Source organism: Micrasema longulum, unplaced genomic scaffold, assembly GCF_059751315.1.
Source record: "Micrasema longulum isolate JH-2025_06_02 unplaced genomic scaffold, ASM5975131v1 h1tg000217l, whole genome shotgun sequence".
NCBI classification, from domain to species: Eukaryota; Metazoa; Arthropoda; class Insecta; order Trichoptera; family Brachycentridae; genus Micrasema; species Micrasema longulum.
This window is the reverse complement of record NW_028277422.1, coordinates 1-144,177: the sequence shown is the minus strand read 5'-3', so window position 1 is coordinate 144,177 and position 144,177 is coordinate 1. Positions and strand designations below refer to the sequence as shown.

Sequence of the window (144,177 nt, the reverse complement as noted above, 5' to 3'; positions counted from 1 at the left end):
AACATGAAATCAATAAAACTTTCTCCACAAAAAAATATTTTATTTATTTAAATACGGCATATCTACCATTTACATTACTTTTTATTGGAGACTATTAAGGAAAAATTAATGTAACAAGGAGTAAAGAAATATATTAATACGCACAAAAATCCTACATATTTCACACTTAGTGATTTTAAACAAAATGGTTAACATTGTTCCAAGTATGTCACATAATTTATAACTAGTTTATCCCGATCTACTGAAGTTGATTTCCTTTTTTACTAAGAATGTATTCGGTTTTTGATGTTAGGTCATTACCTAACAAATCAATCTTTATTGAATATATCAAAATTAATATTTGACTGAAATCAGAGCCAAAATCATATATAGCGTGAAAAATTACCGCAGGGGCGCTTTATAGTTTTATATGTAAACTTACATTCCAACTAATCCAACATTACATATTATGTTTTCTGATTTTAAAATTGAGTGCATGATAAACGAAAGAAATGAAATTTCAGTTTAGATCTGAACTGATTAGGACTGTCGATGATTTATTTATTTATTTATTTGACACTTTATGTACATATACATATAAGAGCGGGCATATTGCCTAGAGCGGGCATATTGCGGCCTCCGTGGTGTAGTGGTCAAGACGCTTGACTCACAGACGGAAGGTTCCGGGTTCGAATCCCGGTGAGAACACAAAAATTAAAATGTGATTTTCCTCAAGCCTGGGTGTTCTGTGATGTAATTCACCACTGTAATTGGGCCTCCTGGCCTGTTGTGGTGCAAAAAAAAAATAAAAAAAAAATAAAAAATATTGCCTAAAGGCAATTTGTTTCTACCAACCCAAACCGTTCAGTTTGAGAAAATTATAAATACATGGACATATTGAATATTACAATTTTATACAAAAATTAAAAACAAAGATTAACAAAATAAAAATACACCTAAAAAAAATTAACACTATACTATGAAGATAGGAGAGGGGATTCGATGATTCGTGTGAAGGCAATAATTGGTTTCAGGTAGAGAGGCCGGCAACGGGAAAAGCACGATCTCCGAACCTAGTGTTTGGACAGCATCGGATTTTGACAAGTTTTCCTCTGCCTGAATCAAATGCCGAAGAGTAGATTTTGTAAGGAATTTAAAAACTGTCCAGCAAAGCATATATTTTATTCTCTCTGGGCTTTTTCTTGCAAATCTTTAAGACGTGAGATTATTTTGTTACTCCCGTAATAAACTGTGCAGCCGAATTGAAAACAAATTGAAGTATATTAGTTGTGGGAGATTTGCGTATATTCCATTACAGTTATCTAGACGCGAAACGACATAAGCATTCACAAGATCTATGGTTGCGTCTATTGGAATATTAGGCATAATCATTACCAGTGTTTTGTATTCTGTTTTTTTATATTTTTTATTCCTGTAAAATGGCTACATAGTGCAGAGACAATTCTATCATATAAACATAAACATAAATATAGCCATAATCATAATCATAAATATATACATAAACATAAAACCAAATTTTATATTTGCCGCACTTATGGTGGTCCTAGCATATCCCGCCATGTTTATAGGTGTATTATTATATTCGAGAATACAGACATTAAAATAGTCATTGGTTTACCGATCGAAGCTAATTTTGTCCATTTTATCACAATTTGCTGCTTCAAACACCAGTCCAGTGGCAGCAGTGCGATCCAGTGTAAGGGTTTCTAGCACGTAAATTAGTGCAAGCAACGCGTTCTCTACCCCCGGGAGAGCGTTCGGAAAACCACCGAAAACTGAACGCGACACTTTATGCATGTCACAGCTTGTGAAAATAAATATTATCTTTAAGTTTGTTCGACTTATCAAGAAATCACTGCAAAAAACGTAAAGCCATTTCCAAGGTGACATAAATAAGCGAAAGCGTTTTATGTACATTTATTGAGTAAACTTTGATAATTTCAGCTGTCTTAATCTAATCTGTATGTTAATTCTTTTGTTCTGTTGTACGTTTGAAATTTGAATTAAGGGTTAATTAATTCTTAAAAGTGTTAACTTGTTCCACGAATTTTAAGTAGAGTCGTAGTTCTGCGGAGATAAAATAAAATAAATTAAATCAGTTTCTATTAATCGTACTCCGAGGATTCTCCGGTCTTGAATTAAATCGTCTGAATTCAATTCACTGCTAAATCTGCAAAATAAATTTGCCCATACAAATTTTATTAATTGTGCTTTCATTTAAAAAACTTACAAAAATATTTCCGTTTTTTCAGTTACATTTATCAAGCTAATCGACAGGTTTAAAAAAGCCTTAGATAGATTATCATAACAGATTTATAAACATTTTCGGAACTTAATCTCAAAAAATATTTTTATAAATGAATTTATTTATACACGGCATTTCCATTATTTACATTACATACTCGTATTATTGAAAGAGTGTTAATGAAATAATAATACAATATAAGATACACATACACATATATAAACAAAATCCAACATATTTTATACTTAGCGGTTTTAGGCATTTTGATCGCCAAAAAAAATAATAAAGGAACAATTACAGTACACAAATCATAACTATTCTAACCTGATCTATTAAAGTTAATTTCCCCCTTTCGCCTAGAATACATTGGTTACTTTGATTTTGTAATTGAGTAGTGATAAATTAAATATACAATCCCAAATCAGGGTCCTACTATTCTAAAGTCTGAACTTCTCCATGCTATAGCCACATCAAAAAATAATAAAGCGAGTGGACCTGATGAAATCCCTATAGAAATGATAAAACTTATCCATGAAGAAAACATTGATCAAATCATTAAACTTTATCATAAAATTTATGACACAGGAAGAATCCCATCAGAATGACTCCAGTCAATATTTATCACACTACCTAAAAAACAGCATCCCAAAAAGTGTAGTGATTATCGACTCATTAGTCTTATGAGCCGAATGCTCAAAATACTCCTTAAAATTATTCATGCTCGAATAAGAGGCAAATGTGAACAGGATTTGGACAATGCCCAGTTTGGATTTAGGAAAGCTTTTTGTACACGTAAAGCACTATTTGGAATGAATGTCCTTCTACAAAAATGTCGAGATCAGCGAAAATACGTTTTTGCTTGCTTTATTGACTACGAGAAGGCATTCGACAGAGTAAAGCACTCAGAATTACTGAAACTGTTACAGGAGTGCCAGCTGGATGACAAGGATGTTAATTTCACAAAGAACCTTTACTGGCAGCAGACAGCTGTGATAAGATTAGGTCACAATGTAACGAGAGATATTGCAACTAAGCGTGGAGTGAGACAAGGCTGCATATTATCGCCCTTACTTTTTAACTTATACTCGGACGATATTTAAGAATGCTCGCTCTGATGTCAGAAAGGGAATAAGAATTAACGGCGAAATTATCAATAACATCAGATATGCTGACGATACCGTTATCCTGGCTGACAACGCATGTGTCCTTCAGGAACTTCTTAGTAAAATTGACGAAGCGGGTAGAGTAGTGGCTTGAACATCAATGTGGCCAAAACAAAGATGATAGTGTTTAGCCGAAACCCTCACAATAATGCTGTTTTGCGAATAAATGGTCAAACAATCGAGGGAGTGACTAACTTTAAATACCTCGGCAGTCAAATCACTTCTGATCTGGATCCGGATAAGTAAATTAGATGCAGAATAGAAATAGCACGATCAGCATTCAATGGCATGAAATCATTATTCTGCAGTGATAGTCTTAATTTAAAACTGAGACAGAGGATGGTCAAGTGCTATGTGTGGTCAATACTGCTCCACGGGGTTGAAATATGGACTCTCAAGGTGAACTCCATGAAAGGCTTTTGAAATGTGGGTTCACCGGAGAATGCTGAAAATCCCGTGGACTGATTTAGTGACCAACGTGGAGGTGTTGAGACGAGCCAGTGCCGAAAAAGAACTCCTGTCCTCAATAAAACAGAGAAAACTCGCATATCTGGGCCATATCATGCGCGGAAGCAAATATACGCTTCTACAGCTGATTATGATGGATAAGATCGAGGGAACGCATGGAGTTGGAAGGCGACAGATGTCCTGGCTGAGAAACATCCGCGACTGGACGGGAGTGCGCGGGGTTAAGGCGCTGTTCCAGTTGGCGCAGGACCGGAATGCCTACTCTAGAGTGATCGCCAACGTTGGGGAAACCTGATATGGCACAGAAAGAAGAAACTAAATATATCGGAAAATGAGGCATATTCATTGCCAGTGTTTTGTATTTCATAAATAGGTGAATTATATTGAGTTGTCGTTCGAGAATTTTGACTATAAAATTCAGTAGTTATTCTCCGTAACCAAGGTGGTATTTAGAAAGAAATTTAAAACATCTGGGCCGCGTTTATAAAGGCTATCTTCATCGGCACATAACGAGACGGTATATTGAACTTCTTTACTATCTATATCTACCTTGGTATGTTCTACTGATTTGTCATCTCGACATCGTATGATCGAATACAATCAATGAATGGCCCCGAAAATTTAGTCCGCTTTCATTACTTAATTAAATTTAAAAATAGTTCTCATTTACATATTAAATAGGATAAAAGTGGCAAATTCAAAGCTTTTGTAAACTCCAATAACTCCCAATTCAAGCGAAAAATGCTTGATGCGAAAATATTTTTTATGTATGACTTTTGACAATTACTAAGACGGTCTGCTTAGCGATCGTCTGTATTTATCTACCGAGCGATTACAAATCCGGCTCTTTTAACGTCTCGATACGTTCACTCAGGAAGACAGATAGAAAACATGTAAAAATTAAACATTTTTTTTATAGTGGTAGCATTTTTATGCCTAGATGCTCTTTTATGTTAATAGGGCAGAATCTAGCCACATTACCTGTGCATTTATGCGTTTATTTTCAAAACTGACAGTTATGTCAGAATTTAATTCGTTATGCATTCATTTTTTTTCTCGAAAGTTGAATTTAGTATTTGTCTTTAAAAAAGACACATTAATTACAATAGTCATTATTATTTTATTAGACATTTAAAAAAATGTTTTTGACTACGAAAATTTGTCTAACGAATCACAATATTTTTGGGTGTTTCCTAGTAGGTGAAATAATTCGGAAGAATTTTGCCTACAAAAATAAATTTACAGCTGTGTACACGTTACGAAAAAATTTACAAATCAACGTATAGAAACAAGTATGTTCAAACAAAACAAGGCAGAATTGTGAATGATAGAAATAGTGTTCAATCAGCCAATGTCAGGTTTTAAACCATGCAAATGCTTAGGCTTTTATCATAATAATGAATAACTTATATAGCGTTACTTTTGCAACAAAGTACCTCAAAAAGGGTTTACACAAGTGGTTATTTGCAGCGTTGAATTTATTCTGAATTAAAATTTTATTAAAATAATTTACAAGTCAACCCATAAACTCTTAATTATAAGATATGAACATTTTACAAACGCTCTTAAATCAATGAACATACTTATCAAAAAGTAAAAATATTATTAACTTATGCAATCGTATCTAATTTCAGTCAGTTGTTATCGAGTCCTCGGTAGTATAGTGGTCAGTATCCCCGCCTGTCACGCGGGAGACCGGGGTTCGATTCCCCGCCGGGGAGATTTTTTTTACATTGACTAATTTTAATATATATTTTTAAAAACAAATTTGACAGTCAGTTACTACTTTTTTTGGGTTTACGCTGCATTTCAAAGAATAAAAACATACGATGTATGTTTTAAAAATATGATTCGTGGTTGTGTCACGTAAGGCATGTATTGTGAAAAATACACAAAGCATCAAAAACATTTGTATAATTTTCATTTGCCATCACGATATTCTCCATTTTTTTATTACAATCAGCAATCAGTTGCTGTTAACTTTTAATAGCAAGTATCTGATCAGCACGTTGGTTTCATATGTTTGTGTAACTACGATGGGGAAGGTGTATGTCGGATTTGTATGTTTTTTTAAGTTTTATAATTTTGAAATAACTGTAACTCCGCGTGTGACGTCACAAGTTCTCATCCGTGAATTCTGTTGACTGGTGGGTTAGCTTCCAGTACACTAGAACTCTATAACAACACTCATTGGTTTATTTGGAAGAACTAGGAACGTCGTTCAAAGTAGTTCGTTTTTATTGATATGCTCCGTCAGGGAAGTGCTCCCGACAAATTATCAACAAACGAATTGTGTCAGCGTCATAGAAGGTTCCAGCACCACTGCCAGGTTAGTGGGATTGCGCAACCGTCCTCTTCAACCAGCCCACTCTAAATTTTCTTCCTCCGAGACGAGGTACGAGTATATCTGCATACCTCGTCCACTCCTCAGCACCACCGATCGTATTCATATTTCAGTCCTTATTTGTTGATAAGGTCATATATACGGGGCCGCGCCCTGCCACTGACCCCGGGTACTCCTCACAGCACAGTATTACTACGGCTCTCCTAATCGCTGCGAACTACGTACATAGTCAAGTGAGGTCACTCACACCTCACTCCGACTATTGTGTTCTGGCTAATGTCCCAGTGTACTTTATGGACTTAACATCATTAAATATGTTTTTTAGACATACCTTGGTGTAAATTTAAATCATGTCTTGAGTATGTCCAAATGTTTGTTGTTTAAATTAACTGGTAGACAAAGAAGTACAAAAATTGGAAAATTGTTTTCAGGCGTCGCCCAGTAGGTGAATTGGTTCAGCCGGATAAATCCCAACCTCGTGATAAAGATTTCAGCTCTTTTACTTCACAAAAAGTCAATAGATGGAAGAGTTGAGGAAATATGGATGTTAAAACACGGACAGAATAGTGAATGAAAGTTGAACACAGTGTGAAAAATGGCCTCTTAAACCAGCTAATGACAGGTCATAAGCCCTGTAAATGCCTAGATTTCCATATTCCTTCTTTTAAAATGTTTACCCTCTCTGTTGTAACAAATTAAAATGTCATTCAATTTTAATTTAAAAAAATAAACAATCAATTGTTTTTTTTTTCTTCACCACAACGGGCCACGAGACCCAATTACAGTGGTGAATTACAGCACCAAACATCCAGGCTTGAAAAAATCACTTACAGTTTGTACGTAAGAACCGGGAATCGAACCCAGAACCTTCGGTGCGTGAGTCAAACGCCTGAGCAACAAGTGATCAATTTTAAAATACATTAAAAAAAAGCAATATTTGTATTCTTATAATTTGTTAAAATACTTTAATTTTGGTTTCCATTTTAAATAAGTTGTAAATAACTCACAGTTAGAAAATAGAAATCAAGTTGGAGTAGACTAGGGTTCGGACCCCAGACCTCTGATCCGTGAGTCCGAAACACTAGCCACGGGACCAAAACCTAATTTAACAGACTATTAACATTTGATTGCCTGCAGTTGTAAACAAATATTTTCTACAAATCCGAAACCAAGATTTTACTTTATTAAAATATACATATATATGTACATTCGCATATTTCCAGGGGAAACTCTGATATTTGGGAGAAAACTATTCTCCTGGGAAGTGTCGAAGAAACAACGTCGCGTGGACGTCAACCGACAAGATGGAGCGGCACAGTCACTTAATTATCATAATCATCACTGACGAATGCCAATAGTAAAGCACAAGACCGTTCCAGATGGAGGGAGACTGTCCACAGACGAGCCATGCCTGGAGTCAGGCGTAATTACCATCCTCAGACATGAGGCACAGATTGAAGAGAGATATACATTTGCAGTGCGGCCTGTTATTGAATGGTCACATTACTTTATATTATTTAATGCAAATAACATTAGTTTCACACAGTTTTTAATTTATTTAATACATTAACTAATTACCTTTAAAGATGTTTCACGTACATAAAATACCTTATCTAGAGACAGGCGCCGTGGCGCAGTTCGGTAAATGGCCGAGTTTTAAACTGGGGTCGCGAGTTTGATTCCAGCCAGTTGCAAGAAACAATTCAAGAAGGTTTTTTTTTATTTAGTCTGGGTGTTGGGGTATTTTAATCATAACTTCCTTTCTTTCCTGTCTGCCTGAAAGCCTCTTAAATAAAGGCTTAGCGGGTTATTCAATCAATGAAAAAATATTGTTTTGAAACTCTAGTTCATTATGCATAACGTTAAACGCTATAATTACGTAAGGTTTTTTTAAATTATCAGTTGGGTTATAAAATTATGCATAGCATAAATTTGAATTATCAAAGTTGATACAATACAGCTTGCCCAACGCATACCGCCCACCGCAAGTACGGACATAAGTCTCCTTGGCGATTCTCACATACCCGGAAAAATTGCTAGTTGCCGAATGTGATCAGCTGCTCAAAGTTGCTCTCTGTAATCTGGTAGCCTTAGTATCGGTGTACTGAAATAATACATAATATGTACTTCATTGGATTGAGAAAAGAGGGAAGTGCATTCTTCCTGACTGGCATTAAATTGATTGGACACAATCAATGAGGAAGTTCAGTGGTTTTTCCATTGTTTTTAAAATTGTTAAAAGACTATTAAAAGAATCAAATTTTTAACCTTTTTTTTATGTATCTTATCAGCGCTACGATTTGTCAAAGTTTTGTATTTCTCAAATAACTCCGCGTGAGACGTCTCAAGTTCTCTTCCGCTTCTTCTCGGTCAGTTCTGTCGATTGGTCCATTGACGCTAAGTTTACCGGGAATCTTCCTCAACTCTCCTACAATTGGTTTGATCATATGAACTAGTGACGTCGTTTAAAGTCGTTCGTTTTTATTTAAACATTTTCAAATATTTTTTTCGTACATTTTCAAGAAACTTTTTTTTATTTTTTTTTTATTTATTTCTTAAGTTAGCTTATATTAAAACTAATATAAACTATTATGTACATTTACATCATCTATATATATTTACATTTCCTTACAGTAACTTATACATTTATTTTTAAATTCTTTCAGACACTTTTCATTCTTCATACATTCAGGCATCTCATCATACATTTTAAACCCTTAAACATCAAACAATTTTGCGACTCAGCTCTTTTCAATAATGGTAGTCTTATTTTGTCCTTTTGTCTAGTAGCATATTCATGACAATTTTTGTTTAAGACAACTTTATCCTTAAAATATTTTGGTAATTTATCGTGAAAAAATTTATGTATAAATATCAACATATTAAATTTAAGTCTCCTTCTTACAGATAACCATTTTAGTTCATCTCTCATTTTTTTTACATTGCTATATTTATTTTTCTTAAGAACTATTCTCATCGCTTTACTTTGCCGTTTAATTGAATGCTTTTATTTTTACCGTGCGTAAGAAAACATTTTTGTATCCAATTTCCCGTAGAGCTGAAGTGCCTCATTCGCTGGAATGATTAAAAAACCTAATAAAAAAAAATTACCGCGGTACAAATTTTCAATGTTTTAAGTTTACAATGTCCACTGGATTTAATACTTAGATAAAGGGGTGTTGCTCCTTCAAGGATATGTTATTACCACCTATTTGATTATGTGCGTATGTGGCTAGAGAAATGTCAACACGCTAGATTTACATAGACAATCAGTGTATTAAACTGTTAAGGAATCTCCTAGACAAGGAACATATGCATAAAATTATTTCTATAAGTTGCTAGCAAGTCGTCGTCTGTGAATGTACTCTGCCAAGGTTCTAATCGTGTCATATTTGTATCTAATGAAGTCATCCTAAAGTCATACCAATATGCGTCGCTAGTTAAATTCCAATATCAATTATGAAGATGCTCTTAAACGAATGGAAAATTTAGTTTAATTTCTTTGTAAGCGCTGGAATTTGCAATTAAAATTTGTTTTGTCGCACGAAATTTTGTCGACATAAATCGAACGTTAGTAATGTTTCGATTATGATTACTAAATAAAATAAGTGTATATTTTTTTGTTTTTTACAATATACATAAGAGGTAAAACAGAGTATTAAAAAAAGGATAATTACAAAGCAATGAAATACATATTAATAGTAAAAATAGTAAACAAAAAATCCCACAAAGGCATGGCCTGTTCGTGGATATACATTTTTAAAATTATTTTTTTAAATAAAAAGAAATATTAGCGCTCCTATAATTTGCACAAACATTTTAATTTTGGTGGCCATTTTCAATGAGTTGTATATTTACAGAGTTATTACTCACTATTGGAAAATGGAAATCAAGTTGGGGTAGAGTAGGGCTCGAACCTCGGACCTCTGATCCGTGAGTCCGCAACGCTGACCACTGGACCGCAACCCGACAAGTATAATATTTTTATATTTAATAGACAGTTATAATATTTTTGTAAAACATAAGAAAGAGAAAATAAAATATTATGTAAAAGATTATACCTATGGTAAATTTTTTATAGTAATTAAAAAAGGAAAAAAATAGTAAAAAAATATTCCTTATTATTAAAGAGCAAAAAATAAATCCAAAAATTAAAGATTTAAAAACTTTTATTGAAATTTAATAAAAAACGGGCTGGGGACACGTAACTAGGATCGGAGGTCCGAGGCTCGAGCGCAACTTTCCCCTTACTTGTTTTTCATCTTCTAATTGTGAGTTATTTCCGACTCGTTAAAATGGCTCCAAAAAAGTAAATATTCAAGTAAATCGTAAGAACGCAAATATTTCGTATAATTGAAAAAAGCCTGAGGAAAATTCTTGTAATGAATTTGATCTTGTCTCCTTATTCGTTTCTTCCCTTTCCTATAACTACGTTTCGATGTTAAATTTATAATCCTCTTCAACCCCTGCCCGCATGCAATGGTGTGTAGGACAGTGTATTGTTAAACTAAATGCGGCGTATCTTGTTAATTTATTACAGGAAGGTATGGTGATCAGTCTTACGTTCAAAAAAAGAAATATTTCATTAAAGAACCTTTGGAATCGAACCCAGGATCTAAAGCGTGGTAGGCCAACGCGCATGAAAACGAATGAAGAAAACAACTTTGTCAATTGGTCAATTTTACCATTGTTTTTGACAGGCAAACTAAGCTTCTCTAAAAACTGAGTCCTCTGGTTGCTCTTCATGGATAGACAAACTTTAAGTTCGTCGTAGCCATATTTTAACAGGAACATCTCCGTTTGAAGATTAGAAATTGCATTACTAACCTCTAGGTTAGCTGAGAACGAAAATAAAAATGGTACGTACCACATACGCTTATATAATTTATTAAAATAAAAAAAAATATCGTATAGGAATGCAGATTCCAAGTAAAAATCCATAAGTACCAAATACGGTATTTTGAACCGATAAGGATTCCACGTAAAAAATCGTAACACCGAAATCTCAAAAAGTGTTGATTGTAAACATAATATTCATATTTTTAACATACGATAGTTTACTTAGCTGCCATCGAAATGGGAAAATGAAGGAGGATTTTACTTACAAAAACAGTAATTTTGTCGGAGATCACTCAAGAAAATAAAACTTTTTCTATACGCTTATCATTCCTTATATTCTAAACTTTCATGATTGCTTATATATTTTTTTAAACAGGTTTTATTTATTCATTAACATTGTTTTCAACGTGTGAGTGACAGGATACAGTTTTCATTGTTGTATATGTATGTGAAATAGAACCAGATCTCTGGTCGAGTGCTGTCGACTTGATGTTAGCTTGTTTCAGGTATATTTTAATAATAATATGTATAATTTATAAATAAATCTGTTTTTTTGAAAAACATGCAGATATCGCAGTATATTTCCAATAATAATAATATGTGACGATCGTCCTCATTTCTTGCCAAGGGTATGCATACAATAAAAGTGACCTACCACAGCTCCATACAGTGTAGCGGACCTAGATACTAAGTGCTCGACTCTGAGTAGATAAAGGCCCTTTATCTCAGGAGCCTTGTTCCCGCGCGCTTATCACCGACTCAATAAAACGATCTTCATAATTTATTGTGAATAAATGTCCCCACATAATAAGCACTAATGTCCTAACCTTGCTGGAACTTACGTCCTGTCATCACATTTACTAACTGCAATAATATTAAATGTAATTAAAAGATATCTCAATAAATAAATATGGGCACTATAATATCTAGAAATCTGATTGTTGGTTTATAAAACCAAAAGTTACTTGTTACCACCTAGAGTGCTATTCTGAATCTTTCCGCGGAGGTAGATAATATATCTACTCTACCGGGCGTGGAGATTTAAATTTTTTGCTTGCTAATACGCTTTGCTTCACATTACAATGATTGATAACGCCATATTTACAGTGTGTGTTACACGTTAAAAATGTTTGCTGCGTAGACTTTGTGGGCACTGGTTAAGACGTTTCGATTCCTACTGTGGGTAGGTACCACATTTTTGTCTCCGGCCCAACATAATAATACAACAAAAAAAGAACAAAATAACAACTCTACTGTCATCATGTTTGCATGTGCCTTTAATATTCTCACCGCGATCGTGAATAAGTTATTTATGCGATCAATAGTTCATTTAATCCACTGTGTCGTGTATTCGCATATAATAATCAAGAAACCACCGACCAGTGCTGATCCTTCCTGACCGCAGGATCTGATCCTGCCTACCGCGAGAGAAGTCCGAACAATGAGATGCCAGAACTCCAGTACAAGGTAGGTGATAGCATTAATTTGTATAAGGGTTCGGTGGCAAACACAGTGTAAAGATAACCCAATTTCCGCAAACCAGTAAGTTGAGCGTCCACAGTTTCTGCCTAGTGGCGCGATCACTGATGATTAACGTCAAATTTCATAAAATATACTAGAAAAATATTTATTTATTAAGTGTTGACATACGTTGTGTACATTTTTTTTCAAAATGAGGCAAACAAGGGGACACAACAAACGAAAATTGCAACACTGAATAATGCATTCTCCTTCATTATTTTGCAACAAATTATTCAATAATTTATAACATCTTCACCGTATACTGCGCAAATATTGCGAGGAACTTTGACAGTTTTATTCCTTCGATTGAAGGCGAACAAAAAGGGTCGAAAAACTGGCGTGTTTTTTGTACATTTCAGTTGCAAGGGTCATGAAAAGTACGGTGATATTAGTTTTATAATTTTATGTTCTTGTCTTTGTATCCTTGTTATTTCTGCCTTGTTATCGGTTGGTTTTTCAAAAGGTTTTACAGAAGGTTTCAATAAATTTTATTTTCGAAAATATTTGATAAAATAACAAAATTAATGAAAAACGATGTTTTCATACGAGAGCTTCAAAATGTGCAGTGTAGTTAACAAATACAGTACATGGTTAAAATACGAATATAAAAATAAATTGAAACTAATATATACCCTTAAGAAATACAAGAGCGTTTCAGTTTTTCAGTTTCGGTGCTGCAGAGCAGCGTTTATTTTATAATTAAAAAATACATATAATAATTTGTTACCCACTAAGTCTAAAGACTTTTCAGTGGGACACATTTTTTTTTTATTTTTTATGCCAGGTTTATATTACATTTATTTTATTTATATTTTACAGATTTATTTATAAACAGGCACTATAAAGTATCTAGAAGATATTTCTTCAGTTCTTTTTTTTTCATTTGAAGATTTTTTATGTTAATGATAGTTTGTGGGAGATCATTGAACAATCTTGGAACAACGCAATTTAATGTTCGGTCTCCGAAGTAATTTATAATTCGGGGAACATACAGGGAGCCCTTAGTTTTTAATCTAGTGTTGTGAGTGTGGGAAACTTTTTTTTTATATTCCGGATCAACAAAGTGATCTACAATCAATTTGTCGTCACAAAGTTGTTTTACCGGCAGGACATAAAAGAATTTAAAATATACACCTTCGCCCATATGTTTCGCCTCACGGATTATGTTATCCAGTACAATCCCCCTCAATAGTCTCACCTGAATATCATAAATTTTACCCAGATGAGACCGGAAGGTGACCCCAGACACGCACTCCGTAAGATATAATGGATTCAATGAGCGAGGTATATATGTATCTTAACGTTTTGAAAGGTAGTATGCTTTTAATTTCATGAATCACCTTAAGCCAGTACCTTAATCTGTCGCAGATTCCATCAATATGAACACCCCAAAAATTATAATAATTTAACTTATGAATAACCTAGGACTAACAGAAAAAGAAGCAGTTTTGTCTATAAAGCGATAAAGTTGTCAAATTTTAAATGTAAATAAAATAAAACACTATGTATATTGACCACACGCGATTTTAATATTATAACACAACTAGTGTCAGGTATTCTGATTACATATCATCAGGTGTAACTATCAAATAAATATACTTAAAAGAAATCACCATGTATATATAGAGCACACACGAGTTTAATATTATAACATAACCAGTTTCAGATATTCTGATTACCCATCATCAGGTAATTAAATATATATATGTAAAATATTATTCCTTTTTGTAAATGCAGAAAAAGTAAATTTACAAAACATTAAAATACTAAAAAACTATTCTAACAGCCCATGTGGCGAGTGATTATTGAAAATAAGTTTTGTATGTGAATGTTATTTTATCTACTAAGTTAATTAATGTAAAGATTATCATAATATGATAGTCATAATATATATTATATGCCCTCATACCAGAACTTTTGTTGGTTCGGAATATTTTGTGCTGATAAAATCTGTAATGAAATTGTAATGTACGAGTATCTAAATCGTATTATATTAAAAAACTGAATAAATATATGGTTTTTCACGGTCCCTGCATAGGGAAATATAACTTTTTTTTACATTTCAAAGTAATAAATGTCTATAAAATACTGTCCAGTAAAAAAAGCTAATTATTAGTAGCATAAAAAATATTTTAAAATTTGTAATTTTAAATTCCAGCAAAAATAGTCATTCCTTAGGCCACGCCTCTAATACGTCACGATTCATGTTTATTTGTTCCTCCTATCCAAATTTGTTTCGGACTTTGTCACGAATCTTGACGTCACAGTTGCCAAGGCCAAACATATATAGGAACATATTTTTATTAAATTTATATTTTACATTTATATGCGAAAACTTTTCTCCGCAATATCCATATTAATTCCGAAAATACAATTATTAATTATTCTAAATCCATTTAATATATTCTTATCGGTATTCGTAGTATATGATATTTACCTATTGGAGCCTGAATTGACTGATCATCTTATCTTCATATATATTCTCCACTGTTATAAAACGCCAATTTCTAGCATTTCTACTCAATTTTCTTTTCCAGCAGGTATTTTTACCAGAGAGTAGCAGTCAAGTCTGAAACACCTGTTTCGGGCTATGGTTCTATTTCCCACGGAGAGCTGTATTATTCTTAGATTAAATAAACGTTAGTTACATTTGAATTGTTCATAGTACATACGTTATTTTGTTATCAACCGCTGACCACAAATCTCTGGTCAATGTTAGCCATAAGTCCTAGGGCACACCGAGGTTAGAGTCGACAATTTATTTGCTAAGCCGTAAAAATCAAGAACGCATTATAATACAAATACTTTATTGTTAAAAGACTCAGCATTGAACTATAATCGACCGATAACCGGTGACATTGGTACTCTTCCATTATTCCTACTAGCGGTGCGACGATCGGTTATGATAACCGATTCGATTATTACGAAAATCGACTTTTTTAAGCGAAAATCCACTTTGTTCGACGATTTTTTAGCGGTCATCACAAAATCATCTGAGGTAGAAAAATACTATTTTAGTTGCGTGAAAATAATTCTCTCGTTAGTGTAACATCTAAGACGCATTCATACCTCACCCATGCGCCACAGTTTTAATTTCCGGTGATAATTAAACGTGATTTTTCACAAGCCCAGGTGTTATGTATTGTAATTCACCGCTGCAATTGAGCCTTTTGGCCTGTGTGGTGCAATAGTGCAAATATTTTTAATTTAATAAAAACAATCTACTAAACTCACGCCCCTCTCTTCATCTCCTCCCTCTTTTTTCAACTATTTATCACACAACATAAAAATATTTTCATAACCTAATCAGTGCGTGTAGGGGTTGCTTTTTAAAATGCTTATCGTGTTGGTTTTTTTTGTGCAACAAGTATGGTGAAGGTGTATAGTGGGTTTTGCATGTTGATTTAATTGGTGTCCTGGCAAAGAGATGGGTACGTCTTGAAACCGGTAGACATGGAAAAGTCGGTAAGTGTTTAGATACAAATATTTAATTACATTTATAATGTTTAACAAAAAAGTGAATGCTTTAAATTTGAATAAAAATAAAAACTCTTTTAAGATATCTGCTTTACAAATGTATAATTTATGTTTCATAATATAAATAATACTCTAGTAGGTATACATAAAGATATTAAATATAAGTTGATAAATATCAAACGCCAGTACGTCCACAACAATTCACCATAATGCCAATGTGAATCTACTAGCTTCTGAATTGAAATAGAGTTTTCATTGTAATAATGAGGACATGTTTAAATTTAAATATTAGTTAAAGATAACTTTTTAATACACTTTGTAGAACAAACGTAAAATAATAATTTGGTGGACATACTGGCCTTTGATATTTATCAACTCATATAATATAATAAGAAGTGTTTTCAACTGTTTTAAAAAAATTGTAGATTTCTCACATGCGCCAAAAAAATCAAAGTTTTTAAAAAAGTTGTTCAGTGCCCTCGGCATGGGTTACCTTATTTTCAAAGTTTTAGATTGTTCTTAATGCGAAAAAAATATTGTTGTAAATTTTCCGTCTAGTAGATGGTCCTCAAATCAGATTATGATTATGATTGGTCTTTTTTATAAAACCGGAAATGTCAGTAATATTTTTACATTATTGTTTTATAATTAAAACCAAAGAAAGTTGGGTACATAAAATGTTTTCATACGCAAAGTAAAAATTGGAGTTTTTAAAAATGTACGGCGAAGTTTCTGGAAAGTGTATAAAAAAATAAATAAAAATGGTTTCAATAAAAACGAACTACTTTGAAACGTCACAGGTTCAGGTGAACAATAACCAAACAATTACAGTGTTGTTATTTATTGTGATAGATTTCCGGTTTCCGAGTAGCCATGTTTTTCAACGTTTAGCGTGTTTCGAACGGTACGGGGATATACTTTTAAATGACAGAAAAACTCACTGACTTGCTCTTGTGACGTCATGGGCGATGTAATTTCAAAATAAAAAACTTTAACAACCGTAGCGGTGATAATAGGATACCTAAAAATGAATATCCTATTACAGTTTTTTTTTAAACCACTGAACTTCCTCATTTGGGATGAAAACTAAAATATCATTAAATTTTGAACAAAGGAAAATATGAAATATAGGTACATAGCTGTTTATTATAAATGAAGCTGTTATTTTTCTGACGCAATCAAAATTTTCGAATAAATTGGTTAGCGCATCGCTACCGCCAAACGTTTCCACCATGTTTGTTTTCGCTCGGGAAATGGGAGCGCGGGAATCATCTACTAGATTTCAATTGTTTTTTTTATTGTGTCAAGGAAAATGGCGGACTGCATAGCACTACGAAACAGCGTACACTTGAAAAAGTGACAATGAAGGGAATGTGTAGCATTTTTGCCGGCATTTATCATCGCTGTATGATTTATGGAGACATTTAATGTCAACGGGATAAATAATAATGCTGAATATTTTATTAAATTTTTAAGAAATTTTCGAATTCTAAGAAATAATTCAATTGATAATGTATCTTTCCAGACATCTAAAAGAGTTCAAGGTCTTTCTTTACAAGTTTATTATTTTAAATTGGTATGATTTATACCTATTAAAAAAAATATTTTAATTAGTTATCGTCATTATCATCATTCCCTTTCCGCACTTAATGGTGCATAGGGCACTAAATTGGTACACCAATCTCAGATTTTTTCCATCAATTTTGTAACATGAAAGTAAGATGATCAGTATTACGCTTCAGGTGCCAGTCCAGAGACTATGAAATGTTCTAGGGGGAAAACACCCTTTTAAATAAATATTTCCCTAACAAATTACAACATGGATGGAGAATACCTTAAAGAAGGGAATATGGAAATCAAGGCACTTACAGGACTTATGACCTGTCATTTGCTGGTTTAAGTAGACAATTTACACACTGTGTAACATTTACCATGTTTAAACATCCATATTTCTTTTATTCTTTCATGGCTAAAGGCAAAATGGTAAATGTTACACAGTGTGTAAAGTGGCCACTTAAACCTGCTATTGACAGGTCATAAGCCCTGTAAATGCCTTGACTTCCATATTCACTTCTTTAAGGTGCTCTCAATCCCTGTTGTAATTTGTTAATCTTAATGACTCCAGAGGGGGTAAAATCCAGTCTTTTGTCTACAAATATTTTGACAAACTCAAATATTGTAGTAAATATTTCATATCAACCATGTCGGGAATTGGACCCGAGACCTCTACATGGTAGGCAAACGCGCTGACCATTACACCGCGAGGCTGACGCTTAGTCATTGCTAAATTAATATATATAATTTACCATGCGTCCAAGCAGATTAAAAATACAGTTCTTCGAGTAAGATAGAATACCTGGATGCGTGGAGGTACAGTAAAATTCCAACCTCCCGAATTAATGAGTGCCAGATATTATTGCTTTTGAAATCACACAGCGAATTAGAATCACATTAAAAACTTATTTAAACATATCCTGAATTGCTTATTGTACAATTAAATTCAAATAAAATAAATAAACCTTTATTTGTTGATTCCTGATAATGCTTTGAATATTTGGTAATCCGGATGACTGGAGTTCAGAGAAACGAAGTTTTACTGTAATTCCGCCTAGTTGTGAAGTGGTTTGCCTAACATTCTTTAGGTGCTGGACCGCGATTATAATGGAAAGTAAACAACGTCATACCTTCACCATGACGGTATTGTTGAAGATAAATTCTCCCGAGCGATTACGAAGATACACTATCGATCCCCCCCACCTTCAAGTTTTGAGATAGGTACATCGGTATGTATCGATGGGTCTAGTACGCATATCTACTCATTAAAAGTGAGAAAAAAATTTCTCCGCCGAGCAGTTTTTACTTTAATTACACTTTATTGAATTTTTTATTGGTCTGAGGCGGCCAGTTTTTTTTCTTAAAAACCTGTTTCAAATATGAGAGAGAAATAAATAAGTTTTGAAGTCAAATTAAATTCAGGTATTACTATCAGTTTTGAAAAAGAACGCCTAGATGCACAGGTAATGTAGCTAGATTCTGCAATATCAACACATAAGAGCATCTAGGCGTAGAAGTGTTGCCACTTTAAAAAATCAATTTGGTTACTTTATTTTTTCCATCTGTTTTACTATCTTTCTTAGAGTATTTATCTAGACGTTATAGGCACCGGCTTTGTAATCGCTCGGTTGATAAATTAACAAGTGCAAGTAGATATAATTATGAAAATAAAAGAATTTAAATTTAAACAATTTAAGTATATTTGCTTGCACTTGGATGTAACATAGAACTTTTAGTCTCCCACCAGTCTGACGATGTCGGCCTCGACAAATCCCGGTTACTGGTAAAAATTTATAAATGAAAGTGGAATAAAACTAAATACGTATTTTTATTATTATAATTAAGAATAAGATAACAATTAATATTATTTTATTTATTTATTATTTTTTCAATAAGTTTTCTAAGCAAACCTTAAAAGAAAATGTTGACAAATTTTTAAGAAAAAAATAATTAAATGGCGAATATGTAACAAGGCTTTATATTGATCATTATTTTATACTTACAGTTATCTATAAGAATCGCATATCAATAAAATTACCTCAAAAGCATTGAGCATGTTAGGTTTCATAATTCGAATGAGTTAACACTTTGATAATCCAAAGGCCCTTATTTCATTATATTATACATTTGTCAGAAGCCATTTGGAATACGCCTCTCAGATATGGAATCCCCAGTATGCCATATATATAAGTAGAATAGAAAATATTCAAAACAAATTTATAAAGTACCTTAAATACAAAACCGGTATTTCTTATGTATCTACTCTCACTGCCTCCACCTTCCATGGAATCATTTCTCTACAATACCGCAGAGTGTGTGCGGGCCAACTACTGCTTTACAAAATTATGACAGGAATGGTTGACTGTACAGAGCTGCTTGGTTTAATAACAATACATGTGCCAGCCAGGATTTGCAGACGGTACCACCTGTTTCATGTACCAATAAGTACAACATCGTGTGTTAAAAATGCTTTTTTTCGTTGGACTTTTTCAATGTACAATACAAAATTTAAAAATATAGATTACACAAACATCACTCTGTCAGATTTAAAATTTACACTAAAAATGTATTATGTAACTTAGTAGACATTATAATAATAAATATGTACATCTCCCTTCCCCTCCTTATCCTCTCTTCAAGCATTTTTGTCCTTATCCCGCCCAATTTACAGTAACTTAATGTTCTTAAAATTAATATTTAAAAATCTTTGATTATTGAGTACATGAAAATAACATTTTGATATGTATAAATTGTATGTATTTATTTGATATGTAATATATTTTCTTTACTAACTTTGTATACTATGTGGAAATCTGTTATTAGTTCTGAGTTTATACACTATATCTGTTTGTTTACTAAAAATATGTATGTAGAACTGTTGATTTCCCTAATAAAATAAAATAAATATTAAATAAAAAACTTATGCTTTTAGTTCTTAATAATGTTTACATTACCATTCAAATTTATTTAATTTCTGTAACTTTTTTCTTTGTAAAGGAAAAATAAAAAACCCGCTGACAAGCCGGTTTAGCGGATTTCCTTATTTTTCCCTTTGTATTTTCTGTTCAAGTTTACCTTCTTAAGAAAAAATAATTACAAAAAATGCAGTGCCACCAAGAAATGTCAGAAGAAAAACTCAATCTATTTAAACAAGGAATTAATTGACTAGGAAGTATTTTGTAAGTCCGTTAAACTAGTTTTGAAATCTTGATATCCTTGAAAGCCTTTTATTAGTCCATTTCACAAAGCGGAGGATTTCTCAAGATGAAAGCTCAAGATAAATTATTATTCATCCCGAAATTGGTATACTTGGAATAAATTGAGGTCATAAAAGCAGCTGAGTTCACCAAACAGATGTTTCAAGTTACACCTGTCCTGTCTTCAGAATGAGACCTCTTTTGAACACTTTCTTATAGGTACGCAAAAAAACAAATTCATAGGCAACAATATTTTGAGTTTATCCAAATTTTTGTAGACAAGGACTGGATTCAACTCCTTGGGGAGCTGTTTATATTAACATATTACAACAGAGATGAAGAACATTTAAGAAAAGGTAATACAGAAGTCTGGGCATCTACAGGGCTTATGACCTGTCAATGGCTGACTCAAAATTTTGTTGATAAATTACCTGGTCCATGAAGAAGTATAGAAATTGAAAAAATAACATTTTCAGGCGTTGCCTAGTATGTAGGTGAAATAATTTAATTAGATGAATCTCACCCGCATAAATAAAGGTTTCAGCTCTTTAACTTCACAAACATCAACAGATGAAAGAATTGAAGGAATACAGATGTTCAAATATAGGCAGAATGGTGAATGTTACACAGTGTGTAAAGTGGCCACTTAAACCAGCCATTGACAGGTCATAAGCCCTGTAGATGCCTAGACTTCTATATTACCTTTTCTTAAATGTTCTTCATCTCTGTTGTAATATGTTAAATTCATAGGCATTTAATTATTTTAGGTGCGTGAAAAATGTGACAAATTAAACCCCTAAAAGATAATGTGTGTAGATCTGATATTATTTTTTTAAGTAATAAACCTTGCTTATTAAGTGAAATAATCTTCATATTTAAATTTATTTCCACAAAGAGGAAAAACATTGTTGCGAAGGGAATATGGAAGTCTAGGCATTTACAGGGCTTTGGCTGCTTTAAGGGACCACTTCACACACTGTGTAACATTCACCATTCTGTCCATCTTTAAACATCCACATTTCCTCAACTTTTCCATGTGTTTTTGTGAAGTAAAGAAGCTGAAACCTTTATTCTGTGGGTGAGATTCATCCGGCTGAACCAAATCACCTACTAGGCAACGCCTGAAAAATCCAACCAGTCTGCAAGCATTTGGACATACTCAAACATTATTGAAAGACTCTTAACTTAACAAATTACAACACGTATAAGGAAATATGGTCTAGGGCGTGTAGGTATTTACAGGGCTTACAACCAGTTATTGGCTGGTAAATTGGCCACTTTATACACTGTGTAAAATTCACCTTTCTTCCAATTTTCGAAAATGTATATTTCTTCAATTTTATCCATCTGTTGACTTTAGAAATGTTAAAGAGCTGAAACCTTTATTTTTGTGAAGAGAAAATAAAATAAAATAAAAACAAACATACATAATAAATAAAAAAAAGCCTAAGAAATATATATTAAAAGCTCAACTTTCGAGACAAATTTACTTTGATTTTTGCCAAAGCAAACTATCATAATACCATTAAGCTTGAGGAGGTTACTCTCGTTCAATCCTTGAACCAGTAAAAATAGCACAAAAATGGATCATGAAGATCATTCTTGAAAAACCCTTGAGGTATCCAACGGAAGATCTATTCGTTGAGTTTAAGATATTGGATGTAAGATGTAAAACAATTGTTTGTGAGGTGCCTACTACTTCGGTCAAAAGAACCTAAAAAAATATGAACACTCTTTTACCAACACAAATTAACTGTATTGTCCTATTTGTATCAACCACCTTTGGCGAATATAATATAATTAATAATTTGAATATATAAAATTAATAATTTGATGCCAAATATAAAAGACTCTAAATGTAAAACAAATTTTAAAATAAAAATAACTGCACATATAAATAGAGTAGCAAAAGATTTTTTTGGAAAATATATTTGGTTTAATAAATGTATTATAGTACTTTATATAATTGGTATACATATTATTTATATTCTCATGTATTACATTACTTTTAATCTGTTTTTATTATATATTATAATATATTATTTATGTTTAAGTAACATGTATTCCTGGCATACATACTTTATATTTGTATGATAACAATTATAAATTTCTTACATTTAATTAGCTAGGCATTTATAATTAAGTAATTTTAGTTTTATTTTGTGATAAGTCTATAGTTTATATATTTTTTAATTAGTATAGAACTACTTATACTTTGAAAGATAAAAAATGTCTATCTTAGAACAGGCTAAGCCATGTCAGATGGAGACTCTCCGAAACAGAGAACGCACTGTTTTCATTTTCTATTCACTTGTTTTATATAGATTCCCTGTTATTATATTTGTATACTTATATTATGCCATAAATTATAAAATAAATAAATAATAACAAAATTCACGAAAAAACGAAAAAAACATACTTATAGAAAAAAAATAATAAAGAAAAACTATATTTAATAAAGACGGGCGCCATGGTAAAGTTAGTTAGACGGCTAATTGTGAAACTGGTGTCGCGGGTTCGATTTCTGCCTGCAAAAAAGGAATCCAAGAAAAAAATATCTCTCAATTGGTCTGGGTGTTGTGGTATTTAAAAAAAAATATTGGGTGAACAAACAGTATGTACATAAATATTGTTAATTTCTTTGTATATAAGTGTAGGACACTCGTGCACACACCAAAAAAATTGTTTACACCTAAGAAAATATAATATTTTAATTAAGTTAAATATAGCAAATGTAAAAGATAAGAAATAAAAAACCATGTGTCTAATAATATTGATGGTAAAATTATTGAAAGGGTTGATGAAATGAAATACTTAGGAATTATTCTTGACTCCAGATTAAATTTAACATCACACTTTGAATATATACATAAGAAAATTTCAAAAAAGATTTTCTTCCTAGGAAGAATTCGAAAAAAAATAAACAAAAAGAGTGCAGAACTTATATACAAAACAATAATTGCCCCTCATTGGAACTATTGCTCTACTATATTATATTTAGCTAACGAGGGAGACATAAACAAGTTTGAAATACTACAAAATAGAGCAATGAGAATTATACTGAAAAAAAGCAAATATAATAGTGTTGAAAAATGAGAAAACAATTGAACTGGATAGGAATAAAGAAAAGACTATTGTATAATGTATTTGTATTTATATATAAAGTGTTTAATAATCTCATGCCAAAGTATTTTATAAGTGAAATTATATTAAATAGAAATGTACATAAATATAGGACAAGAAATAGAAATAGGATAAGACTACCACTTAAGAAAAAAACAAAATCACAAAATAGCTTAATGTATAAAGGGTTAAAACTGTATGATGAGATGCCTGAAAGTATGAAGAATGAAAGAAAACTTACGGATTTAAAAAAAAAATGTTATGTTTATTGTAATAATGTAGTTATGTAAGAAATATTTAATAAGTATTTGTTATAATTGTAAATATATTAGTTAATATACAATGTAATATTAACTAACTTAAGTAAATAAATAAAAAATAAATAATACTAAAATTAATTAATTATCTGCTACTCTCAATATATCTTTAATTTTTTGCCTTAAATTTCATATTTGTCACAACCTCCTCTACATCCTCTATTTACCCTCCGCTGACAAGCCTCTTAAATAGAGGCTTAGCGGGTTATTCCTTAGTAAAAAAAATAAAATTAACGTATCTTTGTTTTTTTAAGCTTTAATGAGTAAAAATTTTTTTTTATAATTATACCAAATAAAGTTTAATAAAATAAAAATAAACGGAAATAAATACTTTTAATATTTAAAGCATTAACTTCGTGGTCAAACATTTTACTAAATGTTATTAAATATTGGTAAAAATAAAAAAAACACGAATCTTTTGTTAACAATTTTTTTTAAAATTACCGTTCATTAGGGCTTAAAAAAATAATTTTTCCAGAATCTGAAATGAAGCCACAAGACCTTTCAAACGGTTCCGGGTAAGTGGGTAGGGTTTTCAAAAAATACATCAGTACCTACGAAGATTCTTTTTTTTCATACCAAAAATCTTATTTTCAACTTTGAATAATATAAAAGCATTAATGATTTCAAAAAGCTATAGATTTTTTTTCATTACCACGTAGTTCTAAAATTGCGAGATACTTTCGCACCATCAAAGGGCGTATAATTTCAAACTCCGTCAAAGCTTTTACAACTGAAAAAAAAACTATTTTCAGTATTTCTGTATAAAAAACGACGAAACTAACGTCGAACCTACCCCACTCCAGATGGCACAGGGGAGGGGGTAGAAAGGTTACTCGGGGAGTCACCTTGGGTCACGTCCTCTTGGTATGACCTCCTCATACTCGTCTGCTCCTGGAAACTCCTTCTAGGAGAATTAAGCCCAGGAATGAGAAAAAGGGGATAAAATTAAGAAACCAGCATTAAAGTACCCTGTACAGTTCGTAGATAATTTATTTGAATATTTTATTTATAGCGGTAAAATCATGAATAGGAAACCTAGTGGAAAAAAGTCCACCTAGTTGTGAAGTGGTTGGTGCGTTTGCCTACCATGCTTATAGTCTTGAGTTTGTTTCCTTAGAGAGTAGACATGAAATATTTGTTTATAAGATGGTTTTCACGGAAATATTTCATAATCAAGCACATACAATGTTAAAAAATATTTAATTATTCTAAAACTCCTAAAAATTATAATACCATCTTACTAAATACTATGCACTATGCCTCAAAATCAGGAAGTGACTTAAACGATATAGTCAATCTTTTTGGTGATTTTTAAAAAAGTGTTTATACCGAGTATACTTGTTTACTTGAATTAAAAAGTATTACTAACTTATATTTATATATTCTTAATATTGAATTTAAAGACATTAAAAACAGCATACTGCAACTTGAATCTAAATGCAGTTATGGTCCTGACGAAATCCCATCTCTGTTTTTGAAAAAATGTGTTGTTTGTCTCTTGCATCCTTTGTGTATAATCTTTAATAAATCACTGTCAGAGAGACAATTTCCTAATGCATGGAAATCCAGTTTTCTTACCTCAATTTTTTAAGAGTGGTGATAGGAGTGACATAACAAATTATTGTCTAATATGCATATTATCTGCCATCCCCAAACTCTTCGAAAAATTGTTTCAAATAAACTACTTGCATCAACAAACTCAAAGCATATTATAACAGCCTCTCAGTATGGATTCATGTCTGCTAGATCTACACTAACTAATTTAAAGTTTTACGAAAATGTCATACCAAATTCATTTACATTTATTATTTATTTATAAATTTATTGCAAAAAAAATAAACATACTTAATAACAAGGAATCTATATAAAACCAATTAATGTAAAATAAAAACGGAGTGTTCTCTGTTCATTGAGAAAACAGGTAGATTCTATTTGTAAATTGGTGTACTGACGGAAAAAAAAGTCAGTGTACTGACTTGAGCAAGGCCTTTGAAAAGGTGTGTTTAAAATTCTGGTCGCCAAACTATCTAATCTGGGAATAAGTGGTCCCATGATTAAATGATTTCAAAGCTACTTGACTGATAGAACACTAACGGTAAAAATTTGTAACACTTTATCCCAATCTTTCCGAGCTACTAGTGTTCCACAGGGTTCCCATTTGGGCCCAATACTGTTCATCATCTTTGTTAATGGTATAATGAATGTATTTGATTTGATATTAAGATATTGCTATTCGCCGATGACATGAAGATTTTTAAAGTTATTAATACCCCAAATGATTATTGTTTCTACATGTATTCAAAAAAAAGCGTTGTTTATTTTTTTTTAAATGTTACTAACTATATTTGTACTTACCTGTATAATTTTTGTAAATGCCCCTTGGACGTATTGTAAAATTAAACAAAATAATTAAATAATCGAACCCATTACATTTTTAAAAATATTTTATATGGTAGTTGCGTTTATTATTTACCTTCCTTATTAAATGCAAGGTTTATAATTTATAAAAGCGGATTGTTCTTCTTTTGATAAGCTTCTATTTTACCTTTAAGTTTTGGGATCAGGAAAGATATTCTATAGTGGAGACCGAAGACCTATTGCATTTGCATGGTAAGGCAAATGCCGATTATATTTGACCCGATATTTAACTAATTTAATGTGTAAAGTGGCCACCCACCAATGACAGGTTATAAGCCCTGTAAAATGGCAAGAATTAAATATTTTTTTCTCTGATATTTTTTATATCTCTGTTGTAATTTTTAATATTGATAACTCCGGTAGGGGTTTCAATCCAGACCTCATTTACAAAAATTTAGATAAACTCAAAAAGTTATTGATTTTACCAAAAACATTTTGTACGGGATTTTTAAGAGTTCGCCTCCCTCCTTAAGTTTCCTTACAAGATAAGATATTTTCTTGTGATTAAAACTTTGGAGATATTCAAACTAGTCAAAAACAATTTATTTTAATGAGCAAAATTTGATCGTTAGAAGCGTAACATTTTTTAGAACTTTTGCTTACTTATGAGACATGCTTAACGAGGTCGGTTGATCTATTGTAAATAATTTAAATTACAATAAATAAAGTAATTTAATATTTTACTTTATTGTCCAACCAAGTTTTTTTTATTTTACGTAAAAACAAGTTGCAAATAAAAAGGTTTTAAAATTACAAGTGGTACTAGTAAACACCGATTTTTTGGTAATAATATATGATAGCTAGAAAATGAATGTATATATAGAACTATTTATTTATTTATATATCTTGCATTGTGTAAGGTTGAGGCAAGCATTGCCAACAACATTAAGAAAGGAGTCTTGCGTTGGTTTGAATAAGTAGAGCGAATGGACAAGTGAAAGAACGTCTAAAATGACTAACGACGCATGGATGCAGAAAACAAAGAAGACCTAGAAAGACATGCTATGACCACATTCAACAAAAACTCGAAGATAGGAGAGTTGGAATAATCGTCTTGCGGGTATGAGAAAATGCACGAATGTAGAGGTAGCGAGTTATGTATGCAATGATAGAATTACATGGCGTTCAATCAACTCTGCCTACCGCTATGGAGAACGGTTTGTTTGTTTATGTATAATTAAAGTGACTAATATTCTGAACAGAGGTCAAAAACGTCTTTGAGAAAGGTATATGGTATGGGGCTTATTGGCTAGTTTAACATTCACCATTCTGCCTATGTTTGAACCTCCACACTTTTTCAATTCTTAGATCTGTTAATTTTTATTTCCTTCGAAATATTTTGATTATAAACATTTTAAGTTTGCAGAAAAAAGAATTGGTTTCTTCGGTAAATTAAAGTATTTAATTGTTTTCTTCATTAAACATACAATCAAATAATGAATAAGAAATAATATATTTTAGGTTTTAGGTTATTTAGGTTTTATTCGGCGAAACTTAGGCACGGGAAATTGACAAGAGAAAAAACGAGAGGGCTGGCTAGCGATAAGATCTTCTGGAGGCGTCTGGTGACGTCCACATACTAGAAAAAGAAAAAGAAAGAAGAACGAATGATAGTGAAAAAAACATATTTTATAGGCGCAAATTAATGAAATATCTTGGTGTATTTATAGACTAAAACTTAAAATGGAAAGACCATATTAGTGAACGAGTTTAAAAAATTAGAAAATGTAAATACACATTTATTAGAATAAGGAATATTTTTTAAATCAATCATTCAAAAATAGCTTATTACTCAATCGTACAATTTTTGTTACAATATGGTATTGCAGGATGGGGTGGTGCATATGTCAATATAAGCACTAAATAAATAGTCCAGATATTGTCTCGATGTCCCTTATGTTTGTCAATGCTTCTTTCTTTTTTCTTTAAATGTTTTAAACGACTCTTTTATTGTAATATTTAAACCTTATAAATTGTATACATGGACAATGTCCGTTAATAAATAAATAAATAAATAATAAATAAATAAATATATTAAACCCTCTTAATATATTACAAAAATGAATTATTAAAGTAATTTTAAAGAAACCTTCAACATTCAACATGGAAAGTCCATATACAATATTTAAGGTTCATACAGTAGACACTCTTTATAAAATAAATTCTATTTTTAATTAAATTTATAAAGAAGAAAAAATATAGGAATTTGAGATGAATAAATCACTCAAATACCAACATAATATTAAAATTCCTAAATTCCGCACAAGTCATGGTCAAAAAAGCTTAGTCTTCAAAGGTGTAAAAAATTATAATAATCTCCCCAACGAACTAAAAACAATCAAAAATAATATATAAATAAATAAATTTAAAATAAATCTAAAGAAATTTTAAAACACGTGTAAAAACTACATTAAATTTTTGTTAGTATGAATATATTTTTGTTTTATGTTTTTTTCTTTATATATCCTATGTTATAATTTTTTATATCATGTACCTGCATATTTGAATTTTAATTATATAAATTATATCAAACAAGATTGTAGACAAATTTAGGCTTAGGCTTTAGGCTCTGTATATTCTATATAATACGTACATATCTGTGAATATTTCAAAATCATTAATATTCGTTCCGAAATCAGTTAATTAAATTTTATTACCAATTTAATGGAATCTAAACAAAACTTTGTGAATAAGTTTTTTCCCTCCTGAAAAGCATATTATTTTATATTAAATTACCCGGAGGCGCGGCGCTTCTGTAACGTATTCGTAGACTATAATTTTAATTTTTAATATTCATGAAAGCGATCAATCAAAATTGTATTATGTATATGTTACAGGCATTTCAAAATGCAAAATAATTCCCGAAGGGTTGCTATTTCACCCTGCCAGATTCAATACAACTAACCATCCCCTAACTAGGGGGAGCTGAAGGCTAACGCACCTTCTATGACCTAGTAACCCAAAATACCCACAATTCGTAACCTTCATCCCTGGTTTTGGTAGCTTCCTAATTTAGACAAATGTTGCGAAAATAATAGTTCTCACGTATTTAAAAAAAGTGATCAAATATTTTTTTGGTTGACATATCGATCAAATTAGTTGGATTGAACAATAACCGGTTTTATCACTCTCGCAACATCGTCAGAATGGTGTGGTTTATAAGAAGTTTAAAGGAAACGTTTGGCGTGTGAAATTTAAATATTAAAAAGTCAAGTATTAATCCAACCTACGAAACAAAGAAGTTCGCTGCTACATAAAATTGGAAGTAAAAAATGTTTTTTGCACGCGGTAAAATTAAGCATTTAATTGCTCTACGAAGTTTTTTCTAAACGGTAGCAAAATATTAAAAAAAAAAAATTAAATAAAAATTAACAACTTTCAATGGCGTCATAAGTTTTCCTAAATGACATGACCTATCAACGAATGACAAAGTGTTGTGATAGATTCTTGGTTACCGGGAAGCCATGCCGCCAATCAGGAGATATTGCGATGTGAATATTTTTTGGCATGATTTCATAGTCTATTAATAATAAAAAATATAAAAATCCTCTGAACTTCCTCGTTGGAATAACCAGTGGTCGGTTTTATCACTTTCGCGTCATCTTAGAGACTGGTATCTTTATTATAAAATTAAATGTACGAAAACGGTATGGATTGAAAAATGTATAATAATAAATTGATTGAATTATTTTTATCTGAGGACATTTTTACAAAGAGTTACTGGATAAATACAAGTTGCTTTGATATAATATTGAATTTTTTATCCTTACTGTTTTTGCAGAAATACATTTAATTTTATAATAAAGATATCAGTCTCTATGTCTCCTAAGATGTCACGAAAGCGTTGAAACTAGTCATTGGTTATTCTAAATTTATGAATGTATCACTCTTCTTTTAATTCTGAACAAGAAATACTTATTTTAATATATTACATAATATAATTATACAAAAACAGTAAGGATAAAGAATTCAAAATTATATTAAAGTAACTTGTATTTATCCAGTAACTCTTTGTAAACTTATCCTAAGACAAAAATAATTCAATCAAATTATTATCACACAATTTTCAATCCACACTTTTCGAATTTTTTAAAAATCAAAAACTTTGTTCCAAAAATGGAAAAAATTCTAATGTACGAAGCCTTTGCAAAAACTAAAATATGTTATATGCAACTGCTATGGGGAACACGAAATCAAAATGACATAAACAGACTATAAAGAAAGCAAAATAAAATAATACAGTTAGTTTTTGACCTACCCTATCTAACAGCAACTAAAGAACTTTTTAAACAAACTAAGCAATAGGCAATAGCAATAGCAATAGTTAGGTAGACTAGACATGATCCAGAGAAATCTATTACCTAAGTGTGTATGTAGTAGATAAAGTATTTGTTATTTTTGTTAATAAACTATGATTATTATTATAATTAAATAAAACTGAACTCTTTAAATGAGAATCCTTAAAATTTATTCATAAATTAGCCACTGATCTTATTGTAGACAAATAACTAAAACTTGAAAAAAATTGTACTAAACATGGACACAATACGAGAATATTAGAAAAATATTATACAAAACCTTCTAAAACCAGACAAGGACAGTCGAGACTAATAAACCATGGACTGAAATTATACAATAAACTACCAGATAAAACTAAGTAAAATACTCAAAAAAACCTTGAAAAAAGACGTTTAAAATATTATCAGTAGAATGTGAATTTCAAAAGTAAAAATATTTTGTTAAATGTATGTAACCCGTAAGGATTTATCAATGAAATTTTAAAATAAAAAAATACATAAAAATCACTCTCAATAAAAATAATTTCATCGACGCGTGTTTGCAAAGTTGACACCGAACTATTGCCTACTTGATCGGGCATCGTCATACACTCATAAAAGTTCCTAATTTCCGTCTTCGCTACCATAAATCACTCTGAAATAGGCGTTTAGTGTGTTTATTGATTCACAAGATGACTCAGCTTTATTCTCTGGGTTAAACAGAGCCTTGACATTAGCAGATTTACATTTTCCGCGGTAATCAATTGTCTCGGCTGACATTTACAGATTGGTCCACGTGGTCAAAACACGTGGCGCATCACGTGACGACAAACCAGACAGATATGGACATGCGGTCTGAAGGTTATCAAAAACATACTTAATTATTAATTAATTAATTATGTACCTATTACCCATATACATATGAGGTTCTATTGAGAACTCGGCCATTTTAGAGAGTAGCAATTTTTATAATCCTGATGGTTAAATCTGACAACGTCAGCACATAATGTTTTACCTCTCGGCTTTCAGAACCAACCTGCTTCTGTTTATGCTGATTGGAAGAGCAGTCAGGCAGCTGAGCATCATCATTTTGGAGATCGACATCTTTCACATCAGTGAAACTATGTTTAAGATGCAAATACTCTTTGCATTGGAGAGTATTATACCTTGATAATGTCCAACCATTGCTCAAGGTTATCTTGAATTTTATCCTCAAAGTAAAATTTTGTTTTCAATGTGAAAAATAGAATGCGCAAATATTTTTTTTCCTAAACATGTTAAATTATATGTTACTGATGAAGATATTTTTTTTTCCGTACAAAAATACACAATTGTGTATATTAATTTTTATTTTACTTTATAGATAGTCGAAAATAACTCTGTTAGCTTCCCATTGTTATCGGGGCCTAGTTTGATATGTTGTCCCAATATAACGCTTTAAATATGTCGTTATTTTGGTAAAACAGATGAATTTGGAAAAAATAAACGAAGCGTAAGACTGATCATCTTTTCTTCCTGAAACAAAAATGATCAAGATACGCTGCGATTCGTGTACCAATACAGTGCCATATGCACCATTAGGTGTGGAAAGGAATAAAGAAGAAAAATAATATGCGATTAATGTTTTTTAGTACTTTTCTCGGATGCAAGGAATTTTTTGTTTTAGTTATTAATTGTTTTTAAAAGGTCCCCTCCATATATTTTTTATTGCGATTAATAGGTAAATTTTTGATTTAATTCAAATTAATTTATGGTTTGTTATTTGGTTCTCGTTCTGTAATGTACAGGAGACTGCTGTTTTTATTGCGAAAATTAATAGTGATTAAAAATTTAAAACAGAATTGGAAAATATATTAGAGAAAGATAAAAATTAGTTGATTTATATTTTATGAGTACTTTATTGTTTCTATTAGTTTTATATTAATGAATAAATTTCTTCAACTTCAATAATAATTTTATTATATAAATTCATGTTGGTTATTTAATTAAATTCGTTTTTTATAATATTAACATGAGTATACAAAATGAATTTTTGATGATTGAATTAATTTTTACAATAATTTTATTTAAATTTTAATTATTCACATTGTTAATTTTATTTTTAGATGAATTTTATTAGTGTTTACATGTTATTGATGAAAACTAAGTACTGTCTTTTTTTATTTAAATATTTCTGTAAATAATGTTTTATTTTTTATTGTTTGTAAACCAAATAAATAAATTAATATATTTGTATCTAGGCATTTCAGGTCTTACAACCTGTAATTGGCTGATTTTAGTGACCAATTTACCACTTGAAACCATACACTACATACCCAGTGCTGAGATTAGTTTACTTGGGGCTAGTTGACCCAATAATTCAATATGGATTAAAATATGGGGCCTAAGTTTCAAATTTTATACCGATAGAGTCTTGAACCAACACGTACAAATTTTAAAAACTATCGTACCTGTAAATATAAAGATTGAGGCAAAAGACAATAATAAAATATTATTTGATTATGTTAACGTTTTGCCTATTAACAAACAGTGTCGGTATAAAATAATGACAGATCATTTCCTCGATTGCAGTTTTAAATCCAAAGTAACCCACCAGATCGTGACCCGACAAGTATCGGCACAGCAGCTGACGGTGCCACGACAGAAGAACTACTATGGAGATAGAACGATGGGGAGTTTAGTACCAAAACTATACAATTTAATACCTGTTGAAAATCATAAGGAAAAAAACCTAAATTTATTATAAAAAAATAGTCAAAAACTTATTAAAAACAGCAAGTGAAACTTAAGTGAGCATATAAATATATTAAATTCTTCATCTATTATTAAACTGTGTACTTACATTTTATAAATTAAAAAAAAATAAAAATAATGTAACCCGCAGACAAGCCCCGGCTTTGCGGGAACTAAAATACAATAACGTACGTTATTTTATTTGTTTTATTAAATAAATAAAGAAACAAAAAAGAAGTGTCGATCATAAAAACGACATTTCTCAATTTGCAAAAAAACACTTACAACACTAGAAAAATACTGACGGTACTTAAACATCATTAAAACTGGTCAAATACATAATTAGATTCTTGTTTGTAATATATAAAAAAACTAATGTATTCATTGTTTATCATTAGTCAAAGTCAGAACATTGTGAAGATTTGATTATTCACTCGTTTCATAAAGGTGCTATTATCTCAGTTTCACTTTTCTATGGTTGGCTACTTTCTGCATTACTACGTTAAACTACTCCCTAGGGGGTGAAATACAATATATGTCTAAAAAAATTACACAAAAATATAATATTGGCGAGTAAAACTAATGAAAATCAAATATGAGGTGGTAGCCTCGAAACCAGCCTACGTATAAAATTAAGCGGTTTATAACATGTAAAAAAATAAGTGCAATTAACATATTTTCCGACTGATATAATTATCAATCTAGCCAAACATGTGAGATGAGCAATGTGTAGTAATGATGTTATTGAAAACTGTATAATTTGATCGTGTTGACAGGGTTACGAAACGTTCAGACGTTTCCTCTTCCTGATCTAGTTCGATTCATCTTCTTACACTCAATTTAGTTCATACAGTCCAAGTACATAGCACTATTTATATTTCAGATTCACGGCCTTAGCACTTAAAACAAAATACGGTTTCCTGTCAAACCAGCACAATCACTGAATACGGAAAATGACAGCATGTATCAATGCCAAATGGCACAATATTAGTTAACCGATAAGAAAGATAAGTAAAATGGGTTTTTTTGTTTATTTATTTATATTTGTTTTATTTATTATTTTTAAAAACCCAATAGTGTTACATGAGAAATATTATAAGGTCTTGCATTGTCTGTCTCATCTGGTAAGTGTAGTCATCATGTGCTTTATCAGATCATTTTAAATTTGTATCCAGTGTCATTTTTTAAGTGATAAGGTAGATTGTAGTATTAAGTCCATTGTATGGGGTAAATAGGGTCTAGAATTTCAATCGTCTATGCGCTCAGTAGCTGCAAGACTTGTTGTTATCTAACTTCCAATTTTATGAATTTGCTTTTTATTTCGTTTTTAAAATATCACTTACTCAAACTCTAAACTTCATTGACAAATAATTATTTTTTAAATAAAAATGTAAATAGGGGCTAGATTTCTTATTGTCCATGCGCTCTGTAGCTGCAAGACGTGTTGGGATATTTATTTATTGTACAACGCCCTTGAGGTGATTTTAACAAAAATAGTGCCATATAAATTATCCAAACATTATTATTATTATTATAGTAGTTCTGATAGCCCTACGTGTGTTTGTCTTTCGTTTTTAAATGTGGCAGTGTTTTTGTTGTCTGATATTGTATCTAATGTATGAATTGAAGTAATTTTTTTCCAAACATATATTATTTACATAGAAATATAATTAAAATAATACACTTTAGAAAAATACACCTTAAAATTATGTTTTCATGCACTAGTATTTAAAATTATATAAACTCTTATTAATAAACAACTAAAACAGTGTAAGTCACTCTCCAAGCACAAGAGTAAGTCTCTTTTTTTGGAGAGTTACAGTGATAACATTGACTAGATGTGAAAAAGTAGATATGTTTAGAATTTTACCAAAAATGTACTTTGTATGAAATTTATGAATTAAAAAAATTAAGCTATAACATGAATTGGAAAAAATGCCCACAAAGACTACAGCGTTTGAGCGAGAGCCATTTCTTTTTTAATTATTAAATAGTTTATAGCACATATTTATGATGTGACATGATTATGAAAAGAAAAGAAAAGAAAAATAAAAGAAAAGAAAAGAATAACAAAAGAAAAACCAAATTAACATATGCTGAAATTACGAAAACATGATTTATTTACAGTATGCTTTTATTTTTTTCATCAAAAAATGTGTCTATCTGCTCCTTCCATGCTCATCCAAGACCACAAACCTACTTTAAACTGTACCAGTGATATATATATATATATATTTAATATATTTGAAAGATAACCAGACGTGTTAGGTGTTGGCGCCCAACGTGGAAGGTGACGTCTTATTACCACATATGGACCATCGCGTCATTGTGCCAGTTTCCCGCAAATTACTATTTGTGCATTTTAGCATTTTTTGGTTAATTTTATTACATCGTCTTGTATATTTCTTAGTGCAATTTTTATCGTCTTAAGTTTCGTCAAGTATTTTATGCCAAACTGGTGTGTTTTTTCGTACAGTTCAGTCTCAGAGGTCAGGTAGGGTATGATATATGTTAGTTTAATGAGGAAATTTAGTGGTTTTTAAATATTTTTTTATTTGATAATATACTATTAAACATAGATAAAATATATTTTTTTTAATTTTCATGTATCGTATTATCAACGCTACGATTTTAAAAGTCAAGTACTTCTGAAATAACTCCACGTGTGACGTCAGAGGTTATCTTCCGCTTAATCTCGATCAGTTCTGCCCATTAGTCTATTGACGGTAAGCAAAGCGGAAATCTTCCGTAACTCTCTTATTTTGGTTAATTTATATAAACCAGTGACGACGTTCAAACTTAAACGACGTAACTCAATTTTCTTTAAACATATGCTTCGTACATCATGATTTTTTTAATGAGGTCTTTAATTTTGTAGAAGAGGCTATATAATGATGACGTTACTTTAGTGAAGCGGTCAATGTGTTTCGTCCATTTTAATAGGGTATTTTCATAAACTGGGGATATGATTTTAAATGTATTCAGTATTTAAATAATATTTTTACGATTGCGACCATTTTACTATCAAAATCTGAAACGAATGTTTTCATTTATAATTTCCTATTTAAAGTTTGATAGAAATAAAACGGCCCGTAACTGGCCAAAAGGGTTGATGACGTCACGCGTGACTTTATATCCTACGTTCACTCAAATCCTATACTGAGATACTCCGACGCGGGCGGACTGTGGCTTTTATTTGTTTTTTATAATTAAATTTCGTCTTTTCCTTTGATTTTTGTTTGTTTTTATTTATAAACATCCATAGCATTATGTGTGACATTGGTTTTTTACAAGAAAAATCCGATAACTTGCCTAAAATAAATATAATCAGAATGGGTATTTTTTCTTATCCAATACAAACTTTTTAAGTTCCGAGTATAGAAATGTAAAGGCCGCAAGGTAAGGAAATATATAATGTTTGCATCCAGAATATTTTCATTTAAATAGTTGTATTATTTGCATGGACTATAAATATATTGTTTAGCGTACATTTAATGCAAAAGGGAAGTAACGTGATTTTGACACAACATAATCCATAAAATACCATTGCTTGTAAACATCTCTGTTGCTCGAGTGCGTGTTAATGCATTTTTTTATTAAATGTGATTTACTTACCTATTAACATATCAAGCTAGGGAAAATTACGGAGACAATGCCATAGTTGACATTCAAGTAAAACGGACGGGTGATATTTGAATGATAAAAGGTCGAGTCACCCCAGTACATAAAGTTAGAACCAAAGCGTACTCGGTGACGTTGATTTGCGATGAAGTCTAGGAAATAATAGATTCCTGCAAGTGTGAAGACTGTCCAGCATCTCCAGGTCAGTTGCCATTTTGTAAATGCAATAAATTTCACAAATAAATAAGGTAGGTTTTCATACAGCAATTTTTAAGTAATTTTATTTTTTATTTATTTAGAAAACCAACAGTTCTACAAATTAAACTTAGTAACATAAGCACAGAAATATAATACAAATATAAACAACAACGTTCAAAGAATAAACTATTTTAGTATTGTAGTACCTGTCAAGCTTTATAAGTGCTAATTTCAGAACCTACTGTTAGTCAATTTTTATAGTTTACAATCTACATCATTAAATTTAGTATTTTGTACTGAACAAGACCTACGAAAAAAAAGTATAGTGGTTTGTTTTTTTTAACATCTCGTTTCATAACGTTCAAATGCGTTCAACCATTTTTCCCGCAATTTTTCATTAGATACTAGGAATGGCCAAAAAAGCTTTATTTGGCGTCTTCACCGTAGTGTTTGTGCACATCGGAACTAAACAGTACTTGTATCTTATAACTAAAGACATTTTATGCGCGTTAATTAGTTAGAACAGTGTAAAACAACCGATTACAACAAAAACAACACGTAGGCTATTCAAGTTCGTATGAATTTGTTTGAACGGTCAGTCAGATTCGTAACGCGTGACGTCACAAGCCCATTCGGCATCCGAATATTCGTTTTGGCGCCAAAAAAACGCAATAATACCCTTTTGTCTGTCCAAGTTGAGTTTAGATTTAAACACTTTTATAAATGTTGTCGCAGGAGACAAAATTACCAGTCTACAATGGAGTCCTGGTGCCAATCCCTATATACATACGGGAGCTTAGTATAGAACCTGAAAAACATTAATGAAAGTATGCTCAATGCTGTCGAAATGGGATCTTCCAAGCAAGTGTGTTGTAAAACTATGTAGGATAGGTGCAAAAATTTTAAGATCCTTACGTTATGGAAGGCTGTGACAAGAATTGTACACTGATTATATAATGATATCAAGAAAGAAGTCTTTCAAGCATCTCATAATACTTTTTTTTCTTTATTTGAATATTTTATTTATTGTTCTTGGTTGTCTTCATAAAGTACACGTGTTTCTCAATTCTTTATTCATCCATTAGTTCTACACGCTAAAACTATTTATCTATTTACACTCTTTATCAAAGTGCAATTTTACATTCACTTTGCCCAGCTAAAAAGGGTACATACCCCGTTCCAAGCTAGGCAATTACATTTTAATATATAATAATAGTTAACAAATTAATAGAGAGCACAGACGAATAAAATATAAACTTATTCGAATACACATTTTGATACATATACATACACACATACACATATATACACACACATATATACACACACACATACATACACCCATGCGCATACACATACATACATCAAAACATATACAATTTATTTATGAGAAACTTCATGGTTGCCATCTATAAATATATATTTTTAATTTATTCCTTATTTTTATATTTTATTTTCGACATCCAGTAAAAATCTCCAATCCGTGGCATGCATCAACTTTTCTGACTCCCTACGACCAATGTCATGAAAGAGCGAGGTCAACCCTTTCCGCAACTTGAAACACATCTTTCCACGATTCTGACAAAAGGTTATGGACCTTTTTGCCTACGCAATAGTGTTGTCTCGATGCCAGAACAGTGTTGACCTCTTCACTTAGTATCAGATCTCTATTAGAGTATCTTGTATTATGGTTACCGCTGTCAATATATACTGTTGAATAATATTCAGTACTCTGAATTCTTTGAAGAGCAAGTCGCTTGGAACTATCTTATTTACCTTTTCTTAATTCAATCAATTATACCTGTCTCCGATTCGCACTCTTGACAATCGTATTTCGCGACACCGTGACAGTTCATACATCAATTTCCCACTATTTCTGTTACATTTTGACAGCATTCAATCTGCTTCCATCCTTCCATCCTTCCTTTGCTGTTTCCATGTTTTGCTCAAATTCATAGGTCTAGCTTCAACTGGAGTTACTGAACTAAGTGTGCCGTTTATTTTGCTGTCTGTATATGTGTCTGATAAAGACTATCGATAAAATTCTGACTTATCAAAGTGGCCACTTAACACACTGTAAGATCCATATTTTTTTAAATTCATCCATTTTTTTATTTGAGTGAAGTTAAAGAGCTGAAACCTTTAAATGAATGTGATTCCCTAGGGCCCTAGGATATGAAATCAATTTTTTTTATTTATTTAATCCATTTATTTAACAGATAACACATATTCATACATAAATACAGGCTAATAGTACGTAAATACATTAATTGTATTTATTTAATTGCATCATTACTAGTGTTACTAAGGTCAGTACTTATCAGTTTTGTCTAGAGAAATTTGGACCAACACAAAATAATGAGTTTTTATTAAAAACAGTTTTATTCATAACGTGTATAGACTCTTAAATATATACAGTAATAACGTGTGATGTGATTGTTATTTGTGAACATTACACACACTCGGTATAATAAAATATACATTACTGTTAAAAATCGATTTAACAGTAAAATTATTATGGGTAATTACTAAATGCAATTAAACCAAATGGCAATGTTATTTATGACTACTGCTCTCAAAAGAGACCTTGGTCTTACTCAAAATATGATTGGTAAATAATTTTCCATTGCCAATCACACATTATTTAAACAAGTCAAAACGCATAAACAAGTCACGGCATTTCTTCAAAATAAAAAAAAACATAATTACTAAACTGTTATAAGCTGAAAAAGATTTAAATAAATGTAATTTAATATTTGTGTATAACTACTTACCGCCTTTTTAATATCTATGGGTTTCGAGACCTACCCATCTCTTCGTCAGGACACCAACTAAACCAACATTCAAAACCCACTATACACCTTCACCATAGTTGTTGCACAAAAATATAAAACCAACACGACATGCATTTTAATAAGCACATGCACTAATTAGGACAAACATATTAGATTATGAAAATGTTTTATGTTGTGGGAGAAATATATTTAAAAAGAGGTGAGAGGATTAAGGGAGGGGCGTGAGTTTCACAGGTTTATGGTGACCATTACAATGGAACATCGTAAAACAGGCTATATTGAAAAGTTGTTTGATTATTAATCAAAGGAACATTCTTTTTTAAAGTTTTCCTATTGTGAATTATATCCTTATTATTTACTTTTAACCTTTTATTATTTGTATGTAAGATTTTAACTCCTGTATTTTTATTAGTTATAATTAAAATTCATTGGGTGATTTCCAGATTCAGAGAAATCGTTATTGTGAAGACACCTCGTTTGTTTTTAACGCAAATATGAAAATTTCTTGATGTTCTCCCAAAGTAAACTGAAGGACAAGAATTGCATTTTAATTGGGAAACACCTGAATCATGTCATAAACTATTATTAGTTTTTGTGTAATTATTTGTCAGTGTGTCGTTTTTTTATATTTAAATATTATTTTTAAAAGTAAGCTTACAAATTTATAACTTCTATCAGTTTAAACCTTAAAATGAGTAATTTTTTTATATATTCTTTTTCATTTCACAAATTGTTTTCATTTTCATTTATTTTTTCAGTTACATATACTTTGCCAGTTTTGATTTTGTTAGCTCCGTATTTTTTTGTAAGATTATCAATTTTTTATGTACAAGTATTATTAAATTTTGTATTAATTATCTTTAGACGTTTCTAAAACGAAATATGCTCTATATATAAAAAAAAGAAAATGCGGTATATCTCAGAACAGGTATTTATCATATACCTAATGAGAATAGACTTATTCATTTATAATTTAATTTATTTAAAGGATGTTTTCACACGAGAATATTTCATAGTCCCTGGACTGGTACCTTACTTACCTTCATGTAATTAAAATTATCAAGATATGCTGCGATTGATTTACCAATGCAGTGTCCTGTGTACCATTAGGAGCAGAAAGGGAATGATGATGATGATGATGAGTGAGACAAGACAATACCCAGTATGTTTGTCTATAATTTAATTTTGTTTATTTGTATTTTGTTTACTTTCTTTACTGTTTTGCAAACAGAGCATAATAATACTATGCTTTACAATAAACGTCAATTTATTCGGCACTGAGCTGAACATAATGGTATATCTATTATTAAAAGCATTTTTTTTACTAAATTTAATTCACTTTCGAAGTTGAGTTTAGAAAGAGGAACATTATTTAATAAATGATACAACTTTGAATGGAGTGCGGAATGTTTCAGGGAAGTAGGGTAGTTGAAAATGATTTCATTTCTAGAGATGCTTCCTCGAATCAGCCAATCGGGTTCTAAACTAAATAAATGGCTTCCATATTTTTGCTCAAACAGTTGAAATATCGGACGATCTTGACACAGAGAACATTTTTAAAAAGGGAAAAAGGGAATCTAGGTATTTATAGGGCTCATCACTTATCAATGGCTTGTTTTAAGCGGTGATTAAAAAAAAAATCTTTTATTTTTCAAATATTGAAGCAAACAAAAACATTTAAACTATTAAATAAATATATTAAACCTTCTTAAAATAGTACAAAGCTTAATTACTAAAGTAATTTCAAAGAAACCCTCAACATTCAATACGGAAAGTCTAACATATTTTAGGTTTATACAGTAGACACTCTTTATAAAATAAATTCCATAATACAAATGTGTAAAGAAGAAAAAATAAAAGAATTTGAGATGAATAAGTCACTCAGATACCAAAATAATATTAAAATTCCTAAATTCCACACAATTCATTGTCAAAATAGCTTTGTCTTCAAATGTGTAAAAAAATCATAATAATCTACCCAATGAACTAAAAACAATCTAAAATAATATATAAATGAATAAATTTAATGTCAATCATAAGAACTTTTTGAACACGTGTAAAAACTGCATTAAATGTTAATCAGTATGAATAAATTATTATTATATGTTTTTTTCTTTGTATATTGTATGTTTTTATTTTTTTCTCTCATATAATCGTATATTCAAAATTATATAAACTCTTATTAATAAACCACTATAACAGTGTAAGTCACTCTCCAAGCACAAGAGTTAGTCTCTTTTTTTGGATTGTTACAGTGATAACATTTACTAGATGTATAAAGTAGATCTGGAAAGTATTTTTTTTAATGGACATTTTATGAAGTTTATTAATAAAAAATAAAAAAATTAACGCAATTACAAAAAAGTTTCAGAATTGTTTTGAAAAAAAAATAGATGCACGAAAGGTAAGTCGGTTTCAAATAAATTCGAACTAATAATAACATCTTCATTTGGCATTTTAAAAATACATTTACATAGCACAAAACAATATAATAACCAATATATGTATAATTAAATATTACGTTTAGTAAAGTCACATTTAGCCACAAAATTTATTTTTATGCAAGGCAGAAAAAAAAACTGATTGAATGAAAAAAAATTCTGTAAAAAATAAGTTAAGATTTAAATATATGCATTAAATGATTTGCAAACTAAATATAATGTTATTATTAGGGCAAACATTAAAATTTGTGTGTGACCTAATTTCAAGATTTAACATATTTAAAAAATGAATATTTTAAGTTTAAACGTAGCATGTTAACATGGCCTTTTAAGCCAGAGAATCATAAATCAAAAGCTCAGTAAGTGCCTAAAATTTCATATTACCTCGTTTTCCAACTCTGTTTTTGTATACTTTAATAAGACTATAACTCTTAAAAGACTATGGTAAATAATTATTTTGCGTGCGGTAATGTATCATCGTGTTACCACTAGTAAAAGACGGAACATTTGAAAGTTCAGAAATTTGAAAAAAAAAAACATGCTGCTAATCTGTATAAATTGTTTGGTTTGTTTATTTAAATGAATAAATAAATTCCTAGCAAAATAAAGTGCAAAACCGTTTTGAAAGAATATTAAATTAATTCTGTTAATTGAGTATTTTTGATAAGGTTTTAATCATCAACATATTACAACAGATATGAAGAACATTTGAGAGAAGGTAACATAGAATTATTTCTTTAAATTAATTATTTTATTTTATTTTAGAATTAATTATTTCTGGCTGCGATACGATTCCACTTACTATTTAATGATGCACACTCCTGAACACTTACTCCCACACTAACACACATCTACTCTTACTCTCATACAAATACACATAAACACATCCTTTTGTTGTAACACAATTTAATAAAATGAATGATTTTTATTTTAAAAATTTTGCTGGTCTGTCTTTAAACTGTATTTTTTTTAAATGTTATTATTTGACTGTCGACTGTTTGTTTCATTAAAATAAATAAATAAATAGAAGCCTAGGCATCTACAGTTTTAATATGTTAATGTTAACAGCTTCCCGGGGAGTTGAATCCAGTCCTGGTCAACAAAAATTTGTACAAAATTCAAAATATTGTTAAATCATCAATACAGAGGCCCCGATTACAATAGGAAGTCAACATTTATCATTAATTTTATCTATTAGTCGAATTAAGTTTTCTGATAGATAATCAGAAGTTACCGACGACGATGCCTAAAATGTTCGTGCAAGTATACTCATTTTCGTTCACAAATATCGGTTTTTCTTTATGGGCAGTCGAAGATAACTCTGTTAACTTCCCATTGTAATCGGGGCCCAAGGAAATACGGTTACCACATATATCCACACATTTGTACCTGTATAATTCGTTATAGAGATATATTAAATAAACATGAGAACTAATGTAATATGTACATACATTGTATAATAGAGTAGTATTGGAAAATGCTTCCGCAGTATCAGAAACAATTAATAATTTAGAGTTTCGTTATTAGCATATGAATTATTTGAGTAGGTTTGTGGTTTGAGTTGAAATTCGATATTTATTTGGAAGATTGGATATTAATAATCTGTAACTAATAACGTCACATTAAATATTACTTCTGATTGGCTCGTTTTAATGGCCCAACCTCATACCGATACCATAAATAATTTAACCGATATTTTCTTCCTTTAATTATTTTTGTTACTATTGGAGAATCGCATGTAAGTAGATACTGGCTAATTTTGATTTTGTGAGGTTGCCACGCCTGACGGTACATTTTTTCATGTCAACGCCCCTTCAATATTTCCCATCATTTTATGGAGAATCCGTGTAAATAGAATTCTCCTTTTGCGATTTAAATATATTTTATGATAGCGGACAATGAAATTATTTTCTCCAAAACTGCCAATATGAGCTAGTGGATTATGCAGCTAACAATCTATTAAGATGTACTTGAACCAGAGAAAATCAATATGTAATAACACTGACTAACCTGGCGTTGAGTCTTTTTCCTTGTCGGCGATCAGCTCACGCGCTAACGGGGAAACTGGTGGTCAGGAAAACTGCATGCACACAATTGTCTGGAGCCTGGAGGCGGCGCGGCGGATGAGGGATCAATGGCGATGGATGATAAAATGTTTGCGGTGTTGTGTGAGTTATATTAACGTTCACGGCGAAATAGCGAAAATATTTTTCAACAATTAGAAAAGCGTGCGAACATAACTCGTTGAAAAAGCGAAGAGTGGAGCGGAAGACAAGCAGTGCTGCCAACCAACAAAATGTTCCGTCAGGCGTGGCAATCTCTCAAAACCAAAATTAGCCAGTATCTACTTACAAGCGATTCTTTTGGCTAAAATACATTTAAATAAATTATCGGCTCAACCAACTATTATTAGTAATATAATTGTTTTACATAAAAAACTAAAAAAACTTAATGTGAGATTGTTTATAAATTATTCAATTTTGTAAAATTGTATAAATTATATCTATTTTAGAAGAAATTTTGATAATTTGCATAAATTATTTCTTGGTGTTCATATATTATTGAGGAAAGATGTTCAGTGCTATTATTTTATATTTTTAAAATTTTATTTGTAAAGTGTTATTGCTGTTGTTTTTATATCTTTTACTGTTTGTGAGCTGAAATTAAAAATCAATAGTTTGTTTGTCTCCGAGCAATCACTTAAAAATAACCTCTTCGCGATCACGGTGAGAATATCAAACGCGTATGCACACACGATGACAGCTCAGTTGTTATCATGGGGCGGAGACAATATCGGTACCCACGGTAGGCATTGCAACATCTTAACTAGGGCCCAGTAGGTAGCAAGCATATTTGAACGCCTCAACCTAGTCAATGTGATATACACACATAGAGTAATGTGGCGTAACTAAACATAAAAATAAAAATTATACTTTTATTCTTCTTTTCCAATTTATGCATTTTTATACACAAATTTTTTATTGATTTCTTATTTTAGTTTTTTTATTTGATTAATAAAGTTACACGTGTGTTTTTCTACTGTAATCAACTTTTACTCTTTTCAAATTTGTTTTTCTTCTCTTAAATATTTAATTGTTTGAATAAACTAGAGTATGACCTTTACGTAAATTCCGTTAGTTATTTTATTATAACAACTATATTTGCTGAAATGTGAAAATGCCAGTTGGGGGAAAAAAACTAAAAATTAAAAACCTTAAAAATTATGGCATTTGTAAGGAACAGTACGATTTACAAATGACGAAAATTTAGTGAATCAAATATGTTGTGAATGACGTCACGCTGACCTTGACGCTAATGAGCCGCTGCACAGGCCGTCTCACGCTTCATAACAGCGCGACGCGGCGTCGAGACGCCCGACTAAGCCGCACGTGAAAGAGGTTGGCTTCGGATTATAGCTTATTGTTTAAATCGTACTGTTTTTTATTTAACCTTTAAACGACTGAGAACGTCTGCTAGAGTAACTTGAATGTAAAACGACTTTATAAAAATGTCTATACAATAATGATTTTGAATTTTTACACTTTTAATTAACAATGTTTTGAGTATGTCAAGATCTTTGTAGACATGCTGAATTTCCTCCCTAGCCAATGGCAGGTCATAAGCACTATAAATGCTTGGACTTCCATATTCCCTTCTTTAAGGTATTTTCCATACCTGTTGTAATTTGTTAATCATAATGACTCTCGAGGGGGTAAAATCCAGTTTTTTGGCTATAAACATTTGAACAAATTCAAATATTTTTGATTAAACTAACTGGTATTAGAAAAAGTGTAAAAACGGGAAAATTGTTTTCAGGCGTTGCCTAGTAGGTGAAATGCTTCAGCCGGTTGAATCTCACCCACATTGATAAAGATTTAGGCTCTTTTACGCCACGCAAGTCAATAGATTAAAGATTTGAGGAATTGTTGGTGTTTAAACATGAGCAAAATTATGAATTTACAGTGTGGAAAAAGGCCACTTAAACTTTTTTAATGAAATGAACAAAGTGAATAAAAAGTGCAGTCAGAAATACAACATATTTAAGAAAGAAACAAAATGTTATATTTATATTTTTTTTTTTGTAGCATTGATTGAAAACACCGTTGAATTTATTTTTTTGTAATTCACTTGTTATACTTAATATTTATTTATATATTTTTTTGCACCTCAGTGCAATTACAGTGGTGAATTACATAACAAAACACCCAGGCTTGAGAAAAATCACATTTAATTTTTGTGTTCTCACCGGGAACCGAACCCAGAACCTTCGGTGAAATTTAAAGAGTGAGCGTCTTGAGCACTTCACCACGGAGGCTGCCAATTAAAATACTATTTTAAAAAAATATATAACTGTACGACGTCACTCCCCATTATGTATACAAGAGTGGTTTTTTCTGTTACGGAATGGGAAACGTTCGTGTAAATATATGTTTTAAATTTATATAAAAAATGGAATTCAGTATTAATATTGTATTCTTATATTTTTTTATCTGTATACACTAAAAACCAGGTCATCAGCCCTGTAAATGCCTATACTCCCATATTCCCTTCTCAAAAATATTTTACCTCTCTTTTGCAACAAATTTAACACTTGTATATTTTTTTATCTAAAAGGGTTATTAAAATATATTTCAATATCCTTAAAAATAAATATGCGTTTTAAAAGCCACATTCAGCATACATCTCTATAATACATTCCGAATTATTAAAATGTTAAATCATGTTAACGGTCGTTATTTATTTAAACCTAGGTACACAAATCATTTGCTAAATAATTAAAAATAAGTCCATGCCCGTTTAACTTAATTGAATTTATTTAAATATAAATTTCAAATATGTATTGATAAGTCCCTGAAGGGAATATTAGATGTATGTGCCAAATAATCAACTCGCGCTATGATTGATATACCAATGTAGTGCCCTTTGCACCATTTTACACGTCAATTTGATCCGTGAGTCCGCGACGATAGCCACGATATATAATTAGTAAATGTATATTAAGAGAGATGAATAATATTTTCCAGAAGGGATGTATAAGTCAAGGCATATAAAGGGTTTACGACCTGTCATTGGCTGGTTTAAGTGGCCACTTTACACATTGTGTAACATTCACCATGTTTAAACATTTATTCCTTCAATTCATCAATCTATTGATCTTTGCGATGTGAAAGAGCTGAGACTTTGATTGATGCTGGTGAAATTCTGACTATTATTTCACATATTCTTGAAATTTTAAAAAAAAAATATACATCTTCTTAGACCAGCTGCTTTAATTAACAAAATTTTGGGCATATCCAAATTTTGGTAGGCATGAACTGGATTTAACCCCCTTGGGAGTCATCGATAGTGACATATTAAAACAGAGATAAAGAACATTTTATAGAAGGGAATATGGAAGAATTGAAGGGAGATAGATGTTAAAACAAAGACAGAATGGTGAATGTTACACAGTGTGTACTGTGGCCAGGTCATAAGATCGGGTTGTGGTCCCGTGGCTAGCGTTGCGGACATGCGGACTCACGGATCAGAGGTCCGAGGTTCAAACCCGCTTTAACACAATTTAAGTTATTCACAGTTCGTTGAGCATGGCCCAACGACCAATCATTGCCTTGTTTAAGTGACCACTTTACAAACTGTGTAACCATTCCACCATACTCCGTACTATAAAATGTTCTTCATCGATATTGTAATATATTTATATAAATAACTCTTAAGGGAGTTGAATCCAGATCTTGTAAACAAAAATTTGGATTTGCATTGCTTATTATGTAGGTGAAATAATTCGATCAGAATCTTACCGTCAATAAAGGTTTTGGCTCTTTGACTTCTCAAAGATCAACAGATGGAAGAATTGAAGAAATACAGAGGTGAATGTTACTCAGTGTATAAAGTGGTAACTTAAACTAGCCAATAACAGATTGTGAAGCCTGTAAATGTCTAGACTTCTACATTCCCTTCTGTAAAATATTCTTCATCTCTGTTTCAGTATATACATATTTATATTTTCATAGGAATAACCCGCTAAGCCTCTATTTTGAGGCTTGTCAGCAGGTGGAATAGAGGGGATATGGAAAGAGGTAATGAAAAATACACCACAACACTCAGACCAATCGAGAAAAGAAATCTTTCTTGGATTTTTTTCTTGCAACTGGCGGGAATCGAACCCGCGACGCCAGTTTCACAGTTAGCCGTCTAACCATCTGTGCCACGGCGCCAGTATATATGATTTATTTTACTAGTTCTTGCAGTGCCAATTTGAATTACAAGTTTATTTTCTGAATGAATTTAATTAAATACGAGACATATAGCTAACCCTTAAAAATACAGCTTACCCACCTAACCTAACCCTTAAAAATACAACGTTATAACCGTATTTTTATAAAATAATTTTGTTTTGTAAATATTAAATACAGTAGTTTCATAAAAAAAGCATGCTTAGATACAGATTATATTAAAAAAAAATTAAATGATAAATAAATTAACAACACGCACAAATTTAAAAAAATGGAAATAATAATAAATAAATCGATCAAATATATTGTATACATATATTGTATTATACTAGCGGACCCGACAGACGTTGTTCTACCCGAACGTTGGTTTGCCTGCTATTAGCTAGGAAAATATTTTTCATTGATAAGTGATAATGATAATGATTGAATTCCAAAACTAAAAATTATCAATATTCAAATATTCAAATATTGAATTTAAGTAGATACTTGTTGATGGTTGAATTCTAAAATATAAAATAATTCAATTTCAAATATAAAATTATTTTTGCAAATGTCATACTCGGGCTCTTCTCACCAATAGGGGTGCACTTTATTCATGAATGCGATTTTCAAAAATGTATTAAATGTCAGTTAATATTATTTTAGTTTTACCAAAAATCCAGTAAAAAGAATTAAATGGGAAGAAATCATAAGGAATGTAAGGAAAGAATCTGATTGGGATCCATAAAATATACAATAAAAAAACAAACTTTTTTAAACACAAAAAAACAATATGTTTCTTTTTAGGGTGATACCGTGTGTGTTGAATTTGTTCCGACGTTTTAGCTACCATTGCAGGAGCCATCTTTAGGGTAAACTGAGTGTTTTGTAGAGAAAGTGTGTGTTTAAGTACTAGTAATTTGTACCGTGTCGCAGTTGGCAGTAGGCACATTTCTATTATTTTTTGTAGAATGTAGTGCTGGGAACCATGTTGAGTTTAATCATAGCCTAAACGTCGGAACAAATCCAACACACACGGTATCACCCGATAAAGAAACACATTGATAACAGTGACCGTGAAAACCTTCGCACCTATTTAACAAAAAAACAACATCCTTACATTTTTTTGTACCCGAATTCTTGTCGAATGCAACTCTGCTAGGTCGATGAAAAAAATATTTATGCTTCTAACTTTTTTTTTTTCATATTCGGTTGAAAATTTTAATATCTACAAACAGTCCAAAGATTTACATTTCTCTGAAAACCGCACGTAAATCGGTTAAGCCGTTTAGGAGGAGTTCAGTGACATCACACGTACAGAAGAATTATATATATATTTATGTAAAATATAAAAATAAAAATTTTATATTTTTTTTGAAAAAACGTTTTTTTTTAATTTATAGGTACAAAATTAGAATATATTAAATGCAAAGAACAATTAAATTCTTTAAAATCTCAAAATAAAAGTTTGACATAAATGTATTATTATATATTTCTGTAAGTTAATGTATTTTTTTTATAAAGGCTGAAGTCTTCGAACAGAGGTGTTATTACCATTTTTTTTTAACTTGTGTTGAAATCGGGTAAGTGCTTTTCCTTCGGATCGGCTTTAAATGCCTACAGACGGAATAAAGCAAGTATCCTCGCATCATATATACATATCGTAAAATACAAATGTAGGAAATTCATGTTTATGCTGTCGACATTTCTCATCCCACTTCTTCGACCTTCAAAATTATTACAAAAATAAAATTCCGAAAATACGCAGTACGTAATATGTTATGTACAGGGTATTATGTTTATCTTCACTGAAAAAGATGTGTATGTACACATAATAATCTACGAATACATGGCTGAAAAAAATTTAATCTGTTGCGCGAATTAAACGAGCGTGGGCGGTACAATTTTTAAACGAGGGTTTTATCCAGCATCGATGTATGGGAGTGAAGTATAAAATTGGAAAAATTATGATGAAAGTAAGTTGAATGCTGTCGAAATGCAATCTCTCGCGTGAATGTGTGGTAGAACGATGTATGATAGGTGCACAGATGTCGAGATCCGTGCACTATGTGAGGCGTAGACAAGCATTATCGACAAAATCACGAAAGGGGCGCCGCGTTGGTTTGGACATGTAGAGCGAATAGAGAGCGAAAGAACCGCTAAAAGTGTCTACGATGCGAATGTTGATGGATGCAGAAAACGAAGAAGGCCGAGAAAGACATGGCACGATAAAATCCAACAAATACCCGAGGATGGACATGTCAAGAGTAGGAATCGGCGTGCGTGCATGAGATATTGTATGAGTGTAGAGGAAGCGAGAGATGTATGCAAATACAAAGTGATATGGCGTTCTATCCTCTCTGTCTACCCCTTCGGTAAAACGGCGTGATGAGTTGTTGTTGTTGTTCTTGCTATTATTCATCTCTCAAAAATAAAATTACCGACTAAATTTAGTTATCAATTATGTTATTATTATATTAGTTAACAGAAAAAATATTTTAAACCATTTTTGAGTATGTCCAAATTGTTGTGAACTGAATTCTACCCTTTAAGATGTTGTTAATATTAATATATAACAACAGAGATGAATAACACTTTTAGGAAGGGAATAAAGTCTACACATTTACAGGGCATATGAACTGTCATTGGCTGATTAACATATTACAACAGAGATGAAGAACATTTAAGAGAAGGTAATATAGAAGTCTAGGCATCTACAGGGCTTATGATATGTCATTGGCTGGTTTAAGTGGCCACTATAAGTACTGTAACATTCACCATTCTGCCTTTATTTAAATTCAGATTTAAGAAATTTAAAAAATGATAAAAAAAAAACTTATTAAGTAGACACGTTCCATTCATTTTTCAATATTTATTTATTTATTATTAAGATTTACATGCATGTTTATATATATATTGATAAGAAGAGAAACAAGATGAAACAATTTACATGTATGGAGATTTTTTTGTTACATTTGCAATTCACAATTTGTCGCCCAACTAGACTATAGTCTGTTCTAAAGCTAACGAATTGTTAATTTACTGGTTTGCAATAAAACATAGTAAAAATAAAGGTATACCAAAGAAAAAATACACGAAGCATCAAGGATAAATAAGAAATATATTTTGTGTTTAATTCACTGCATAGCCTGGGGTATATAACAAATTTTATCATTGTTTTGTATACTGCATAAAAAGTCTAAAAAAAAAACAAAAAAAAAAAAACAAGTGTAATTCTATCTATTTTGTGTAATTCTATAATTGAAGATATTTGTGAAATCGCATAGACGATTAATTTCAAATAGTTTTTTTCTAATATGTTTATTTTTTTAATTACTTTGTAAAATTAAATAAAATAAAATAAAATAAACATCTACATTCCTTTAATTCTTTCATCTGTTGATGTTTGTGAAGTCAAAGGGATGAAACCTTTATTGGTACTGGTTAGATTCACCTGAATGAATTATTTCATCTACTAACTAGGCAACGCCTGAAAATATTTTTCAATAATTATTCTATAATATGCTAAGAAAAATATTTAAAATTATGGGGTTAGAAGATGAAAAATTTTAACAAATAATATTTCAACTATTATCAGTAAATATTAGTATGAAACTACTTACCGAGTTTTTATGACTACCGGTTTCGAGACCTACCCATTTTTTTGTCAGGACACTCACTACAACAACATGCACATACTAAAATACACTTACAGCTTTACCATCACCAGTATTTACGAAAAAATACATAAATTACATATTTTGGGTAAATAAGAATATTTTCACTATAATACCAAACCTAGGAAATATTTTCTTTTAGGAACAAAAATTAACCAAATGTCTACACTATGCTACGAAGTGAGAAGGGGGTAAAAGTGAAAAGGAAAGAAGGAGGAGAATAGAAACTTAATTAATCAGGTAGTGACATTTCGATCACGATTTAAATGTAAAAAAAAAGGTTCTTTTAGATTTATTTATTTAACTTCTTGTACATAATGTTGATTGCACATTATCGGGCTCATTTCTTCCAACAAACCAATAAAATAAAAGTTTAATTTTTGTAGGAGTTTTAGTCCCAACACTTATGTATGGAAGTGAAACATGGAACTGGCAGAGTAAAGATGAAAGCCGAGTGAACGCAGTTGAAATGCGATCTCTTAGACGAATGTGTGGGAAATCAATGTATGACAGGGTTACGAATGATGAAATCAGGCGAGAGTGTAAATCTGAGACAAGTATAATTGATAAGATTAAGAAAGGGTCTCTGAGATGGTTTGGTCACGTAGAACGAATGGACGACGAGAGAATGGTAAAACAAGTATATATGGCAAAAATGAACGGCAACGTTAGACGAGGACGACCAAGGAAGACGTGGCATGATCAGATAAACCAAAATCTTAAGTCTGGTCATGTCGAAAGCAGACAGAACCGAAGGGCATGTATGACAAGATGTATGAATGTGGAAGAGGCTAGGATTGTATGCCAGGATAGACGTGTGTGGCGGTCCATTCTCTCTGCCTACCCCTACGGGGAAATTGCGTGATGGTAGTAGTAGTAGTTCAATAGAATAATGGAATAATCGAAAGGTTCATTCTAGAAAAGTGTTTGTCCAATCTGCAGTGCCCTGGGCGGGCGATTTTGGCTGAGCTTTATTAGGTCAAAAGAAAACCTTTGCGAGTACCTTTCATCAGTTCCTTCGCATGATGCTGACCAGTTCCTTTTTGCCAGAGCGTTACACTGCTTCCTGGCCCATGACCTAAGCTTGAGGAGCTCATACACATTCAGGCAACCCACAGTAGGGTTTAGGGGCTATTGGGGCTGTCTCGGCTCCCAGTCTTGCCAGCTCATCAGCTACCTCGTTACCGTCGATGTTTGTGTCCAGTATAAATAATAATTAGTAAGGCCCTAACTAAATATTATTTTCCTCGCGCAAAGACGAATATAACGAAGGTTCAAGGTTACGTTCAAAATCTTATTCCAAAGCAAAATAATACTTGGTAAGCATTTTCATATACCAAAAAATATTACGTTACCTTCGAGTAATATACTCGTAAATAAGTACATCCGCAACAAAATATGACGCAGTCACACTTCCTGGTACTATTTTGATTTCAACAAAGTGATTCCCCTTATCTCTGGAGTGGTTTGGTAGCGAGAACTGATGGAATCAATAGCATTAGCATCATGAAATCTTAATCAATGCTCAATCACAGCACGTGCTAATTGAATTCGCAAAATTTGTTTGCGAGAGGTAAACTACAGTATCTCCAAAAATAAACTTTTCTGGAGAAACAAATTAGTGATTTTATCTACTTGAAACATTTGGTATATTTTTAATTAATAGCTTTAAAGTATTTTTTTCTAAAATAGGCATGTAAATTTTTATACTTTGGTATTTTTTTTTAGTTTTTAGACTTTTTTAATGCTGAAAACAATGGTAAATCCAAAGGCTTTTTTTTTATCCAAATATTTTTTTTGTAATAAGCAAAACAAGTGTTATTTATCAAGAAAATATTTTTTACAACAATAATTAAGTTTTGTTTTATTTATTCATATAAAGATACATATTACAAAAAAAAATCGTATCCCTAACTCTAAGAGACCATGAGCCCTGTGTAGAGTTAGGATACAACATAATGAAAAGTGGAAGCATGCATATTATTAAAGGACACTACAAATAAAAATTATTACATAACATAATTTTAAATAAACATCTAGACAACACGCTTAATACGTAATGCTATATGTCAATATATGCAATGTCTCGCCGCAGTCTCCTGCAATGGTCTCTTTCCTTAGACGAAAACCAAACTTGTACACTTTTCCTGAAAATTGCTTTCGTTTTAGAGAGCTTTCTTTGTTTATCCAGGACATTAAACACTCTTGGGGCCACAAAAGAGAAATTCCTCTGAGCAAACGTCGTGCCTGTTTTTGGAATTAAATAATTAAAATTACAGGAAAACCTCGTACGAGAAAATCTCCTCTTGTAACCGCATAACCAGAAATGTGTCAATGACTCCTTTAAAAAAAAAGTCTGATATCCAGTACCTTCATAAATTGAAACAATGCCGTAGATGGGAAAGCTGGGAACATCAAAGCCTCAATTGTATAATTAAGTTTAATGTTTATTAAATAATAAAATGGTACCTTTACATTAAGAATGGGAATCAACTTTCATGCTTTTATTGTCATACAAAATTATTTTAGGTTTTTGATTAACCAACAGTAAATGATTTTTTTTTCGGCAAACAATAAACTCAATTTTATGATTTTTCGTAAAAATAACTAGAGATTCATTGGTAATGATGTAACTTTTGTCTGTAAAACATTAAAGTTTTTTTTTCTTAGTCCTGTATGTTTTCATACTGTTCTTTACGTCTAATGTGGGAGGAGTTGCAGTAAAGATATGACAACTATCTTTGTTTTTTTAAAAAATAGGAGTTTATGCTATTAAATAATAAAAAAATAACGAAAAATTTGGTTTAGACATAAAAATACAACAATTTAACTTAATTACGTTTGGAGTTACTGTAGTTTACTTCTCGTATGTATAAATGTGAACAAATTGCCTTTATTCTGGATTCAGCACTTGGCTTTGACAGATACCGGGGCCCTACACTATTCAGTATTAATATCAACAAAATACACATACATATATTTGCAAACAAATCACATTTACAGAAAATAACGGCAGTTTAGTTTTTGTCCAGCGCGTCCGGAACAGTAATTTTAAAAAGCGGCAGTAGGCTGGCGATCATGGGTGAATTAGGTATTTTAAACGTTGCACAAATGCACCTTTTTCGTAGATAGATATATCAACATCATAAACAATACCTCAGGTGAGGCAACACACCTCCAGCTCCAATATTTATCTGTAACTATTTTTTTAAGGACTAAGTTCAACGGTTAATAATTGTTCACTCAGTTCTCTCCATACAAATTTATATGAAAATTGCTCATAGCAAAATCAAATTATTTATTAATAAAAACATATAATAAACACTTATTATTTTGGCGTAATTCCTACATATTTTTTTATTAACTAGTAAATAATAAAAAAAAACTTTCATTGGCTCTTCTATAAAGTTAGCTTTATGATACATTTCACAGTCGATACATATATATTTATACACAGTTTTTAAGAAATATAAGCGTTCTTATGGATTTACTCACATACTTTCATTATTTTTTTTAAACATATTATAACACAAACTGTTATATGTTAATATTAACAGCTTCCTAGGGAGTTGAATCCAGTTCTTGTCTACAAAAATTTCGACAAACTCAATATATTGTTGAAAAATCGTATGCGTTTTTGTTCTACGATACCGACGATATGTAGTAGTGTTTTTTTTATTAAATATAGTTTCAAACACCTCAAACAGCCTAATATAACGTCACAAAATAGTTGTAAAACTACTCTGCCGTAATGTTGTGATTTATGATATTGGCCCTTTCAGACCCGCAACAGAAGTTATTCTTAATTTTTTTTAGCAAAAAATAAGGAAATTCTGTGATATTAATAGCATTTTAGGTGCTGTTCTTTTTCGATTAGCATGCTAAATAAATGTCGAAATGCAATAATTTAATAATGATTATGGAGTATTATGTAGTTCGGCCCTAGAAGTACTTAAGCAATATTTTGACCTTCAAAGATTGCCGAAGATAACCAAAGGTAAGTACCTACAATAATCAATATTTTATTAGTATGCTCAAGCCTGAATACTGATGTAATGTCAAGAAATATTATTTGTCATACGAATATTTACAATAGGCGTGCAAAAAATTCAATATTTCCTCCCAAACCCATTTTTTAACTCAAGAGGATATGCGGTGTGGGAATTTTGATGATTAGTTATTTAAACATTGTTTTTCACTCACTCGCAAATGTCTCCCGATACTGTGCAAAAAAGACGACTGCACGTCTGTACTTATTATGTTTAATCAAAATCGACGATTTATTGTTCCGTTTTCCACACTCAAAACTGAACTGATTTAAATGTTTTTTTAACAAACAGTAAAATAATAAAATTTTCTGTTTCGGTATTTTTTTTGTTTTTTAAAAATAGTTATCATATTTGTATATTGTACGTCCGAAGACGACAGATAAAATTAGATGCTTTTAAGGAATTTTGGATGGTCCTAGTTCCCTTAATAAAGAATTTATCAAAAACGCGAAACGATAAAGATACGCTAATGATAATTATCTAAAGTGTGTAAAAAAATAACTGCTCTAGTGTCATTATCCAAGGAGAAAATACGGGAATACGTTTGTATGAAAAAAAGTCAAACCGCGTTTCCTCTTAACGCTATTGGAAAAAATACTTTCTAAGAATTAAACTTGCCACACAAATTCCAAACAATCCTCGTATTGGTTCAGCCGGATGAATCTCACCCACATGAGAAAGGTTTCAGCTCTTTACTTCACAAAAGTCGACAGATGGAAGAGTTGAGGAAATGTGGATTTTTAAGCATAGGCACAATGGTGGGTGTTACACAGTGTGTAAAGTGCCACTTAAACCAGCCAATGACAGATCGTGAGCCCTGTAAATGCCTAGACTTTCATATTCCTTTCTCAAAAATGTTTCTCCTTCCTGTTGCAACAAATTCAGATCTAATTATCCATTATGTATTTTTGTATAATTTAATTTAGTACCTACTTATATTATTTGGCATATAATTTATTGCTCCTATTTCTTATATTTCTTACTATAGTATTGAGTGAGTTTCTAGAAAACATATCTCAATTATCATTTATATATATATATATTATTTTTCTGTTGATTTAAGTGATACTCTTATTTTGTTTTTTTTAATGCTACTATATTTTACTATTATTTTGTTGATTTTAATGATACCACTATTTATTATATTTGATTATGTGTGATTCTTAATTTGTATAAATTATCTTTTTAAAATTATTTCTGATTATCTTTTTTGCATTGTATTCTTTGGAATTTGATTATTTACTACATTTACCTTTTTTTCTAGATTGTTATTCTATGTCATTATAATTTGATCTAATTAATTTTACTACGTATTTTTATTGTTATTTATTGTGGCTTGACACGGGCATAGCCTAAAAAGCCTTAATAAGTTCATAAATATTTAAACTAGTGTAATTTTGAATGAATAAATTAAATTAATAAATAAAGTTTTAAACAAATTAATATGACGTGGTTTTACGTATGTAGGTCTAAAATATATAGATACTCAACAGGGTAACTGGTTGAAAACTTCGCTCTAATAGGCTGTTATGGAAATTCCAGTCTTATTTTAAAACATTTGAGAAATTCTATATTTTGTATACACAAACATTGTACATATATACATTAATTTTATAAACAAACCGTACACTTTTTAAGAACTAACTTATTTGCTTCACAGAATACGCACATATTTTTTCAACGAACTATGACTACGCTTCTAGAAGTGATACGTATCAGTCGGCACCCACACCAATGCACAGATCCACACCACACATGCAGAGCATATATGACTGTAGGTAACACCGATACACTCACACTTGACCTTGTCCACTTGCCCGACCTGACAAGGTCAGACTACATTATTATTTTATTACATGTTTGACGATAAATAATATCATTACGATTGATATTTGACAAATACGCGATGTTCTCAAGGTCTGTGGCATTATTTTTTTTATTACTTCGTTATCGTTCACTTTTTATCGAATGTCTACCTACCTGTGTGATTCTGGGCGAAAATGCCTCGGAGCTTATTTTAGAATTTTATTAATGAAGCGATCAATGCTCTCAGTTTGATCAAAATATTGTTTATCAATCGACGAAAGTACCTATCCAGTACCTATCAACATACTACCCACACACTTAGGTTCGAAATATTTTAGACCAGGGCCGCTATTACAAACGCTATCTTTATCGGCACATATCGATACGGTATTTATTTATTTATTTGTATTATTGGGAAAACAAACAGTACGTAGAGAAATATTGACACTTTCTTTAAATTACAGTGTAGGACACTCATGCAAACACCAAGAAGATTGTTTACACTTTAGACAATAATTTAAATTATGTTAAATATAACAAATGTAAAAGATAAGAAATTAAAAACCTGTAATTGACTATGCTTAGAAAAAAAAAGTAAACATCATATTTTTTGTACAGAAAACTTAATTTTACTTTGTAGCTAAAAATTTTACTTCCCATTATAGGACCAGGGGTGATTTTTTTTTAAATTAGAGATATTTCCAAAAAGAAATTAATATTTGGCTGAAGTAAAATATCGCATAAGAAAAAAAAAAGATTTACGTTTGAACAACGTAAATTAAATTATACAAAGTATATAGTTCTTCTTAGAACAAGTTTTTTTTAGTGGGGAGGACTTTTAACCCTTTAAGACCGCATGAATCTTCTTTATATTCTATTTTTGTCCGCTAGGATGTAATCCGTAATTCCGCAAAAATTGTCATTCACATTATTTGACAGTTTGATTCTCGATAGAGCATCTGATTTCTTACGTCATTATTTGAATTTGGCCTATTATCTAATGCGTTTAAATTTACGTTTTTTTTCCCTTCGTAAGTACTATTTTTATTTAATAAAATGAATTTTAGCAACTGGTATGTATTTCCTCTACTAATAAAAAAACACTTTTTGAAACTAAAATAGCAATTATTTTTAAACTATAAAAAAAAAACAACGGAAATTTTCATATTCAATATATACTTATATTTTTTACATGATGATGTTTAATGTTAGTGTCCATGCGAATGAATAATACAGTGTGACATAACTAGATTCCCCTTTTCAAGAGATCGTAAAAATCCACACGGCACGACAAACTTACACTGCAAGGATTGATTTATATTGTATGATAATTGTTTTTATTTATCTAATGGCAGGCAAACGCACTGAGCTTACTGCGAAGCCGAATAATCTGCAGTCGATATCCCTTTTAAGGGTTTTTACCTAAGAGCAGCCATCGAGTCAAAATCAGCAGCCCAGGCTTCTGGTTCTATTTGACACACATAAATATATTCTTAATCCGCCCAGACACGAATAAATTAATTAAGACGCGAAATATTGACACAATTTTTGCATTAGAAATAAAATTAATTCAATTTAATCTACCATCTAATACAAGGAGAGAAGTGTTTGATTTTAATAAAATATTATTCATATTCGTGATTAATTAAACAGTTTTTTACAAAACAGCGTAATTTAAGGTAATCCATAAATTAATTTCGAATGAATTCGACGGTTTTTTTTGTTTCTAACCAGGAAACATTTTGATAAAGTGTAAATTTATTTACTTAAAAACGGTTATTTTTTAATAAAAAATTACCTTGACATTAAATGTCTCTGATTAGACACGACGACAAAAGATTATTTTCAAACAAGACAGTTTCCTCGTGTACTTCCGTCTGATTGTTCTGACTCAAAGGAAGCGAATGTTTATTCAACTTCATTATATAAACATGACAATAAGGTTTATTTTCAAATGAATGCAAATAGACGGAATACTTAGATTTACAAAGATAAAGGTTGTTTTAATTTATTTATTTATTCTTTCTTTTACCGTCCATACAGACAAGTTTGGATGCAAGTACGAGTACCTACGTGATAATTACAGTACAGAGCTTAAGCGACATTTTAATAAATTGATATTGCGTTTTCCCATTTTAAGCCTCCAAATATGTACTTATTTTATATTACGTATTTTGAAGGACATTATATAAGTTGTAAAAAACATTTCAGAAAAAGAAAACTAGTCTCGAATCTGGTAGTCATAGAAAAATCAGTAAGTGGTTATATACCATTATTTATTAACATTTAGGAAATTGTACAGTTTAAAAACCAATTTTCATAATCGTGATTTTCCATCAAACACTGATTTGAGTCAACGCATTTTATTTACATAGATATTACAATATTTGAGTTTGTCCAAATGTTTGTAGACAAAAAACAGGATTTTACCTCCTCGGGAGTCATTAAGATAAAAAAATTACAACAGTTGTAATTTGTCTGTTTTAATGTGTTAATCTTAATGACTCCCGAGGGGGTGAAATCCAGTATTTTGTCTACAAACATTTGGACAAACTCAAATATTGTAATAAAACCAACTGGTCCAAGAAGTTTAAAAATTGGAAAATGGTTTTCAGGCGTTGCCTAGAATGTGAAAAAATTTAGTCAGATGAATCTCTTCACAACAATAAAGGTTATAGCGCTTTAACTTAACTAAATAACTAAAATCAATAAATGCAAGAATTTAAGAAATATGGATGTTCAAACATAGGCAAAATGGTGAATATTACACAGTGTATAAGGTGGCCACTAAAACCAGCCAATGACAGGTTATAAGCCCTGTAAATGCCTAGATTTCCATATTCCCTTCTTTAAGGTATTCTCCATCCCTGTTGTTATTTGTTATTTAAGTATTTTAAAAAATCGGACAATTTAATCTTTTTCCGTTTTGACGAGGGTAAGTATTTTTTTTTCCATGCGATATCGAATAAATTTTCTATAATAGGGGCCTGCGTGGTGCCGTGGTTAAGACACTTGACTCACACGCGGAAGGTTCCGGGTTCGATTCCGGAAAGAACATAAATTAAATGTGATTTTTCTCGAGCTTGGGTGTTCTGGGCTGTAATTTACCACTGCAATTAGGCTTCTTGGCCTGTTAAAGTGGAATTATTTTTTTGAAACACGCATATTTTGAATTTTCTGAAAACGAGACGTTTGGCGAACGAGACTACCTCTTATAAAAAGAAAAAAAAATCGTGAAATGACGCATGCAAGGAAAAACTAAGCAAAGTTTAGTAAATAATTGTGTAATTGTAAAGACGTTTGTGTATATTGCCGTAAAAAGGTGTTCAAGTGTGTGCACGAAAAAAAATTAGCATTCAAGAAAAGAATCGGATAGAATTTTGATGTAACATTGATGATTTTCTTTTTTCGTTTTAAATATTAAAAGATTACAACAAGGATTACAAAAATTTCATGAATAAACTAAAACAAAAACACACATTTCTTTAAAAATAGGACATACATAATTCCTACTAGTACGATTTTTTCTAATGTAAAACCCTTTTTTCTTCCAACTACATACTGAAATGAATTGAAAGTCGCTTAAGCTCCTAGGACTCTCAGCACTTCATACATATAACGTGATACTTAAACACATATATATTGTATACCTATTATACATGTACAAATGCTTCATTTAGATATTATGTAAATAGATAAGTAATCTTTTTGTCCTCCTGTTAAAGGCCATTGCTCTTATGATATACCTTAATGTTGTACCTATGTATGTTTGTAATATATCCGCCTTGCGGTTAGCCAGTTTGAGGTCCTAAGTTTAATTTTTGGCAAATTCAACAAAATATTTAGTAACCCGCTAAAGTTGTTATTTTTACCGCTTGATATATAAATCGGTACTGTGATGGCAAATGGTTATAGATGCTGTTTTCGACATTTTAAAGTTTGTTCCAAAAAATGTCCCAAATGGTAGGTACGAGTATATTCATAATTTATTTATTTTTCACTTTGTAAACATATACTATTTATATACATATGAGGGCGCGTATATTACCTTAAGGCAATTTCTTCCTAACTACCCAAACCGTTCAGTTTGAGAAAATTACAAATACATGGACATATTAAATCTTACAATTTTGTACAAAATTAAAAACGAAAATGAACATAAATAAATACATAAAAAATTTACCCTAAACTATGAAGAGAGGAAAGGGTATGGAAAGGAAAGAAGAAGGATAAAAGAGCAACTTAAATATTTAGATAGTGACATTTCGATCTTGACTTAAATGTAAATAAATAAGGGGGCGTCTCTAACATTAGTGGGTAGATAAATCCACAATCTACTGTGAAACTACTACTGTGAAAGAGGAGGCAAGAAAATTAGAGCGATGAAAGGGTATTTAAAGAGTTCTATCGTCACTAGAGAGATAGTCCGTGTTGTGATAGAGGTTGGAAGAGCTCTCTCAGATAAACAGTCGAAGTGGGATTATTTAAAATATTGTTATTGAAAAAATATGAAAGTAGGCTGAATGCTATCAAAATGCAATCTCACAAGCAAATATGGTTGTACTATGTATGACGGATGCACAAAATGTCGAAATCCATGCACTACGGAAGGCTGAAACTAGCGTTATCGACAAATTCCAGAAAAGAGTATTTCCATGGTTTGGACTTGGACGCGAATGGACAAAGAAAGAACGGTTAAATGATGCGAACGTTGATGGATGCAGAAAATGAGAAAGACGTATAAAAATTAAGCTTGAGCAAATTCAACAAATACTTGAAGATGGACATGTCAAAAGTCATGCGTGCATGAGAAGATCTTTAAATGTAGATCAAACGTGATGTATATGTCCCAGTAGCTCAATCACAAATAACTCTCGACGTGCTAATAAGCGACGTAATAATAATTTCTCACTATGTTTGTTTATCGTACTCGCGATCACAGTGGAACATCCGTGAACACATAATATTAAATGTCAAAATATTTACGTTTTGCGACGTATAATCCTGCTGCGCAATCACATATTTGAATTTCACAAAAATATGGAAAATATTCAAAAACTGCTATTTTTATTTATTATTTATCATGCTATTTATTGCATTTACCGGCGCGCGGCAGTCGGCAAGCCAAATTCTAAGAAAAGCAGTCGTCATAGTAATTGTAATTTATTTTTTTATTTTTTGTATAAGATACTCCTTACTATTTTGCAAATGCAATATATTGAATTATTTTTATAGTAAACGCCGTTTTTTCGCCATTGAACTATATTATTTACTAGGAAAACAAAAAACAAACCGACACGAGCGTTGACTTAGAGATTACACACGCGCTGACTTATGACTGCGATAACTTACGCATGTCCATTGTTCATTCTGATCGCTTAAATGCTTAGCATTTTTTTAAGCACGTCGATAATTATTTGTGATTGAGCTACTGAACTGTCTTTTGTACAAAGGAATTATGTTATTTGAGGAAATTCCAAAAAGCATGAAAAATGAAAACCGTGTAAATATATTTTAAATAAAATGTAAAGAGTATATATGTAAAAAATACTAGGTTATATATATTATAAATAGTAAATATTCATAAGCTAATACAAGTTTACATATAAAAAAACAAATATTTATTTTTTTAAAAGTGAATATACATACGTTAATATAAGTGTACATTAAAAATATCATTTATATATATTATAAATAGTAAATAAACAAAAGTTAATGTAAGTGTACATATAGGGTGGGCCTCAACTGTATACCTACATTCAATTACCAAAAATTAAATAATTCTTGAACTTTCAAATGTTTTATTTATATTTTCAGAAACTACAATAAATGGAAATTTTAATAATATCAAAGTTATGACAATTATATTGTCAAAGTGAGTTCCAACAGCTTGTGACATTGTTTAAAGCGCATTCGCAAATTCTCAAAAATCACGTTAAAAAGTTGCCAGTTAATTTCCCGTAAATGTTTTATTTTAACTTATTTGTTGTTGTTGGATTGTCTTTATAGACTCTTGATTTTAAGTATTCCCACAAAAATATTCACACGGGCTGAGTTCCGGGTGCCGTGGGGGGCCACTCAATGTCTCCTCCTCGGAAATGAGTTTTCCGGGGAACATCTTCTTCAAACGGTCGAAGATCGGTATCATTCGGCTTCAATTCTTCAATGTAAATCATTTCGTAAAATTTATAAAGTGGTATTCTTGTTGTTAAGGGTTGGTTTCTCTTGCGAGTTAATTGTTGCGGATCTTCCCTTATTGATTCACTAACACGCTGAATGACTTCTGGTATCCTCGCCGACTTCGGGCGGTCTTCATTCATTATTCTTACTGTCGAGCCGGTTGTCTCAAACATTTTGATCCATTCCCGAATAGACTTTGCGCTCGGTGCTTGTCTAATAAACCGAAGTAAGCGCCGTACATTTGTCTCGAAATCGTCAAGGAGTAATTGTTTACGTAATATGCGCGAACACAAGACGTGCGTTGCTTTCCCGTGAATGGCTCCATGGTGACTGAAAATTCCACGAAATAGCGCATCTAACGCTACCCTTCGCACCGCGCTACCTCTGCGTATTATTAAAAAAAATGACAAAACAAACCGCGAACACAGTTATGGCCCACCCTGTATATAAGAAAAATTTGAATATTATAAATTAGGATTGTAAGTGTACAATATAAATAAATAATGTTTTATTTAAATAGGACTTTATTTATTTATTGTTTACATTTTTGCATGTACACTTGACAAATTATTTACTTTTCTTAATGTTTTTTTTTTCTTAAATTAATTGACATAACTTTAAGTTGCTAGAATTCCGCTCGTCCATGCGCTTTGTAGCTGCAGGATTATTGGTAATCTTGCTTCAATATTTAAATGTTTTCAACCATAAATTTTGCCTAGAATCCAACGTCTTTTTGTCTGGAAGGGGTCTAGAATTTCAACAGTCCATGCGCTCAGTAGCTGCAAGACTTGTTATAATCCAACTTCCATTTTTAAAAATGAGTTTTTTTATGTTTTTATTTTAATATCATTCAAACACTTTACTTCATTGTCAAATTAAAACAAAATGTAAATGGGGGAGATTAGGAGGTTAGATTACTTACCGTCCATGCACTTTGTAGCTGCAAGACGTGCTGTAACCCAGCTCCTGCATGTTAAAATCGAAATATGAATATCATAATTGGAAAGAAGGAACTAGAATCCCAATTGTCCATGCGCTCTGTAGCTGCAAGACGTGCAGGGATACGTATTTATTGTACAACGCCCTTGAGGCGATTTCCACAAAAATGACGCTATGTAAATTACCCAACTATATATAAATAATAGTAGAGTAAGTATAGATGTAAATATTAAACTAGGCTATGTTTATCATTGAGACTAATGTTGTATTATATCCTCTCTGCCTACCCCTACAGAGAAACGGCGTGTTGTTTTATTTGTAATTAAAAAATATATATTTATTCGTAAATATTACGAAAAATAGTGATAAGATCATTGTAAATTTTTAAAAACATGAGTGAGATATTTTCCATTCATTCAATTTCAAAGTGTCCATTCCACTGTAAGTTGTAGATATTACACGCAATTACAAGTACATAATCATATCATAAAATCTTTATTTACACACCTCACAGATTATACTGTTTACGTTTTATTTATTTTTATCCTATCGAATAATGGAAATTAATTATTAAATACTAGTTTAATAATTAAAATGTATACGTGCTGACGGGAACGTAGTTGCAAATTTGCAAATCGCAATATGTTTTCATTTACAGAACTAAATTCCGAAATTAACAAAATGCCTGTTTTTGTTTCCCCCTCAAAAGAAAGGACAAAGGTTCACAGTGCCCTTGAGACGTCAAAGAAGGTCACCCTACAGCTAGGGGAGTCCAAATAAGGGCTGATCTGCTTAGGGGGTGATGTATGACCAGAGAAAACTAGTAAATTGATCGCATTACCGGCAAATTTTTAAAAATACGCATCAGCTCAGTACGTCCGAAATTTGGCTTTTGTTGATGGTATATTCCTTTTTGTGAGTTAGCGCCGCTACGAATAAAAATTGTTGCCTTGTATTTATTCCCCTAATATTTTAGGGTGACAACACGTTATAGAATCTTGTTCTGATGTCATTTCGCCAGACACGTCCCTTGTCCTTGGGTGTCCTCTAATGTTTGACAGAAATTGACTGGACATAACGAAGGGATTGCGTTATATATAATATTAACTTATTATGTATTTAAACTTGATTTTTTCTTCATCAACATCACCAAACATCCCCGGAAAACCGTCTCACCAGCCACCACTCACGCCTCCCCCTATATCAATACCGCGCTCCTGAGTTCCGCCGAATACATCTGTAAGATTGCCATCGACGGCCTTCCCGAACATTAATGAGAGTCCACAGGTGTGAACGAGACTCGGTTTAGGTTAAGGGTCTCCTAAGGCATCTACAGTACGTATTTAAGCCTGGTCCTCCGCCGCACCTTCAAGACTCGATATAGAAAGTTCATTCTTTTCTTGAGAAGTTCTCGAACTGACTCTCAAAACTCAGAAGCCTAGTGTTTTAAGTTAAGGTCCCAGGATTTGCATCAATTTAGCTCCTGCACAAAAGTTTAACAGTAGGTATTTTGTTTTGATCAAACTCTGGTTAATGTTTCAGAAATCATGCACCGTTGTAAATTTCTATAAAATTTATTTGTGGTGAGTGAAGCCATGCTCTGAGAGCTATGACTATCTAGTTTACAAATAATGCAACTAAAATGTCCAGGTGAAGATTTACACGATAGTCACGAAGACTTCAATTCAAGAAAAGTAATTTTTTTTTTTTTCTTTATTTTTATTTTCATTTTCTTTTATTTAGGAAACATACAGTATAGCTACATAGTTTAATATTTAACACAGTTAAACTCAACTCTAATGGTCCAGTAAAGTTTCCATATTTTTTTCCATATATAATAATTATATGTCAGGTTATTAATTAAAGTACAAAAAAGAGAAGGAAAATAAACAGAAATAGAAATCGTTTAAAAATTAAAATTAAAGCAAAAAAAAATGAAGAAAATTTGTAAAAGTAATTAAAATAAAGAATGAAAAACATGCTTAGATGTAAAAATAAAATAAAATAAAACATTTTTTTAAAAAGGAAAAACATAAATATACACATACATATTTTAAGGGATTAATATCATACGTGATATTGTTAAGGCAATGATAGCACCACATCAAATGCCGAACACTCTTCAAGTGGATTGGAAGGACTGTTGAAGAACGGCAACACTCCGTCTTCTCCTGGCGAGTTTTCTACGGTTATATCGTCATTAAAGCAAACGCGGAGAAATTCCTAAAACCAGCTAAAGCCGAAACATCTTACCCGAAAACCAAAACTTTTTTTAATGTTTGAAGTAAAGTTAGAAATTTATAATTTCTTAAAGTAAACAAATAAATAATTACCACTTTAAAGTAAACCTTGTACATCATAAGCAGAGTAAAAAATATTGCATCTCTAATAAAAAAAACCACTACTGTCTTATGTGTTTAGCTTGGCCAAGTACTGTAGATGCATTCCAAGAGACATGCTTTTCTTCCTATAAAGTATTAGGTTCTTTAGTTCAGGATGTTCAATGCTGACAGTTCATGTCTGAACTACCTACGGTTTGCGTACATGACGTTAGAGATGGAGTTCACAGCCATCAAATAAGTATGTAGGCTGTTTTTGGATGACATGTGTTTCAAAATTATTAGAATTCTTCCCATAAATAAAATAATGTATAATGTAAATTAGCATATTTTTCACGGCTAGGCAAATGAGTAAAAATTATTTTGAGTATTTAAAATCCCCGAAGAAAAATACCAACTTCATTACTTAGGTTTTCGCTCGGGCTGCGTAGCTGTATTGGTGTCAGTTTTTATTGTCGAGAATTCTCAAAAATCATAACCGATCTATTTGCTTTTTCATCCAGCATCAGTTTTTTGACAATCGCCGCCGAATCTAGAAAAGAAACCGCCGCTTTACGTGTTCATCCGCTCGCGCCAGTGCTGTGTCATGAATATCGCTGCCGAAGGCCTGTCGTGTAACGCATATCGGTTACACCTAGCCTCACCCTTGAGTTATTTAGTATTAATTGTCAGGATCTAACACTGCAAAAAGGAGAAAGAAACCAGGCAGAGGTGATTGTCTATCCCAAAAATCCACCCACTTAGAGAATTTAAAAAAAATTAGAGCCCCCTAAACAGCTTAACACATTAACGATTTTATCTCCTTGGTCCTAGATTTACCAAATCCTCCATTCTTGAAAGCGTTTTTTTATCAGAGTAATAATTCTCTAGAGAAGCCCAATCCAATTTTTCTCATACCCTAGAATCGATATAAATAATTTATAATACGCAATACATATTGCTAGTTCTATTTTTTAATCAATTTTTCTCGCATACTCACACGTTTTGAAACTGAACTCTTGTGTGGCTGTGACGTCACACTACTCTACATACGAAACAAGACTTGATATATCTATCTTACTTTTTTAAAAGATGAAGTTGTATTTTTTAAAATCTTCAAATGGACATTTTCACACCGGATTTGGAAAGTAAAATTTGTAAAACTATGCTGGATTTTAATACAAAATATATTTAACCTTGCTACTCAAAGAATGATGTCCGCAAATTCAGCAATACATCTGTATTAGAGAACACATAACAAGAAAGACCGAGACGCTGTTCTGTAGCCGCCGCAGCCGGTGTTGTGTGAAACACATTCAGTCGGTTGTTGACAGTGCCGAGGGACGCACGCGTGAATTATGAACAGCAAATTAAGGTTTTTTTTGCTACAACAAGGTGAAATTATGTGTTTTTTATTATTAATTATGGAAAAGAAATTAGTAAACTGTGAGTCTGCATGTTTTTTTTTTCAAATGTCTGTAACACGATGTTGCGTCATCGCGCGCAAAGGAATTATTTACCACAGTTTTTACCAGAGTTACTACTACTACTACTACTACTATCATCACGCCACTTTCCCGTCGGGGTAGGCAGAGAGAATGGACCGCCACACATGTCTATCCTGGCATATATTCCTAGCTTCTTCCACATGCACACATCTTGTCATACATGCCCTTCGGTTCTGTCTGCTTTTGACATGACCAGACTTAAGATTTTGGTTTATCTGATCATGCCACGTCTTCCTTGGTCGTCTTCGTCTCACGTTACTGTTCATTTTCACCATATATACTTGTTTTACCATTCTTCCGTCGTCCATTTGTTTTACGTGACCAAACCATCTTAGAGACCCGTTTTTAATCTTATCAATTATACTTGACTCGGATTTACAATCTCGCCTGATTTATTTCTACATTTATTATGCAGTCAGTAACCTCACTTCTCCTTTCAAATACCTTTTGTTTTATTGATTGGTTGAAAAAAATTGCCGTTTGACAACAAGCCCGGCTATGTGCAAAGATAAAACAATAATAACAAAAAACAATTTGATCAGAGGGTCGTGATCTATGCAATAGTGTCTATCATTGTATAATCTCCACCTCTATTGAAAAATTTGTCAATGAATAATTAGGAAATTTATTTATACAAAATATGGTAAAGTTATATAATTATTATGTATGTTACACGTTGAGTTGATATGATATATTTTGGGTAGATTGTGTAAATTCTTCAAACAGGCTAAGTAAATATTTATCCGATGAACTCCAAATTTGTCACAAGGCTTGGCAAACAAAATAAAATACTTTATTTTCAAGGTCTGATTGATAATATTTATGATTAGAAGTTTTTATGACGTCACAGTAACATAATAAACGTAATAGAAGGATAAATAATTTATTACTGGGAGAGTGGAGGCATTCAACATAGAATCTACATAAAATTTATTTCAGTAAATAGCGGAGATATTTAATAAATTGATATTAAAAATCAAGTCATGAAATAAGTTTTATTGTTTGATGCATCGATATTTCAAATTTATAATACTATTTTATTTATACTGTTCCAAAGTTACAAGAAAAATAGTAAAGATTAATAATAAATCTAGCGACGAAACAGAAATTTCATTTGGCGTCCCTCAAGGAAGCATTCTTGGACCAATTTTGTTTCTTATCTATATAAATGATCTTTGAAATTTATCCATGAAAGGCTCTATAATTAGCTTTGCTGGTGATACTGTGCTACTGTCTTAAGGAAACTTATGAAATATTGTATTTGGAAAGGCTAAAAATGACTTAAACTTAGTAAAAAAATGGTTGGACTCAAATTATCTAACACTAAATCACTCGAAAACAAAATACATAACATTTAAAATTAATAATAAAAGTATATATATAATCCAATTTTTTTCTTAACTATTCACAACTGTAATTATAATAACCAAATTCAAAATATTAAATGTATTCGTAAATCGTTGGACAGAGTAGATTTAATTAAATATTGAGGCATTTATATAGATAGGAATTAAAGATGTAATAATCAAATCAAACATAATAAAAATAAATTGAAAAAGCAAATTTTTTTTTTTTAAACTATAAGAAATATAATTAGCCTAAAATAACTTGTAAAAATATATTGCGCGATAACTCAATCAGTTTTGGAATATGAAAAAATTGGACGGGGATGTGCAAATGACACACTGACCAAACAAATAATAATTGCAAAATAAGCTTTAATAAATATTATCTTAAGAGTCCTAATCAAAACTAGCTCCCTCGGTATATTCGAAAATCTTAATGTAAAATCTATAAAAAAACTTTATGTAAAACCTCTGTTACTATACGCACATAAACATTATTTTCTACCTTCCGTTACAAATACAAGAGTTACTAGATACTCCACCCTGATGCTGCAAAAATAAAAAATAAAATTAATACAACCTTCAGCCTAAGAGGATTGGCCTTCTACTTACATTATCCATAAGGACGATTAGTAAGTAATCACAGTATAAAATTGATATTAAGAAATGTATAGGGGTCGTCCGTTGCGCACGAATCGATGAGTGAATCAAGTCAAATAGGTAAAATGTGTGTACTGTTTATGAAATTTGGTCTAAATAAATTGGTTATGTTTTTTATGATTATTTTAGTTTTTATTGTATATTATGTTGATTATAATTAGGTTAATTAGATTAATTACGTTTTATTATTATTATTATGTTAACCTTGTTAAATAACTAATTTAAGGCAATACAAACATAAATAAATAAATAAAGAGACTGAGAGTTTTAAGAAAGGACCGTGGAGACTACAGACTTTATTAAGAATTATGTAAGAGGAGTTTTGGCCATTCGTTGGCTGGTTTACATGATCACATAATGCACTTTGTAACATTCACCATTCTGCATGTGTATTAACATCAATATTTCCTCCACTCTTCCATCTGTTGACTTTTTTTAAGTAAAAAATAAAACTTTTATTTTCCAATACGGGTGTTCGAAATTTGACGGCGTATAGCGACCATGGTGGTGAAGTTGCAGTTGTCAAATTTAGAGATTATAATAATTGTTGTTGGGCAAAACAGTAAACTTTGCTGTCAAAATTAGTGCACTATTCGAGGTAAGTTTCAGACTATATTTGCTTATTTTATTTTTGCACCACAACAGGCCAGGAAGCCCAATTACAGTGGTGAATTACATCACAGAAAAATCACATTTAATTTTTGTATTCTCACCGGGATTCAATCCCGGAACCTTTCGTGTGTGACTCAAGCGTCTTGACCACTGCACCACGGAGGCCGACATATACGAGTTTATGTGATGCTACTTGTGAAAATCTGTAATTGGCTTATTTGTTATTTGTTTTGTTATATATATATATATATATATATTTATATATAAGATAATTATAGCTGTTGGTTATCCTAATAAATAAACTAAAATAAAATAAAAATAAAATAAAATACATTTGGTTTTAGAAACACATTTTTAAATGTTTTAAAAATTATAAATTCAACAAAAAAAAAAGTAATATAAAATATGAAACGTACTCTCTAAACACGAGCATCCAGTTTCATTAGTGAGGTAAAAGAGGTAAAGTGTAAAATTATCATATGCATGTATTTATTTATAACATTTAATTTTAATTAATTAGACTAAGAAATATTTTATCTCTAAAACTTATAAAAACAGTCTATTATGCTTTAATACAGTCGATTCTGCAGTATGGAATTATAGGCTTATAGGACAAACTTAAAATCACTCTCTATTATTCAAAAAAAGATTGCAAAAATAATTCTTAAAAAGCCCAGAACTTACCCATCAAAACTAGTATTCGAAGAACTTAATATATCAACAATTGAAGAAATTTTTAATAAAGCCTCTATCTTACAAACTTTTAAAGAAAAAACAATTGAAGTGCAAAATTCAAGTAACTCTAGATTTTCTAATAATTTAATTTTGCACAGATGTAAAACAACAGCAGCGTTAAACCATTATACGTACATAGGTAAAAAAAACTTTAATAAACTTCCGGAAAACTTAAAATCTATAAAAAATTATCAAACTTTTAAAACTTAAATTAAAAAACATTTAAGACTCACCCCTTCCTAGACTCAATACCAAAGAATGTTTATTTTTAATTTTAATTTTAATTTACTTTGTTTATAAAAAAAAAATGTGAAACGAACTCCCTCTCTAAACACAAGTATCTACTTTATTAGAGAGGTAGAAACGTTATATATAAGATGTTCTGTAATTTACCTATTTCGTATTTCAAAAATGTATTTTGTAAAAAAATATTTATTTTTCAATAAAAAAAAAAAAAAAATGTTCTTGAGCTAATTTTAAACATTCGGTTTCATAAATTAATAGAGTTTTATTTGAAATTGTCCAAAATTAACTTAGAATAAAGGGCCAAATAAGCTGTTTAAATTTAGGTAATTGTTAAAGTATTTTTCGTATTTCTGAACTAAAAATAATATCGATATCTCACAGTATTGCTGAGTTACAAAATACGGTGAAATTAAATTAATTCTCACATGTATTCACCACGTGCCACCCACGCGTCATTCCTCGCCTAATTTATTCGTTTTTATCTTCATACTTTGGCTTATTACAGACGGATCGTACTAATCCACACGGCACAATTAAATTCATCATCACCATCATGTGCCTACCCACATCTAATTGCGCATAAGGCACCAACCATTCCATATCATCGGTACACCAACCGTAGTTTAATCATTTTCGTTACATGAAGTAAGACAGTCAGTCGTACGCTTCAGGTGCCAGTCCGGGGACTATGAAATATCATACATTCAAAACTCGTTTTTAAATAAGTATTTCATGTCAACCATGTCAGGAATTGAACGCGAGACCTTTTGCATATTAGAGAACTAGGCGGATATTGTTTTGTATTATTTTTTATTAACGTATTTATGCATTTTTTAATTTATTGTGTGGCTTGATTGGCTTGGCCTGTGATTCTTGTGGGTGAAATGAAGAAAATCGATTTGAATCAGATTGTGGTCCGTGACTAATGTTGAAGACTCAAGGATCGGAGGTTCGAAGTTCGAACCCCACTCCACTCCAACTTGATCTCTATTTTCTAATAGCGAGTTATTTATAACTCGTTGAAAATGGCCACCAAAATTGAAATATTTAGGTATACGAGTATTAAAAGAACGCTAAAAACTCTGTTTCGAAAAAAAAAACTACTAGTGTCACGGGCTCATAAATCAGAGGTTCAAGGTTCGAATCCTACTCGCCCACAACTTGATACCCATTTTATAAAAGTTATTTATAACTCGTTGATGGCCCCCAAAATTAAAATATCTGAGTATATCATAGAAACGCAAGTATTTATTCTTTAAAAAAATAAATGAATAAGAAAATAAACTGAAACCTGGATGGGTGTTTTAGACTCAGTGGCTACGGTCACGTAAAATTGTTGCAAAATAAAATCTAGTAAAGAATAGTCTGTCTTATGCTGTAGGAATTTGTTGGTCCGTGAACCTTCCATGGCAAAAACCATGTACGTGAGATATTTGTTTGATGGGTGACTTTTCACTGGAGTATTTCATAGTCTCTGGACTAGACACGAATCGCAAGACTTGCCTTTTCATATTAAATGATCAAGATACTCTATACTGAAATACAAATGCAGTGCCATATCCTTTTCTTAAAATCAAAGTACCTGTTTTATTTTCAATCTCAAAAAGTATGACTATGCATCACTTTTTCGCTCTGAACTCAAGTGGTTTCGTTTTAATCAGGGCATAGACTTTCAATCTCTCTCACTTCTTTACAACCCTTGCGCTCCAAAATATCTTGCTGAGAATTTTATTTACCTTTTTGACCATGGTTTTTCGCTTCGCTTTTTGCAGGAGAGAACACTTTCCATTCCTTGACGAAGCACATAATTTTTCAGCTATTCCTTTTTCTGTTTAAGGTGCTGGACTTGAGCTACCTTTTCATATAAAAAATGCACCTTCTCTAGCCACCTTCACGAAACGCCTGAAACATTAATATATATCCTTGGAATCCAGACCTCCCAGTATTTTATTGTTTATTTTAAATAGATATTTTTAATCCCTTTTCTTTCTTTGGTTCATTTTTCTCCCGCCCTCCAAACTCATTATCTGTTTTTACATTCCTCATCCTTTAATATGTATGGCATAGTGTACTGTTATTTAAGTTAATATGTGCAAGTCTTATCTCCTTTATTTTATTTATTTTTATTTTTATTTATTAAAAAAACAGTGGTTATTTTTAATAAATTAGGTTTTTTTTCATGAACGTTATGTTTTAGTTTTTTAGTACACATTTTCAACCAAGTCTTCTTTAGACCAGTCTGTTTTTTAGTTGGCTGAAAGAAATTACTTTTAGCAATACGTCCACCAAATAACTTATTTAAGGTACTTGCAGATTTAAATAACGATGAAACAAATGAAATAAAATTCAAGCTATCATTTTTAGATTTTTAACTATACATGCTTTCGGTCAATATCATAATCTTACAACTAAACATTCAACAATAAAACATAAAAAATATTTAACCAAATAATTCATTTAAAAAAATGATTTATAATTATTTAACTAAGAATTTTTTTTAAATCGAAAGCGTTACAAAAATATTTCAGTGCAATAAAAGGGTATTCAACACGGTTTAATTTTTATCGGTCTGTAGATGCACATAATACAGTGAAAGTGACAATTGCGTTCATTGATTTTTGTACAAGTTGTTCATTTTTATTAAATAAAAAATTTATTCTTACTGTCACGATTTTTGTTTTTACTGTTTTAGGATTATTTTTATCGAAGTGTACGATGAAAAAGATGCACCATTAGTCAGCCTCGTGGTGGAGTGATCAGCGAGTTTGCCTGCCACGCAAGAGATCTCAGGTTCGATTCGTGACATGGTTGGTACGAAACAATTATTCAAGAATAAGTTTTACATTAGAATATTTTATAGTCATTGAAATGGCACCTGAATCAAAAGACGGGTCATCTTATTTTCTTGTCATAAAAAATGACCAAGATTCTCGCGATTGGTGTACCAATGTAGAGCCCTATGAATGATAATGGCGATTGAGTGGATTTCTACTGTACCATCCGATTCGGGAAAAACAAACCCTTCCTTGTAGGAATCATGTTCTTTACTCGCAGGGAATTTAAGGGTCGAGGAAATGCTTTATTTTAACGGGAAGCTTGGGGCGGCAATTAAAAAAACAATGAAAGAATAAAAAACAAGGGCACGTTTTTTAGCGTAAGATGTCACGAGGCCCAATTGTTGTAATGAATCACCGTTGAAGATAAAGAATATTATTAATTATCTAACTTTCCCCCTTTTTTCGTAAACATAAATTCGATCGATAAAGAAGAAATACGAAAGCTTTTGCTTTTATTTTTCATATTTAAACAATGATAAAGAATAAAAATGCTCTCACTGGGGTAACCCGTGCCAAATACGCTTAACAAATTCACATTTGAGGATACACATATACTGTCGGCGCATTTGCCTACCATGCGAGAGGTCTCGGGCTCGACTCCCGACATGGTTGATATGAAATATTTATTTCAAAGGGTGTTTTTACACCAGAATATTTTATAGTCCCTAGACTGGTGCCTGAAAGGTAAGGCTGATCATCTTACCTTGTGATAAAATAATCTAGATACGCTGTGATTGGTGTACCAATGCAGTGCCCTATGCGCCATTAGGTGCGGAAAGGGAATGATGATGCTGGTTATGAATATTAAAAGAACACTTAATATACAGAGAGAAATTACAAAATGTTTTAAACATTACGTATTAATGTTTATATTTCATTGCTGTACATATTATATGTATTATAAAACGCACAATAAAAGAACAAAAACATAACATAAACTAAACGTTTGCAGGAGCAGGTGATTCAATATTGGTTTGGGCGAATGAGACAATCCGTTGCAGTTCTACCCACCTGCTCTATCCATTTTATGGCCTTTTTGAACATTTTTTCATTACTAATTGTTTTAATGGACAGTGATTTGATTTTGACTTTAATCGTGCGATTTTTTATTTTAGGTTTTGTGCTGTGTTGTTTGTTCTTGTAAATTAATCATATGTCGCTAACGTCGGGTGACCTGACAAGGTATCAGATAAAGAAAAATAAGTATATTCTCCATGCACCCCTGCCCCGCCCCGTTCAGTCCCTTCATAAGTGACGAAATTAGTGTAATTTGGGTGTCTAGCATGATGAGGTAACCAAAAAAATTTATTAAAATATAAGAATTTTATGAAAAAGTTGGCAGATTCCTTTATTAGCAATGGATGCGGGAACATTAGAATATTATGATATTTAGGAGAGATATCAAAGCCAGTATTCAATATGTATTAAAAATTGAACATGTCATTGCAAGTACGTCTCAAGTAATCAAACAAACGCAAAATTGGAACGGGAGCCGCCATGTTGTCTAATGTGAAACACCTTTTCATTAATAAATATGTAACTTAAAAAAATATTCAACTATCATTTCCTTGGTCTGTCGAACTAGTGTTAGTGACAGTTTCACATGCAAATATGTTTAGTGGTGTAGGGTTAAAATCATCCCCATTTCAATACGGAAACTCAATATGTCGTTATGTACTTACGGCTTAAATGAAGACGATTATCCTCTTACAAATATAATTAAATCATTAAATCACCGTTTGCTTAAGGCCATAGCATTTTAACATTTTCAGACCACATGCTTTTAACGGTCGCCATCTCAGTCGCTATTTATAGCTTATTCTAATTCATTTAAAAAGTCCTGAGGCAGATGGTCCAGTCTTAAATTACGACGTGTAATTATTCCTAATCTTCTCGAAAAATAAAATTAGTTTGCCGAATCGCAAAAACCAAAGTAACACGTGTAACATACTTTGTAATTTTCAAATTTTTTGTGGTATGTCATTTTGATTCCATAGAATAAAATTCTATTTCGAATCAAAATTATTTTGTCTACTAGTCTGTAAGCGCCATAGAGCGTTTGTACGTTTGTTTATAGCAACCACAAATTAATCAGGAGTTCACGGTGAGTTCTGAAAAAATATGATTACATCAAATCACCGACACAAGGATGGAAGTATTAGATTATTTCGAAGCGTTGTTATAATATTATGCCAGTAATTATAAATAATTATTTTTAAGTTTGTCTATATAACAACTAAGCGGACGTGAAAATTTCCATAGAGTTGAACACAATTAGTTAAAGGATTGTTGTTGAAAGTATAGTAATAAATATATCAACAAAATAAATAAAAAAGTTTATTTATTTATTATTCAATGATTTTAGAAGCCGAAAAAGTTCTTCTATGTTTAAATAAAAATCTCTCCCATGTCAAAAAAAAATTGGCTTTCCATACAAAAAATATTTTAAATTAAAATCATCCTTTTAATATGGCCCAAGGATGTATGCCTTTTTTTGTTACAACATTTTAACAAAAACATATTTTTGGCATTAGATCTAAGGTCACTATTTACTTTCTACAGAAAACATTTGAACACATACCAGACTTACGAGGTAGTTATTGGATCTGATTTTTAACAGATTAATGAAGGTAATATTTTTTCTTCTCTAAACTGAGGGAAAACTAACGTATTAGTTCATGCCATGACTCCAAAGCTTTCATCTTTATTTAGTATTTTTACCAGTATTTAAGTGGAAGTAAAGTTTTATAGTAATAATTTATTGACGTTTATAAGTGATTTAATGAATTCTATGAAAATAATATACTCAACTAAACGAATTACTTGTTTGTTTATTGGGGAATCAAACAGCCTGAGACAAAAAAGTTATAAGATATTATTGTGTCAATATTCTCAAATATTGCTACTTTATATAGGTATATCTGCCATCTTTCGCAAGATTTGCTGGAAATCAAATAACAAAGATGCATTTTTCCAAGTACCTACACTAGGGATTTAAAATGTATTTAAATTTTTTTATAAATTAATACATACTCACAATATGTCACAAATAGCACTTCAGTTCTTAGAAACATTTTACTACCACGTGACTGAATAAGTAAATAATTATTTGACATTGAATTCAAAAACAAATTCGCTGACTTCCTAGAAATGATTCATATACTGAGAAAAAAACTCTCAATCTAAAAAATACATAAAATTTCACACCTAACAAAATATACTGTGAAGCATGCTATCATTTCTGTAGTGTTTCCTCTCAGTCATATTTGACACCTAAGAATTAAAAGGTGACATTGTAAAAATGGGTTAAATATCATTTTCAGAAATTAAAAAAATAATATTGTGAATAAAATACCGGCGCCCGACGACAATTTGATCGAGAAATTGTAAAATAAATTTCAAAAAGTATGTTTATAATTGCTTTCTTGTAACCAAGCAGGACTTACAGATTAAGAAATATTAAAGAAAATATACCCAATTAAGAACTTCAGCCCTACGAGAAATCCGATACAAAAGTGTTTTCTTGCGTGCGGTATAAATTAGAGCATTAAATTGAACGGTAAAATTTCATAAAAATGTACAAAAAAAAATATTTTAATAAAAACGCACTATATTGAATGACGTCACTAGTTCATATAAATCATTCAATGATATGAGAGCTTTGAAGGATATCCGATTTGGTCACCGTAAATGAACCAATCGGAAGAAATGTCATAGAACAACCTCTGACGTCACACGCGGAGTAATTTTAGAAATACAAAACTTTAAATCTATCTATCATCTGAGCTGCAAGCAACATGACTAATTTCAGATTTTTTTTTTTTTTTTAAATATTCACTTATTTATATTTACACTGTTTTTTTTAATAATAGCTGTCGGTTTTAAAATAAGTATATTTTCTCTACGTCTTTAGTATTATTTTTGTTTTTTTTAATTTTCAGAATATTGCAAAAAAATAACGAATAAAAAAGTGCCCACCCGAAGAGATGATGTATTCGTTTTTTTGTGTTCCTAATCATGAGCATTGAACCTTTTTAAAAAAAATAATAATTTAGAACAGGTGTGTCATCTTTCATCATTGAATCCAATGAGAAAAGATTTGCACAATTTGAGGCGCTTAAATTTAGTTTTACGTCACTACAGCATCAAGCATCGGTGGTTCAGTGGTAGAATGCTCGCCTGCCACGCGGGCGGCCCGGGTTCGATTCCCGGCCGATGCAAGTTATTTTTATGCTTGATATTTTTTTTTATTCGTTTAACTGTAGAAGTATTAAAAAAAATTAATCACATGATATTATCTAGATATTTTTAGTATTTCAACACATCATAATTTATGTCTTAGCTTTACTTTTAATTTGATGTCTTAGCATTTTCGTGTTTTGTATTTATTTATTTTCTTGTAAAAATAACTCTTTTACTAACAACTATTATAACACTTTAACAAATAACCAACGTTTTAAATTAACTGGTCTAGAGCTCTTGAAAGATAAAACACAATTTTAAATCAATTTTACAAAATTCTTTTATGTTAACCCTGTCGGGAATCAAACCCGAGACCTCTTGCATTATAGGCAAACGAGCCGACCACTAATTAGACCACGAGGCATACGATGAGCAGGTATCATTATCATCATCACAATAATTTCGTGTCCGCTCTCTATTTGAAGTATGTGTGCACAAACAGCCTCCAGGCTGCCAGCTCCTGTCCATCTTTTTATGCCAGACGCTTCAGACGACAAACAATCAGAAGCGGACGTCCTGAACGTCGAGAACCTGATGCCTTGTAAAGTAGGCAAGCATGGTATAAAAGGTGTAAGTAAAACATGCACTTGTGGATACTAAAAAAAGCACTTCCGGGATCCCTGGATGATCGCGCCAGCTATGTTATGTATGCTTTTTGAGCATAGAATTTGACCATACAACCGAATACGGGACGCGGCTAAACTGATTCAGTATGAGGCATAGAAGAAACATTCACATTCACATTCTGTCACTTCTTCGCCTGTTTATCTGAGAGAGCTCTTCCAACCTCGATCAAACATGGACTTTCTCTTCGTTCTAGCAAACAGAGACCACTTTTAATACCCATCTAGCGCTCTATTTTTTTGGCCTCCTCTTTTACAGTAGTGTCTCTTCGATTGTGGAATAATCTACTATTTAATATCAGAGGCGCTCCCTTCACTTTATACTTATTTGAATTATATCTTTCTCCTTCTTTCTTTCCCATCCCCTTTCCTCTCCCCAAAGTATAATGTAGATTTTTAGTTAATTTTTGTTTAAAATTTTGTATAAAATTATAAAATTCTGCAAAATTACTTAAAATATGTCTATGTACTTGTAATTTTAGTAGAAAGAAAGAAATCGCCTTAAGGCGCCCCTTCTTATATGTATGAGTAAATGTATGTAAAGTGTTGAATAAATAAATTAATAAAATAAAATAAATAAAACAATTTTATTTTTAACCACTAATTTTTATTTTTTACCGACCGGTTTCAAAGCAAACAAGTTACGTAACCTTGACAAAGAAGCTTGTTTGCTTTGAAACCGGTCGGTGAAAAATAAAAATTAGTGGTTAAAAACAAAGTTGTTTTATTTATTTTATCATAATGAATAACCACAAAGTTAGTGCTTTAAATATAAACTTTAAATAAGTGAATATTCACTTTTATAAATTAGACTGCACCGGAACTTTTTTTTACAGGTTCTGAAATAACACGGGACAACAATTCAATAAATGAAAAAATGAAACATTTAATTAACTATGTGCAATAGTTATATAATTATAGTATTCGTTTTAGCAATTCCATTTTTTTTACTCACTAGGCGCCGGGGGGTATGAATTATTTTTGTAACGATTTCTTCGAGAACTTTCTTGTTGTGTTATGTTTTGTAATAAAACCAAGATACAAAAAGTAAAATGCACATATTTGAAAAAAGTATATTGAATGATTTTTACGCTTGGAAACCTATCCCACTATTGTTTATTTTTTGGCATTCTTATTTTACACGGGAATGCGTGGAACGTATTCCCCGTGTAAAAAGAAGTTCCGGTGTAATTTTTATTTTGTTTGAAAAATTTTAATTGAAATAAATTTGTGATAAAATAAATATTAAACAACCATGTTTTTAACATAATTTCAATAAAGACAATCGATAAAAATTTCTTCTTGTTGAAATTTAAAAATAAAATTAGCATTTGAGAGTCGTTTACTAAAGCATGTGGTTTCAAATTCGGATGTTGGTTTTATATTTTTGTCCAACAACTATGGCCCTCACATAAAGAAATGTAGAAAAGCTCAAATGCACATAGCGATCTATGGGAAAAATCCATGCTTGGTATAAGCCTAAGAGATAAAATAAGAAATGAAGAAATAAGAACAGAACTAGAATAACGGATATTGCGAATCGCGTAGCAGGACTGCAGTGGCAATGGGCAGGACATGTTGCGAGACAAGACCCAAAAGATGGACCCCTAAAATTTTAAGATGGAGACCTTGGGAGAATAAGCGAGGCGTCGGAAGACGGAAGGGGGGGGGGGGAGTTTGTTTCACTGTCAACCACATGGCCATGCCCCTCTCGCTTCTCCTCTGCCGAAGTAAGCAACCATTTGTTTTTTAAATATTTTTTTTTTTAAATTTCTGCGTTCTAAATTTTTTTCAAATATGCTAATATGTCTTCTTGCCCATACTGATCATCGTGGTTCCGGATGTGACAGGGTTTAAAAACACCCTGTATATTTATATTATTACCAATGCAACCAACCAACGCAAATGTTAACAATTATACTTTTCTAACTTGAGTTTCTTATTTATTGATTTTTTGGTTACATTTACTGTTTAAATCTTTTGCATAATTTATAAAAACTTAATTAATCTTTTTTGTTCGAAAATTGTTGTTTTTAATGCTTTTATGTATGACTGTATGTTTTTTGAATAAAATAAAATGAAAATGAAATGAAATATATATAAATGTATATACCCACATATATAAACATACAAACACGTACATATGCATCCATGCACACACACACACATACACCTAACATATAAAAACAAGGGTGTACAAGATATTAATCATAATCCAGAAATATTGCAAGCATTGTCTCCTTATAATTACTTGGGAAATGTCATGTTCCAGATATTAAGATGTTCTGCAAATTCATTAAAATGTGAATATCTAATTTTATCATGTAACGTTTTGTGTGTTTTAGTTTATTGGATGAATAGCGTTTGACCTTATCACTTATCACCAGTAGAATTAGATGATTCACCAGCTTTGTATGCGTGGGTTGGTATTACAGACTGCTTCAAAACAATTTTCCTCCCAAAAAACGTTTCAATGTCACAGCCGCCATTATGATAATTCATTAGCATTTTTCCAGGAATGATGGTCACTGAGACAAAACAACAGCCCCAAGCTCAGATTTAACTTTTAATTGAATAACTACATAATTATATATGTAATTATATTTAGAAATTTCAAAACATTTTATCAGAAGATAAATAAATTAGAAAATGAATAGTTGCTTTGCAACATCGTCCTCATCTTTCATCATTATTTCTTCCGCACCCAATTTGGAATTCGCGTTACATTTCAATATAAAAATGAATAATGAACGAGACGATGGGACGTATCAGCGAAGAATGGATCGTTTGCCTTCAGAAAAAAAAGTCGGTGCATTCACTACATTTTCTTGTTATCCTTGTACATCAAGTTAAATAAATGAAAAAAATTAATAAAAAATGTATTTTAAAATTCAACATACCGTATTTTGCGGGACGATAAGATGCATCGGACCATAAGATGCTCCCTAATTTTTTATTGAATTTTCAGAGTTAAAACGTGCGTCTTATATTCTAAAAATACGGTAACGGTTAATGCTTTACTTCTTCGTTTTCACTCCCAAAGCACTCTCTTAAGGCTGTAGTCTGGTTAAACGCACGCAAAATGAGGAAATCATACGAGTTTGCTATTTTAAAACGCTTTTTTTTTTAATCGTGCAATAATAAAAATAATAAAAAAACATAAATGAGATAAGTACAATATTTTTTTTAAGTATTTCTGTTAAAAAATATACTTAAAAGTTTAACGTAACTAAAATATAATTACTTTTAGACCGGCAGATTACGCCATTTCAAATTAAGACCTTTCTTAGGTATCTGGGATCTCAATAAGGACTAAGTATTGAATCAAAATTTGCCGTAATAATTTGAAGATAATCAATTGAACATGAAAGTGGCCGAAGCAAAATTGAAGGTTCATTCCGTTGACACTTTATCTACCTAAATGGATGTTTTTTTTTAACAAAAATCATCGCCATCCCGCGAAACGATGCTATAGACCCAGCATCCTTAATCTCTTTTGGCAACTCATTAATAATTATAATATTTGGCTGATTTATCACCTCAAGGGCGCTTTACAATTGTAAACCTAAACTTACATTCTAACTAAACTAAAGTGATATATTATATTTCCAGATTTAAAATTGAGGGGTATGAAAGTCTAAAGAAGTGGGATTTTAGTTGGGATCTGAACTGACTGGGACTGTCGATGATTCGTAAGTTTGAAGGCAATTGGTTCCAGGCAGAGAGGCCGGCGGCGCAAAAGCACGATCTCCAAATCTAGTGTTTGGGGAGCGCCGAATTTCGACAAGTTTTCCTCTTCCTGAATCAAATGATGACCTTAGAGTAGATTTTCTTTGACATGTATTTTTCCTTTCTGATACAGATTGTTTTGAGTTGCCTGGATTCTTGTTTTGTGAAGTCTGAAACTTTCACCCTAACCCCAATCCTCCCTGGTAGGATAGCGATGAAATTTCGTCATTACGCTGAACATCACAAAATATGTATTCGGGAATTGTTTTTTTTTTTTTTAAATTGAAATATTAACACTTCAGTATTTAAAATGATTCTTTGCTTTACCAAAAGCATGTTTAGTACCGTCAACATATGTTGAATTTTTGTATATCATCGACATCTCAATATTGTCCCCATTCCAAGAGAACACAAGTTGAAATGTGTCAAAAACAATTACCTTAAAATTTAGATTAGGTTTGATATATATGAACAGTAAACATTATTCTCTACCATCCGTTTCAAATACAAGAGTTACTAGATACTCCACCCTGATGCTGCAAAAAATAAAAAATAAATACAACCTTCCAATTAAATGTGTACTGTTTATGAAATTTGTTCTATTGGTCTGTATAAATTGGTTTTGTTTTTTATGATTATTTTAGTTTTTTATTGTTATTATTATGTTAACTTATTTAAATAGCTAATTTAAGGCAGGCTTCACATTTTGTAAAATGTTTCCCTCGGCACGGGACACCGGACAGTGAGGGAACATTATTCTGTATTAAAAAAAAATACAAACAATGTAAAAGTATAAATAAATAAATATCCCAAACTAAATAATATTTCCGGATACGTGCTAATAACCAAACCGAATCGAACCTAAGACCTCTTGCGTGATAGGCAAAAAGGAATGGCCCACGCTCAGACGCTGAAGTCTTTAAAACATTTTAAGATGTATTCTTCTAAAACGTATATTTGTAATTATATTTCTATGTCAAGAATATATGTATGGAAAAATAAACTAATTTAAAAAAAGTTTTAAGTTTGTTTTTAGTTTTTTTTTTTATTTTCGATCATTTTTATAGTATACAATCAGGTTTGAGAATACAATTAAGTTAGTTGTCTTCCGACTAATTGCATGTGGGAGATAACTTCTAGAAAGTTAGTCATTCGTGTCTGTTGCAGGTTAACTGGATTTCATTGCCAACGAACTCATTATTCCTAGCGCGAAGGTCACTCCCAGCGCGGGGCCAGCGCTCGCTCACGTCACACTTTACTAGGAAATACGATATAGTTCTAATTACTTCCTACACATTATACACAATTGCCCTACCGACCGGTCATGAAACACTGATATTTTGACACATTTTTTTTAGTTGACGTCTTTCCAAAAGACGGAGAACTTTTTTGAGAAGGAAAGCTTTTCAAGAATTTTATAAACAAGATTTGCATTATGTTGTCCTTAAAATAAAATTTATATTAAACAAGTTCTTTAATTAAAAACATTACCCGTAGAAGATTGCTCACACATTCTACTTTTAGTAGTGACTAAAAAAAATTTAAAAATGGAAAATCCGACAGATGCAGAGACTAAGTTATGTCCAGTTTATTCCGTTGTTTTGTTTTGGCTGTCACTGCAATAAACCCTGCTTCACACAGATAGAATGTCGGAAATAGCAATAGGGATTTATACGATGTGATGGCAATTTCAGGGTATTCCGCCATGACTTTGATCAATACCGGCAGAATTGTTGTCTCAAACGTAGTTTTAAGGCCATCGTCATTTGCAATCTCCAGCAGTTGCTCTATTTTGAGAGGCTACTTTTTCCTGTTTTGAAGTTAAAAATGAAGGAATTATCAACATAAACTATTTTATACGTGATAAAACACCCAAGAACACTTTCGTCGTAAAAAATATTTTTTTGACTAAATAAAAATATGAGGTCCACTTTGTTTTAATGCAAAAAACATCAGTTGTACTAGATACGCAATTTTAATATGTACTACCATTTTGAAAAAAAAAAATATCTTACATTGAAAATTCATTATAAGTTGCTCATTTGATTCAACAGTCATGATGTTTTGGAAATCGCATGGCCACAAAATCTTGTTTCCTAAACATTTCGTTCAGTTTGACTCCCGTGGATTATCATTTAATAACTCTCCCTTCCCTGAGATGTGTAGCTAGTCCTATGTTATACATTTACGTATCAATAAAAATAAATTTTGCTTAAACAATTAATACTCATTACTCATTAGGAACAGAAAAATCATTATTTCATAAATAGGAGATAAATCACCAATAGAATGTTTACCAAAGTAAATATCAACAACAGAGTAACGAATATATAATTGTCTCACTCACTCTTTATGTCTCACTTTCGATATTACAGGTATATTCCGGAGCAAGAGATACAATTTGAACATTTGAACAGAATGAACGTCAAAGTTGGCAGTGCTTCTGCCAAATGCCAGTTGGCCAGCTAGTAGTTTTACGGATTCTGTTAGGGGCGGTTCTTTTGCCCGTGCTGTGAGCATGAACTTATGTTTTTTTCATGTTTTTAGCTATTAGATAAAAAATGTTTTCACTTTTGACTTCAACTTTAAATAAGTTAATTTTTATTTTATTTATTTTTTATATTATAGTCTAAAAATAGTACAAACATTATAATATGTTTATGTCCTTCATTAAATAATACATTAATTATCAACATTTCGAATCTTTATGTACTAAGAGGGTGCATTAAGTCATCTGTCTTTACATATTTAAAATATTTTTAAATATAGGTAAAAGATGTTGATTCTAAATTTTTACCGTGCCTAGAATATAGATCATTCTTTCAAAGCCTTAAAAAAAATTGTGGGAGAAATAATGCGTTGAAAGAATAAAAAAGCTTTTAATGCGTAATTCTCGGAACTTGTTTGAATGACTAAATGCATTCTGTCAGTAAATCCTCGATATGCACACATGAAAGTTGCCTTTTAAATATTGTTATTATTTTTCTGCATGTGTATGTTTACATTACACAGCACCGTAACGTTAGGATGTTTTTGGTACAGTATGGTGCAGCAGGAAATATATAAGCGTTATCCTCGTACTCATTGCCGTATCTATGTAGTCTGGGGATAAGCAAGTACATGCGATGGTTCAAAAAATAAAAATAAGTTACGTATGTGAATGTGTCGACTGTCGACCAGGAAAAACATTTTTTTATTTTCATTAATAATGATATAAAAATGTCAATGACACTACGAAATAATGAAACGATGGTGGAATACACTATAAAAGACCTCAAAGATTGCCTGCTTCCATTACGTACTATGAAAACTCATGTAATAACAAACATTATTAGGTAATCTTCGGTCTCGACAATAAATTTGCCTACTTGGCCTTGGTATCACTTGGTAACAAAAGTGTTTTACATGTATTATGTGTAATACGTAATATACTCTTTTATACATGTGTGAGTGGACAGCAAAAAATACGCATTGAGACGTGTGACGTCACATGTTATCATAATAAACAAATGATGAAGAAGATCTTCAATCCGGTGAAGCTCAAGGTCAAATAACTTGAACACGTTGATGATTGCTTTTTACTCCTCATTAAAAGTAATAATTAATCATGGAATTGTGATATTGTAATTATATTTGTGTGTACAGAAGAAAAAAGGCTCACAATACGATTCAATATTTTACGCCTCCGTTATTTCTCTTTCCACACGCAGCGGTACTTAAGGAACATCAAATGCAGCGTAATATCTCGATCATCAGTACGTGAACATCAGTTCTACGCTTCACGTGGCAGCCAAGGGCTGCTATTCCAAATACTCTGGCGGCTGTAGGGAACGCTTTTACAGCGTGTATTTAATACGTGAATAAAAAGCGTTGTCAACGGCCGCGAGATGGTTGAGTATAAAAATCCGGGAACAATTAAATATTGCAGTCAAAGTAAATATATTGCTTTTATAATACCAGGAAAAAAAGTCAATAAAAAATTCCATTAACTAAACAATCATTTATTCAAAGAGGGCGTATGCATGGCAGTAAAAAAATATAATCAAAGTTTATAATGAGTTAGAAACTACCTTGAATATATCTTCTCTTCAAGACCGTCAAAATAAATCCGACCTTCTAGTCCTATTTAAAATTCTCAACTTACTCATTGATGCGCCTGAACTACTGAGCTCAAAAAAATTCAATATCCCAACTAGAAACCTCAGACAAAACTTATTCTTTCGTACCGATAACCATAGAACTAACTATGGTTTTCATTCCCCTATACCCAGAATTCTTAGGTCTGCCAACAAACATACCAGTCTTGATTTCTTTGATAATAAGTTGTCTTTTTTCAAACGATCACCGAATCAAATTAAATTATAAACACCCCTCTCCACTTCCACAAAGTCTACTATATACCACTGAGTCTTTCTACTTTTTTTATAATAATTTTCTATGAATAAATATGTCTTAAAAATGTCCATTGGGCGTATGTATAAATAAATAAATAAATAATAAGCTTCCCAAAGAAATAAGTAAATAAACTCTATTAAAAAAATTGCCGGAGTGTTGAAGTGTTTCAAATAAATAAATGTTTGTATAAATGAATATTTGGAAGATGCAATAGAATAGAATTAATATACATAAAGTAAATAAAATTCATGTAAGTTCACTATATAATCTTGTATAATATCTAAACTTTTTTATTTATTTGTTTTTTTTTTTCAAATTTATTTTTTATTTACGAGTTCATTGAAATGAGTGTTAAATAAAATACACAATTAAATAATAAGCATAAATTTAAAGAGGTAAGGAGCGTTATTGGTTCATTGTTATGTTATAATATAACTTATATGTAACAATTCTTCAATGTATGCTATGGAAACGTTAACTTATTAACCAAAGGAATTTAATAATATGAATATGAAAGATCTTAGAACTCACGAAAACTTAGAATCACGACCCATAAGATTCACCTGAGTACAGCTGAATATAATCCGACACATCCCGACCGCAGGTTTCGGACAATTTTTGGCCGAAACTTGAATCGATCACTAGATATTGTCATTTTTCCTCACGACCATATTGCAATTACACATATGGTGTCAAATACTGTGTTAATTTACTTGTATTAAATTCAGTTACAGTAATCTATTTCCACTTAGATATTTTATAATATCAACCTCTTAACATGAATTTAAATATTCATTATCATTATTCTTAAAAAATACTAACTCCGATGCCCTTCTTACAAATCACCAAAATATTTGTTCAATGAGAAATTTCAGCCCTTCGGGAAATTGAATACAATAAATGTTTTCTTAAGGGATAAACATTGAAGCAATTAATTGTACTGTAAAGTTTCCTGAAAATCTACGAAAAAAATAATAAAAAATATTTTGATGAAAACGAACTATTTTTAACGACGTCACAGTTTCCTCTGAATCAACCAATGATGAGAGAGTTCTGGAAGATTTCCGGTTTGCTTGCCATGAATGAATCAATGGACAGAACTGATCGAGAATAAGCTGCCGAGAACCTTCAACGTCACACACGAAGTTATTTCACAAATACAAAACATAAAAAAATCGTAACGCTGATAATACGATACATATTTTTTTCTAATTAAAATGGCTTAATTTAATGGTCTATTTTCAAATTAAAAAAAATAAAACTACTGAACTTCCTCATTACTGCAGAGTAGAACCACCTTTAAAGAAATATTTTATGTCTACCCTGCCAGGGATCGAACCCTGCAGCTCTAGCATGGTTGGCCAATCCTTCAATCCCTACACCACGAGGCAGACTTATCTCTACTCGATTCCTTTTTTCAGAATTTTAACCTTAGAATAGCCATCGAGTCGAAAACACTCGTCTAGGATTCTGGCTCTATTTCACACGCGGAACTGTATTTAATACTGATTCCTTTTTTTTGTTTAAAATAATTAAAATATGATGTTTAAGTATATTCACAAAGGAAACTTTACTAAGCTTTAGAGTACTTGAGTAATATGGTTACTGAAAACAAATAAAAAAATTAACACTGTACGACTGAACACTGTACAGTGTACAGTAGGGTGGGCTGATACTATTTTTTTCCGAATTTTGAAATGAAAGGGGTCTGAAAAGTCGCTTTTTGAATTACTTAGAATACAAAAAATTTCAAAAAAAATATTCGATACTACTTTTGGCCCTCAACCAGAGCTTGAAGTTTTCGAAAAAGTCGATTTTTGGCGCTAAACCGGCCTTATTAAATAAGCATCTAAGGGCGTGAGTTGCACTTTGTTTTATGATAAATGGGTAGCATGGTTTTAATGAGCCATTGTTTTCGTCAATATTAGCCAGGCGCTCAACGGAATCAGTTCCACTGCGTGTAAACTTTTTGCATTTCGGTAGTTGTAAAACGTGTTTGAATTAGTAATGAGATTAAGTTATATCTTTACTAACAAAAAAATAATTTTATCAATATAGATAAATTACAAAATGTTTAGACACTGATAAACTTCAAACCTCGGCTGAGGGCCAAAAGAAGTATGAAATATTTTTTTAAATAATTTTTACGTTCAATGTGATTCAAAATGCAACTTTTTAGACCCCTTTCACTTTGATGTCTAAAAAAATAAAAAACTTCATACATCATCGGCCCACTCTACTATACAGTCTTTTTTATAGCAAATTATTCTAGTGAGGTAATCTTAAATTAATTTTGTATCCATTTTTAATACATAAAAAAAGTATTGTAATAAAAGTGTTTGATTATTTATATTTACATAACCACAAATCATATAAGGTTTTTTGTGAGCATTATATTACTAGAATTCTTGTTAATGGAATTAGCATCCAAGTTTTGTGGGACAAAAAAATCATTTCGAGTACGTATTCAGAAATTTAAACTAAAATATATGTGTATAAAGCTCAAGCCATTTGTGTAATTTATGAATGACTATCGATAATCTAATCGATACACTGAACTAGAATGTTTCATATGACAATTTGAATCATATAACAAATAGACTCACGAAATTTTAACAGCTGCACGCTATGACGCTATAATACGGTTTGCACCTTCGTGTATTTCATCGCTTACATTGTAAGCGATACAGGGTGTTCTTTAAACCCTGTCACATCCGAAATCACGATGGTCAGTATGGGCAAGAAGACATATTGGCATATTTAAAAAAATATTTAGAACGACGATTATTTGTAAAAAAAAATATTAAAAAGAACAAATGGTTGCTTACTTCTGTCGGGGAGAAGCGAGGGGTGCGCGGCCGCGTAGTTAGCGGTGTGTCAGACTCCCCCCCCCCTTCTCGTTACGCTCCTGCAGAAGTTAGCAACCATTTGTTTTATTTAATAAATATATTTTTAATTTCATTCGTTCTAAAAATTTATTTTAATGTGCCAATATGTCTTCTTGCTCATTTATGCTTAGAAAATTTACGTGAAAGCATTAAATAATTCAAAATAGGACTCCAATTTTATTTCTGTATACATGAAATCGATGATTTGATTATTGATAAACTATTTTCATTCAAAATTTAATTTACAGAAAAGGTTATATTAGATTATTACTTCTTGCAGCTACAAAGCGCATGGACGTTTGGAATCCTAGCCCCTCACGAAAGTTAAGTGCTACCCGAAATCGTATTTTAAAATTGTTTTCTTAGATATACAAGTAAATGCGATTTCCTATTGTATGATGAATTTCTTCAAAAAAAATCATAATTTTTATTACACACACCTACGTCGTCATTATTTACAAATTAGTAAGTCAATAAAAAAGATACATTTGACATTAGTAAAACACATTTAAGCGAAACAGGTGACGCAGAGTGACGTCACGAGTTAAAATGATGCCAGGAAACGGAGATTTCCAAAATCGAGAATTGAATTTGGTAGTCTAGGCATCTACAGGGCTTATGACCTGCTTATGGTTGGTTTGAGTTGTCACTTTACACACTGTGTAACATTCACCGTTCTGCCTATATTTTAACACCTATATTTCTTCAACTCTTCCATCTGCTGATGCACAAAAATTTAGACAAACTCAAAACATTGCTGATGAATCCACCTTGTCCAAGAAGAAAAAAGTAAAACAATCGCACTTTTCCCCTTTCATTTTATCTTCTTTCTCTCTCTTCCTTTCATTTTTCTGTCTCTTTCATACAATATTTTATAATATTAAAAGCAAGGTGAGTAATTATAAGTTAGTTTAATTCCTGACGATGAGGTAGTAACCTTGAAGCCGGTCTAATCATAACTCTAAATTAAAGTGGTTTATACAAATTTATAAACATATGTGTAAAATGTCATACAGCAAAGTGAAAAATGTTTTTGAAAACAATAATATTTACAATATATATTTTAAAGTAATTCAAATTGATCAAGTTAAAGAAGGAATCGTATGTTAGAAATACCACATTGTAAAACGAGGCTCGCAGAGACATGTATATTTTATAGGCCCAAAGCCGTCTAACCAACTGCGCCACGGCGCCTGCCTTCCAAACTTTCAAAATTTTCTTTTTTTTAAAAAACACGCACTATCCTGGATTTGAACTAAAGATATAAACTCTTTTTTTCATTGATATATTTTGTTGCCCTTTAATAATAAGGAATATTTTTATGTTTTTAAAAAAAAAATATTTCCTTCTTCAATTACTATAAAAAAAACGTATAATCTTTTACAGAATGTTTTATTTTCTCTTGCTTATGTTACACAAAAATATTATATATATTATATACTGTCTATTTATTATAAGAGCTAAAATTCATAAACATTTTCTTGTCAACCCACGAACAGGCCATTGATTTGTGGGATTTTTTTGTTTACTATTATTACTAATAATATGTATTTCATTGCTATGTAATTATCCAAAAAAAAATTGAATACTCTGTTTTACCTCTTATTTATGTTGTAAAAAAAAAACAAAAAAAAATAATAATAAAAAATAAAAAAATGTTTTCGGGCGTTGCCTAGTATGTTGGTGAAATAATTCAATCAGGTGAATCTCACACACATAAATAAAGGTTTTAGCTCTTTAACTTCACACACATCAACATATGGAAAAATTGAAGGAATAAAATTGTTCAAATATTGGCAAAATGGTGAATGTTACACAGTGTGTAAAGTGGCCACTCAAACCAGCAAATGACAGGTCATAAGCCCTGTAGATGCCAAGACTTCTGTATTCCCTCTGAATTGTTCTCCAATTCTGTTGTAATATGTTGAATATCTTATTTTCAGAAACACATAAACAGGAAATTAACTGAATGGATAAAAATACAGTTCTGTGTATGAAATAAAACCATAACTGTGGGCGAGGGTTTTTGTCTTTGGTAAAATTCTTGAAAAAAGTAAACCGGCGGAGATTAGACCGCCACACAGTGTAGTGTTTGGCGCTCTCGCTTACTATTCGGGTTCAATTCCTGGCAGAGACAAATCGTGTTTTTTATTTTGAAGATGATTCACGCAATATTTCACTGTCCACTAGCCGTCTCAGAAATTGGAAAGGATGATGAAAATATTATTGGAATATTTAATGGGTAATGGATATGTTCAATATGGGAAATTCGAGACGATTATTGATTTGCTTGTCGATAACCAGGCTTATCGTCGTTAGAACTTGGTGGAACCATTTTTATCGGGTTTTCTACTGGAAAATAAACAATAGGTTATGGAATTAATAATATCGTTTTCGATTGCGGATATTGCTCGCCGAGCTGTAATCGGCCGGTCCGAAAATAGGACCGACTCTGTATTTCACGGTCGCGCCCGCGGTACAAGGCCGGGCCGTGCGTCAACACGCTGATATGTATATATGTATATATGTACATACTTGTAATACGGACTTACGTAACGTGAACCGAACCGGGGATTTGACCATAAAAATGTTCAAAGTTTTTTTTATATTTTTTATTTTTATTTATTAAGGAAAAAAAACTGTTGTATAAGAATACAAACTATAAAAATAGTACATACTTCCAGTTAAAGTTTTTCACAAATATAATGAGAGAACATTTTACACAAAGTTGTTTTTTCACAAATATGTTTTGTCGGCCTCGTGGTGTAATGGTGAGCGCGTTTGCCTACCATGCAAGAGGTCTCGGGTTCGATTCCGGACATGGTTGATTTGAAATATTTATTTAAAAGGGTGTTTTCACACTAGAATATTTCATAGTCCCTGGACTTGTACCTGAAGCGTAAGACTGATCACCTTACCTTTATTTAACAAAATTGATTGAGAGATGCTGTGATTGGTGTACCAACCCAGTGCCCTATGCACCATTCGGTGCGGAAAGGGAATGATGATGATGATGACATGTTACACAGTAAAGAGAAAAATAATGTATTATATAAGATAAGAGAAAAAAAAGAGCTCGTAAGAAGGTTAAGGGATGAGGAAATAGAGTGGAGGAGTGGAGAAGAGGGATTTTCATAATATAGTTGACCAATTCAAAATTTTAACATTATAAAATAAACATATTTAAAGGAACATAAACTTATTACACACTGACAAATGTTTAATTTTACAGTGTTTCAGAAAGTTTTTTTTTGAAGTCACAAAATTTTATATTTAAAATATCTAAATGGGGACAAAGTAAATTAAATTTCGAGCAGCTACGATAAATAAATGAGTTTTGAACATAATTTTTTTTGGGCAATGAATTATAAAAAAAAAATAACTTGTCGTGTTAAATGTATTATAAATTAATTACTTTTTACTATAATTTAATGACATGAAACCGATAGCTATGAAGCTGATAGAAAGCTAGATGAGATGGTATGGTCACGTCGTCCCGTCATACGTGGAGATGAGCTAAACTCAACCCTCAATATCCCAGCCAAACCTAGAGGTACAGGCAGACCCCAGCAATGTGGTGGTCTACTATTAAAAAGACGTTGGCAGCACAAAATGTTTCCATTGTGGCAACCCAGGACATAAGATCCTGGCGTTTGCGTACAAGAAGGGCAGACCCTGGATGAACCGAGATAGAGGCAGGAAAAGAAGAAGCAAAATTAAACCAATATTTTCCATTTTCTTGAACTTAAACTTATTTGAAAACTTCTATATAATTTGTTAGTAAAAATGTGACTTATTAAAAAAAAAAATTATAATAAATATACATAGTAAAAATTGTAATTGTATTCCATAAAAAGGCTGAATGGTGCAAAACAAATATATAAAAAAAATACGTAATAGAAATAACTGATAAGTACTTATAGAAAAAAAAAAAAAAACAATTTAGTGAAACGTGCAATGTAGTAAAAAAAACGTACCATAGGAAAAGAAAAAAGAATGACTTGTAATATAAATGGCGTCTATCTGAGATAATCATTTTGTAAATTCGCCAATTGCCAGACTACACCGGCTCGGAAAATAGTATGGAGAAAAAGATTAAAAACTCTTACGGCGATAAAATCAAAATAACTTACATTATTCGAATGCTTGAAAAATGGCTCAGACATTTTTTATTTTGATTACCTACACTTAAATAATTCTTACTGTAAACATTTTTTTTTGCACAAAACTGTTATAATTTTTCAAATACATTAAACGGTGTACTTACCTACTTTTATGTCGTATTTTATGTTTATTCATGTATATCTGTAGCATAATGTAATTTAATAATAATAACAAAAATGTTTATTAGATACCTACGTTTTAATTTGTTACCACCATCATCATCATCATCATCATAAGCCGTCTCTAGTCCAATGGTGAACATAGGCCTCCCCCTTTAGTCTCCATATCTCCCTATCCTGAGCTCACCGCATCCAACCACTTCCTGCAACTCGTCTTATGTCATCGACCACCTTCTACTTTACGTCTGACGACACTTCTTCTACCCGTTCTGGGTCGCCATTCAAGGATTTTTTTGGTCCATCTAGAGTCTGTAGTTCTGGCCATATGACCAGCCCAGCTCCATTTCTGGTTGACAGCACTGTGGACCACATTGGTGACCTTTGTTCTCGCTCTAATTCATCTATTGATTTTTCTGTCTTTACGAAATACCCAGCATTCTCCTTTCCATGGCTCTCTGTGTCACTGATAATTTGTGTAATTTTTTTTTCGTGAACACTAAAGTTTCACAGCCATATGCCAGTACAGGGAGAACACAAGCATCAAAAAGTTTCTTCTTTGAGTAATGTGAATACTTTGGAGATTTTAGGATTTATGAGAGCTTACCAAAGGCAGCCCATGCTAAACCTCGCCTTCTTTCTTATATATACCATTAAACGCTTGAATTAAAATTGTATACCTTTTATTTAAATGCCCATTGGACGTAAACAAAAAATAAATTAATACATTAAGTAGGCATCACTTTATAATATAGGTATATAAAAAATAAAAAATATAACTTTGATTCTATATTATATTTTAAATAGAAAATCAATGCAATATTAAAAATAAAACTACGAATCGGTAATAAAATATAAATAAATAAGGAATGAAATAATATGAAAAGCTTGAATAGTGCAGAGCAAAATTTACCATGACATTTAAAAATAAAAAAAATTGTTTTGAATAGCTTATTTTTTTTATTTTTTTTTTTGCACCACAACAGGCCAGGATGCCCAATTACAGTGGTGAATTACATCACAGAACACCCAGGCTTGAGAAAAATCTAATTTAAATTTTTGTGTTCTCACCGGGAATCGAACCCGGAACCTTCCGTGCGTGAGTCAAGGGTCTTGACCACTACACCACGGAGGCCGCCTAAAGACAAAAACTATCTACTATTGACTTATTATAAGGACCTGCTATTGGCCGGTTTAAATAATCACTATAAATACTGCGCAATCACAATTCTGCCTATGATTCCTTCATATTTGTGGAGATGTCTGTACATATTATGTTAATGACGTTTTTTTTTGCAATATCCTCATCGAAAATGAAGTAAAAATAACACTATTCTCCAAAAAAAATTACGCAACACACTCATAATATAATTTATGTTGGTGCTGAAGAAATTATCAGTACATAAATGTTATTGCACGATAACGCACACACACATATTTCGCAAGTTGATAATTTATATCTTTTGCGGAAAAAAATTCGCTGATAAGTCAGACAATACAGTATTTTTTATTACATGTAGTGACATATAACGTAACGTCACGTATACACGTACATATAACGTAACGTCACGTATACACGTACACACACAATCACAAACTAACACATCTTCTATGTATGTATTAATAATATTATTATGATTCAAGGTCATTGTCTTTCTTAAGCTGCGTTCACACTAATTTTTAAAAAAATATTTTTTTTGTGAAAAAAGAAATATTTGCTTTCTTATGATTTACCCAAATATTTAATTTTGAAGGCCATTTTCAACGAGTTGTAAATAACTCACTATTAGAAAATGGGAATCGAGTTGGAGTAGAGTGGGAATCGAACCACAGACCTTTGGTCCGTGAGTCCGAGACACTAGCCACAAGACCACAACCCGATCTGAAAAAAAATTTGATATACAATGATGTGTTTTAAAGTATTTTATTACCGTTTTCCAATCGTATTGTTGTGTATTGTAGTGACTCACGTGGAGTACTTTGGTGATTTTATTCCTGTCTAAAACAATAGTAAAAATTTTACTATTTGTATTTTTCTATTTTTATTTTGTATATTGTTTTGATTATTTTGTATATTGTTTAACATGTTAATACGTGTTTTTGATTTATATATTTGAAAAAATAGTCTACAGTCAACTTTATAATGCTGTCAAAAACACTATCATCGAGAACCAACATGGTTTTGTTAAATTTAGATCCGTCACTTCTAATCTTGTTGTATTTTTGGAATCTGTTTTAAAAGCAATGGACGAAAGAACTCAGGTAGACGTAGTGTATACTGATTATTCAAAGGCTTTTGACACTGTTACGCATAGTATATTACTCAATAAATTATGGAATTTGGGTATCCACGGTAATCTGCATAGGTGGCTGACGTCTTACCTTAATAATAGACTACAATCAGTAGTCGTAAACGGGTTTAGTTCCGATGTTGTAAATGTACCCTCAGGCGTTCCACAAGGATCGCATTTGGGGCCATTACTATTTATAATTTTTATCAATGACATTGGTAAGTGCTTTAAATTTTCAAATTTTTTACTTTTTGCTGATGACATGAAACTATATTTAAAAATAAAATCTAATTTAGACTGTGTCAAACTCCAAGAAGATCTCGATAGATTAAATTTATATTGTAAACAAAACTTACTAAAATTGAATATTAAAAAATGCTCTGTGCTCACATTTTCAAGGAACAACTTTAAAATCATCCATAATTATTGCCTTGACTATCAAGTACTTACTAAAGTTAATGAGATGCGGGATCTCGGGGTTCTACTTGACAATAAGTTAACGTTTGAGGCACATGTCAACTCAATTGTGAAAAAATCATACCAAATGTTAGGTTTCCTCTTCCGTATAGGGAGAGAATTCAATCATGCGCGCACTCTTAGAACTCTTTACTTCACATTTGTTAGAAGTCAATTAGAATTCGCATCTCCCGCTTGGAGCCCTCAATACAAAAAATACATTAACCGAATTGAATCTATACAATCAAAATTTTTATCGTATTGCAATTTTAGACGGTTGACTCAGAATACAGGTCCAGATGAGTCTATAAACTTACCTAAACTCCAAACTCTCCAAACTCGAAGGAACATGGCTGATGCCATTTTTATGTATAAAACTTTGAATAACATGATAGATTGCCCTAAGATACTGTTACTTATTAATTTTAGAGTCCCAGTAACGCAGACCAGAAACCAATCTCTTTTTAAAATTTCTAAATGTAAAACTAAATCTTTTCAAAATTCATTTGTAAATAGAACCTGCCATATGTGTAATCAAAAATTAAATTGTATTGATATTAATAATATATCTTTAACTTCCTTTAAAAGTGAAATTTCCAAAAATAATTCAAGTTATGATGTTGCGCCTTGAATCCGCAGCCTATATTATGCAGGTGATGTGCAGTTCTGTATGTAGGCACATAATAAATGAACACTGTATGGTCAACTATAGTTGTATTATTTATTGTAATGTGCAACTGTGTGACCAATATTCATTTACATTTCTAGTAATATTATAAGTTTTGTATGATTAGTTATTTTATGTTATGTATAATTTTTATGTGACAACATTTACAATAACAATATTATGTGGAAGCCTCTAATTGGACTTTATGATATGTATTTATGGTATAACTGATTCTTATAAATGTACAAATGTCTGTTGGCTTTCCAATGAAATAAAATAAAATAAAATAAAAATAAAATAAGAAGAGTCCCGACTTAACACGGAATTTTCTAACAAGTCGGGACATAAAAAATTATAATTGTGCTCTATAATAAAATTGTGTATTTTGTGTATTAATTAAATAAATAAAGTATAAAAGCCCTAATAGATTGGCATTAATGTTACATAATATAATGCTTAAATCTTAACAACCTTAAGTATCTTTTAAGTCTTAGAAAGTATTTAAGAGTACAGTAGGCATGGCCATGGCAAGATCTAAGCAGACATGGTAGGAAACACATCGGCAGTCGACAGTCGACAGTACTATTTAGTAAGTGCAGGACATTGGTAAAATAAACAAAGTAGGACGCAAAATGCCGAACACTCTTTAAGTGGAACGAAAGTCCAGTTGATGACGGTCAGCAGACTGGCTTCTTCTGAAGAGTTTTAAGTGGTTTCCTCTTCACAAGAGCAAATTCTTAAAAAATCCGGATTACTATTACAGTTGGATTATGTAGCGCCATTTTTGCCGAAAATTCACCTCAAAGGCGCTGTAAAGTAAACAAATATCCAAGGACGTCTTGCAGCTTCGGAACGCATGGACGAATAGGATTCTAGTTCCTGGTTTTCGATTATGATATATTTTAACTATAACAGATGGGAGGTAGATTACAGCACGTTTAGCAGTTACAGAGGGCATGGGCGGTACGTAATATAGCCCCCATTTACATTGTGTTTTAATTTGACAATATAGATTAGTGTTTCAATGATATTAAGATACATTTTTTTTTTTTTTTTTAATTTTTATTCCAGTAAAATGGCTATAAAGTGCAGAGCCAATTCTACCATATAAACATGAAAATAATTATAAATATTTACAAACATATAACAATAAATATAACAATAAACATAAATATAAACATAAAATAAAATTTTATATTGCAGCACTTATGGTGGTCTTAACATATCGCGCCATCGCTCGAACAACGGTGAATGGATCCACCCTGCAGTGACTTGGAGAATTTCGTTATTAGAGTTTTTTAGGCGTTCCCATGGGCTCCAGGCTCTTTGGCGAAGCAGGGCAGCGAAGGTGTTTATTCGTCCAGCTGTAAACATTTCAGAGGCACTGCAGTACCTAGGCAATTCGAATAATTGTCTGTATGAGTTGTTATACGTGATCCTTAATTTATTCCACGCTCCTTGCGTATAGTTGTTCCAAAGTTCCGCTGTATACATGGACGTCAAATACGAAGTAAATATGATTTTCTTCACTTCGTTACTGCATTGAAAGAAGCGTCTCGCTAGCATAGAGGCCCTGACATTGATGGCTCTTCTCTGTCTCTCTATGTCCTGATCGCCTTTACAATTATCAGTCAGTATGTGCCCTAGATATTTGACTTTTGCAGTTACCGTTAAACTGTTGTTATTTTAAAATCATTTTTAAAAACAGGAGTTAGATTATAACAAGTCATGCAACTACTGAGCGCATGGACAGTTGAAATTCTAGACCCCATTTACAAAGTTCGAGTATTTTATGGTTAATAACATTTACATGTTGAAGCAAGATTACCATTCGCTTGCAGCTATAAAGCGCGTGGACGAGTAGAGTTCTTGTAACTTAAAATTATTTCAATAAATTGTCAAAAAACATACATTGGGCCGTGAGGATAATTTGTCAAGTGTTCATGCTAAAAAGTAAACAATAAAAAAATGAATAAATAAAACACTGTTTTAACATTATGGTAAATAAAATGAAAGATATCCAAAGGATAGCCTTTGTAGATTGTAAGTATCATAATTACTGTCGGACATGTGGGTAACAGGCTGCTTGCTGCTTCCTGGAAGATGGTAGATGTACATATCTGTAGTTATTGATTGGCCCACCATAGAATATCCCTCTTGATCCTAACACTGAAAGAGAACATGAAAGCTTCTTGAAAGCAGAAAAATTTCACTTTAAGAAATATAAACCTCGTACATAATAAGCAAGGTAAATGATAAATGCAACTGTTTAGTGAGATTTTATTCACTGTTCTGTGAATCCTTGGCAGAGGTGAAAAGGATCTGACTTTGGTTCTAAAATTTCTTACTAATACGCCATAATTAGTCACATTTTCTAACAAAAACTAGTATGTTAAAAAAATATTTATGTTAAAATGCAATAAAATATTTTTTCTTTAAAAAACATCTTTTAAAAACGAATTAATTTCTCATTGACATTGACATTTTCCACATGTCTGAGAGAGTTTTTTGTTTGCAAATTCTTTTACTTTTTTAACATATTATACTCAAGATATTATGTATACCTACTCGTTATTTTTACATATACCTAATTTTATTGACTTCTTATTTTTATTATTTCTATATGTATTCTTTTTCTTTAGAAACTTAACTCAGACCTCAAGAATGATAGGCGAACAAGTTAAATACTTCTCAACAAGGCAGGCGATGTCCGTATTTGGGACTTTTAGCTGAGAGCTATCGTGTCAAAAGCACTCGTTTAGAATTTTAATTCTATTTCATACTAGAACTGTATTCTTCATCCGCCTGAATAGATCTGTAAGAACAATTGCATTTTTAAAATGTATGTCTTCATATTTTTTTACCGATACTAGCTTAAATTTCCGTAGGTTCAATACCCGACTAAAGCGATACAACATATTATTATTATTTTTACAATTACATCTTAGAACACTCTGGCTTAAAAAAAAGATTTTTTTTTGTGTTCTCACCGAAAATCGAACCCGAAACCTACCATGCGTGAGTTCAAGCGTCTTGACCACTACACCACGGAGGCCTGATGACTATTATCATATTAACTATTTGTAGAAAGTTTATCGGGATGAATATTGGTCATATTTTATGTTTTTTTGTAAATAATATTTATAAAAAGTGAGTTCTTAGTTAATTTTATAAGTTAAATTGTTTTTAACATATTACAACAGAGATGAAGAACATTTAAGATAAGGTAATATAGAAGTCCAGGCATCTACAGGGCTTATGACCTGTCAATGGCTGGTTTAAGTGGCCACTTCCTTCAATTCTTTCGTCTGTTGATGTTTGTGAAGTTAAGGAGCTGAAACCTTTATTTATGCGGGTGAGATTACATCAAACAGATGAAAGAATTGAAGGAATATAGATGTTCAAATATAGGCAGAATCGTGAATGTTACACAGTGTGTAAAATGGCCACTTAAACCAGCCATTGACAGGTCATAAGCCCTGTAGATGCCTGGACTTCTATATTACCTTCTCTTAAATGTTCTTCATCTCTGTTTTAATATGTTAATATAAACAGCTCCCCAGGGAGTTGAATCCAGTTCTTGTCTACAAAAATTTGGACAAACTCAAAATATTGTTGTTAAATTGTTTTGTTAAATGTTTCTAAATACATACATCTGAAGTCTGAACACGCAATGCGCCATTGTGTAAACGCATCTATATTTGTCCTATCACCTATAATCCATACATTGTAGTGTAAACTCGTGTAGGTGTGAACGGCGTACACATTCACGCAGCGCAGTATGAAGAAGCTCCGATAAGGTCAGACCAGAAGGGTATTGCTCTTTGGCAATGAAATCTTTGCTCTTCGATATGAACTTATCTTTTTATGTGCTAACAAACATTCGCATAACTATTTATTTATTCAACATTTCAAGCTTCTAGCATCAAATGCGTTCAAGTCAATTTGGAACGTAAAAAAATGGGAAAATCGAGGGACTGTATTGTAATGTTAAGTTGATAATGATACATTTTATTATTTAAACGCCTTTGTTTATGTGTGTGTAATAGATAGTTTTCGAACAAAATATTTCAATGTGCCTACGTTTTTAATTCATGTAAAAATTATATTAACATATTACAACAGAGATCAAGAACATTTAAGAGAAGGTAATATAGAAGTCTAGGCATCTACAGGGCTTATGACCTGTCAATACTGGCGTTGCCTAGTATGTAGGTGAAATAATTCAAATAGATGAATCTCACCCGCATAAATCAAGGTTTCAGCTCTTTAACTTCACAAACATCAACAGATAAAAGAATAGAAGGAATATTTTTATTTTATTTTATTCAGAAAACATACAGTCATACAAAATAAGTATTAAAAACAACAATTTTTTAACATAAAAAGACCAATTAAGTTTTCATATATTAAAAAGATATAAACATTAAATGTGACAATAATAAGAATTTAAGTGAGAAAAGAATAATTGTTGACATTTGCGTTTTCCATGGAGGTTATAAATTAAAATAAATAAAAATACCGAATGTACACTCCAAGCCATCCACGCACACACATGAACGCACATATAAAACATACACAAACATATACATTACATGCGGCACATATACATAGCATAAACCACTCAAGATGCACATTCAGCAACTATCCCAAATAATCGACCCCATGAAGAAATTTTCTGTGCAACGTGCAGTTAAAAATGTCTACATCAATACTGAGTCCGTTATAATTTATACAGGTACGTCTAATGAATGAATTCGAGGTATAATTGTTTTTACACGTTGGTACATAAAAAAGGGAATTTATTCTAGTATAGCGAAGAGGACAACGGAAACCAATATTTTGTAAAAGATACGGCGAATCAACTATATTATTGAGAATTTTGTATTAATTTGTATGATGTTATGTATTGTCAAAAAAAATGTTTTTTCTTATTTACGGTCCCAAATGAGTTTCTAATAACTCCTGGGAGTATAATATGTAATTTTTGTATTATATGTTTTATTAAAAATAAAAATAAATTTTTCCATTTGTTGATTTTAGTGAAGTTAAAGAGCTGAAACCTTTATTGTTGTGAAGGGATTCATCTGACTGAATTATTTCACATACTAGGCAACGCCTAATTGAAGAAATATGGATGTTGAAACATAGGCAAAATCATGAATGTTACACAGTGTGTAAAGTGGCCACTTAAACCAGCCGATGACAGGTCACGAACCCTGTAAATGCCTTGACTTCCATATTCCCTTATTTAAGGTATTTTCCATCCCTGTTGTAATTTGTTAATCTTAATGACTCCCGAAGGGGTGAAATCCAGTCTTTTATCTACGAACATTTGGACAAACTCAAATATTGTAATAAAAATTATATGTTTACTCAGTTCACATAAAAAATAAAACATTAACCCACGTTACTAACTTGTACTTACTCAAATATTGAAGTCATTTTTTTGGCGTTATAAATATACTAAACTTTGAATTTGTAGAGAAGGGTATAATATTTATTTTAAATTATTTTTTTTATCACTTGTATTAGCTCCGATTAGACGCTGATATAAACTTTAAACTCTGTTGATGCCAGATGAAAAGATCAATTTTAATCAACGATTTTTCGTAATATAGTGGTAAGTTACTTATTCTAATAACAATAACTATACGTGGACATTTTAGGAGATATGCAGAGATATTCCAAAGGAAATGTGAGAGTTCGGGCACGTTTATTAATACCACGATCGGTGTAACATTTACCGTTCTGCCTATGTTTAAACATTTTCATTACTTCGATTCATTCTTTTATTGATCTATGTAAAGAATTTCTCTTTGGTTATTATTTTACAACAACAATTAATAAAACAATAGTAAAAATGGTTAAATATTTATTTTTATTTTTAATTTACTAAACAGTAAAGGTAAATATAATCACTAGCTCAATTCACACAAATTCATTTAAAAGCCGAAATGGCTTTAACGACATTGTTACAGAAATAAACTACTTAGATAAATATCTTGGAAACAGAAATATTAAAAATAAACCAAAAAAAATATCATGATGTTATTAACGTACGCCTAAGACATATGAATGCAATTACCTATATGTGATTTTTTTTAGAGTAATTCAACAAGTAATAAATGAAAAACTTTGATTGGACTTTTATATTACTCTTAGTATGTGTACTGTTTTTAAGTCTTCTGTTGTTTTTCCAAATACAAATTTTAGACAAAGCTCAGTTAAATCTTTTTTTTCGTTAAATGAAACAAGACTTAATTCACAAAAGTGACTATTATCAAGATCATCACTTTTGTGAATTAAGTCTTGTTTCATTTAAACCTCATGGTTATACAGAGTGTTCTTTAAACCCTGTCACATCTGAAACCACGATAATCAGTATGACCAAGAAGACATATTGGCACATTAAAATAAATTTTTTGAACGAATAAAATTTTCAAAAAAAAAACGAGGAGTGTGGAGGGGGAGGGGAAGGGGAGAGTCTAGTACACCGTCAACCGCGCGTCCATGCCCCCCTTTCTTCTCCCTGCAGAAGAAAGTAACCATTTTTTTTTATTTATTTAATTTTAAAATTTTCTTCGTTCTAAACACTTTTTTAAATATGCTAATATATCTCTTTGCCCATACTGATCATCGTGGTTTCGGATGTGACAGGGTTTAAAAAAACATCCTGTATATACCAATTTGCGTTTAAATAACACTTTTCAAAGTTTGTATGAATACCCTTCTTTCTACGTGGGCATTATTCAATTATATTTCCAAAATGATTTTTTTTTTGGAATGCCAGAATGGTCAGAAATATCTTTCTTAATTTGATATTTTTTACAGCAATTTGGTGACATCATTTTTGCCATGTTTTTTCTTCATAACTCAAGTATTAGGCATCAAATTATTTTATGGTAAAACATATAACTTGACAAAATATGAAAAGTCGTCGCTTACCCTTGAAACATATTTTTAACTATTCCCAAAGATATTTCCCGATTTCCATTGCCAGGAGAGAAATATAATATCACGTTTCGGATTTCAAAGTTTTTACAACAGTTTTTCGTAACCACCTTGTAAATATCACAGTAAAAATCATCTTGCTTGCGGGATCAAAAACAAAAATTTGCTACTTTAAAAACAAATTTTTCGTAATTTTTTTTTTTGTAGACTGTAGTATAATGACGAAAATCGAGAAATGTTTTGATTAAATTATTTTTTAACGGGGATAGAGAAAATTTTGAGAAGAAAATATGGTCTTTTAGTCTGGGCATTAACTTATAAAAGGATGTGCTACGAAATTCCTTTACATGCGGTGATATAACATCGTGTTATCTACAGAAGATTCAGAAGTACAGATATTTGAAAAAACAAACCAAACAACAAAGAGACATACATTGAAAGCTTTCCACTCACATATCCGATTCCGTTTTAAAGGTCTTGTGGGCTCTTTTTAGATCCATTTGCAACAACATTTTTAATTGTCTTTCGGGTTTTTCATAAGGACAATGATAGTAAAAATACATAACTTACCGTTTACCATGAGTAAAATGAAATAGGGTTGAAAAATTGAGAAGGATGAGAGATTGGAAAAGTAGGAAGAGGAAGAAAATAATAAAAAGTAAGAAAACCAATGATGCTAATTATGCTTTTGTAATGTCTCTAGTTTTTTTAGAGGCATATAAAAATAAAAATTAAAGAAATTCAAATAAACATTCAGGTGCTCGCTAATAAATGGATAATCCTGCAGGTGCTAAAGAAGGTGTAAAAGCCCATCAGAAAAAAAAATAAGACTAATTTAAGAAAGAAATATTATGTGATTCGAAAAAAATGCTTTTACGAATATTGCAATTCAGTAAGAATAGTTGTTTGGTACATTAATAATAACTTAGTAATTTATAAAAAGAAAGATATTGTGTCGAACCATTTTAGAATTTCCATAAAATATTTGAAAGTTTTTTAAGTAAAAATGAACCAAATTAACATTACTTTAACACTTTAAGCGCCGGCCGAATACACATAGAATTTACCCTGTGCCCGGCCCATTTTTGTGAAATTTCATGTTTTGTGAAGGGTTTCTTAAAAGGGTCATAATTATGAAAATACTAGGTTAAATCAATTGAAACTTCTCATATTTATTTGAAATATTTATAAGTTATTTTTGTATGATAGTTTTACCAACATTAATCTTTATGGAAAGCCACATTGCGCATTGCAATGTTCGCAAATATACAGGGCCTCACTGCTTTTTTTGTACTTTGTATCCCGGAGCCGTGTAAACACGTGATTAAAATAACAATGCGTTGTATCCCGGTCCCGTGTTTTCATGTGGTTAACCAGCAGCAAAAAAGTACTAATAAAAGTCACTAGATGTAAATAAAATGCACTTTTTTAGACAGCTGGGAAACCACGTGAAAACACGGGACCGGGACACAACGCATGGTTTTATAATCACGTGTTTACACGGCTCCGGGATACAAAGTGTTAAATGCAATTCTAAAAAATAGTGGCAATAGCTATCAAAGCATTTGAATTTGCGTTCATGAGCAACATTATAATTTCATACATTCCAAAAATAAAAACAATATTTTTACTAAATTTGTGAGTATGGTGCTTAAACATGTGAACAAGGCTACTAATTTCCGTATTTTATAAAATAAATATGTAAGTCACATACACATTCATGAGCAACATTATAATTTCATACATTACAAAAATAAAAACAACGTTTTTACTAAATTTTTGAGCATGGTGCTTAAACATGTGAACTAGGATCTTAATTTCCGTAATTTTTCAAATAAATATGTAAGTCACATACACATTCATGAGCAACATTATAATTTCATACATTACAATAATAAAAACAACGTTTTTACTAAATTTTTGAACATGGTGCTTAAACATGTGAACTAGGATCTTAATTTCCGTAATTTTTCAAATAAATGTGTAAGTCACATACACATTCATGAGCAACATTATAATTTCATACATTACAATAATAAAAACAACGTTTTTACTTAATTTGTGAGCATGGTGCTTAAACATGTGAACGAGGATACTAATTTCCGTAATTTTTCAAATAAATGTGTAAGTCACATACACATTCATGGGCAACATTATAATTTCATACATTACAAAAATAAAAACAACGTTTTTACTAAATTTGTGAGCATGGTGCTTAAACATGTGAACAAGGATACTAAATTCCGTAATTTTTCAAATAAATGTGTAAGTCAAGTTACATATCTTCAGTGTTTTAAAAAAAAAAAGATCATGATCGCCCTTGATCCCTCACAGGCCTCACACCAGTACCTGCAGGATTATCCACTCATTACCGGAGACCCCGTATATTGTTTAATAATTTATTTTCCATAGTTTATGAAAATAATAATATAATTCAGGCCAGTTATAGTAAAATACGACTTCATTATTTTAAAAATATAAGGACTTTATTAAGTCTTAATTATATGTAAGCTTATATGATGTCGTATATCGCGAAAGTGAAATAAACTTTTTTGGGGAAATATGTAGCTTGAATAGACGTCAATGTAATGACGGAAAAGTTTTTTTTTTCAATTGAGAAAACTTTTTTTTTTTATAACTACGATATTCTGGATCAATTCTGTTCATCACAAAAAAACTAAATTATAAAAAAAATACTCATGACTAAATTTTATATTTACTGACTAGGACTTATGTACTATAGTGAAATATTATTGAGATGCAAAAATTCAACTAAGAGAGCGCTTATCGAATAATCGAACAAGTGACAAAGTGCAGTACATATTAGCATAGTTATTACTTACGAGTAAATGTTTACAGTTCATTATCAAAACGAACGTATGTTTTGATTTTCTAAGCGTGTACATTAAGGTCAGTTCAAATGGAAATCTGCAGTTCATTACTTTTAATAATCTCCCACGTTGCAGTTTGCAACCTTCACAATGTGTTGCAGCCCAAACATAAAAATACGATTATAACAAAAAATGATGAACGAGGTTTTCCAAAAAAATGCCCATAATATTGGAATTTACAGCCACTATATTCACCAGATTTGGCCTATTGCGACTATTCCTGATTCCAAAGATGTGGACTATGAAAAGATGACGTGTCGCAACCATAGAGGAGACTCAGACCGAATCTCTTGCGGAACTGAAGACCACATCAAAAAGCGCTTTCCAGAATTATTGCGAAAATTGGAAGAAATTCTGGCATTAATGTAAACAAAAAATATAAATAAATATATAAATCCGTTGGTGAATTATTTTAAGAATAAATAAAGGTTTTTAAAAATATACATACACGAATAGAAAAACTTACTGTGGCTCATATTGACCAAACGGTGAAATATCCTGTGAAGAAGATGTTTTGGGACCGCTTTTCGTATATGGGGACCGGACCTTTGATACCAATAGAAGAAATGATGAATAGCTTAAAGTATAAAGCTCTATTGGTGCAGCACTTGAGTACAGAACTGAGTAAATGTTGTCCTACTGGTGGGGTTGTATTTCAACAGGACTCAGCTCCTTATCACGTATCGAAGTTTATGAAAAGATAACTCTTTTAACTTAGCCTGGAAATCCACCTGACTATAGAAAAATTGTGGACGATTTGTAAATCTAGAATACAAAAATTGGACTGCACCACCAATATAAAGATGATAGAAACTGTTATTCAGATGTGGTTTCAAGATACAGACAGAATAAAAGAAAATTGCCGAAGTTTAATTGATTCCATGCCAAAACATGTTCAGGCTGTTATAAAAACAAAAGGAAAACATACATCCTATTAAATAAAAATATATTTTGTGATTGTACGTCACCTGTAACTCAAAATATTGATAAATAAACGTATTTTATGATTACAAGGAAATTTATTATGTTAATTCGCAAAATACTGTAAGTGAATGTTAGACGTGTGTAAAGTAACCACTTAAACGCATAAATATTCATATTCCCTTTTTAAATATGCTCCCTTTCAACAGATAATGACTATATGGAAATGTTTCAAAACTTATTTTTGAGATTAACCGCTGAGAAGAATACTAAATGATCATTTTTGAGGCTTAAAATAGTAAGCATAAAGAATCTATTTTTGTCGGTTGGATTTATGACAATGTTAATCCAGCACAACACAACACAATAACGGCAGTAAAGTTGACCTTAGGAGTGTACACGGACACGTGTAGATCATCGCTAGCCATTATTGTCGACTTGCAAATAAAATGTAGCGGGACTCGAGATTGGATGACATTGAAAATGGCGAACAAGCAAATTTATCGATGGAATTGTACCACTATTTAAGTTGTTGACGTCACGTGCTGATAACTGTTTGCCAAAGCGGGTGATAATTTAAAAATCATTAAGAAAATACGCCAGCAGGCTGGATGCTGTCGAAATACGATCCCTCAGGCGAATGCATCGATGGCCCTACGTATAATATCAAAACCGCATTTCGCGAGGTTTACAATAGAGCACAAACAATGCTTGATTATTTTTTAACAAGCTATCAGATACTGTAGAATTGCCAAATATCTTAATCTAGGTAACAGAGGGGATGTCGAAGGGGATAATATACAGGGGGCGCCCGATTAAGTTAGTTTGCCATTATTAAATATACCATAATTTTAACTTCTTTTTCAATTTTAACTTAATAAATATATATTTTTTATTACAATATTTGAGTTTGTCCAAATGTTCATAGACAAAATACTGGATTTCACCCCCTCGGGGGTCATTAAGATTAACAAATTACAACAGGGATGGAGAATACATATAAAATCAACAGATGGGAGAATTGAAGAAATATGGATGTTCAAACATAGGCAAAATGGTGAATGTTACACAGTGTGTAAAGTGGCCACTTGAACCAGCCAATGACAGGTCATAAGCCCTGTAAATGCCTTGACTTCCATCTTCCCTTATTTAAGGTATTCTCCATCCCTGTTGTAATTCGTTAATATATTTTTTAAATCTTTTAATTTTTATTACTAGAAATAATAAATTAAATAGCCAAGCCAACTGTTTTCAGTTTTCAAACGAAATACATAGTTAGAATACTGAATGTTACACAGCGCGTAAAGTGGCCACTTGATCCTAAAATTGCCTAGACTTGTATATTCCCGAATCAATAATATTTTTGTTATCTTTTGCAATAAATTTCTATAATTGATGCGAGTTTAACGAAGAAATTAAGGGTTTTTTTATATATTTTTTTGTTTATGTACTATCAAACTAAGCCAAATTATCATAGCTATAATTTATTTGAGTTTTGTAATGTTTTAAATGACTCGGCCCGTGACGTCACTAGTTGTCGTCGGTGAGTTGTCCGGACATTTAAAAAGAAAACCCTGTACGTATGAAAATACGCTTAACATGGCTTTCCGGAAACCGAAAATATATCAAAACATATAATTGATAGGCAATTAACAGCCGTTTACAAGAACTTGTGAAGTTTTCAAGTAGTTTACATTTATTATAACGTATTTTTTTCATACATTATCGAGAATCTTCGTCGGACAATATTCTTTAATTTTTGCGCGTGTAATTTTTTTTTTTCGTAACTTATTTCCCGTAGCACTAAACTTCCTCATTATTAGGTACCTACTCCATTCAAACTCAACATGGGCGTATGGACTTTTTAAGTAATATTTACATTAAAATTTATTCGATTGAAACTATGCGTTTCGTTTCAGATTAGGTTTACAGGTAATAACTGTATAAAAGTATTATTTGTTTTGTTTATTTTTTTCGTTTATTTACGATTATTATTTTTATAATTGCCCACACAGAATAAATATTTATCATATGGAAGTAGGGCACAAATAAGCATATTGTTGTAATAATAATAATAATATTATATTATAAACATAAATCTCATTTCTAAATAATTACGTCTGAATTTTGAAATGGTATGAATGGATCTTTTTATTTATTTATTTATTTAGTTCTATGTAACATAGTCTAATATATATTTACAACACAATATTTACATCTATACTTATTCTAACATTATTTATCACTATTATACACTTAATATCCTAATTTATAATATTAACTGTTTCATATGTACATTTTCATTAATTGAAGACCTGTAATAAAATAGGGCTTAAATACCAAAAAATAAAAAATGACGTTGAGTATGAGGAAATGTTCTATATGCCTACGCCAATAACACAAATTAGAATTTATGTACCAGAAAAAAATATTTTATATCAATCTGAAGTCATGTTTATGGGATGGAGCCTAAGTACAATACCCATTAACGCATATAAGGGCCTACGTGATTAATCGCAGCGCTAAGCATTTCATACAAAATGGCTGGACGCGAGACTTGTGATCCGGATACGCCTTTTACAACAAAGCGGAAAAGAAGTGGTTTTAATAAGTTAAGTGAAAATAAAAAGTTAAAAGCCCAAGGGAGACAATATTGTTCTACTAAAAATGTGATTGTACCAGCAATAAGTCCTCCGAATACTTCGGTAAGCCGATTTGTTTTTAAAAATCTGTTTTGACAAATTTTTGATAAGTTTTAACTAGCGTTCAGAATCTAGGGGTGTGCAAACGATGTCTGAGGTGCACAGGGGTCAAAGCACGTAGCCTGGGAGGAGAAATCGAGTGAACACGATCACCAAATAGTGAGTGATATTTTCTGCCATTTTTTAAATGAAGAACCGGCTATCAAAAATTTTATGTTTGTATGGGAAATTCCAAATAATTGTCGGCGAATTTCGTTTTCGAATTGCACGGCGTCTGATATTACAATTATTTTAGTATGGAAAAATATCGGCTTAAAATACAATCTTTGAGTGAATTACTAAAATTTTAAAAATAGCGGAGTATTTTATGTTCATTTGCATGATACTTAGACATATTTATCTGAGATTTTAAAAGGATTTTTCTATATTTATAGCTGTAATAAGTGCTAAATTGACCCCGTTATACCAAATTTTACAAATTTTATTCAAACGTTTTAACTAAAATTCATGCATAATTTAGTATGTATTTCATATATAATTTAGAAGATTAAATAGCTTTATAGCTTAATTTACAAGAAAAATTGGGCATTTTCCGAATTACTCCTGCGAAATTATCAGATAGGTGGGTGAATATTTATTTTTTGGCAAGAAAGCGATAAAAATACGGCTTTTCGAAATGTCAAAAGTGAAATACATATTCACCCAGGTAAATAATTTGTAGTATTGCTTGTATGTTAACCTTAGAAAGTGGCATTTAGGGTTATTTTTGACAGTCCTCCGTAAAGTTGACTTTTTTTTTCAGTTCACTTGCAAGTGCCAGAATGACTGTAAAAGTCTTCTTTATGATCAAAAACTGCAGTTGCATAAATAATTTTACGAAGCAGGTGACTGGTTGAAGCAAATTGCATATTTAATGGGATTATTCCATATTTCAAACATTAAAAGACGGAGAAATGGGAAATACAAAAACCCATCAGAAAGCAAAAGGCAGTGTACTGTTTATTACAGTGTCCCTAATGACAATGGTCAAGTAGTCAATGTCTGTCGTGCCACTTTTATTGATATATTTGGAGTAAGTATTAAGGTATTCGAGTCCTACTAATAGAGAAAAAAACGCGGAGAGACTATCCTCACCGAAAAAGGGGTAATAAGAAAAAATATCGAAAATTCGATCTTGAAGACGAAAACCAAGTCATCGGGCATGTTAAATTGTTTCCACGACAAGAAAGCCACTATTCACGAGCTAAGACAAGTAATAAATTAATTAAATTTAAAAATAAATTAATTAATTGGCGATATAAAAACCTATAAACTACGCCAATTAGATTACCAAAGCCGGATCACGGACGAAAAAAAAAAGATTTACTCAACATGATCGAGTATATGCCTTCTGAAGAAAACAAAAATTTCTACAAAAATCTATTCCAGTAGAGAGTTATGATAGATATCTTTTTCCATTGATTAATAATTATTATTTTTAATTTACATACCTACATTATAAATGATGTATTTTTTTGTTCAAACTTATTAGTTTTACGCATCCTTGAATTAAAAATCAGACATTTTAATGGATGTTGGTGATAGGCCCTATTTTATGTTTTTACGCTAGGCACTTAGGCCTGACTAATGAAATAGCAGTTGGTCTTAAGGCCTTCTCAATTACTTTGTTATTTTATACCCTTTTAAAATATTATTTAACTATATAATTTTCACTAAACTTATTTCTTACACATTTGTACACATTTTAAAGAATTAAAAAATATATGCTGTATACCAAAAAAACTGAGTATATCTTTAAACCCTTGTAACTTTTTTTCACTTTTCTGGTGCTTAGGCCCAATTTTATTACAGGTCTTCAATTATATTCACTATTTACACTATATATTACCTAATATTTTTCACATATATACTTTTAACATTTAATTTTAAATATATTTACATTTATTTCATTGTTTATGCTTTCTGGCATTTCCTCAAATAGTTGTATTCCCTTGTACATAAGACAGTTCTGGGACAGTGCTTTTGATTTCTTTTCCAGTCTTATATTTTTAGATCCTCTTGTTGCATAGTTATGAAAGAACTCGTTATTTTTTAGTTTATTTTGAAAATATCTCGGAACTATTCCTTTAATAATTTTGTTTATTTCATTGGCAACATTGAATTTGATTCTTTGATCAATTGTCATGATATCTAGAAGTTGAATCATTTTCTTAACATTTGTTCGTCTCCCACATCTTAATATTATCCTCATCGCTTTGTTTTGTATTATTTGGAGTCTCTTTAGATCTCCTTCATTACTTAAATATAAAATACTGGAGCAATAATCAATGTGGGGAACGATAATACTTCAGCAGAGAGGTTGTCTAATTTATTTCAATACAATATTATTCAAATAAATAATGGTTTATATAGTTATTTTACAATACGTATAAATTCAATTTTCTTTTGAATATTTATAATAACAAAGGGAAAGAAAAATTAAGTGGACAATATTTTTGATGAAAATAACAGGTATTTATTATCTTGAAACAAGGAAGCTATCCCTAGTTAGAATGTTATGTTTAAACTGTCCATGTTTAAACGTCCACATTCCCTTAACTCGTCTATCTGTTGACTTTTGTGAAGTTAAAGAGCTGAAACTTTTATCATGTGGGTAAAATTCATCCGGCTGAACCAATTCACCTCACCTACTAGGCAACGCCATGACAATTTTCCAATTTATATGCTTCTTTTGATGCCAGTTAGTCAATTCAACAATGTTGTGAGTATGTACAAATGTTTGCACACAAGCTGGACTTTCTCCCTAGAGAGTAGGGAATAGAGACATAGAAACATTTTTGAGAAGGGAATATGGAAGTGTCGACATTTACGCGGCAAGAAGAAATCAAATCTTGAAATTAACATTTTAAATAAAAATAACGAATAGTTTAGTTTTCTTATATTTTCTAATGTTTGTTCATTTAAATATTTATGTAAGTATAAATAATAAATATTTTTAACTGGAATACCCAATTAAAAATTAACAAAATGTAAAAATTTATGTTAAAATCTATCAATATTATTTATGTGCACTTAATAATATGGTGACCATTTGACCGAGTTGTATTCAAGTTGGCTAGGTACTAAAGTAATGTTATTTATTAAAAAAATATTTCTCTTTTATACCGTGCTATTTCAAATCGTGTAAAAAGTGGTTTCAGTATATACATAACATATAATGTATTCGTGGCACCCTGAAAATGGTATCATTATTAATTTTGTATTATTTTTGGCTAAACACGATGTTTCAGGAGCAGACAATGAAGACAAACATTTTTCTTGGTAAACTTTAAAAAAAAACTTTTTTTTCAAAATCTCATTTTTTCAATGATTTATTTTAATTCGAAAATGGAGTAAATCCTTAACGTCTCGGACTAGCATCCCTTCCACAAACTCTTATCGCTCCCCTTCCCTACCCAACCACTTCACTAGTCCGCGTCCGGTGCGTATCGTTTCGTTGATCAAATACGTTTTCTCCCTGAATTTTGAGAAAAAAAATTGAAAAAAATACTAGAATACGTTTATAAAAAAACATTTAGACCACTCATCATCTTAAGGCGTATTAACTACACTACATTATTTGATAAACATGTTTTGTGATAAAAAGATAATGATGTCACTAATCTGAAAATTGAGACTATTTTAAGAAAATTGAATCGAGACTAATTTTATCAACAGAAATATTTCGTGACATGTGTCAGAAGTGAAAACACATGTCAAACTAATTCTAAAAAGTATGACAAAGCTTTAAAAAAACAGCCATTCCTAACGGTCTTACAGCGTGATTCAATGGATTCTAATTGTGACTATTATTTTTACTTACCACACACCAGGAATAAAAAAAGAACACGTGTTGTTTTTTGTGCAGATGTTCTAATTTCAATGTTTGCAATCATTTTAAGACACATTTTCTTAAAAGACTTTGCTAAAAAATCCCTCTGGATAGTGCTGTAACGTCGTATAAGCAAAAGATTACATGTTTTTAAATAAAGTTATGGAAAAACTAAAATTAAATACATAAAAAAATGTATGTATGTGTATGCTCATGGGTGTATGTACGTGTGTCTGTATGTGTGTATATATATATATATATGTGTATATATGTGTATGTGTGTATGTATATGAATGTGTATACGAGTAAGTTTATATTGTATTAGTCTGTGCTCTCTATAAATTTGTTAACTGTTATCATATATAGGAATGTAATTGGCTAGTTTGGAACGGGGCCCTTGTACCCTTGTTAGCTGGGCAAAGTGAACGTAAAATTGTACTTTTGATAAAAGGTGTAAATAAATAAAAATAGGTAATATTGATGTTTTTTGATAATATTTCTTGATAAAACTCCATAGTTAATGATTTTGATTAAATTATAAATAAATTTATCAATAAATCTTCTTGGTTTAGTTTTACTTTTTTATGAATAAACGTAAAGCTACATATAAATGAGTAGTTTTACCTTTTGACTTATTAGTTTTTTTGTAGACGTCGCTCAGTACGCAACTCCTGATTTGAATTCAACTATGCCGTGTTGTGTTCTTTTGAAGTGTAAAAATACTGCTAGGATCCTAATGAAACAGGGCGGGATGACATTTTATAGTAATTAGCAAATGAATGTGTAAGTAGCAAATACATCACTTAAAAATTTAATTATTTTTCCATCTGTCAGATTGTCGAAGAAAAGAAAATGGACATTTCGTTAGCGTTGCCAGGGTAGTAATTTTTTTTACCCTACTTTGCTCATCTAATGAAAGAACTAATGAAAATTAGACCTCGGAATTAACAACGCCGTGAGGGACATTTTAACGACCATTATCTTTAAAACATAAAAAATTATTTAACATGATATAAAAATATCCGTTTTATGTCAAATAAAATTTGTTTTATATTTTAAGTTCAAAGTTCATTAATTCAATTACTCTTATTAAATGACCCTTTAAATATCTACTCTGTTGTGTTAATCAATTTTAGAGAAATTAACATATTGCATTTTTTTTACCTTACATTTGTGTTATGATTATATTTTTTCCCACCGTGCAACATTACGCGGTGACAACACGAATGCACGCGTCAAAAGTGGGGCATAGTGGGGGAATTTTCGGACACAGTCCGATGTATTCAAATATGATTCTACGCTCCTTCTGGACTATTCTTAAGTCTATATCAGCCTTATCCTCATACTGATTATCATATCTGTGGAGCCTAGGGATAGGCGCGTGCATGTGATAGTTGGTCCTAGAACTTACAGAACAAAAATTATAATAAATAACCACAAAGTAAGTGTTTAAAATTGTCTTTTTTTTACTGTGCCATATTTGCCAGTACCTAGGACTAACTCAAGGAAAAACGACTTTTTCTTTAGAGCATGTCATTATTATAATACTGTTCTCTCCGGTCAAGCAGATATTTTTTATCTCTCCCATATGAAATATAGAAGATTCCTTATAGACAGTACACCCGCTTAATTATACGATGTCAGTAATTATGTATGTACTCGTATGTTCATTATTATATTTTGTACCTTTTACATTATTTTCACAAGTATTTTTTTATTTTCTTGTTCGTTAAATTTAAATTTATCCTGTTTCTATTTACTTTATTTTTATTACTGTATACAAATAGATGTATTTTTATTTTATTTGCAACATCTAAGTGCCTAACATTTCTCAATTGCTTATATTTTGATACCGATATTGTACGAGTACTTAATCAATAGTTTACACCACTGTGGAAAATTTATATTGACTGTTTCTACAGTTTTCGTTTAGATATATTATTATTTTCTGTATACGATATATGTAAAAACTGTTGTTTTTTTCCCAAATAAAAATCAATAAATAAATTTGGGTCGATACGCGACAAAGGGTTAAACGTGTCTAAGTAAAGCATGCAAAACAGTCGACCCACTTTCCTTGTAACATAAAAGTTTGTTTGGTAGAAATCGAAAGTGTGGCGTGTTCGCTGTAGCATCACAGCTAGCGCCAGCGTGGTGGTACTCCGCCAGTTAACTTGTACATCGGTCCGCTTTCTTCGCCACAGCCGATGCAGAATAACTTTCGATACCGTTCTGGATTCTATTCAGACGCGAACATTACTGATAGCGGACAGAGAGGGACTTGAAGGAAAAATAACATTATTCAATTAATAAGACCCAGGACACAAACAAGACGGTCGCTGACGCTAGGTATTTAGCATACTCACATTTATTTATTGTTTATTTATTTATTAGTTTATACATACATTGTTACGAAAATGGCACAAAAAACACTTTGGCAAATTCTGCTTGTACTAGGAGTAGGCTCAGTATATGAAGGGTCGGCAAGCCAGAAATATTAGTATGCCTAATGTTGCAATCGGTTCCTATATGGGCAAATGCCTGTTCTAAGAAACCGATTTGTTGCGGCAAATATGGTTTTCGAATATGTTTCCTATAAATAAAAATAATATTGAAGAAAAAGAAAAACAGTTATAGCCCAAAAGAGAAAAAAAGAAAAAAAAATACAGCTTACATTAAATGTAAAAATACAATTAAATATATAAATATATAGCATACATACAACATACATACACATACACATACATACATATATACACACATATTTATTTATTTATTTGTTTATTTATTAATGAAATCATACAGTCTTTATATAAAACAAGGTACAAAAGAACAATTTAAAAAAGTAAGACCAATTATAAATTTCACACTAACGAATGCAGGAGGAGAGAGGAAAAATAATTTAATTCTAAAAAAGTAAAAATAAAAATATTACATAAAAAGATCATAAAAAGGAGAAGACATTGTAAAGCTACTCTACTTTCCTCCCTCTCTCTCTGCTTCCATGAACATTTAAATTTAATTGTATAAAATCACAACCAACAATAAATTATTCGATGCAGGTAGTAGATTAGTAGATGTAGGTAAGTATAAATTAAGAGTTGAAAAATGTTTAAAATTAAAAGTAAAAGTTATACATAATATACATACATATACACACATACATACACAATATATATGTAAATGCAAAAATACAATAAAATTTATAAAAGATTCATACCCGTATGCAGAGACAAACCTTAAGGTGAGGGGAGTACATTCTATTGTCTTCACCTTCGGGTTATTCTCTGAATTTGAAATTAGAATGTACTTTCCTCACCTTAAGATACCCGTTTGCAGAGACAAATCTTAAGGTGCACAAGGATGAAAGCCGAGTGAACGCGGTTGAAATGCGCTTTCTTAGACAAATGTGTGGAAATATCAATGCATGTCAAAGTAACGAATGATGAAATCAGGCGAGAGTGTAAGTCTGAGTCAGGTATAATAGAGAAGATTAAGAAAGGGTTTCTGAGATGGTTTGGTCATGTAGAACAAATGGAAGACAAAAGAATAGTGTAACAATAATATATGGCGAAAATGAACGGTAACGTGAGACGAGAACGACCAAGGAAGACGTGGCATGATCAGATAAACCAAAATCTTAAGTCTGGTCATGTCAAAAGTAGACAGAACCGAAGGGCATGTATGACAAGATGTATGAATGTGGAAGAAGCTGGGAATATACGCCAGGATAGACGTGTATGGCAGTACATTATCTCTGCCAATCTGGTAGTAGTAGTAGTAGTATTTATGTATCTATGTATCTAGTATCTATGCAGGTCTACCAATGAACAAAATGACTCGCCTACAATCTGTATTGAATGCCGCAGCGAGACTTATTTTCGGAATCTCTAAGTTCAGTCATATCACTCCACTACTTCAGGAACTACACTGGCTACGTTTTCCACAGAGGGTCGAATACAAACTCTGTTGGCTTATGTATAAGTCACTGCACAACTCTGCTCCGGAATATCTAAGGGAACTATGCATTCCAGATGAACTAGCTGACAGGCGTCTCACGCTTAGATCAGCTACGTCTACGGCGAGAGGAAAAGTTATTATACCTCTACGCAAACAGCGCACTAAATTTGGTGAACGCGCATTTGCGGTCGCAGGCCCTATGGCATGGAATGCTCTCCCAGCAGAGGTGCGAGGCTGTGAAAGTGAAGTGATGTTTCGGAAAAAACTTAAAACCCACTTGTTCTCTAAATCATTTGAATAAATCCGTAGCACGTGACAACAAAATAAATTATTTTAATTAAATTACAAATTTAAAAGCTTCAATTAAATTAACTTAACAATAGAATCACCATGTAAAGCGCCCTTGAGGTATTTTATTACGAAAATGGCGCTTTATAAGGTATCCATAATTAATAAGTAGAATTAGTAGAAGTAGTAGAAGTAGAAGTAGCTTCTCAGCCTTACGCAATGCGCGGATCTCGACATTTGCGCACCTCCGCACGCTCGCCTGACAATCAGTCGGCGGGTAATTAATACCCAGGTTCCAGTCCGGCCCTGAAGAGGAATGACCTGTAATATGGAGAATAGATGAAAGCGAAAGGAAGCAAAAATTAGACAGAAACATGAAAGTAAAAAGCAAATTTCTTTTTGCGTTCTCATACATCACATTCCTTTGTTTGCATTCCGCCGTATAAAACATGCGATTATTTTATTGATATAATAATACAATCGCCTATTACTTTATTTGGAGAAATCGTATCAGACATAAGTATTTTTAAATATTTCACTTTAACAATGGGAATAGAGAAACCATTATACGTTAACGATATCAACGTATTACAACAGAGATGAAGAATATTTTAGAGAAGGTCATTTATTTATTTATTTATTAACGGACATTGTCCATGTATACAATTTATAAGGTTTAAATATTACAATAAAATATTAGTTTAAAACATTTTTAAAAAAAAGGAAGAAGCATTGACAAACATAAGGGACATCGAGAAAAGTTCTGGACTATTTATTTAGTGCTCGTTTAAATCGTTGTAAACTTAAACCAAAAAAGTCCAGATCTCATATAAAAGTCAAGGCATCTACAGGGCTTATAGCGTGTAATTAGCTGGTTTAAGTGGCCACTTTACAGACCGTGTAACATTCGCCATTCTGCACATATTTGAACATCTATATTCCTTAAATTCTTTCATCTGTTGATGTTTGTGAAATTAAATCTCAGTTGTAATACGTTACTATTAACAGCTTCCCAAGGAGTTGAATCCAGTCCTTGTCTACAAAAATTTGGACAAACTCAAAATATTGTTGATAAATCCAACTGGTTCATGAAGAAGTTTAAAAATTGAAAAAATAAGATTCTCAGACGATGCCTTGTATGTAGGTGAAATTACTCAATTAGATGAATCTCACCCGCGTAAATAAAGGTTTCAGCTCTTTAACTTCACACACAATTACAGATTAAAGAATTGAAGGTATATAGATGTTTAAATATGGGCAGAATGGTGAATGTTACACTGTGTGTAAAGTGGCCACTTAAACCAGCCAATGACAGGTCATAAGCCTTGTAGATACCTAGACTTCAATTTTATCTTTTCTCAAATGTTTTTCATCTCTGTCGTAAAACGTTAATATTAACTGCTCCCCAGGGAGTTGAATCCAGTCCTTGTCTACAAATATTTGGACAAACTCAAAATATTGTTGATTAATGATTTCAAATGATCATTATTAAAAATCAAATATATGATAGTAAGAAATAAAAAAAATAAAGATTGCAATGTACTAAGTAAATATTCACGGGGAAAATATAGATGAAGTAAAAGAAATATAATATTTAGGGGTGATATTATTAGATAATAAGCTAAAATTTGCATCACATTTTGTGTACATCAATAGCAAAATTTCTTTAAATGTGGGATTTTTTAATAGAATTAGGAAAAAATTCTGTTTTAATACAAGCAGTTTAATTTTTAAGGCAACTGTTTTGCCGCATTTCAATTATTGTTCTAGTATTCTCATTCTGAGCACTGAAAATCAACATAATGTCATGCAGAGAGCTCAGAATAGAGGAATGAGGACAATATTGAGATGTGGCAGATATACAAAATCAGTTGACGGTACTGAACATGCTTTCGGTAAAGCAAAGAGTAATTTTAAATACTTAAGTGTTAATATTTAAATTGAAAATAGAATTTTTGCCCGAATACAAGTCATGTTTACTGATGGTCAGCGTAATAACGAAACTGATCGCTATCCGAGGGCAGGTGAAGGTTCCAGACTCCCCGAAACAAGAATCTAGATAACTCAAAATAATATGTATCATAAAGGAGTTAAGATGTTTAATGAGTTGCCAAAAAAGATAAGGGATGTTGGATCTAAAGTGTCATCGAAAAGCGTCTGGATTTTATAACAATGTTTTATTTTTTTAATTATTTTCCTAAATCTTTTGTTTATCAGTTAAGGTACAACTCGATGTTCATATTGTATCTGTACAACTATCTAAAATAAGTACGTTACATGATATATTTTTATACATGTAAATTAGAGATTATATTTTAAATCGTCGTTAATTAGAGTAGCATGAACCTCGTCCGGTGGGAATTTTAATGGTGTAAGAGACAATGTGTGAATGGAGAAGTTTGATGGTTTTAAAAAAAAAATCAATAGACTATCTAACTAATACTACATAATGGACTTAAACACTACAACGACTTACCTTACTACTTGAAAACTTTTACTGGAGACAAATTTAAAATCAATCTGAAAAAGCACATGATGACTGAACTAACTAGACTAGACGAGACATAAAATGACTAGACAATATAAAATTTCTAGTGTAACCCTAACGGGTTTTTTAAAATTGTAAATAAATAATAAAAAAAAAAAGACAATTTAAAGAAAAATTATTTTACGTGTCGTATTATTAGCGCAATGGTTTTTTAAAGTTTTGTGATTTTTAAATTTCTCCACTGGTGTCGCCACGAGTTCTTTTTGGTGAGTTGGCTTCCCGGTAACCGAAATTCCACTCCAATAGTCTATCATTTCGATACCCCAGTTTTATAGATAAATAACTCAATATCTTAAAATTTGGAGTTAATGATGCTCGATGGTAAAGAAACACCCCTTTTCCATATTTCAATAAGATAATTAGCTAAATTTGACGAGATAACATTATCATTAATGTAAAAAAAGTAATGCATAAATTGTAGAAGAACACATAAATAAATTAAAACAAAATAAATGCAGTTTACTCAAAATGAGGTATTTTGAGTTATTTCCACATAAAAATAGGGCATCAATTTGTTGATTTCAGAGAACTAGCGACGTCATCAAAGCAGTTAATTTTTATTGATATTTTCAAGAAACTTCGCATTAAACATTAAATATACATGCAGCAATTAAATATGCATTTATATGCTTGCATATGTATCTATATATGCACTTATTCATAAAAAAATGTTTTATATACCTTAATTTATCTTTTGAAATGTACGTGTATTTTGTACAATAATTATTGATATTCTAATCCCACGGCAAGCACAAGAGGTTGCCTCTTTTTTGGTGTGGTACTTCGTTTCATTTTTTGTTTCTGTACTTTTGATTTATTATGTATTTCTTTTTTGTTAAAATGTTGTATTTTTATATTTAATTAATATTTAAAAAAAAAAAAAAATGCTCTTATTTTTACCGCGCGTAAGAAAACATTTCCTTAACTACAAACATTTAAATGAACTAAATAGGGAAATATCCGTTTTTTTTACATTTTCAAAATAATAAAGGTCTATGAAATATTGTCCAGTAAAAAAAGTTAAAGAATATATTGAATATTTTTAAATTTGTAATTATAAATTCCCGCAAAAACGGTCATTCTACAGGCCACGCCCCTAAGACGTCACGATTTACGTTTATTTGTTCCGACCATACTGGGGCCCAGAAATGTGCGCATACATGCACGTTGCGTTCTATCCTCTGTGTCGATGTCCGGGAAATAGGGTGATGGTATTAGAGTAATATCAAATTTGCGCTGTCGATTGAAAATGAAAAAATGTGTCATTAAAATCAGTAAATATTTTTTTTCCGTTACATTATATTACGCGTGCTTGCGTTTGGTGCTGAAATAATCAAAAATAATGTTTTCAGATCGCGAAAGTGTGTTTAATGTGTGAATAAGATGTACGTTTATTTTACATGTATGTGTGTTTGTGAGCGTAGTTGAAATGCTACGCTAATGAATATATGAAGTACTGCGGTAAAGGTTATTGTACTCTGAGACGTATTTCAGTGTTGCCAGAATCGGATTATAATTTTAAAAGTCGTTAATCAACTTAAAAATATTGAACGTTATGTTGAAGTTATCTTGTCTTTAAATAAATAACATTTAAATTAGCATAAATAAAAAACGATTAAACCAAAAAAAGTAAGTTCATTTTAATATCAGGGCCCGTATTACAATGGGGTGTTAACAAAGTATTACAATGGGGTGTTAACAGAGTTATTTTCAATTGTCCAAAAAGGGAAATCGAATTTTCTTTACGAAAATGTGTCTATATTTTTGTTTATTTAAAACATCTTCAATTGCGTGCTACCGACGAAAACATATATATATTTTTTTAATATTCACCTTTAAGTTTAAATAACCGTGGTATTTTGTTTTATGAATAATTAAAGATTCTGTTGATTTCCTTTATAATACGTGCCCTAATATTATTTGGTTTTTACCACTTTTTTCAGTATTTTTTTTTCGTTTTTTAGATGAAATGAAAGTTTCAATTGTGTATTGTTCCATGTAGTGATGTATAATATATAGTTTAATGATAATTAAGTTTATGTTTATATTAGGATATTTATTAATTATATTATAAAATTTTCGTTTTTAAAACCAAATAAATAAATAATAAGAACCAAGTATTCGATGTCTGATTGGAACGGAAAAATCGGTTATGTGCGTGAAATTGAAAAATAACTCTGTATGCGTGATTTAGCTACTGTCAGCTCAATCCTAAAAAAGTCAATCGAATGAAGATCAGTTTGCCTCAAAGTGCAGTCATCTAAAATTCCTGTCATGATCATATTGAGAAATTAATTCCTAAGGTAGTTTTTTACTTCAATATTTCAATGTCTCTGTACATGGGCTGAAAGACTAATTATTATGCATATCATATATCATATTTATCACCATATACAACGCATCAAAATCATTAAAGTTAATTATTTGTATATAAAACCGTTTTAAAGACGGATGGGGTTTTTATTATTAATTATTATTAGAAGTGAATAAAATAAAAACTGCGTGTATTCACTTGTTATAATAATATTAACTCATGGTACAAAACATATTAAAATCTTTAAAGAATGCTATTACTAAATGGGAAAAAGGAATAAAGAGGGAAGTGGAAAGGAGAAGAGATTAAGGAAGAAAAGGGAGATGTTTCTTCAGACGTGATTCAAACAGATGTCCTGAAGTAACATCTTTGATAGTGGACGGGAGATGATTTCACAGTCGAGCCACATGGACACTATATGAGTTAGAGAAGAAAGGAAAATTGCGAATGGGTATTCTAGGGCACCCCTGAGAATCTCCCATTTCTCAACCCAAGAGCTAACAGAGTAAAGAATCTGAAATTCTTACTGTTAATTTACATGTGCATGTTTATATTAATTTTCACACGTGGCAACATCGACCCGTGTCACGTTAGTGTATCGTCGCGACGCGACGCCCCCGTGCGGGAGCGCCGACGCCGGTACGTTCACCTCGTGAGACTCTCACAAACATACAGTAACTATTTATTATTACTATACTATCTTCGTACTATGGGATCCGCCATTTGTCACCAGAACGAGGGCTATTTCTTTCCGTTTCTATTATAACCCTCTTTCTATTTGGGGCACGAGTTTAAACCGTTTATAGTGCTGTCACCAGTTCAATACAAAAAAAAAACGAATTTATATAAATACGGAATTAAATTTAAGTGCTTACTTAGTACCCAACTACTTTGATAATCATTTTTTTTAATAGTTTCAAACTATAATTATATTTTGCTAACTTTTCCTTTACGTTATAAATTGAATTTAAAATAATCAAAATGCATTAAAATAAAGCAAGAAAATGCATTTACAATTTTATTGTATAAACTATTGTTTTTTTGCACTATTTTATCTAGTAGATTCTCTTTAAAACATTTAAGTTTGTAAGTGAAAACTCTTGATGGAAGTTCATTGTAATTTATTATAGATATAAAAGACGAGTGATACTTTAATCCACAAATTTGAAATATCCAGTGACCGGTTTCATTGCTTTCGCGACATCTTCGAGACTAGTTTGAGATTTTATTTTATTCTTAAAAGGTTTTTTGTATAGTTGGGCCAGTTTTACCAAAGTAAAATTATAATAATTGTCGAGTCAAACACGGAAGGTTCCGGGTTCGATTCCGGGTGAAAAAAAAAAGTTATTATTCTTAAATCTGGGTGTTCTGTGCCTCACGACGGTAATTGGCCATCCTGGTTTATTGTGGTGCAAATAAAAAATACCGATCGGGGCACCCTTTAAAAAAATGGGTCACGTAACAAATTTAGTCTATTTTAAAGAAAACACAATAATGGTCGTTTTTCTGGTGTTGATTTTTTGTTTTTGGTTTTACAAAGTCTTCTATTATTTTGTATTTTTTTTTTATTAAACATGTTTCGGAATTTTTCAATATCTCTCTTATACTCTTTTTATTTCACAATGAAGAAGTTCAACGGTTTTTTAAAATTTTATCATTTGTTAGACCAATGAACTAAGCCAAACTTTCTTTTTCAATTTTTATAAATCGTATTTTCAACACATTGATTTTTTAAAGTTTTGTACATCTAAAATAATTTCGCGTGTGACGTCAGAGGATCTCTTCCGCTAATTCTCGATCAGTTCTTCTTATTGATCTGTTGACGGTGAAAATACCGGAAATCTTCCAAAACTCTCTTATCATTGGTTTCTTCATATGAACTGGTGACTTCCTTCAAAGTAGTTTGATTTGATTAAAAAATTTGGATGATTTTTTTCGTACATTGTCAAGAAACTTTTCAGTACAATTTAATGCTCCAATTTTTATCACGCGCAAGAAAACATTTATTGTATTCAATTTTCCGTAGGGCTTAAGTTCCTTATTATGCGTTTATGTATTTCAATTTTTATTTTTGTTAGGTTAAGTGTTTTAATAATTACCGTGTAATTTATTAGTGTTTAGTTAACATACAATTGGTGAAAGATATGTTATGTTTTTAAATATTTATTTTATAAATATTTATAAATGTACACTGTGCACAGATATATTTTACCGTTACTAAACCTTTAACTGAATAAATAAATATGCCCTTTAGACTTTTTTTAAATCATAATCCGAAATAGTATTATTAATATGCGTTGTGATTGGTTTAGCAATGTAGGTCCCTACGCACCATTAAGTCCGTATAAGACTAAGAAAAAAATGATTAATGTCTTACAAATGAAACATCGTATAAAATAAAATAAAGTTTTTTTATTCAGCTGTGTGATGTGGACACGCGAGAGAGTTTTAATTAATGTACTAATCAGTTCTGTGGCAGATTTAATCTTTTGTAGTTGTTTGTGTTTTGTCAAAGATCGTTAACCTTTTTGCCTATTTTCAAAGCGTTTACTCGACTTGTGTTATGAATGTTTTGAAAGACTTTGTTAAAAAACTTCATTTAAAAATAAAACTAACAAAAAGCTTATAAAAAAATTAATCAATGATAAGAATTTTCACCTGTTATAAATCAACTAAAATTATTTTAATATAAAAATATTTTTTTTAACGATATTTTTTCTGTGTCCAGGCAGATGAAGAATACAGTTCTGTTATACACCAAAACCCTTGACGAGTGTATTCGACGCGCTGGCTGCTCTCAGGAAAACATTTTAAATGAGGAAATGGAGTAGATAAAAGTCCTCCCGTTCTGTCCCTTTTTAAAAATGTTTTTCTTCGGTTTTGAGTTTTTTTAATTAGAATTTTTATTTTAATATCATTTAAACACTAAATTTCACTGTCAAATTAAAATATTATGTAAATGGAGGCTAGATTACTTACCGTCCATAGACGCATACGCTCATAATATATATATATATATATATATATATAATAATAATAATACTATGTAATTATAATTAAAATAGACCATAATTGGAAACGAGGAACAAAAATCCATATCGTCTGTGCGCTCTGTAGCTGCAAGACGTGCTGGGATATTTATTTATTGTACAGCGCCCTTGAGGTGATTTCTACAAAAATGGCGCTATATAAATCATTCAACCATAATAATAATAATAGTAGCGGCTGGTGCGTTTGCCTACCATTTTTGAGTAAACGTGACGTATGGATTTAAAGTTTTATAAAACTAAAACATATCATTGTTTCTGGACTGACACCTGAAGCGTAGGAATGATCACCTTATCAGATGATCGAAATACGCTGCATTAAGTTTACAATTGCCCAGCACCACTGGGTGCGAAATAGGCATTTATGATTGGCTGCGCATACTATGTGTTGCGCATTCTCCATCCAGTCACACCAGTGAAAGAAAGTTCATTCTTCCACATACCCAAAAACGTTTTAAAGACCGTGGGTCATCCTACCGATTTCAAAGCAAAAATAAAATCTCTTTTTTTTTAAATATTTTTTTATTTGTTTATTTTAATGTTACACAGTGTGTAAAGTGGCCACTTATGACAGGTCATAAGCTCTGTAAATGCCCAGACTTCCATATTCCCTTCTCAATAATGTTTTCCGTCTCTGTTGCAATAAGTTCAAATTTGAACTTATTTCATTTTCTATAAAATTAACGTTTGAGGAATTTATTTTTTGTACCGACCGGTTTTAATGTTACACAAGCTTCTTTATCAAGGTATAATTTAATAATTAATTTTATTTTTAACAGTGTTATAATTACTAATTATGCAATTTAAACGCATGAAGGTCCTTTTTTTTCTTTTTTTATGTGGTGTTTTGTCTTTGTTAAGGTAGGAGGTGCGGGGTGAGAGTGGTTTTATCTTTCTTACTATTTGACAGGAGTGGACTATATGAAGTATTATAAGACAGGAGTGAACTAAAGGCCTAGTTTAAAATAACGTATTCATATCACTTCACACTTCTCATCTTAACAAGAACCTGACGAAAATACTTGATGTATTAGCTCCATATGTGTAGATTTAATATTGAGTAGTAATAACACTATAAAAAAATAAAAAATGATTTATTGCTAATAATCTTTTTGGTATAAGTCTTTCTATATTTAAACAATCACTTATTTAGACCAGATCTTGATGTAATTATTATTAAATTTTTTGTCCTCGCTTCAATTTTAGTTGTATTTTATTTCAATTGTTCCAGTATATATTTTAAATTGTTAAATGGACTAAATAGGTCCGTATGTAAATAAATTATAACTTGATAAAGAAGCTTGTGAAGCTTTAAAACTGATCGATAGAAAAAAAAATACAAAAAATAAAAAGTTATAAAATCAAAGTGGTTTTATATTTATTTTATTAAAATGAATAATCACAAATTTATTTATTTATTTAAATCTTAAAGTAGGGCACACATATCATACATATTGTTATGTGTGTTCTAATAATAACATTACAAATATTTTTAATTTATAAATTGTTTATCACATATGTCTTGACCATTATTTTAAATTTTAATATGTTTTTTTCTTCATAAATTTCAATCCTTTTCCGAACTAAATAGTGCATAGTGCACCACATAGATGCACCAATCGCAATGTGTCTTGACCGTTTTTGTTACATGAAGGTAAGATGATCAGTCTTACACTTCAGGTGCCAGTCCAGGGACTATGAATAATTGTACTGTGAAAACACCCTTTTAAATAAATATTTCAAATCATTAATGTCGGCTATCGAACCCGAAACCTCTTACGTGGTAGGCAAACGCGCTGACCACTACACCATAAGGCCGACCACAAAATCGTTGCCTCAAATATAAATTTTATAAAATGTAGAATACGTTCCAATTAGTTTATTTATTTTGTATTTTTAAATTAAAACATATATCACTTATTTGTTTATAAATTTGAATAAACCACTTATTTTTTTTAATTACACTTCGACCGATTTCGAGGTTACTACCTCATCGTCAGGAATTTAACTAACTTATAATTACAGGCGTTGCTATTTACATAATAAAATATTGTATGAAAGAGAGAGAAAGAAGATAAAATAAATCATAACGGGAATAGTTTTAAAAGAGGACTCGAAGTTATATTTAATTGATTATTTATTATTTTAAGTTTTTGAGGCTTTACTAATTTCTAATCGTTCTAAATTATCTAAACGAAAACCATTTTTATTGACATGCAAAATTTCTACACACGTTTCTTGATTAAATTCATGGTTTTCGGATATAAGATGATTTGCGAATTCTGAAAAATTATTATCACTCAGACATTTTATATGTTCTTTGATTTTAACTTTAAATTTACGTGAAGTTTTTCCAATATAGAAATTTGGGCAATTTAAACAATTTAATTTATAAATTCCCGAATGATTTAATTTATCATCCTTATCTTTACAATTAATTAATATTTCACCTATGTTATTATTAGTATAACAAGCTGGTCTAATATTGTTAGGTAAAATTTGTGCTATATTATTAGAAAATGAATACATGTACAAAATTCTACGCCAGTTCTCATATTTTTTGGAAATATTTTGGGAACTGTATAAGTATTTTTTCCTATAGTTTAATTTAAGTTTTTTATTCAAAATATTGTCAATTAAATTTAGTTCATAGCCATTATTGAAAGCAATACTCTTTATAGTATTTAATTCTAAGTCAAAATTATTTTTATTTAGTGGTATTGAAGTAAGGCGATGTATCATAGAATGGAAAGCAGATTGTTTATGTGATAAAGGATGATTAGAAGATTTATGGATGACTGTTTTTGATAACAATAATAAAACATATATTTTAAAAATTGAATATGGATTCATTACTACATTATTTGTTAATAGAGAAGCTTTGAAAATGATCGGTAGAAAAAAATAAGTGGTTAAAAACAAATATTTATTTTTGTTATGATTTTACTTTCGTTTAACTCTCACTCTGATTTAACGTTCTCGAAATGTTTATAGATTTTTTAGTAGTCACACCTCACATCTCAAAATTCACTTTTATAATATCAAACGCTTATCATCGTTAGTGTCCAATTTGCCGTTCTGTTTTTTTAACGACCATAATCATAATTTAATTTATCTGATTCAGCAAAACTAATTTATGAATTATAATTTTCCCGTATACGACCAGAATGCGTAATATTGTTTTGTGTGTGAAATAAAACCAAAACGCTGAAGTGTTTGCTAACTTCATGGCTAATCTAAGATAAAAATACTGAAAAGTTAAATCTAAAGGCGCCCGCCTCCTCGTATGTATTTTTTTTTATTTTTAATAAAAATAAATATTAGCGCTTTTATAATTTGCCCAAATATTTCAATTTTGGTGGCCATTTTCAACGAGTTATAAATAACTCACTATTAGAACATGGAAATCAAGTTGGGGTAGAGTGGGGCTCAAACCTCGGACCGCTGATCCGTGAGTCCTCGACGCTAGCCACGGGACCACAACCCGACTATTAGTTATTGTGTTTACAAGGGTTTGTTTCTGGAAAGATAGACGTAAAATATATATTTTTACTAAAAGTTTCTAGGAATATTGAGCTGTTTGCAACTACATACGTAGACTAACAATATTTTGAATGTCCATCTTAAGTATTTATTGAATTTGGTCGTGCTATGTCTTTCTCTATTTTTGCATCCATCAACATTCGCATTGTAAATATTTTTAGCCGTTCTTTTGCTGTCATTCGCTCTACATGTCCAAACCAACGCATAGCTCCTTTATTGATTTTGTCGATAATACTTATCAAGAAAATAACATAACAAAATAATTAGAGATAAATATTAAAATATAAATTATACAAATTTAGTTAAGTTTAGATACTCAATAAAAAAAAAAACAAAAAATTTTTGGCCTCATGATGTAATGGTCAGCACGTTAGCCTACGATGTAGAGGTCTCGCGTTCGATTCCCGACATGGTTGACATGAAATATTTTTTTAAAAAGGTGTTTTTACACAAGAATAATTTATAGTCCCTGGACTGGTACCTGAAGCGTAAGACTGATCATCTTACCTTCATGTAACAAATATGATCAAGATACACTGTGATTGGTGTACCAATGAAGTGCCTTATGCATCATTAGGAGCCGAAAGGGAATGATGATAATGATGCCTCATCAGGTGCGGATCAGGATTTAAAAATGATGACTACCCCGTCGAGAATATTGGAACAAAAATAACCTAATTCAATATTTCAACTAACGTTAACAGAAATTTCAAGTTCTGTAAGAAAAAAGTAAACAAATGAAAATTTATATTTTGATTTTTATTTTGTGAATAAATTTATTAATTTAATACAAAATAAATACATATCTAACTCATTAAATTGTTGAAAATAAAAAAATAAATAAATTAATCGTGCATTTTAATATTTTTAGTTAACCGTTCAGGTGCCATAAGCGAGATATCTCTCACATGGTACAGTATAACATAAACTTTTGCTTGTAAATATCTATGACATATTTTACTGCCGGTAGTGAATAAAGAGACCATTTTACCTTTGATTCCGCCTAATATCGCGTAATATAAAACCTGTTTATTTATTCATATAAAGATACATAATTATTATCTCTATTAACAGTATTTTTCTTTCCCAAAGCATTCTTAAATCTCGTATTGTCTCCTATTTTAATAATACTAACAAAAAATGTTCTCTGATTCACAGGCTTCATAAAAAACTGAAACTATCGAGTTGATCCTGAAGTTTTTATGGGAAAATAATTTCCCTGGGATCGATCTTGAACACGATTCAGTAGTTTTTTGTCTAAACTCTTCGGTATGGGTGATAAATTTGGCAGCTGACTACGTTTACTTATCAAGTTTCACTTTTATGTGAGAAAATATTTTGACTTTATGTATTTCAAAAATCAGATGGATTATTTAATTTTTTTAATTTGTTTAATCCATAAGTACACATGGATAAAAATCAAGATACTCGTACATAAACAGGAATATATCTTATAAATACAAAAACCTCACCACGCCACATTTTGTGGCTTGTTGGTGAAGTTTACCTAGATAAATATAACAATGTTTAAGTATGTCCAAATGCTTGCAGACTGGCTGGTTTTCCTCCCTAGGGAGTTATTCATATTTAAATTTATTTCAACAGAGAGGGAAAACGTTTTTAAGAGGAGAATATGGAAGTCTAGGAATTTACATGGGATAAAGGTTTCAGCTCTTTTTTTTTTTTTTTTTTTTTTAAAAAAGAAATATTTGCGTTCTTATGATTTACCCAAATATTTAATTTTGAGGGCCATTTTCAACGAGTTGTAAATAACTCACTATTAGAAAATGGAATCAAGTTGGGGTAGAGTGGGATTCGAACCACGGACCTTTGGTCCGTGAGTCCGAGACACTAGCCACGGGACCACAACCCGATCAATTTACTTCACAAAAGTCAACAGATAGAAGAGTTAAGGAAATGTGGATGTTCAAACATGAACCGAATGGTGAATGTTACACAATGTGTAAAGTGGCCACTTAAACCAGCCAATTACAGGTCATAAGCCCTGTAAATGCCTAGACTTCCATATTCCCTTCTCAAAAACGTTTTCCCTCTCTGTTGAAATAAATGTTGTACATGAATATAAGTTAAAATAAATATTTAAATTTATTTCAACAGAGAGGGAAAACATTGTTGAGAAGGGAATATGGAAGCAAATGCCTAGACTTCCATATTCCCTTCTCAACAATGTTTTCCCTCTCTGTTGAAATAAATTGAAATATGAATAACTCCCTAGGAAGGAAAGGAGGAAATCCAGCTAGTCAGCAAGCATTTGGACATACTCAAACATTGATAAAATAAATATATTTACATAAACAATTATAGTCAAAATAAGAAGCAGTAGTTCAGTTGTATCCGCTCAAATTTGAACACATTATTTATAGACAATCAATATAAACACTCGATTAAGATAACAAATTTTTAATTTTATTATTGATACATATATTATTAAATCTAATGTCAGTAGGAATTAAATGTAAGGTGCAATATAATTTAATGTTCTACTGCCATATTTATTACTAATTTTGGGGATCAATAAACCATCATTATAAGTAAAGATTTCGATTTTCATAAATTTTAAAAATATTAGAAATATGCTGCTCTAAAATGATGCAGAACAACAGAATTCCTTGTACTGGCAGAGTTTTAAGTGATTTATAAAGATGTATTTTGTTATCTTTCTGATTGAATAATTCTAGTGGTACAACTTTCTTAATGATGGAATACTGTAGATCCTGTATTATTTTGATATTGATTCAGGTCAAATGACCTCATGATTTAATTCTATGTCTTATTATTGACTCCACCAGTGAAAAACAGACAATCATTTAAGTACATTTTAACAATATAAAAGATAATTTATTAAAAGTGGTAATAAGAGATCGTAGTCTGTTACAAGTTTTAAAAATTTGGCAATCCCATTTGAAATTATGATCAACATAAACATCCAATATATAGTTGGATAATTTATAAAGCGCCATTTTTGTGAAAATCACCTCAAGGGCTGTGTACAATTGATAAATATCCCAGTACGTCTTGCAGCTGCAGAGCGCATGGACGGTTGGGATTCTAGTTCCTCGTTTTCAATTAAGATAAATCAAAAATTATAATAGATAGGAGCTAGATTACAGGACGTCTTGCAGCTACAGAGCGCATAGACAGTTAGAAATTTAGCCCCCATTTACACATTTTAAAAATTGACAAATAAATTTAGTGAATTACAAAATACCTATATTCCTTTTCAAAAGTTAAAAGCTCGCAATTACAATCATAGGGAATTTTGTCGTGCAAACAATTGGTGCAGTGGGCTATTATATTTGGAATGATATATTTTTTTGTAGTGGAGATTTCATATTTACACATTTAGTTTTTTTTGGGATTAATATCAAGACCAAAGTCTCGTGCCTACATAAGCATTTTATTAAAATCTATTTGAAGTTTTCCTAACGATTCACAAAGATTTTTTCCGGCAATTACTAGTGCGGTGTCGTCAAAAAATATGAATCTACCTACATCTTTAAATAATTTACAAATCATTGTTACATATATGATATACAACTTAGGACCCAAAATTGAGCCTTGGGGCACTCCTGATAGACATTTCCTTTCTGAGCTAAAAGCGTTATTGATTTTTATACTCTTTTTCTTCCCAGTAAATAATTTCTAAAAAAAGACCGTAGATTTTTCCTTAATCCAATTGATTAAAATGCAAATTAATTTAGTGTAACATAAGGTATCAAACACTTTAGAGAAGCCGATAAACAGTACAATGATATGTTAAATGTTAAAGATGATTTAATTTACTATTAATGTAGTCTGAAAAGCTTTGCAACAAGTCATCGCGACTCTTTTTTTTCTGGAAACCGAACTGAAATGGATCTACGAGTATGATATTAAATTTTTCTACGTAAATAAACATCTAAATTATTAAAAACATATTTTTCTAAAATTTTCTCAATAGCGGTTAGTTATGATATGGGTCTATAATTATTGTTGAAATTGAAGAATGATCTCCACCTTTATAAATCGGTCTGACGATGCTATGTTAGTATTTTCGGTATTATAGCAGCATGAAAAACAATGTTAATGAGATGAGTAATTATGGGATTAAATATCAACACATGATTTTTAATATTGCACATTCTGATATTATCAATTCCTGTGGTTATCGAATTTTCCGTTGCATTTATAATTTTAGTTACTTGAGAAATCTTTTGATGACTCTGATTTTGGAAGAAAGCCGATAGTGAGGAAGTTCAGTGGTTTTTTACAAAAAAAATATTTGTCAATAGATTTAACTAAGCCAAAATTTTATTTTTTATTTTCATGTATCGTATTATTGGCATGATTTTCTAATTTTTTGTATTTTTTAAATTACTGTGAGTGATAAGTTCTGCAGATTGATCAGTTGATCAACTGTAAGCCGGAAATCTATCACAACTCTCTTATTATTGATTTAATTAATTTTCAAGAAACTTTTGTACAATTTAATGCTCTAAATTTTATCGCGCGAAGGAATAATTTTTAATATTTAATTTCCCGTAGGACTGAACTTACGCATTGCTTTTCGGAAGCATTTCTTAAGTGCGTCATTTAAATATGTAGAATTTAGGTAATTGAGGATTGGTTGGAGCTCCTACTCTATGAAATGATTTAGCACGTGTATGTGTCATTGATCATTGACTATGCCCCCCACAAGTATATTTTGAATCATAACCTTATCCATACCTGACGGTTCATAGGGCACTGCATTGACACCAACGCCGAATGCAGCGAATCTAGACATTCTGTTACCCGGAAGTAAGGCAATTACATGCAAGTCAAGGGACAATGAAATATAATCATCATCATCCCTCTGTATGTACCCAATGGTGCACAGGACACTATGCGGGAACACTAAATGCAGCGCACCTTGATCAGACTTCAGACAGAGACGATCAGACTTACGCTACAGGAATCAGCTCCGGGACAGTAAAGTACAGTGTCAACCAACTTTTTCAATAAATGTTTCACGTAAATATCATATTTTTATATTCTGTATGCATTTTATGTGAAATAATTATAATTATTTTCGTAAATTAACGAAATTGTCGAGAAATCCGCGTGACTGTCACTCTGCACATTTTTTCCCCACAGACCTTCAAGAGGAGAAATTTCAGAGCAGATTAGATTTTGAAGAGTTTTTTGTTCTGTGGCATTAATGAAAGTAAAAGTTCTTTCTGTCAGCAATCAAAAGCTTAGTTAACCAAGCTCTAGTTTAACCGTCAACCAGCCGCTTCACCGTTCTTTTTACCCATTTGAACGCTGGTTATTGATAACAGAAAATCTACTGTAAGCCAACATAGTACTTAAATTATAGAGACAAACAATTGAGTTGGTATTCCAGATAAGTTTTAATTTCGTTTCCATACCAAAACTAGGTTAAGTAATAATTTTTAAAGGCTAACCATTTGCTTACATTGTTATAGAAAAACAAAGAGATTTTAGTCTCTACTTATAAAAATAAATATATGAACGTTGTTTTATTTTTCTGAAAATATATACAGCGTATATTTAATTCAATAAATTAACATTTAAATAAATGTGTTTAAACATAGGCATAATTAATCAAATAATAATAAAATTAAAATTGGGTTTTGGTCCTGTGAATAGTATCTCGGACTCATGGATTGAAGGTCCGTGGTTCAAATCCCACTCTACCTCAACTCGATTCCCATTTTCTAATAGTGAGTTTTTTAAAACTCGTTGAAAATGGCCCTCAAAATGAAATATTTGGGCAAATCATGAAAACGCAAATATTTCTTTTCATTAAAAAAAAAAAAAAAATTACTCACTGTATTAAGTTATCAAAATCATCACTCTCTTTTCGCATCCAAAGCTGCATAAGGCACTGCATCAGTACACCAATTATAGCTAATCTTACGGTTCTTTCAAAATCACCCCATCAAAAAAAATATAAATATGGGTGAAGCTGAAGTTGAATATTTTAAATTCTGTGATGTCCTGCCGGTAAAACAACTTTATGCGCGTCTTAAAACACACATTTTTCTCTTATACTTGGTATTTTCTTAAATAAAATCTTATTTTATTTCTAATTCTTCATATTTTATATATTTTTGACACTTGTGCATTAATATTTGCTCACATGTCCACCCGCATTCCATTATAATACCCACTCACTCACCCTCTCACACACTTACACTCACACAAACACACTAACATATATTGTAAGAGTATTTTATGAATTTCTGTGAATATCTGTCATTGGTTTTATTCTCTGTATATAATTTTTTTTTTTACTTGTATTATTGTTGATATCCCTAATAAATCCTTTTTTTAATGGCTACAAATTGATTGTAGAGTTTCCCACACTAACAAAACTAGAACCAAAACTAATAGTTCTCTAATCATTCCCTGAATTACAAATTACTTCGGAGAACGAATATTAAATTAAGTCATTCCAAGGTTGTATGACGATCTCCGCAAACCATTATTAATATGGAAGATCTACAACTGAAAAAAAAGGAAAAGAAAAAATACCTTCTTAATACTTTAAGGTGACTGTTAAAAGGGGAATGAATAAATTCACATAATATGTATGGAATTGTAGCAGAAACTTTTAACATTTACATTTACATTTTTTTTTGCACCACAACAGGCCAGGAGGCCTAATTACAGGGGTGAATTACATTACAGAGCAACCAGGCTTGAGGAAAATCACATTTTTAATTTTCGTGTTCTCACCGGGAATCGAACCCGGAACCTTCCGTGCGTGAGTCAAGCGTCTTGACCACTACATCACGGAGGCCGCCCACATGATGCATGTTGTCTGAAACTCAAGTCGATACTCGGTCAAAACAAAATGCCGATTTATCAACTCCTGTATAATGCCAGTATTCTTAAATGGGTACGAATCTTGGCACCTTACCAAAGCTCAAAACACCAAACTTCTTAATTTTGAGAGTAAAAGCTTCAGAATAATATTACGTATAATGTGGTTTAATTTTATATCCAACACTGAAGTCCGAGAACGGACGCAGCAGCTTCCTATAACGAGCGTCTTGAAGATGCGGCGGTGGTCCTGGCTTGGACACGTGCTGCGCATGCCCTTTAAGAGAACCTAAATCTAAGGTGCCTCTTTTTTAAACCTGCGGGCTCACGCCATCCTTAAAGACCGTCAATGACGATCTTTCGACATTATTCGGCGAAACTAAATGGCGCTGGATTGACGAGGGAGGAGGCGAGAGTGCGGGTTGGCGATAGGGTCTCCTGGAGGCAATTGGTGATGTCCACTTGGTCCACTTCGGAGCAGATGTGGAAAAGAAGAAGAAGATGTATGGAATGTGTAAGTGTGTAAAATAAACCTGTCCTAAAAAATTGTGTTCCATCAAAATGTGCGTAATTAATTATAATATGTTACTTAAAATACCAAATAAACGCGGTTCTCCAGCCTTGAAACTGAAAACATAAGATTTAAACAATCATTTTCTAAGGTATGTATTTATGATAGTAAATATACTGAAAATTTTTATGATATTAAAATATAATTACTTTATATCCGGCAGATTACAACTTTTGAAATTCTAAACTAAGGTACATTGATACCCACTCATATATATAAGACCAAAATATTCAAGTAAACATTGTTCAAATGATTTGGAGATAATTAATTGAACAGATAAGTTATTATAAATACATTTGAAACAATTTATTTTTTTATGCTTTCTACGATCGGTTTCAAAGTTTCACAAGCATCTATATCACAAATTTAGTGCTTCAAGTGTAAATTTTATTGAAAAAAATGTATGTTTAAGCAAAGTTATTTTTACGAAAATAAGTTTTTAAGAAGAAATGCAAGCCGGATGTTAACGAGAAGGCGGACTGTAAATGAAAATCAAATTTCATTCAGTTTTGTGATTGGGAAATATTTGAGAAAGGATAGGAACATGGAATGGATACCTACCTTTAATATGATCTGAATGTTCTTTAATTTTTGGCACTGGATCACAAAATGAACTATAAAATATAACAATGTTTTCCACGACGCGCAACGATTCAAACCACTTTTTTATCCGATTTCACAAGCACTTTAAGTAACAAAAAAAATGTTTTTTAATTCTAAATGAATTTATGGCTTCAATAATTGTTTTAAAAAATATATTTAAACATTTTGGTTCAAACTCTGTTTGAATTAAAGTATGTTTTTTTTCTTTTATTCAAGAAAAATTGTTTGGTTGTAATCATTTAATTTCTTCAGTATGTTTTTAGCAAAAATGTAATGCTATCAATAAGCCGAATGAATGTTATAATTTTACTTTTAATTGCAAAATTTTCAGAGAATGGAGTTTTAAAACTGCAAAATCGTATGATCATCTATACTTCTTATCAGATTGCAGCTTTAAATTTTTTCTGACATGAAGGTAAGATAATCAAGCCTTGAACTGTGAAATATTTTGGTGTTTAAACACCCTTTTAAATAAATATTACATGTGAATCATGTCGGGAATACACTTGAGACCTCTTGTATCGTAGGCAAACGCGCTGACCACGATTAGACAACGTTTTATTTAGAATGGCTGTGGATTTCCATAAAAAAAGAAAGAAAAAAAACAGTCATACACATTATGAATAACTCAAATTAGGGAAATTTATTCAAAACGCTATTAAAGCATAGATGGTTTTTTTTTTAAAATTGAAAATAATAGAACTCAAAACTCAAATAGTTTTAAAGGTATATTTATAAAAAGTACCAACTCAATCAACGTGAGTATTACGAATTCTGACTTTGTGAAGATCATGACCGTGAATCACTCCATGACGCAGCTCTTAATTGTAAAATGGCTCAAGCAGAACATATTTTTGGTTCGCCATATTTAGAAAAGGGCTCAAATATCGTGAAAGTTGAACCAGAAAACATTCCATTGAAAGACTCTTATATATACTTTTTTTAAATGCACGCAGAGGTTAAAACAGCTTAGATAATAAGTTTTGTTTTATTAAGTATTTGCCTTAACACATGTTTGCATTCGTTAATAAAATATACGTATGAAATTTATTGTTTGTAACGTTAATGTTAGTTTTCAGATTAGTGGAATAAAAAGGTACTTGTTTTTTAAAATACATGGTTATCAGTAGAGTAATATAATTATTTTATGTAATATATTTCACACGAAAATATATTTCAATTACAACAAACAAACAAACAAAAAAATATTTTTATACATATTTATATATTTTTAATGTTTTTTACTATGTTTTTGCTTCGTTTTTTACTACATTTTTACTATGTTTTTAGTCTATTTTTTACTTTGCTTTTCACTTTGTCCTTTATCTTTATAACTGTTTCTTTATATTGATTACTGTTTTTTTCGTTTCGTTTTTTAGTCGAAGCAACTTTGTATAAATTATAATTTTGTGTATGTTATATAATATGATAATAAATAATAAATAATAAATAAATAAAAACAATTGAGCCGTTTCCCCATAGAGGTAGACATAGAGGATAGAACGCCATATCACCCTGTCTTTGCATACAGACCTCGCTTCCTCTGCATTCATACATTTTTTCATTCACGCACGCCGATTATTTCTACTTTTGACATGTCCATCTTTAAGTATTTGATAGAATTGATCGTGCCATGTCTTTCTCAATCTTTCTCGTTTTTGGCATCCATCAATATTCGCATCGTAGATCCTTCTGGCCGGTCTTTCGCTGTTCATTCGCTCTACATGTCCAAACCAACGTAGCACCACTTTCTTGCTGCCGATAATGCATGTCTCAGCCTTACATAGTTCACGGATCTCGACATTAATTTGTGCACCTATCATACAGCGCTTACTACACATTCGCCTGAGGGATCGCATTTCGACAGCATTTTAATTTTATGAATATTTAAATTTAAAAAAAATAATTGTTTTTTATTTTTTTTTTTTTTTTCCCATTTATTTTAATTTAATTTTTGTACTGAAAAATGTTTTATAAGCAGATACATTTTTAAAATATAAATAATATATATAAGGCGAAAAGTATACATGAAAAATAACGAAACGAAATTACCATACCATTCATACAAGAGACAACCCTTGTTGGTGTGAGATTATATGTTAATTAAGCATAATCAAAATGTTATTAAAAGTTCCATAATACAACATATGTTAATATCATATTTAATATGATCAGACTGATAAAAATATATAAATATTGTAATAAAAAGTGTAAAAATGAAATAAATCTTTTTTTAAAAATTTGTTTATTTTTCCATACATATGTATTACATATAGTATTACAAAAAACACTTTAGAAAAAAATATCTTAAAATCTATACCATAAATTTGAAAAAATGGCCACAAAGACTTTTTTGTCTGAGCGTGGAAAAATGGTAAAACATGACCTGAAAAGATAAGAAAGAAAAATAAAAGAAAAACCAAATTAACATAATATGCCGATATTACGAAAATATGACTTAATTGCAGTATGCATTTTTTTAAATTTTTTTTTTTTTAAATGTGTTAATCTGTTCCTTCCATGTTAATCCCAGACCTCAAACCCACTTTAAAACTGTACCAATGATTTAATGTTTTGTAGTTGTTTTTAAATATTATTCAAAAAACGAAAAATATATTTAGGCAGTAATACATAAATATTTTTAACTTCAACGTGCTGAAATTTAAGTGTCCTCGACAATTTTTAGTTCGTGGAGGCAAGTTGTTTAAACAGGTTAAATTCTCACTAATACCTAGATACATATGTAACGGAAGATGGAACTACGCCGCATTTGTTTTACTACAGTGCCTTATGCACCAGTGGGTTCGAAAAAGTGGATGATATTAAAATAAATTAACGTACTTTTAATTCTTGTATGGCTGCGGCGACAAAACTCGATATATCTCTCTTACTTATTTAATGACGAAGTCGTATTTTTTGTAATATTCAAACGGAAATTTTCACACCGGATTAGGAGAGCAAAATTTGTGTTAATATATAGGATTTTTATACAAAAATATTTTTCCTTGCTATGAGTGAAAGTGATGTCAATACTGCAAAAAATCTGTTTAACTGTATAATAAAGAGCACGAGAATATAATTTATCATAAGGAAGACAGAGGCGCTGTTCTATGGCTAAGTGTTTGTGTGAAAGAAACATGAACAAAACAAAAAAAATCCTTCAATCATTATATTATCGGCTAATTTAATTTCCGGCGTATTTATGATTATTAATTTATTTTGCTATAACATGTCTAAATTATAAATCATGGAAAAGAATTATTTAACAGTATGTCTATGTTTTTTTTCTCAAATGTCTGAATTTCGCTTAAAGCACCGCGTACAAATGATTTTTGGCACAGCCTTTTAGAAGTTCAAGCTGTGGGTAATATTATACTTCTTAGATTTTCACGGCCATTCAGATGCACAATAATTTTTTCTGGGTTTGTGTCGTTCGCACTATTTACCAACGTTTCGTACTTTTGACAATATAAACAGATGATTTGATGCGTTTAAAACCATCCTGTTATCCAGTTATAAGGAAATCAGATAGAAGCATATACTGTGAAGCGCCACACATTTCAAATTGACAAGCTGTAGACAGCAAAGACTGCGACATGGTACCAATCCTTAGTCCTTAAGGTTACACATCCATCTACACAAATAACATCAACCCTGATGATGTACGCTGTAATATTATTTAAAACATTGGTCAGTAGTGCGA

The 144,177-nt window shown here is 31.1% G+C and overlaps 1 long non-coding RNA gene and 2 other non-coding genes across 3 annotated transcripts; all 3 read left to right on the top strand.

Moving 5' to 3' along the window:
* Window positions 1-5,525: 5,525 nt before the first annotated feature.
* TRNAD-GUC (transfer RNA aspartic acid (anticodon GUC)) lies at window positions 5,526-5,597 on the top strand. The gene has a single exon. It is a non-coding gene; the product is annotated as a tRNA-Asp (tRNA).
* Window positions 5,598-80,008: 74,411 nt separating this feature from the next.
* On the top strand, window positions 80,009-80,079 carry TRNAG-GCC (transfer RNA glycine (anticodon GCC)). Its single transcript has one exon. It is a non-coding gene; the product is annotated as a tRNA-Gly (tRNA).
* Window positions 80,080-98,588: 18,509 nt separating this feature from the next.
* LOC148283600 (uncharacterized) lies at window positions 98,589-113,883 on the top strand. The gene is made up of 3 exons (XR_015825558.1): window positions 98,589-99,571; window positions 112,510-112,901; window positions 113,701-113,883. It is a non-coding gene; the product is annotated as an uncharacterized LOC148283600 (long non-coding RNA).
* The last annotated feature ends 30,294 nt before the right edge of the window (window positions 113,884-144,177 follow it).